Source organism: Myotis nattereri (genome assembly GCF_964212035.1).
Source record: "Myotis nattereri genome assembly, chromosome: 6".
NCBI classification, from domain to species: domain Eukaryota; kingdom Metazoa; phylum Chordata; class Mammalia; order Chiroptera; family Vespertilionidae; genus Myotis; species Myotis nattereri.
The window spans coordinates 15,227,242-15,363,005 of record NC_138081.1 but is presented as its reverse complement, the minus strand read 5'-3'; the positions used below and the strand labels follow the sequence as shown (position 1 = coordinate 15,363,005).

Here is a 135,764-nt window from a genome sequence, read left to right as displayed (position 1 = left end):
TAATGAGGTTCTAAGGCAGCAGCTTCCAGCAAAACCGTCTTGTTGCCTTAAATATCACTCACCCTTCACTACTTTTAATGAATGCAAATGATTCAGCAACAAAACACTTAGCCTGGAGTGAAATCCGTCTTTGTGCGGCTGGGTGTACAGCCCAACTCGGGCAGGGCCCTACTGGGCGGGTGGCCCAGCAGAGCCCGAGGTGCCCAGGCTCGCCCAGGCAGACCCCTGGGCAGCAGGAGCAGACTACAGGAAGCGCTGGCAGCAGAGAAGACCCCGGGCCCCCTCCCCACCCCCACTACCCCCGACTCCTGCCCCCAGATGCAGACCCTCACAACTCCACCTCTTTACAACTCTGGCTCCAGGGCAGAGGAAAGTGTGAGAGGGAAAACAAAAGGTATTTCTTTGATCTAATGGAAGAGGCTGGTCCCAGGCACCTCAAAGGCCTGTCCGGTCACCACACATCCTGCATTCAAGGGCACTTCACCCCAACATGCCCACCCCTCCTCCTCTTCTTCGCCTGATGCCAGGTACCGGAGCAACCAGAACCTGAAAAGCTCCCTTGGACCGGCGCCCTCCTACACCTACTTCATGGAAGCAACAACAACAGAGACAGCATAAATAACCCAATTTACACCCTGCGTTTAGAGTTCTCTTTGGCAGCAAAAACTGAAAGCAATTTGTCAGGAGTCTAAGAGCAACTTTTAACAAATTTACTTCCAACTTGGGGCTCAGGGGGGATTTGTTGCCCGTCAGCCTGATCAACACCTCTCCCGAGGGCTGAGGCCACAGCCCGCCCCGAACAGGCAGCTGTTAACTCAGCTGCCACCGTCCTCTCCCCAAGGCCTCTCCCCAAGGCCGGCAGCTAGCAGCAGGTCCTTGCAAGTCCTCTCTAGGCTTTTCTAGTCATGGATGCAAGCAAGGAATCGGGAGGCTGTGACTCAAACTGGGCAACTGGCTATCACGTGAGGACAACTGAGGGCCCATAGGTATCACTTGGGGTACCTGAGACATAAAAGGGGAGTTAAAGTATTTGTTGACTTGGTTTGGAAAGAACCCCACTGCCTCGTTGTTGTTTTTTAAATCCTCACCTGAGGATGTGTTTGTATTGACTTTCAGAGAGGAATGGAGAAAGAAACATTGATGTGTACGTGCCCAACTGGGGATGGAACCCGCAACCCAGGTATGTTCCCTGACCAGGAACTGAACCCACAGCCTTTATTGGCATATGAGAGGCCCAGTGCACAAAATTCATGCACGGGTAGGGTCCCTAGGGGCTGCTGGCGGAGGCCTCCCTTCCCCTGCCTGCCTGTCACCACCACCTGACCCCGCCAGCTGGGGGGAGGACCCACGGGTGGTTGGCCAGCTGACCCCACCCCCTGGTGAAACTCCTGGTCGAACTCCCAGTCCTAAATTTGCATGTTAGGCTTTCATTGTATAAAATGAGATGACGCTCGAACCAACAGGGCTAACCACTGCCTCCTTCAACCCTCACAAAGGTCGAGTGCCCCAGAAGAAAATTTCATATTGAGTTTCAGAAGGCCTCCAAAAATAAGTTCTATGTCATGAAAAATGCCCTTACCATTATAGCAAAGGCTTCCAGGGAGAGAGCACTGGAATTACCTTAGCTCCTCAATGGTGTTCTTCCTGACTGTTCACAGCCCACCATCTATCTACACCATGTTCTTCTTCAAAACACTGCCAAGGGAAGGTAAGAGAGGCACTCACTCCATAGAAGGGATGGGCCTCATAGACCTCGGACCTGAGTTCCTTCCTTCCTGGTGGATCCATTAATCAGCCCCTTTCCTAGCTGGGTACTGAGGGGTTAAAATTCTGGGTAAGAATACAGAAAGAATCCTGCATTCTGAAACCCCTATAAGGCAAAGAAGTGCCTAAGCCTATAAAAGTGAACATCTAGAAGGTTTGAAACAAATCTATTAAAAAAGAAAAAAGCCCTAGCCTGTGTGGCTCAGTGGTAGAGCCTCAGCCCTCCCACCAAAGGGTCTCAGGTTTAATTCCTGGTCCAAGGGCACATTTGGGAGGCAACCAGTTCATGTATCTCTCACACATCAATGTTTCTCTCTCTCCTCCTCCTCCCCTCCCTCCACTCTCTCTAAAAATCAATGGAAAAAATATCCTCGGGTGAGGATTAACAAAAAAATAATAATTTTTTTAAAGAAAAAAAAAAAGCTTTGCTCTTGACATTCACTAATACATACATCTGACACCTAAACCCCACAACCAATCCATTCTACCATCACATGAACCAGAACTCAACCAAATGCAGAACCCTCTGGCCTTTGGGCCTCCTGAGTCCAGGAGAGGAAAAGGTGTCATTCAGCAGCAAGTGCTCGGGCTGTACCAAGCAGAATGCACAGCACAAAGCAGAATGGACAACACCAGTTGTCTCCACAAAGCCTGAGTCAACCCCACACAACTGTGCCTCCTGGGAGTGGAGGAGAAGGCTAGCACCTCCTGTCTGCCTCCTGCCTGCCCCACTCAGGTCTCCATCCCCTGGCCTACATCCTCTGTGGTACTTCTCTGCGTCCTTAATTACTCTCTTCTGGTTCTGTCTTAATTTGCCTACCAGACAGTCCATTCTTGGAGCGTGTCTCCAGTGTCCCCGAGGAATCGCCCAGCCTTTTAAACAGAGACTCTACCATCAGAGAGGAATTTTCTTTCCATAATAGACTCTTGACCCTCTTAGGGACATCTACCTCCTTTCTCTTGTGGGTATCTCTTGCCTTCTAAGGAATTAAAAGTCCCCCTGCCATACCTCCCGCCCCGAAACACACACACACACCATGATGCCGCCTTAAGCATCATTAGTTATTTATGTGCCAGACTTAAAAAAAACAAAAACAGTTTCTATTCAAAGTTACTGGTGGATGAGAAACAAAAGCAAGCCTGTAAGTAAATCACCCTCATCGCACTGCAGCTATCTTTTATTGAGCGTTCACTCTATGACAGACTAAGTCCTTCATGTACACGGAACCGCAAAGGTGTCGCTTATTTTAAGTTGTGCCATTATTTGGGTTCCACGGAACGGCACCAATGAAACTAAAAACAATGCTACGTAACTGATGTCACAACCTGCTTTCAAAGATGTAAAACTGGAGGGGGGAAAAGAGCACCTTATCCTCGTAGAGCAGCAATTTTTAACCTTCTTCATCTCATGGCACACGTACACTAATTACTAAAATTCTGCAGCACACCAAAATATATATATATTTTTTGCAGATCTGACACACCAAAAGGTATAATTTTGATTCATTCCCACCAGACGGCTATTGTTGTGTTGGCTGTTGTTGTTATTATTATTATTTTGACAATCTAAGAGAAAACAGGTCAGTGCCCCCAGACTAGCCTGGTATTGCATGTTTTAAAAATTCTTGCAATGCGCCTGTCGAATATGTTACATTGTAAATGAAATATAGTACTCTCTCTCTTATTTCTCACACGATCTCTCGTGGGATTGGTATGATTACACCCATCTTACCAACGAGGACACTGAGGCTCAGAGAAGTGAGGTGAACTAAGGTATCTCAGGGAGCAAACTGCGAAGCAGGAGCTCGGTCCCGAAACCGATTTCTGAATTCGCCGGGGTGGCAGAGCGGGGTGGCCCGGCCTCAGACCGCCTGGGTTAGGCTGCCCCTTCAAAGGCAGACACTTGCTTGGCTGATCCCTAAAATCATGGCCTTTGTGCCACTGCAGCATCACAGCCCCTGCTCCCAGAAACAACAACAAAGGAAAACAGGTTTCCCTGGCTCCTTCCTCACAAACTGGCTGGAAGCGAGGAGGCACCTCTCAGCCAACTTGTTACATGTAAAGCACATTTAATGAGCCTTTCAAGCCCTGGGAGTGGGAGAAGGAAGGGTTCATTGGAAATCTGATACGTCGGCAGCCAAGCAGAGGGAGGACAGGGCCCTTTGCATCAGCCCTGGGGGATAAACAGCATCCAAACCCCTTTGTCTGACAGAAGGAGATACTTCCTGGCGGGGCAGGAGGCAGCTATATTTTTTTATGACAAAGCCCACCTAACAACCACCCTCCACCAGAGACCTGGCCGGGTCCTGTACAAGCCACCTCACCATAAACCGTGTGTCCGTCCCCGAGCCGGCTGGGGTCCTTCTTCCCACAAATACCTGTGACTGCCATAAATGCCCCTCAACAGCCCCGTTTACTGCCCAGCCTGCCTGCTGCTAAATGAGGGCATTTGTTTCAAATTTGCAAATACCGAGCGCAGTGGAAACCTAAGTCCACTCCTGAAATGAAATGTTCTGCATTCCTCCAGGCCTGAAGCCCGCGCTTCAAAAGCTGCAAGAGGCCTGGCTGTTTACTCACTGGTGGGGCTATTGGGAGAGGTATTTCCCTGTTCCCTGAGGAGGCTGCTTTGATCCCTGCCGGTGGGAAGGGGACAGAGGGGTGCCACCCAAGCCCAGGCCAGGCTGGCCCCGGGTCCTCTGTCCCCTTTCTGGGTCTTGGCAGCAGCTTCAGGGAGCCTGGGAAAGTGAGTCTCATGGGGAGACTCAAGTAGAGACTCGCCTAAAATTGCTGCCAGAGCCAGCAGGCCAGCTCGACAGGACCTCTCAGACCATCTTCTAAAAGCCTTTGAAGCAAAGGTAAAGAGACAGCATCCCAGCCTCTTACACAGAAATAAAGGACCATAAGCCCTGGTCGGGGCGCTCAGCTGGTTAGAGTCGTCCTGATACACCAAGGTCATGGGTTCGATCCCCACTCAGGGCACATACAAGGAACGGCCAATGAATGCATAAGTAAGTGGAACAACAAATTGATCTCTCTCTCCCCTCCCTCTTTCCGTCTCTAAAAATAAATAAATAACATTTAAAATAAATAAAGGGACAGACACACACACACACACACACACACTCTACACCAAGGAAATCGGGTTTCTTTATCAAGGCAGGGGGCATGTGTTTACTAAATAAAAGCTTTCTGTGTTAAGGAGTTTTCAGAAACTGGGGAAAAGGGAATAATAGACAGAGATCCTCCTGCAGGCCCCCCCAGGGCGGTTCCAGGACCCACCATTCCACTCCCCACCCCCACCCCGCCTTCTCTCAAAGCTCCTCTGGCCAGGATTCCTGGGTTGGAGGAGACCAGATCACAGGTGACAATATGGCTAGCAAGTTGGACATATTTTAAATCGGTCAGTTCAACAATTAGTTTAACCTGCTGAAGTAACCAACCAGATAGAATGACTTGCTCTTTGTAGCTGGAGCTCCAAGACCAAGAGCATTTCCTTGTATTTTCCCCCCTAAGGCTGCATGACAACGTTTTCTCTGTGACCTGTTTTGTTTTTCAGGAAATGAACGTGGGATCTGAAACGCCACCCTGGCACATCACCTTTCTAAGGACCTGCGGCATGACAGGGTCCTTCTCACTCGTCTCCCAGCCAGGAAACAGCTCAGCTCTGTGCTTTTCCTAGATGAGCTAAACAGAGTCAGAACACCGAAGTGTCACTTTGCACCCTTCCGTGAGAGAAGGTAAATTCCCACGTTGGAATCTGAGAACTTCAGGGGCAGAACAAACTCAGCAGGACAGCCAAGAGCAGTCACAGCTCGGCTAAAGGGAGACAGACCTGGCCCCAAAAAAGCCTCCATCTCCTGCAACGTCAGAGGTCATTGTCCCACCTCTCTGGAACCTCTTGAGAATTCAAAGACTTCGCCTCCAGCCCAGCTGGTGTGGCTCAGCGGTGACTGTCGACCTAGGAACCAGGAGATCACGGTTCGATTCCCAGTGAGGGCACAGGCCCGGGTTTCGGGCTCGATCCCCACTGTGGGGTGTGCAGGGGGCAGCCAATCAATGATTCTGTCATCACTGATGTTTCTCTCTCTCTCTCCCTCTCCCTTCCTCTCTGAAATCAATAAAAATAAATAAATAAAAAAGACTTCGCCTCCAAAGTCAGAAATGAAAGGGAAACCTACATCCATTGTATCCCTACCATGTGCCAGGGTCTTTACCACTAAACTCGGGCACATCTATCCATACAAAAGCAGTTAGAGACGGCAAACTAGTAATAACCACAGCAGGGATGACTCTTTACCACCTACGTGGTCTGCAGCAGGCATCACCCAGTGTGCAGCGCCCAGCAGGCACACTGGTCTGGAATGTGGCAGCTCACCTGCAAGCTGGGGCCTGTCACTGCCTGTGACCTTCTAGAAGCACCAGGCGAAGAGTCTAAGGACCCGTGGGTTCAAGAGAAAAGCTCAAATCTTGGGGATTTGGGCCCAGTATATCCTGGACTTCTAGGTTACATACAGTATGACTGTAACTCTAAAAAATGTAAAGATGTATACAAACTTCAGAATGGGCCACTGGAAACCTTAACTTGACCTGTAACAAAAACGGGAGAAAAATGGTCTGTGGCCCTAAAGATCTCTCCAAATATGTTATTGATACACTCCTTATGCAGAAAGAACGAAGGTTACTCCTCCCTCTGATTCTGGCTGGACGGCTCCTAAACCTACTCAGAGAGTGAGTTATCTCATCTGCAAAATCCACTCCCCAGAGACGACCTGGTTCCAAGGCATGTGCGTTCGACATTTCATAGCTTCTAGTGAGGACACATTACGAGGACATGTGAGCACAGGGAATCGGCTCTATTATCAGCTCCGCAGTCCTGAGCAGATCACACTCTGCCTTGGTTTCTGTGCCTGTCAAATGCCTCCCACACCCTCCCCCTCCAAAACAAAACAAAAAACCCTGCATCCTCATCCTGCCCTCTGAGCCGAGTTGATAGGATCAAATGTCAGTGTGAGTGAAAGCGGTTCCTAAACTGCAAAGCTGGGTACAGCCGCTGGTAATTACAGAGGAGCCCCTCCCAAAGCACACCCAGTCCCTGCTTCCCAACATTGAGCCTCCCTCCCTTCAGCGGCCTCCCGTCTGTGCAAAAGGCAGTAGCCCCTCAAATACCTGAGAGGACTAACCAGGTAAGTATTTCTGCCTTCTCTCTCTCCCCCCCATCCCCCACCCCCACCCCCAAATTTACTCAAGCCTTTCCATTCTCCTTTGCACCCAGGGAATTATACCCACAGCACCAGTTGATCAAGTCTAAACGCATCTGTGCCCACGCACTAGAGATTCCAGAATAAAATGCAGCCCTCCGATTAAAGTGCTCTCCCCAAACCAAAGGCCAGGAGGGAGCCTGTAAGTGTGGCAGAAACACGGCTGGAGGGTGTCCATGGCAATCCTGGGTCGGGTCAGTCTCGAAGGTCAGGGTCACAGTAAAGGGTCCTCCAAGGTCTTCTGCTCTCAAGTTGAGGCCCAGGCGGTGGGTGGGACTTGCCCAACGTCATTCGAACAGTCTGGGGCAAATGTGGGGGTAGGGTCCAGTCTCCCAACTCCCAGCCTGGTCAGTGTTCCTTCAGTGCCTCCCCAGGGTACACTGAACAGGAGCCCATCCGGACCGAGGCCCCTTCTCTGTGACTGACGTCATTTCCACTACAGGACTTCCTCTAAGTCAGAAATGCCCCAACGTGTTCTGTGGGGCCACGGGAGGCCCAGGGGTGCCCAGGCAGAGGGGCAAGCCTGAAGCTCCTCATTAACTGTGAAGGAAACGCTGAGCAGCCCTGCCCCTCTGACCCGAAGACTCAGCCTTCTCTATCAATGACCACAGAGGCTAAAAGCCTCCATCTGCAAGGCAGCAAAATCCTCTGGCGGGGAGAGGAGCCCAGACACAGGCTGAGACCTCAGCAGCCACAGGCACAGACTGCAGAGCGGGCGCAGCCAGGGCCCCACCCTCCCAGGCTTCTCCTACCACCACAGGAGGCAGGACAGCAGGGAAAAGCGTTCACCTGAAACATTCTTAGAAGTCACCGATCTCACCGTGGTCCATGGGACGCAAAGAGCCGCCGGTTGCAAAGCCCTCATTGCAACGGGACGGTCACGTCTGACTGTGCAGGATGTGCAGGCTCTAGGTGCCGGGCCGTCGTGGCACGGCCTGTGCTCCACGAGCCACAGCCCGTGTCCTGGTGCAGGGCTGCGTTCACTCGGGGGAACGGTGCCTCGTTCTCCTGTGCACAAAGGCACTGTGTGAGCTAGTGGCTGAGACACCTCGGCAGTCCCCAAAGCAGCCAAGCATCCTCCTCCCTGCCCACCACCCCAAGAAGCAGACAAAGGAGAGCCAGTGTATGCTAGTGCCCACTCTGACCACCTTCACCACCCCCAGGGAGACCACACAGCACCTCAGGAACCTCCCATGGCGCTGACAGAAGTTCCCACAAGTTACACAGAGTGACCGACCGGGGAAACCCCCACAGCCGCCCGGTGAGGACAGAAGCCCCTCCCCAGGCTGCGAGAAGCCGCGCACTGCCCGCTCCCTGGAAGAAGTCAGCATGCCGGGGAGATGGCGGCCCTGCGCCAGCGCTGACCACCCTGGGGAGGAGCGGCTGTTGGGACAGACGGAGGGAGAATTCCCACCAGGAAATGCACAGTGGCTGTGCCCACATTTTTGGGCTGCTGTTAGAATACTGAGACCCATTCAGAAAAATCTGTGCTTTCGAACGAGGAAACCATTTGTAGAGCTGCCTGTCAAGAGCGACTTTGTTGAGCCCCTGCAAACCATTCTAGAGACTGAGGACTGGGAAGAGAAGCTGACACCGTGCGTAAAGGGATGCAGAGGGTCAGGGCAGTCTCCGGGAAGGGACATCAGGGCTGGCCAGAGGGGCGGCTTCGCTGGGCGACCATCTCCACAGCCAGGAGCACCAGCCTGCAGGGCAGGGACCAGCCTCATTTGCATTTTGCGGAAGAGGAAACCAAGGCTGGGAAAGGTGAATGAAGCCGCTTAGGGTTGTGTGGGGAGGCAGCAACTGAGCCGGGACCAGACAGACAAAAGCAAGTGCCACAGGATCGTAGATGTCACCACTCTTCCTTTATCGTGCCTGGATGTTGACGAATTATAACAAGGGCCACCCAAGTTTTCAGGCGCCTGGTCCAATGCCCTCATGCAGCCTACAGCTACTAGCTAGCAACCCTCTCTCCTCTCTGAAGCCCTTCCCATTTGCACCTGCATCGTTGACTTACCATCGTACACATTCTGGAATGTTCTTCTATTCCATCTAGCACAATTCCAAATGGTGTCTTTCTTTATACTTCATCTGATTCACATCTCTCCATCTTGTCTCCTTCTTGCCTCCTTCCCCACCTGAGACAGCGTCACCCATAGAAGAGCCTCCAACACTTTTAACTGACTTGCTCCTGAGCCCCTTGACATTAACACCAACCTCTTTCTCATCACCACACCTCCTCCTTAGATGGACAAATTCTCCTCAGGGCCACCCAGAGGGTCTCAAACTTGAGTGAAGGTGAGAATCTCCTGGGAAGCTCCTGTAAAATGCAGTTTCCTTTTGAGATCTGAACTATGTAACTGGAGTAGCTATTCAAAAAATACAACATAATCTAAAGAAACTGAAACGCACCTTCTACTCCTGCCCCAAACAATTCTGATGGTAAGTCTGCAGGAAAGCCCCCCAAATGTTAATCAGTACCTATGGTTACCTGCCCTCCACCATATTCACAGATGGTCTCTGGACCACATTTTTGAGAGAAACTAGTCTACACTGTACTTCCTTACCTGTGGCTCATCATCCACACCCCAGGACTCAGGACCCAGTCACATATACACACCTAAACCGGCAGGTGCATATCCTACTCGTCATGATGGTCGAAGCGCCTGGCAGGGACTTGGGATCTGCAGGACCCCAGGGAGACTGCACTCCACTCAGCTGTGTATTCATTCCATGTTAATGCGCTCAGGGACACAAGAGCGTGGAGAACCCAAACCAAGCAAGAGGGGAAAGGCGCCTTGGTACGTCTACCCTTCCAACAAAGCTCCCTCCCTGCCCCACTGCTGCTGGCAGGAAAACGGCCCAAATCCAGAGAAGAAAAGAGGATGGAAAAAGTGACATACTACAGAGGGCTTCCTCAAACCGCTGATGAGCTGCAGCAGCTCCTGTGCCAGCTCCACCAAAGCGCCGGGGGCTCGGCAGGGCCAAGTGTGCACGAAGGAGTGAACTCAGAGAACCCCAAGACAGGACTCTAACCCAGCCACCACGGCAGAACTTCCACCCACAAAAAAGGACCAGGCAGTGGGGGGCCAGAGCAGGGAGTGAAGAAAGAGGCAGGCCGGCAGCTGGAAGGCAAGGCTAGAGCCCTCACCGGCAGCCACAGGCAGCCACAAACGGGGGAGCCTTAACCCCACCATGTGGCTCTGCGGGGGGGGGGGGGGGGGGGGAGCAGCAGAAAGGCATATTACTGAGGTTAGGGAGGCCATGGGAGGCCAAGGGAGGCCAGGGGACCCAGGGTCCTAATGACCCCTTCTTCCATTAGGAAAACACCAAAGACTTAATCCCTGGCCCCAAACTGCTGCTGGCTCACAAATTAAGTCTGAACCAGCCAATCTCCATCCCAGATGAATCTCACAGAAACTGCACTGGTTTAAACACAAACTCACACAAACCCCTTCATCACTCCAAAATGTGAAATGCTCCAACACGACTCTCAAGGCCCAGTGAAGACGTCACCTCCCTTTAGGAACCAACTGTATTCCTGAAAAGTCGTCCACTGACCAAATTACTGCCTAACAAATTCAATTTCTCCACTGGCTTTCATTATAAAATAGACACATGCCCCTCTGAGAAAAACTGAGACTCCAAGAGGAACAGAATATCACACTAATGTGAACCTTTTAGAGTCACCCATTTCTTTTAAAAAAATTTAAATCCTCACTGGGAATATGTTTTTTATTTTTAGAGAGAGAAAGGGAGAGAGAGAGAGAGAGAGAGAGAGAGAGAGAGAGAGAGAGAAAGATAGAGAATCACATCGATTTGAGAGGGAAACGTTGATGGGCCACCGCCCACACTCACACACCCTGACCAGGGATCAAACCCGAAACCCAGACGGTCGCTCAGTAGTTAGAGCACCGACCAAAGGGTTGCAGGTTCGATTCCCGGTCAAGGGCACATAGCTCAGTTGCAGGTTCCCCAGCAATCAATCAATGTGCCTCACATCGATGTCTCTCTCTCTCTCTCTCTCTCTCTCTCTCCCTCCCTCCCTCCCTCCCTCCCTCCCTTCCATCTCTTTCTCTCCCCTCCTCCCTCTCTTCCAATCTCTCTAGAAATCAATGGGAAAAATATCATCAGGTGAGGATTTAATAAAAAAATTAAAAAAAAAGCTGAAACCTAGGTATGTGCCCTGACCGGGAATAAAACCCACCTCCCTTTGGTGTAAGGGACAACGCTCCAACCAGCTGAGCCACCTGGCCAGGGCTGTCACATATTTAATGGACAAGTATCCTAAAAGAATTTGATTCAAATTCAATCCAGAGTGAGGTCATTTTTAAATACACACATCACACCAAAGAGTATGCACATGAACTGGCTCACTCTCCAAACACTGCAAGATCCAGGGCCCCTACTTTGTCCTGCTGCAACCAGAGTTTCTGTGTAAGGAGAGATGCCTAGAGCAGGACTTCTGGAACTCGGGGGAACAGTCAGCGGAGGAGACTGCTAAAACGTAGTTTGGGATTCTGATTCACGCTCCCAGGAAATGCTGATGCCACTTGTCCTTGGACCTTATTTTGAGTGGCAAAGTTGTGGATAATCAAGGCCCCTACCCAGTTCACGGTTTTTAAGCTGTGGCCTTCCCAGGCAGGTCGGCTTCATATGTAGAGGTGGCTGCCCGCGCCCAGGAACTCTTGGAGAAGGCCAGTAGCCACATCAAAACTCAGAAAGCACCACAAAGAACAGCCAGCCCAGAAACAGAGGAAGAGCTGGTCCCGTGACTGGGTCACAGCAGAGCAGACACAGGGAGGAACCACAGGCACCCAACCCAGAGAAGCTGAAAAGGGCACACGGACCCAATGCCTAGAGGCAAAGGGGCTGTTCACCTTTGCCCTTGGCTACTCTGCCATCTACCCAAAAGGTGCATCGACCTTTTTAATAAACCAAATACGGACCCATTATAAACCACTGTACTGAATTCTAAAGGGAGAGCCCTTCAGTAAATGAAAACCCGACGCCTAAATATATGGGACAAAAATATGGAAGGTGTCCTAGGAGTCCAGAAGTTCATCAGGCATCCACTTTCTGGCAGGAGAGAGAGGACAGTTTGGGGGATGAAATGGAGGTAGAGCTGGGCCAAGGAGAGATGGGGAGCCATAGCTGATTTGACTCAGGGGATAGAATGCCAGCCGGCGGACTGAAGGGTCCCGGGTTTGATTCCAGTCAGGGACACATGCCCTGTGTTGCGGGCTCAATCCCCAGTGGGTGGCATGCAGGAGGATCAATGATTCTTTCTCATCACTGATGTATCTCTCCTCTCTCTCTCTCTCTCTCTCTCTCTCTCTCTTTCTCCCTTCCTCTCTGAAATCAATAAAAACAATTTTTTTTTAAGAGAGAGAGAGAGGAGGGGAGGCAGTCCATGACTGGGGACTGGACAGAGGGAAATGAAAGGTCTGAGGAGCCATGTGTGTTTTAGGCGTCAGGAATGAGACTGGTTGGGTGGAATGGAGGGTTCCAGTTGGTGGACAATGTTTATTGTTGGGGAGACTGTAGAGCTGGAAAGGTATGTTGGAAGCACACCACAGGAGAGGAAGAACAAGAAAGGAGGCCTTTATATACTCATCACATTTAATCCTCAGCACAACCCCAGGAAGTAAGTACCTTTACAGAGGAGGCCAACTGTGAGGTCAAGAGATTTGCCCAGGGACACAGGGCCTGTCAGAGTTGGAGTTGCTGTTTTGCCAAACATTTCATCTCCACCACTCAACCCTGCTCTGAGCCCCAGGCGCTTGACTGGATCCTTTGGCAAGTGTGGTGCCGAGCCGGGATGTCCTTCTCAACATCTAAGAAAGCCCATCACTGATAACAAGCAACTCCTAAGCCTGAATTACAGGCTGCAGAGCCTCGAGGAGTCTGCAGAACAGCCGCTCTCAGAACGTCAGCCTCTCTCAGAACGTGACAATTTTACTTCCCCAAAGAAACAAGAGCCTGGAGGAAAGACGGGCGGGGGGTTGGGGGGGGGGTGCCGATGGGAACGGGGATGGGGAATGACCACAACTGACCGAGCAGTTGGGGCCCAGAATCCCAGGTTGCAAATGTTAAGCCCTCTCCTCCTCCTCCTCCACCACCACCATACTTATCACAACAGGGATCTCAAAGTCTGGAAAGTTACTCAGCCGTTTACAGCGTCATTACCCGAACTTCAGAATGGTCTAATCCACAAGCCCAGCCACCTAGTCCCAACCTAGTCCCTTACTCCAACCTTATTAACAGCGGGGTCTCCCTACAACTCCGGCTAATTACACAAACAAGGAGATGGGAAAATCTACTGTAATCTATTTAAAAATCACTGCCCCCTGGTCATGCCGGACAGGGGTGGGTTGGGTCCCCCAATTTCACTGGAAGACAGCAGGCGCCGAAGCCTTGGCTGAAATTGTTTACAGCACATGGACAGTCCCACACCAGGGCACATTTGGTGGAACTGATTTAAGGCTCTCATTAAAATGTTCCTTTGTTGAGCCCAAGACGTCCCCCCACCCCCAGAGGAGATTCCAGACCTCCAGCCCTCAGCCTGCCCTAACTTCCCCCACAAAAGCCCCCCCCCCCCCAAACACCAGTCACCGGATTAACATCCGTTACCATCAGAGTCCTCTTCTCACGGAAGGAATTGAACATTTGTTGCACAAGAGCCCCGTCTCCACCAGAATCTGCCCTAGACTCCAGAACTCGAAACATCCGCGGCGAAGGCAGCCATGTCAGGCGACCCGCAGGCCCAGACCCCAAACAGCTGGCTGACCTAGGAAGCCTGTGAGCTCCGGCTGCTCACCCATATGGCTGGGCCCCCCATCCTGGCTGCGCAAAAAAAAAAAAACACCAAAAAAAAAACTTCCATACTTCCTCTGGGAGCAGATGTGGGTTCTGCCAGGAGCCATAACCACCCCACATCACAAGGAACACAGGGCAGCTCCAGAAACACCTCCCACAAATCCCTGGAGCCTGTTCTTACCCCTGGGTCCTGGGCTACAATCATCTCTCCTTTTACAACCAGGGGTGGCCGAGATGTTGATTCCATGGGCACCAAAACCCCTCAGCAGCCAGGAAGATGTCAGAAAGGGCCATTCTCTACCCCCACCCTGCCTAAGGCCACTCTTCAAAGGAAGGCAGTGATGAGCTAGGACCAGGTCCCCGGAGCAGGGCTCCCCAGGGAGGGTGGCTGCCACAAGCATCCTCGAAGTTTGTGGTTTATTGAAGGGAGAAGGATGGGGGCCTACTGCCAGTCCAGGCTGTGCAGGGAGTTTGATGCTTTCCTGTAAAGCACTTCCATACCGCAGGGGTGACTCTCAGGTGTGACCCGGGCAGGGAATATAGGCAGGGAGGGGGTGAGGGGGTGAGGGGGGATGGGGGTGAAGGGGTGAGGGGGTGACGGGGTACAGGGGTGAAGGGGTAAGGGGGTGGGATCCGGTCCCGTCTGTCCCGGAGAGAGGGCCACGCCCTCGTGGAAATGCTGAGCGCTTGAAGAAAAGGCAGATGGAACTCTGCCTGCCTGGCCTGTAGAAAGCGGGGTTCGCTTCCTCGGGGAGGAGGCACAGGATGGGAATCCAGGAAGGAGCGGCGCAAGCCCCGTCCGCACCTTTGCAGGCCGGCCATGCCCGATCTTGGCAGCGGCCTTCACACATTAGTCACCGCGACAGCCTGGGACTCCGCTCCCCAGATTCCGCCCCGGCTGGGAGTGGGCTCGGGCCCAGGAGCTGGAGGAGATGGGGCGGCCCTGACTCCCCCTTCTCCCGCCCTCGCCACAGGGCCAGCAGGGCCGGCAGGGGTCCGGCTTGCCCCGGAGCGGGGCGGAGGGAAGCCGGGGGCGCCGGGCCGGCGGAGGTAACAAAGCTGCCGCGCGCCGCAGGTCGGTCCCGCAGCTGGTCCCGGGCCGGCCGCCCTCACCTGGGCTGAGCCCGCCAGGGGCACCCGTCTCCCCCGCCGCCAGCCACCTCGCTGCACCCCCCGAAGTGGGGGTAGTCGTTTTTCTCCCGAAAATAAACTCCCCCCCCGGGGCCCGGGCGCCGGCAACTCCCGGCAGCTCCGAGCACAACTCTCCGCGGAGGCCGGGAAACTCTGTGGGAGCCGGACCGCGACCTCGTGGACGTGGGTGGCAGAGGGTCCCCCGCCGACCGCGTCCGCTCAGGGCTGGGCCGCCTCCCAGCCGCCGGGACCCCGCGCCCCGGGCAGCCTCTCCAGGGTGTCTTCTCCGCTCCCGCCGCCCAAACCCGTGCCCCGGGCGCCCCCTGGTAGCAGCGGGGCTCCCGCGCGCCCGAGCCCGCTCCCCCAGCTCGCCGTACTCACCTCCCAGCAGCGGCAGCAGCAGGACGCTGAGCAGAGGCAGCCGGCGGGGGCAGCTCGGGGCGCCCCGCGTTCCCATCACGGGGGCTCGGGGAAGGCGGCGGGCGGGCGGACGCGCGGACTGCGCTCCGCGGCGGGCCCCGGAGGCCGAGCGCACCGAAGCGCGGGCGCCGAGGCAGCAGCCGGAGCCGGAGGCGTCCCTCACCGGAGCCGCGCGCGCCCGGTACCTCCGAGTCCTCGCGCGTCTCCGCCGCCGCCGCCAAGCCCCGCCCCACGACGCCCCCTCCCCGCCGCCGCCGCGCGGCGCCCCGCCCACTCAACGCCCCCTCCCCGTCGTGGCGGGGCGGAGCTCGCGGTTGGGGGAGGGGTCTGGAGCTGGATCCCGGGCGGAGGGCGGCCCCGGAGACGGCCCGGGACCAGAGCGCCGTGGGGTGAGAGGCTGTGCCTCCGCCTGATCTGCGAGGACGCGGGCAGCGTAGGGACTTTTGATTCCGTGGCCCCTGGGGAGGATGTCAGCTCGGGGCCTTCCAGGGGACTCTGACCAACAGCTCCCCCAAGCCCGCGGGTGGGAGGGAACTTTGCAGCCTGAATCCTTAGCCAGACCTAGAACAGACGGCTATCCTTGGTGTCCCCCACGCAGGGTAACCTGGAGGTACGGCGGAGCCCAGGAGAGATGAGGGACCGGTGCGTGGCTGGGCTCTGGTTTGGCTCTGGACCACCATGAGCCCAAAGGTAGAAACTGGCTGGACTCGGAGCACCAGGCTGACTGACGGCTGTTAAGCTGACAAATCCATCCCAAGTCCATCCCAGGCAGCCTGGGCTGTGTCAGGGCATGGCCAAGTCTCCAGCTGTGGGGAGGCCCAGCACAGCCCCGTTCCAGGCACCCCCACCCCAGCGCCGCCACCCCCACATTCTTTCTTTGTTGTGAAAGCAGCAAGGGGTGTAGGAGGCGGGTCAGGAGGAGTCAAGCTTTAGAAGATGGGCCCCAGCTGCTGCTCAGGCTCCAGGACATGCTGAGGGGATGGAGTGAGTGCCTCCTTCCCCTCTGGCTCCGGAGGCCCCCAGGCCTGCCTAGACCTCCCTTCCCCCCAGCAGCTGGAGGAGGAGGGGCAGCCACGGAGGGCCTCACCGCCGGGAGCAGTGGCGCCAGGACTCCAGGGTCCTGCCACATGGCCACCACATGTCCCTGACAACCCAGCCACAGCACCTTCTCCTTGGGGTGTGGGCCTCCTCCCCCACCCCCAGATGCCTTCCTGCAGGCCCTGCTGGAGAGGATACAAACAGGGAAGGAAGAGTGGAGAGATCCAAAAATCAACACTCCTGTTGCCCCATCCATCACTGCCCCTCACCCTTCCTTCCGGGAAGGGCTCCAACACAACCCTTGCTTCCTACCCTCTTCAATCAGGACTCAAGTGGCAGAATGGTTACCTGATTCTTTTATTTAAGAAAAGTGAAATACATGGACCTGAAGAGAGGCAGCGGAGGGAACAAGGGAGGCCAGGGCCGGGTATCTTGCTTGGCCAGCCCAAACCTCTGACAGATAAGCCAGCAGCAGGCTGCATCTCTGAGGTGCATACCTGCTCCTTCCCCACCCTGGGAGCCTCGGAGCTAGCTACTCGAGGACCACAGGGTGGGGAGAGGATGTCCTGAGGGTCCTTGAAAAGGATTCCTGAGGAGGGAGCTGAGACCCTAAGGGCAGCAGCAATCTTCTGGTTAACTGTTCCCCTTCACTGTCCCCCCAAGGGGCAGGAAGAGCCTGGAGCAAGAGGGAATGCTGTGAGGGCTGTGGGGGAACCCAGGAGACCTGGGGGGTGGGTTGAATGTCAGCTTCTTGAAGAGAGGTCCATAGTGCTGGCGCTGAGGCCTCGGGAGACCTGTAACAGACAACATAGGCCATCAGCCCAGGAACCTCACCCTCCTGAAGACTGTCCCCTGGACTCTGTCCATCTCGTGGCTGCAGTCTTATCTCTTGACCTACGATGGACCTGTAACCTCAACCCCAAGATCTGAGGCTTTGCTAGGATTTTCCAGAAGGCCACAGTCGGGTGGAGAAAAGACCTGGAAGAGCCACATGAATATTGGCATATACTTTGAATGTGTTGATGCAAGTGGTCGTTTCCGTTAGAATGTCATTACTGTCTTTTCAAAAGGAGATGATTGGATACTTTTTTCTTTTTCCCTTTTCTTGACTACTGAGTCCCCAAGGTAAGGTGTCTGGTGGCTACAGGAGGAAGAGCAATTAGAAACCCCAAATCTTTCTTGAATTATTACTAATTCTAAAGTACCAGTTTAGAGAACACTGATTCCTGTTCCCCCCCACCCCATGAATTTAATTGCTACTATCTCTGACCTGAAACTGTCCCTTCCTAGTCACCACCACCACCACCAAGCTGCCTGCCTGATTCGGGCTGCCAGGTCCAGTTCCCTAGCCAGAGTCTTCATCCCAGATGACTCTCCCCCTTCCCTAACTCCCCTGGGCTTGCTCTAAGGCTGTCCTTTCTTCCTCACCCACCGATAAGCTCACCAGCACTGCTCTCACCTGCAGGGGTGCTGCACTGGGATGGTTCAGATAGTTTAAGGAGGCTGCCCGCTTCATGTTGCTGCTACAATGGAAAAGAAAGAATTGAGGCCTCTTCCTTCCTTTTTTTTTTCTTTGTTAGTCCTCACCCAAGGATATTTTTTCCATTGATTTTTTTCTTTAGAGAGAGTAGAAGGGAGGGGAGGGGAGGGAGGGAGAAACATGGATGTGAGAGAGACACATCAATTTGTTTCCTCCTGCACATCCCTGACCTAACCTGAGGTCCAGAATGGAACCTGCAACCAGAGTATGTGCCCTTGACCAGGAATCCAGCCCTCAAGCCTTCAGTGCTCGGGCTGACACTCTAACCACTGCTCAGTGGCCAGGGCACTTCCTCTTGATGTTACTAAGGCTGTGGGCCTGCCACACAAAAGCAAGTCTCTGCCTCCTCCCCATCCCCCCCCCCCCCCGCCCCGCGCCCCAACACACATGCACTTTCTTATCTGCATCGGTAAAGAGCATCTCCTCAGGTGTCTTTTCCCCCTACTGGGGCACCATTTTCCCTGAACGCTCTCCATGGACATCCCATGGACCTGCTCTATGATTCTCTCCAAGACACTGCTCCAGAGGTGAGAGGCCCAGAGGCTTTGGCGGACAGGCCCGCCTGCCTGCGTTGCCATATCTGTCTCACTGTGTACCTGGAGGACCGAGGTTCAGTTCCCTGGAGCTTCCTCACCAGGAGCTCACTGCTTCTACGAAGCACATCCCGGATCCTGCCGAGAGAGCCGCTCCTCTGCAGGGTCCCACTGCCATCCTGGTGGAGAGGGATGGGGAACAGAAGCCAAGGGGACCCCATGCAGACTGGCTCCTGAGTCAAGTCCTGCCATTTATTCTGCACACACACCCCTCCCGCAAAGGCCCAGGGACTGAAAACCAGAGCCCAGCCACTAGCTGGCTGGTAGATTCCTCTGAGAGGGAGGGTCTTGACTGAACTGGAGCGGGAACATGTTCTCATATCCTTCATGGACAGGCTCAGAGCCTCTCACTGACACCAGCAGGCAGGGGCAGGAGAGACCCAAGGGCAATCGCCAGACTTACCCCTGACCACTCCACAGCCACAGAGGCATCTTCACCTCCCTCGTATCTCACGCTGCTCCCAGGACCCTCCTGGGAGGTCCTTCCACTGTCGCCCTCCCCAAGCAGCTCAGCCACCTTGGTCTGGCTGATAGGGTCAGTGCCCTGGAAGAGAAAGGAAGAAGCTGGGACTTCCCACTCCTTACTCCTCAGGATGGGTCTTTCAAACCTTTTTCACCATCAGCCACAGGAAGGAAGACACTTTTCCTAGTGATGTCCCAGTACACACACTGGAACGATACCCACCTTTTCTATGTGCGATGCATTCCTACGTATAGATGCACATATATGTTTAGCCATGGCACACACGGAATTGCTTTCTTGACCCACTAATGAGCTAACACCCACAATTTGAGAAGCTCTTGACATTGGGCTCCCCTCATCCACACCAGCGATGCATGCCTCTCTTTAACAGAGTCTTCAAATTGTGGAAGGGCAGGGCTTCCCTTTTAATAATCCCTTTCAGTGAAGTGAACCTTGAACTTGGATTTCTGACTGCAAAGGGCAGGTAGGGGTAAGAACACACCTAAAACCACCACAACCACAGGGGCTATCACCTTCCTCTCTCGGTCTCCCTCCTTGGTCCCTCCACGTGTTCTTCCGAGACTCAGAAGAAGCCTCAGTGGTCTTGTCCCGAGGGCACTACCTCGGGACACCCTTCCCCTCCCAGCCTCTGACCTGTTTCCGGGAACGCAGGGCACACTCCTCCAGGGTCTCGGCTGCCTCCAGCTTGCCCTGGCGCCTGTACAGAGCTCCCAGGTTTCGCAGAGTGGTGTTCACTGTGGGGCTGTGGGGGGTGAGACCAGGGAAGGGGGTGAGGATGGGCTCTAAAAAGAAACAGGAGCCCTAGGCGGTTTGGCTCAATGGATAGAACATTGGCCTAAAGACCGAAGGGTCACGGGTTCGAGGGAAGCCCTGCAATTCCGCAATCTGCAGGCTGCTTTGAGGCCCAGTCCCTGGTCAGGGCTCGTGCAGGAAGCAACCAATCAATGTATTTCTCTCATCAATATTTCTCTGTCTTTCCCTCTCTCTTCCACTCTCTCTATAAAATCAATTGAAAACTATCCTCGGGTGAGGATTAAAAAAGAAAAAAGAAACAGGAGAGGGAGAGAGCAGAGCTAAGGCCAAGGCAAGTCAAAGGGAGGAAAGGGAAAGGTCCAGGAGGCCAGGATCAGGGCTGAATGGAGGGCCTCAGAGGCCAAGCCACCTTCTCACTGCCGCTTACCTGCTCACTTTACAGGCCTTGTACCAGCCTCCGTACTCTGCGTAGGGTGTGCCACCTTCCCGGTGCCGGGTCTGCAGGAGGACAGAGGGGAGAGGAAGCCAGAGATGTGACTACAGAGATTTGGGGTGCAAGCTGGAGCTGGGCAGAGTGCAGGCTGGGTTGGGGAAGGCACCATGCATCTGGAGCTGGGGCTTGGTTGGGAAGTGAAGAACTGGGCTAGTGCCAGGAGTAAGACAGAGGCCCTGGGAGCCTCAGGCTCCCCAGGCTCCCCAGGCTGGCTCCCCACTCACTTTGCTCATTTCCTCCCGCTCCTCTGCATGCATCCAGATGGGCTTGTGGTTATCTGGGGGTGATACATGGGATGGCATGGCAAGGTTAGAAAACTGAGCTTTACAGTATGGGGGGAGCCAGGACCCAGAGGCCCACAGGGCTGGACTAAAGGGGTCTGGCTCCCCCTGGGAACCACTGTGGCCTAACCCCCAACCTTTGGTCTGCACTTCTTTCCCTCCCAGCAGCTCCCTCTCCAGGCCATCACCACTCACCGTCCACAGACCCAAACTCCTGCACATGGGCTCGGGTCAGGATCTCTTTGTAGAGCGTCTCCGCCTCAGCATATTTACCCTGTTTCAGGTAACAGGAAGCCTGGGGGCAGGAAGGCAAAAACACAGGAGCAAGAGATGGAGCAAGCTCTCAGCCAGGCTCAGGGACTTCCACTTCGTGTTCTCTTTATGACTTTCCCCAGAGATCCTCCTCACACCTCCTTTCCTAGCTATGGTCAAGAGTGTTCCCACTCCATCCTAAGAGGCTGTAGGACTTCTGCTTCCCACTGGAATGAAGCAGATCCCTCAGCCCCAAAGACAGCCCCAGAGATGGCACAAAGGTGATGGTGTTAATGTATCAGACTATGATGCTGTCCCCTCCCCTCCTTCCACCCACTATGCCCCCTTGTCCCTTACCAGGTTGTTCTTGGTCCGGGCTACATTAGGGTTGTCTGGTCCCAGTTGCCCTTCATAGATGGCCAGTGCCCGCCGGTAATAGCGTTCCACAGCCTCATACTTGCCCTGGTTTTGGCACAACAGGGCCAGGTTGTTCAGCTGCTTTGCCACATCTGGGTGGTCAGTGCCCAGGACCTGAAGGGAAGCAAAGGAGGGATAGGTGGCTGTAAGTATGTGTGTCCGTGTGTGCACACACATGCACATGCACCTACAGGGAACGGGGAAAGGGAATGACAGAAGAGAAGACAACCAAGGAACCAGAAACACCAATCAGAAAGGCTATATGCACCCCTATGTTCACAGCAGCACAATTCACCATAGCTAAGATTTGGAAGCAGCCCAAGTGCCCATCAGCAGATGAGTGGATTAGAAAACTGTGTTACATCTACACAATGGAATACTACGCCGCTATAAAAAAGAAGGAACTTTTACCATTTGCAACAGCATGAATGGAAGTGGAGAGCATTGTGCTAAGCAAAATAAGCCAGTCAGAGAAATATAAATATCACATGATTTCACTCATGTGGGATATAATGATCAACAAAAATTGATGAACAAAAATAGATCCAGAGACAAAAGGCAGGGGAAGGGGGGGGGGGTGGTTAGAGAACAACCAAAGGACTTGTATGCATGCATATTAGCATAACCAATGGACACAGACACTGGGGCGGTGGGGGCTTGCCCGGGGTGGGAATGGCTGCGGGGGGGGGGGGGGGTGAGGGGGACAGGGAGAAGATCAATGGGGAAAAAGGAGACGTATGTAAAACTTTAGACAATAAAAAAAATAATTAAAAAAAAGAAGAGAAGACAAGGCAGAGATAGGGAGGTAAGAAACAAAGTGAGGCAAGAGGGTAAACCAGAAGACAGATGCTGGAGAAGGGGTCACAGCAGCAGAGAAGAATGGGGAGAGGGTGTGGGCACCTTTTCTCGGATCTCCAGTGCCCGCTGGCACAGCGGCTCCGCCTCCTTGTATTTGCCCCTTTTACCATAGAGCACGGCCAGATTGTTGAGTGTGGCAGCCACCTAGGAAGACAGGCCTGTCCCCTCAGACACTGGTGCTTTCAAGGACGTTGAGAGTTAGAGGTCCTCCCCCACGCCGCACACCCCCAAGAGAAACGGACTCTGCCACCCTAGCCAGAGTCCGGGGAGGGGGAAATGCTGAACTGGATGGCTCTGGGGCTCTCTAGGGGGGGCATCGCCCCCTAGGGGCACTTTTTTATATTTCTGAAGGTGGGTTTTATTTGTGTGGTGTTTGTTTGTTTTTGGTTGCCATGAATATTGGGGGCCTTATTACCTTTGGGGAGGCAAGGAAGCTAGAGATGTTCTGCATGTGTGGAATTGCTCGGCCAAATGTTCAATGTCCTGCCTGACATTCTCTGACAAATGTAAGCTTTGACACTCGGTGGGACATCAAGACACAAGTGATGTTTTCTGAGATACAGCATCTCTGCCTATCACATGTCATAACATAGGGAATCATTTTCACACAGTGAGTTCACTTTCAGAAATATCTTATTTCTCATTTTCTCCATTTTGACAACCCATCGTTTACCTTAGCGTGCTACCCCTGCTTATTTCTCTCTGTTTTATGATATACAAATAAATCTGGTCTGCTGTTATTCTAACATTATATTTTAACCTCATATCCACCAATCCTTCTGCTGTCATTTTGAATACTTATTTTTTTAAATATGTTTTTATTAATTTCAGAGAGGAAAGGAGAGGGAGAGAGACGTAGAAGCATCAACAATGAGAGAGAATCGTGATTGGCTGCCTCCTGCATGCCCCCTAGCGGGGATCAAGCCCACAACCCAGGCATGTGCCCTGACCTGGAATCCATCTGTGATCTCCTGGTCCAGAGGTCAATGCTCAATCCCTGGGTCACACCTGCAGGGTTCATACTTATATAGAATGGTTTCCTGGTCTTACCCCTTCTAAATATAAAGTTATTCATTATATATCAGACTACTATATCATATCTTCTAGCATAGTTATATTCAGTACAACTGTTATATTGTGTTTTTATTTCATTTTAATGTATTGTATATATTATTTTATTATAAATTACTTTCCCTGTTTCACTTTCATATTAATAAGTTATTATTCAATGTTTTGGAAATTATATGTGTAGGTAGATTACATAATCTATGAATTAAGTTTCTGGAAAAAATTCATTATAAGGAGGAGTCATTTGGCCCTGGCTGATGTGGCACAGTTGGTTGAGCATCATCCCATGCACCAAAAGGTTACTGGTTTGATTCTCAGTCAGGGCACATGCCTAGGTTTTGGGCTTGATTCCCAGTAAGGGGCATGTAGAAGGCAGCTAATGGATATTTCTCTCTCTCTCTCTCTCTCTCTCTCTCTCTCTTTCCATCTCCCTTCCTCTTTCTCTCTAAAATCAATAAAAACTTTTTTTTAAGGAGTCATTTGGGTCTCAGAGTTGGGATCAGTGGACAGTGCCTGGAAGAAAGGAGTCCTCACATCTCCTTCTTGAGCATCCCCGGTGACTAAGCTGTGGGCAGAGGATGGACAGCTAGGAGAGACCAAAAGAGCACGGGGGAAGGAGGGCAAGGAATACTGACCGCAGGGTGGTCCCGGCCCAGGGTGCTCTCCCGGATGCTGAGGGCGTCATTCAGTAGGTGGGCAGCTTCCTTATACTTATTCTGGTCCCTGGAAGAGGACAAAAGTATCAAGAGGTTACCGTGAACTCTGCCCCCAAGCCCTCTCCTTTCCTCCTATCCTTTGGGATCTGAGATACATTTAGGGATTGGACCCACCATGAGGAGACACGAAGCCCCTTGTGAGCAGTGACAGGTTCACCAACTCACCCCTACTGTATGCAAAACTCACCATGTCAAGAGGAGCCATCGGTTATTGGACACAAGAAACAGAGAAAGAGACCCTCCCCAGGAGACAGACTGGGCAAGCAAAGAGCCTGAGAAAGGAGTATTCTCTAAGGTCAAGGGCTCAGGTATGGATAGAATGAGAGTTCTGGTACAGAAGAAAGCCTCCAAGTGGCATACACCTGGAAGGCCCAGCAGGGAGAAGAGATACCCAGTGGAGAGGAGGAGCGGGAGCCAAAGATGGATCAAGGTGGAACCTGGAAGCATATTTGTGGCCAGAGGGAGGGCAGTGCTCACCGATACACCAGAGCAAGGATGTTGAGCATGGTTGCAACATCTGGGTGGCCCCGGCCAGATGTGCGCTCCAGGTCCTCCAGTGCCTGCTTACAGAGCGGCACGGCCACCTCGTAGCGACCCTGAGCTGCATACTGGATCACCAAGTTGTGCAGAGTCCGTAATCTCGCTGGGATCTCATATCCGCTATGCTGGGCGCCCTGGCCACGTGACACTAAACCATCCCAGAAAACGAACAGGAGACTTCCTCAGGGACTCTTCCTCTCTCCTTTGCTGCCTGCCCTCCGCACCCTTACTCCCTGTCTTATTCCACGCCTGCACCTACCCGCCCACCCCCCCCACCCCCGCCCGGGTTCTCTCTCTGGAAATCTGCCTCAACTATTATTCTTTTGCCCACTCGCTTGAACCTGTCCCATTTGTTCACCCAGTAATTCATTCATTCAACAAACATTTCCTTCATAAGCATGAGCCAGGGGCTGTGCCCGAGATACAAAGATAAGAGAGACCTGGTTCTTTCCCTGGAGGAGCTCATGTTCCTCCACTCCCACTCAGCTGTGAACTCCTTCCTGCAAGCCCCGTCGTTCTCATCTCAGTATGCCTAGCACAGTACCTGGCAATGTTGATGAGTAAGAAATGATGGGGGTGCTGAGGAAATCAGAGTACCAGCCAAGTCTCTGCCCCATCTCCAGAGGAAGATGGAGAACTATTTCTGGATGGTGAGCATCCTTTGTACGGGGGCTGGGGGAGGGGGCACAGTTGGGCCAGGCTCCTGCTGCCTCTCTTCACCCTCCCACTCCAGAGACAGACTCACAGCCATTGCTTGGGTCTTCTTCTTCCTCATTGGGGAAAAGGTCATCCAGGGAATCCTTGGTGGCATCACCCTCCTTCTCCTCCTAGAAAGAAAGCAGCAGCAAAGATATCCCCCCAGTAACCTCTTCAGGACCCCTCTGAACCATGAAATCCCTGACAGGTGAGGTCCAGGAAACGAACCCTGTTCATGTCCCTGGCCCTGGGAAGGCCAGCATTCGTCTCACCAAGCTAAGGCCTCTCATTTGCAAATCTCGACTTTCCCTTTCTTCACATTCAGAAAGCTTCCTTCCTAAGTACCCTCATTCTCCCGCCTCCACCTCTCACCCCCTCAACTCCTGTAATTATAGTCCTGTGTGTTTACATTGATTATATGTCTGTCCTGTCTGTCCTGAGGGCAGGGAGTGTGTGATCTTACTGACACGTACCCATCACCTGCCACTGCTCATGCTGGACTTAGTGCCCAGCCCTCACTGTCTAACCTACTTTCACACGGGCAACTCTGCTGTGCCCACAAGGCATTGCCGCCTTGTACAAACACCTCCAACCCTGCTGCCCAGCTTCCCCATTGTGTCCCATGCAACCAGCACACTTTCCCTGGAATAGACCAGCTTCCCAGCCCTGGAGCCTTATCTGCGACACCCTCACCCCCTAGTTTAGAAAGCTCCTCCCTCTCCCTCATCATCCATCAAAATCTATCCAAACTCCTAACTATTTAAATGTAAAAAATCTAACCTACATCTCACCATCCCTGCACCCTGCCTCCTCTGTGACTCTTTCTCAGACCATTCCAGTCCTCAGAAACCTGTCTCCTTGCAACTCTCCCCACACTGACTGGATCCCTCACCCAGCACCGAGTACTTGCTGCTTTGTGTTGTCCCACATGAGTTCTCATACTTAAGTCTTGTTCCTACAGCTACATTATAAGGTCAAAAAAACCCATGAATTCTCTTTTCTAGTTCTTTACATGTCTCCTATATGCATCTTCTTGAACTGCTTAAGGCATAAAGGTATATAAATGCCTGTTGAGTGAGAGTTAAATTTCATACATCTTGAGAGCAAATTTTAGGAGGTTCTTGTTCAACTGGGCTATGCTTTCCCTAATTGCAGAGCTTGGGATTCTGGATGGGAACTGTCCAGGTGTTTACCTGTCTCCCCCGCACAAATCTGTAATTGAGAGAGCAGGAACTCTGCCTTGTCCACTGCTGCATCCCCAGCGGAGTGCACAGTGCCTGGCCTGTGTGATATCACTTAGTGAAATGTTGATTGAATGAGCGAATATTCTTTCCCCTTGCTGTCAGCTGGAGCTGGGGTCAGGACCTGAATTCTGCCGGGTGGAGCAGGCTGAGCAGCAGTGCTGCCCCCTGCAGATGATGGGGCCATTGCCCCATAACTGTGGTGACTCCCAGCTATCCGAACCCCCCATCCTGGCAGCCTCGCCCGTACACGCTTACCGTGGTGTGCCCATCGTCGTCGTACTGCCGTAGCTGCCCCAGGAACTCCAGGTGTTTCTTTTCCTCCTCCAGCTGAGCCACGGCCTGCTCGCTGCGCTGTAACCGCTGCTGGGTACCTGCCAGCTCGTCCCGGAGCCACTGGTTCTCCTGGCACAGCCGCCGCACCTGAGCCCGCAGCTTCTGTTTCTCCGACTCCACTGTGCTCAGGTGGCTGGCCAAAGCCAGCATCACCTAGGTGGGCACATCCTGTGAGCACCAGATGCTGGCTAGGAGTATTCAGAGATAGGCAGGAGTGGTGGCAGGACTAGCAGGAGCCAGGAAGTGGGGTTGAGGAGCAATGGCTCTACCTTCAAAATATACCCTGAATCCAATTTCTCACCAACTCCATAGTCACCATCCTAGGCCAAGCCACCGTCAATTCCTACCCAACAGCCAGATGGTCTTTTTAAAATGTTAACTCTCCTCTCCTCATCCTTATGTTGACTTACAAGTTCGACACAATCTTCCCCCTCTCCCCAACCCCATTACCTCTGGAACTTCATTTTCTATTTTGGTCCCCCTCATTCACTCTACTGTAGCCACACTGGCTCTCACTGAGCTCATTGAAAAGGCCCTGGCTCGCTCTGGCTGGTTTGGCTCAGTGGATAGAGTGTTGGCCTGTGGACTTAAGAGTCCTGGGTTCAATTCCGGTCAAGGGCACATGCCCAGGTTGAGAGCTCAATCCCCAGTAGGGGGCGTGCAGAAGGCAGCCAATCCATGATTCTCTCTCATCATTGATGTTTCTATCTCTCTCTCCCTCTCCCTTCCTCTCTGAAATCAATAATAAATTTTTTTTTTTTTAATAAAAAGGCGCTGGTTCAGGGCCTTTGCACTTGCTGTCCACGCTGCTTAGGGTGCCTTTCCCCCATTTATTGCATGACTCATTCCCTCATCCTCAAACCTTTGCTCTAATGTCACCATTTCAGTAAAGCCTTAAAAAAAAAAAAAGTTTTTATTAATTTTAGGGAGATGGGAAGGGAGAAGATAAAGAGATGGAAAAAATCAATGATGAGAGAGAATCATTGGTTGGCTGCCTCCTGCACACCCCCTTCTGGGGATCGAGCCCATAACCCAGGCATGTGCCCTGACAGGGAATCGAACTGGTGACCTCTTGGTTCATGGGTCTACACTCAACCACTGAGCCACCCTGGCCAGGCCAGTAAAGCCTTTTTTTTTTTTTAAATATATTTTATTGATTTTTTACAGAGAGGAAGGGAGAGAGACAGAGAGTTAGAAACATCGATGAGAGAGAATCATCGATCAGCTGCCTCCTGCACATCTCCCACTGGGGATATGCCTGCAACCCAGGTACATGCCCTTGACCGGAATCGAACCTGGGACCTCTCAGTCCGCAGGCCGACGCTCTATCCACTGAGCCAAACCGGTTTCGGCCTTTTTTTTTTTTTTTAAATATATTTTATTGATTTTTTTACAGAGAGGAAGGGAGAGAGATAGTTAGAAACATCAATCAGCTGCCTCCTGCACATCTCCCACTAGGGATATGCCCGCAACCCAGGTACATGCCCCTGACCGGAATCGAACCTGGGACCTTTCAGTCCGCAGGCTGACGCTCTATCTACTGAGCCAAACCGGTTTCGGCCAGTAAAGCCTTTTTTTGACCACTCTATCTAAACTCATATGCCCTCTCATATTATCCTTCCCTGCTTTAATTTTATTCTTTTATCCTTAGCAATTATCACTGTGGCATATTGAATCATTTACTAATTTATGTATGTATTGTCTGCCTCCCCCAGCTAGAAAGCAAGCTCTAAGATGGCAAGGATTTTTGAGTGTTGTGCTCATGATGTGTCTCTAGTGCACAGAAGAGTGGTGCCTGGCACACAGTAGGAGCTTAATACATATTTACTGAATGAATGAATGCAAGAATCTAGGACAAGGGGATCCAAGTGATCCCAAACCTCCAATCAGACAACTGCTCCTCCATGGGCCGCTTGGCACCATGTCTTCCCTCTCACCTGGGCCTCACTCAGCCCCAGCTCGATGTTCTCCATGGAACGGCGCAGCTGCCGGGCCTTCTCATGCATCACCAGGCCTTCTTCGTGGCCTCCCTGCTGCAGACACTCCATGGTGTGGGACAGGCTTTGCAGTACCGCCTGGTGTTCACTGTGTAAGGCCTCCAGCCCCTGGCTCACCAGCCGCGTGCTTCCCAGGATCTCCTCCTGGCTGAGCCGGTGCCCCGCAGGCTCATCGCGCTGCCCCAACACCAGGCCCGACATCCTGGCCTGGAGGACCCTGCCTGGGCTGGGAAAACAACAGAGCTCCAGTGAGGTGAAAATAAGAAAGGGAGGCTGAGCACCTTGGCCCGAGGGTGGTGAGGGTCCAGGTTAAGAGAGGAGAGCGGGTATGGGCGACCGTGTGTTTTAACTGGAGAGAGACTGTGACCAGTGGGGAGGGAACCTACGACACTAAAAACACAAAGCTTAAGGTTGTGGGAAAGAAAGAGGGAGAGGGAATGACTTAAACGAAGAGAAAGAGAAAGAGAGAGAGGAGAGAAAGAGAGAGAGAGAGAGAGAGAGAGGAGATTGCTTGGGTTAGGAAAAGGCAGGAGACGAAAGACAGCACTAAAAGAGCACAGGGCGTTTGGGGAGAGTTGCAAAGGGAACAGGGTTAAAGCAGACAGGAGACTTTGCAGGAAATAGTGCCGAGGTTTTGGGGAAAGGGAAGGGTACGTTTCAAAGTTAAATCAGGGAAAGGAAGAAAACAGAGCCTTCATCGCAGGACCCAGATGCGAGGGCCCCAGCATCTGCAACCTGGTCAGCCCTAACTCTTTCCCCCGAGTTTCCAACCCATATTCCCCGCCCTCCAGGCCTCAGGCTATCTTCTTCCGTCTTCAAAGGGGCCTGTTTCTCATCTTTGCAGTCCTCTTACCTGTTTCCCGAGCACAGCCCGTGGCTGGGGCGCTCAGGCCGGAGCCCGGAAGACACTCCGATCGGCAGCCAGGGACTCGGAAGGACCTGCCCTGCCCAAAGTCCAGGAGTCCAGCGTTTCACCCCTTCTCTCGCCACTTCACAGCCACCCGGAGGACCTGGCACGGAGCCCCACCCAGGACAAACACCCTCCCTCCTGCTGCAAGGCGACCGGTGTCCCTCCTCCCTCCCCACGCCCGGGAGCTGTCCTCCCCAAGGAGGGAGCGAGCCCTGACCGGGGACCTGGCCCGCGAGAAGAGGCGCGTCTGGTTAAGACAGTGGTTCTCAACCTTGGCTGCACGTTAGAATCACCTGGGAATCTCTTTAAAATCCTGATTTCTGGGCCTCGCCCTCCGGAAATTCTGTCTCTTTGTTATGGGGAGGGGCCACAAATTAGTAACAAAGAAACAGAATTTCCGGAGAATGAGGCCCAGAAATCAGGATTTTAAAAAGATTCCCAGGTGACTCTAACGTGCAGCCCAGGTTGAGAAGCACCGGGTTAAGAGGAAGGAGGAAGACGTGCTCAGTCCCGGCGCAGCCACTGCCATGGCTGTCTGTTCGGATCACCTGCTAACCGGCTCGGAGAGTCGCCTAAGGGGCCTCCCAGCGCCTGACGGTGCGGGGAACGGTGCCGGGGCTGCTGGGCGGCTGCAGGGCCACAGGGAACGTGGCGCTGGGAGGGGGACTCCCGGCGTTGGCAGGCGGTGGAGGGCCCCGGGCCGCCCACCTGCCCTGGGCCCAGGATGGGGAGAGTGAGATGGGCGGGGGTGGCGGGGGAGGTGCAGGTGGACGATGGAGGTCTGCGTCGCGGGAGAGGACTCCGCGGCCCAACAATCCCGAGGTCAATGAGTCAGTTGGTAGCGCAGGGGGCGGGGCAGGCCGACTGACTGCCTGTCTGTCTGTCTGTCTGGACACCGAGGGGCGGGAAGAAGCGCAGGGGGCGGAGTTTTTTAGTCTGTCTGTAGTTGAGTGAGGTCAGTCGGCGGGGTGTGTTATCTGTCCGAGAGTGCGGGAATAAGAGGTAGCGGGACCTCAACCCTCCGCCCCAGAGTTACTCTCAAAGACTCACCCGCGCGGTGTTGATCTGGCTGCCGCCCTGGCCGGTACTGCCCCTTTAAATCCATCATGGCTGCCGCTCGAGGCAATTGTTTTGACGGCTCAGAGGGGCGGAGCCTGCTTCCCAGTCACGCGGCCTAAGAGCCGCCCGAGGATTGGCTCTGACCACGCGCACGCAAGAACGGAGGTGTGTACACGGCGTGCTCTCCGGTTCTCCTTCCTCCCCTTTTACGTCATGAGGGAGCGACGGCCCAGGGGATCTTCAGCGTCATCTCGGAGCGCCAGCCGCCGGGCTAGAGGTAGTGGTGGCGTGCTGAGTCCGGCGGTGCCTGGCTACACTGATGGCTCTGCGGGTACTGACCCGTGCTCTGGGCTCTCTGAGTCTGGGGCCCCCGGCTGCCGCCGCCCCCGGCCCGAGTGTGCTCCCGACCGCCCAGGTAACGCAGCTTACCAGGGAATGAGGCTGTTTCCGCTCGGGCCGCCGGAAAGGGGACACCGGGGATGGGAGGCGGGGATGCGAGTCTGGTGGTTAGTCACGCCGGCCCGTGACCTTGGATAAAGTCACTCTTATCCTCATTTTTCTCCTCTGTAAGTGTTGCTGTCTCACAGGGCCGCTGGATTCCTCGGACGAGATATTGGAGGTGAAAGTGCTTTATGAATAACCGGTTGTACAAGTCTCAGTAGTAATTGACATTTATTGAGTGCCTAGCATAAGCCAGGCATAAGTAATAGAGGTTTTAAATAAGTGAACTCTTCCAAATCACTCTGTAAGGTAGCTATACCTTATGTTATCATGAGAGAAAACTGGTGAGTAGTTTAAGGTCATACACCAACGCTTTGAGCTAGTCCGACTGGCTTCAAAGCCTGAGATTATGCAATGGTTATGATATCATAACCATTATAAAAACCATTAAGGATGAGATTAGAGAATGCAGAGTGAGATACCAAGAACAGGAGCCTAAGGTTCCTAGTGGGCAATTGATGAGTCACAGAAAAGAAAAGTTGAAAGTCTTGCTCTGTCTGGACCTTGGGCTGATGGTAGAGTTCGGCAGATGCAGACCTTTTAAAAAAAGACATGTTTTTGTTGATTTTTAGATAGAGAGGAAGGGAGGAGAGAGAGAGAGAAACATCATTGAGAGACACATCGATCAGCTGCCTCCTGCACGCCCACTACTAGGGATGGAGCCCGCAACCCGGGCATGTGCCCCTGACCGGGAATTGAATCCGGGGCCTCTTGGTCTATGGAATGACGCAGTCCACTGAGCTATACGAGCTGGGCAGCAGATGCATACTTAAAATTCAAAACCTACTCTGTGAAATTCTGGGAATGCAAGAGGGAACAACACAGAAATGATCCCAACCTTCCATTTGTATCTGAAAAACTCCCAGAAACATAGTGCACATGGGCAAAAGGCATTGGTGCTGATGGTGGCACATGGGCGTGTGGAAGTTCCCAGCTCTGGAAAAGGGAGTTGTTTAGGGCAGGAAAAGTTTCCTGGAGAAGGAGAATTGAGCCAGAATTAGGAGCTGCACCAAGGGGAGAACATTTCATTTCACAAACACTTCAAAGGTACAAGGATCAAGTGAGGAGAGGTAATCCACGCACATACACCTGGATAAACATTCCACACTGTTACGTGTACAAGCTGTGAAGGGTAGAGTTTTTAGACAGCTGATCTGGGACACTTCCAGGAGGAGGTGGGCTACCAGCTAAACTTGATGGTCACTCTGCCCTCTCTCTCGGTTCTATGATGCCTCTCCTTCAGTTAGCTTTCCGGTGAAAGAGGTTTATGTTTATCTCCAGGCGACAAGCAATGCTCTCCAGCTGCCCTCTGCCTCGATGTTGCTCCCCTGCCGCCCGTTCCTTACCTCTGTGGCCCTGAGTGCCAAGTTCGTGTCCTGGAAAAGTCGTACCACGTATACCGTCGCACCACAGAAAATGAGGAAATCTGGAGGCCGAGACCACACAGGTGGGAGCAAGGGCAAGAGGATTTAAACAATAAAGGGAAAAAACATGGTAGGACTCTAGTTCTGTATGTTGGTACAGGCAGAGGGATATAATTAAAACACACTGGCTTTCTTCTACATGCAGGATGAGTAGAATACAAAGCAACAGGCAGGTGGTCTGTGCACCGAAAGACATCTAAATAATAGAAGAAAACTGGGCATTCGCAGCAAGTTTCATGACATTTTTCTCCACATCTTTCAAAAAATTGATAACAGTTGAAATTGATGTGGCCCTCAATAAACTTACTGAATTTAGTAATTTACAGAGAATTTATCCGGAAGTTTTATACAGTTTTAATAATCATATAATTATGTTTTTACCAAGGTCCATGTGTTTCCCCATCCCCGTTTATCCCACTGTGCTGTGAAATTTTTTATAATTTTCTGCTTGACTCATAATGTTTAGAAACACTGCTCTTTGCCCAGGACAGGCCTGTTATTCTGACATGGATTATGTCCCCTCACTGTCCTGACCATAGGCCGAATCCGAGTGCATGGTATCGGTGGGGGTCACAAGCAACGTTATCGCATGATTGACTTTCTTCGCTTCCGGCCGGAGCAGGACACCAAGCCGGGACCCTTTGAGGAGAAGGTCATCCTCGTCCGCTATGACCCCTGTAGGCAAGTTTGGGATGTGGGGTGATGATGGCATGACTGAATGACTACTCTGTGGCTTTTCAGAAATGTGGGGCTGCCTAGATGGTCTGCTCATCTGTCACTCACCCTGAACAGGTCAGCAGACATAGCTCTGGTTGCTGGGGGCAACCGTAAACGCTGGATCGTTGCCACGGAAAACATGCAGGCTGGAGATATAATCCTTAATTCTGACAAAATAGGCCGCATGGCAGGTGAGAGGAGGCCACCGGATGTGTGTGGGCTGGGAGGCTCCTTCTGTTGCTGATGAAATTCTGTCTTTTAGTTGCTCCTCGAGAAGGGGATGCACATCCTCTTGGGGCCTTGCCAGTGGGGACCCTCATCAACAGTGTGGAGAGCGAGCCAGGCCGGGGGGCCCAATATATCCGAGCCGCAGGTATGAAGAAAGAAGCTGCTGGGGAGTAGGGGGACGAGTCTTACAATTTGGAAGGCCAGGTGGTACCCAAGGTCACAATTCTCTGAACCAAAGACCCACATCTGGTACATTGGCAGAGGAAAAGAAGAAAAAAGGAAAACGAGGATGAAGAAGTGCTTATGTTTTCACCTAAAACATTGCATGCATCCTGCTCCAGTTTATATGCTCCTGAGGGGTGTGGCCCCTATAAGTCTGTCCCCTGCCTCCTCCTCTGTGGAGGGTGGCAAAGCTGCTTCTCCCTCCCCAGGGACGTGCGGTGTGCTGCTACGGAAGGTGAATGGCACAGCCATCATCCAGCTGCCTTCTAAGAGGCAGATGCAGGTGTGTGTGGGTACGGTGGGAGGGATCAGCAACGGAGGAATTTTTGGAATGTACCTTTCCCGGCCCACGTAGCTCCCAGGTGTTTTATGTCAGGAGCTGCCCTGAGCTGGGGCTGTCCTTTGGGCTGCAAGAGGGACTGTCCAGTCAGGCTGGCCCCACGATGGAACAGAGAACACTGTCTTTTGTTTTCAGCTCCTGTAGGACCTGCACTCAGGTTCAGTTATGCTGTGCTTCTCCCGGTCCTCTCCCTTCCCAAGAGTCCTGCCCTCAGCATGGTCAGACTCTCCCCCCACCGGACGGTCTCTCCCTCTGCTTTCTCTATCAGGTGCTGGAAACGTGCATCGCAACAGTAGGCCGAGTATCCAACGTTGATCATAACAAACGGGTCATTGGCAAGGCGGGGCGGAACCGCTGGCTGGGCAAGAGGCCCAACAGCGGGCGATGGCAACGAAAGGGGGGCTGGGCTGGCAGAAAGATTCGGCCGCTACCCCCAATGAAGAGTTACGTGAAGCTGCCCTCAGCGGCTGCCCAAAGCTGACACCTCTGGACTCTAATAAAATGACCCCCGTTTTTATCTGTTTTTGGTGTTTTGGGAGGGGAGGTGGTACATATTGGACGGGCAGAAAGACAGGAAACGTGTCCGGGGGAGAAAGGGAGAGACAATATAGGGCAAAGACTGGCTGCAACCTGCAACCTCCTCGCTTCCAGCCGTCCCCCTCCACTCGGTTCCTTCATAGGCCATGGAGGAGGGGGTAATAAATGACCCCCAAGGTCTTAGTTATGGCTTGGGGAAAGGGGGAAGGCACTTCCGGTGGCAGGAGGGAGGACGCAAGGAAGAGGAAAGGGCGGCACGTTGTTGAGGTGGCAACCCCGGCTCCGCCCCGCTGCTCCCAGGGCCCCTCGCTTTCCGCTGGGCGGGTGGCACCGCGGCTGGGCCCCGCCCCTGGGGCTGCAGACCTGCGCGCTGGCAGCGGTGACAGCGCAGCAGCGAGGTCCCCGCTCGCCACGCCCCCGGCCTGACGCTGTCCTGCGGGGCACGCCCCCTCCCGCCTCCCCATCTCGACCCCCTTTGGGGGCCAAATCTTTGCCCGCCAACGGCGCCGCCATCGCCATCGCCTGCGCGGCCCCAGCTCAGCGGAGAACAGGCCTCACCAGGATCTCCATCTGCTGCTGAGGTGGCCAGAGCCCCGCCGCGGCCCTCCCTGGGTTTGCCTCCGCCAGTAGCCCACCGAGCCCTGCTCTCCAAACCACCCCGGGTTCTGGTGTACGCTGCCCAGCCACCCACCCCACTGTCGCGCTCCCACCTCCCAGCTCTTCCCGCTGCTCAGGTCTGCCACCCCGGTCCTCCCAAGCCTCCCCCCCCCTCACGCACCGGCCTCCTCCCCACTTTGTCCTGGGCCTCGTGTTGCCCCCGCCAGCCTTGGTGCTCCTGTGCCTCCAGTGCCCGCAGTCATCCGTGCCTGCAGCCCACCAGTCCTCCCAGCCCTCCGCCTTGCCCCTACCCCACCACCAGTTCTCTTTCCTCTGCGACTCACACCTGGCTTCAAGCATCGGAGCCAGCGCTGCTTCTCATCACACTCCCCAACACAACCCTCTGGGCTGCATCTACCCCTTTCCCAGGGCTGCCTCCACCTGACCCAGGACCTCGGATTCCCTTGGGACTCTAAGGCTGCCCACCCCCCACTCCCCTTCCCAATGCGCTAAACCAACCCACTCCAGGCTGCAGGGCCTTAGGCCCCCTCCCTCTTAGCCCCCACATTTTGTGTTCTCTTGCAGCAAACACCCCAGTGTTCCTCTGCTCAAGCCTGGCCCCGCCGGCCTGCAGCAGGCAACCCCTGGGCCCCGCTTTACCCACCCGCCCAACAGCTGGTGCCGCATTTGCTTCCCTTCCCCTGGGTGTCCTTGACTTTCCAACCTCTCTTCTCAATCTCACTTGCCTGCTCTCTTTTCCTTGTTTGTCCCAGGTGCCAGGATGGTGGGGGAACTCCGCTACAGGGAATTCAGAGTGCCCCTGGGGCCCGGCTTGCATGCCTATCCCGATGAGCTGATCCGCCAGCGATTGGGCCACAATGGGCATCCAGAGTACCAGATCCGCTGGCTCGTCCTCAGGCGTGGGGAGGATGGGGAAGGGGGCTCTAGTCAAGTGGACTGCAAGGCTGAGCACATCCTGCTGTGGATGTCCAGTGACGAGATCTATGCCAACTGCCACAAGATGCTGGGCGAGGATGGCCAAGTTATCTGGCCTTCCCAGGAGACTGCAGGGGAGGCCGGGGCCCTGGACAAGTCTGTGCTGGAGGAGATGGAAACAGATGTGAAGTCCCTGATTGAGAGGGCCCTTCGGCAGCTGGAGGAGTGCGTGGGCACCATCCCTCCTGCTCCTCTGCTTCACACTGTCCATGTGCTCAGTGCCTATGCCAGCATCGAGCCGCTCGCTGGCATCTTCAAAGACCCAAGGGTGCTGGATTTGCTCATGCACATGTTGAGTAGCCCAGATTATCAGATTCGCTGGAGCGCCGGCCGGATGATACAAGCCCTGGCCTCCCATGATGCTGGTGAGGAGCAGTGTGGGGAGGAGGGGAGAGCAGGAGAGCGGCTGGGCGGGCTTAGGGCCTCACAGGAGCCTCTGACCTCATCAATACGTAAATGATCTGTTGCACTTCTCTCATAGTTGGAAGAAAAGGAGGTGGGGTGGTAGGTAGGGGCACCGCTACAGAAAGAGGAAAGACTGAGAACCTCATATTAGTTGGCTGTCTAGGCAAAGGAAGTGTAGACTTTTGCAAGATGTGTGTATATACATATATATGTGCATTCATATATATGTGCATTCATATATATGAAAAAGGAAGTTTTGGCTTTTGAAGCAAATCATGTCATTCCTAGTGTAGGTGGGAAAAGGATTGGAGGGTCTAGGGGGTCTAGGAGAGATGCCTGGGAAAGTTAAGGTTAGGGAGCAGTTACTGATTGGGGTGTGGGTTACAGGGACCCGGACCCAGATTCTTCTGTCACTGAGCCAACAAGAGGCCATTGAGAAACACCTGGATTTTGACAGCCGTTGTGCCTTGCTGGCTCTGTTTGCACAGGCCACACTCTCTGAACACCCCATGTCTTTCGAGGGCATTCAGCTGCCACAGGTATTGTCAGGGGCATTGGGGGTGGAGCTGTGAAGATCTAGCAACCAGGCCTTTATACCTTTCCATAGAGGATGGTGTGGAGAGAGGGGCTAAAGCTGGGACAAAGTGGACATGGGCCAAAGACTGTGTCCTACAGGTCCCAGGACGGCTGCTCTTCTCCCTGGTGAAGCGCTATTTGCATGTCACCTCCCTCCTGGATCAGCTGAATGACAGTGCTGCAGAACCAGGAGCCCAGAACAGCTCTGCTCCCGAGGAGTTGAGCAGGGAGAGGGGTCGGCTGGAGTTGGAATTCAGCATGGCCATGGGCACCCTGATCTCAGAGCTGGTGCAGGCCATGCGCTGGGACTGGGCCTCCAGCAGACAGGGGCCCTTGGCTCGGTCCTCCTGTTCCATCTTCCAGCCCCAGCTGGCAGATGCAGGCCCAGGACTGCCACCCACCCAGGCCCCGTCCTCCCTCAGGAGGTCGAGGCGGTTTCGCCCTCGCTCTGAGTTCGCAAGTGGCAATACCTATGCCTTGTATGTGCGGGATACACTGCAGCCGGGGATGCGCGTGCGGATGCTGGATAATCACGAGGAGATCAGTGCTGGGGACGAGGGCCAGTTCCAGCAGAGCAACAATGGCGTGCCCCCTGTGCAGGTGAGAGCGCATGGCGGTGGGACCCTGATGGGGCCTCCATGCAGGGGACTCTGGCAGGAGAAAACTCCCAAGGGAATTGAAATGGTCAAAGAGGGGTCTGTTGAGAAGGGGGCCATTCGGAAGGCTGGAAAAATCTGGGTTTAGAGGGCGCTGAGGTCAGGAAGACTCCCAGGAAGGTAACTGAGACAGGTAGGCTTTCCCAAAGGGCCAGGGCGTCAGGGTAGTGGAGGACAGGAGGAAGTGTAGGTGAGAGGAGAGGCAGGGCCAGTGCTCGTAGGGGAAGGCTGTGTCCATGCTCTCCAGTGTTTTGGCCAGGGGTCATCTGAGGGCTGTGTGTCCTCATCACGTGGCCACAGCCAGTCATTAAGTGAGCTTTCTGTTCCCCTTTCCTCTTTCCCCATGTTCTTCCAGGTGCTGTGGGAATCTACTGGCCGCACCTACTGGGTACACTGGCACATGCTGGAGATTCTGGGTTTTGAGGAAGACATTGAGGACATGGTGGAGGCTGATGAGTACCGGGGGGCAGTGGGCAGTGGAGCCCAGGGTGTAGGTGAGCCCAGAGGGTGAGCTGGAGTAAGCTTTGAGCACGGGAGCGGTGGTCTGGCTGGCTGGGCAGTGATCCTTGTGCCCAATGCCCCATTTCCACAGCCCTGCCCTCCTGGCGATGGAAGCCCATGGCAGAGCTCTATGCCGTGCCCTACGTGCTGCCTGAGGATGAGGACACGGAGGAGAGCGAACACCTGACCCAGGCCGAGTGGTGGGAGCTCCTCTTCTTCATCAAGAAGCTGGATGGGCCTGACCACCAGGAGGTTCTGCAGATCCTCCAGGAGAACCTGGATGGAGAGGTAGACCCCAAAGCTGGGGGGCTCCACTGCACGGGCTGCACTGAACTAGAGCATTTGGAGGGCTCCGGTGGGACATGGAGGCTGATAGTGGAAGGGGCTGCAGGGGAGGGGTCTAAGTTCGGAGGAGTTGGCAAGTCGTCTGGGAGGAGCCAGCTGCCAGCCATGACAGGTTCAGGATGGAGAAGGCATATGCAGAGACCCCCACCCCTACCCCGTCCCTTGAGCCTCTGTGCTCAGAGGGCTGCCCGCAGTGAGAGCTTCTCCCGATGGCAGGTTCTGGATGACGAGATCCTGGCTGAGCTGGCCGTGCCCGTGGAGTTGGCCCAGGACCTGCTGCTGGCTCTGCCAGAGCGCCTCGATGACAGCGCTCTCAGGGACCTGCTCAGCTGCCGCGTCTACAGGAAATATGTGCCCGAGGCCCTGGCAGGGCAGCCGGCTTACCCATCCCTGCTGGAAGCCCAGGCCCAGCCCCAGGAATCAGCGGGTGCAGCCGGAGTGGAAGGTGGGGCACCAGACAGACAGCGGCCTCTCGGAGCGCCTGAGCCCCCCGAGCTGTCTGTGCTGAGTTCTGTGCGATCCTGTCCAGAAGAGATGGCACCCGAGGGAGAAGCTGAAACCTAAGAGATGAGCAACAAATCAGAGAAGCAGACACTGCTCCCTCCATAGAATGAAGGAGGATGTAAAGTTAGAAAACTGAGAGTTTAAAGCCTGAGAAAGCCCAGCCTCCACATTTTTCCTAGTGTCGAGAAAAATTAAGTGTTAATGCTTTTAGATACAGGGAAATGCTCTGCTCTGTGGACGGGAAGCGCCTTTGCAATTGCAAGGATAGAAAATATAAAATTTGTCATGAAGCTGTCATAAGTACATTATGCGGTGTTATGAGACCCTAAAACAGTGGTTCTCAACCTTCTGGCCCTTAAATACAGTTCCTCATGTTGTGACCCAACCATAAAATTATTTTCGTTGCTACTTCATAACTGTAATCTGCTACTGTTATGAATCGTCATGTAAATAGCTGATACGCAGGGTGGTCTTAGGCGACCCCTGTGAAAGGGTCATTCGACCGCCAAAGGGGTCACAACGCACAGGTTGAGAACCGCTGCCCTAAAACAAAGGGGACAAAGCAAATCAAAAACATTTTTAAAGAAGTTAGGAAACAAGATTGAGAGTTAGGAATTTGTCCTTTTTTGATCCTTCCCATCACTAACCGTGGCCAACCCTTGTGACTTCCCTCGTCCTGTAGCAGAAGAACCCCGGACGCAGTGCCCCCGCAGCCCCCTGCGGCATCTGGTGGAGGGCTATGGGCCAGCTGGGAAAATTGTCCTGGATCTGGAGCAAGCCCTCAGCTCAGAGGGGACCCAGGAGAGCGAGGTCAAGTCGCTGCTGCTGCTGCTGCGGCAGCAGCCCCAGCCCTTCCTGGTGCTGATGCAGAGCCTGGACACTCCAGCAGCCAACAGAGCCCTGCACCTGGCCGTTCTGAGGTGATGCGGTGGTGACAGGTCAGGGGGTGGAGGGAGAGGGGTCTCTGAGACTCGCTGCATATCTCTCCTTCCACCCCTGCTCCCCAGAATCCTGATGCGGCTGGTGGACTTCCCTGAGGCGCTGCTGCTCCCCTGGCATGAGGCCATGGACGCCTGCATGGCCTGCCTGCGGTCCCCAGACGCTGACCGAGAGGTACCCCTGCCCTGCTGGGGGGGGATGCTGAAGGCAGGGGACGCAAGGCAGCCTCTGATGAGGCAGACCTCCTGGGTGGGGCTCTGAAGGGCACAGCGGAGCATTGTGCCCTTGGTTTGGGTTTGATTTTAAAATTGACTTTTATTTCTTTAAGTATGTAATACAGTCACACAATTCACAAATCAAAACGATATAATAAGCTATATACTGAATTCTCACTCCCACCTGAATCCCTGTTTTCCGTGGGCCCCTTATATATCCTCCCCGTGTTTCCTTATGCAAATATAAACCAACCCCAATGTGCGATCTTATTTGCCAGCTCCTTTTCTACACAAAAGGGTATGTCCACATGACATCAAGAGCCTCAGTGGGTGCAGGAGACGGAGGAGACCATCACATCCCAGAGTCCCCTGCCACAAAGACATCCCGGGCACAGAGGCTGGGGCGGGTCAGAGAACTGGGGTCCTGGTGGCAGTGGGTGTCTGCAGCATACACCTTGGCGGGGTAGCCTCGCTGTGCGCGCACACACTGGTCCCTCTCGGCCCCTCCCCGCCCACAGGTGCCTGCTTAGGGCCTGAGGATCGCAAAGTGCAGCCCCACAGCTGGTTCTTGGGGCAGTTGGGCCGGAAGAGAAACACGCTGTGGTGCTGTGTGCACCTCCTGCAAACATAATCAGGAGTGGAGAACGCCGGGGGGCAGAGCACCTCCTGGCTTTTCCATTTCAGTTTGTCTTTGGCTCTCTCACTCCGCCCCATCCCTGTCGTTTTACTTCCTCACTCCGTCTTGTTCACGGCAGTAGCCCCAGCACCCAGCACCCAGTGGGTGTGTGGTAACCACTACTGCAGGTGCCCCTGTGGCCGGTGCCATGTCCCCTTTATTCACTCCCCCGCCCACACCCCAGGTGCTCCAGGAACTGATCTTCTTCCTGCACCGCCTGGCCTCCGCGAGCAGGGACTATGCCGTGGTGCTGAATCAGCTGGGAGCCCGCGATGCCGTCTCCAAGGCCCTGGAGAAGCACCTGGGGAAGCTGGACCTGGCCCAGGAGCTGCGGGACATGGTGTTCAAGTGTGAGAAGCATGCCCACCTCTACAGGAAGCTCACCACCAACATCCTGGGAGGCTGTATCCAGGTCAGGGGGAAGGATGGAAGCTGTGGGTTCACACATGGTAAGAATATGAAGCCGAGCAGTGGAGGGGCGGGCGTGTTTCTGAAGTTGGGAGAGGCAGGTGAGTCTAGTAACCCTGGGGCTTTGTTCTCCACGCCTCTGCCCATGTGGACCTGCTCTGCCTGTGGCGCGGAGGAAGTTCCATTGCTGCTGGGTCTTTCTCCATACGTGTTCCTGTTTCTCCGTGTTCCTCCCTCTCCTTGTGCCCCTTCTCTCCGATGTTCCGGCTGCAGATGGTGCTGGGTCAGATCGAAGACCACCGACGAACCCACCGACCCATCAACATCCCCTTCTTTGACGTGTTCCTCAGATATCTGTGCCAGGGTCCGTGCCTGTCCCCACGTCACTCGTGCCCCCATACCTGCGTCTGTTTTCCCTCCACATCTACCGGGCTGTAACCGCCACCCCCTCCCCCTGCCCCCAGGCTCCAGTGTGGAGGTGAGGGAGGACAAGTGCTGGGAGAAGGTGGAGGTGTCCTCCAACCCGCATCGGGCCAGCAAGCTGACCGACCGCAACCCCAAGACCTACTGGGAGTCCAACGGCAGCACCGGCTCCCACTCCATCTCCGTGCACATGCGCCAGGGCGTCCTCATCAGGTAACAGGCTCCATGCATGTGCTTGGCCACCCCACACTTGCTCACGATTTCCGTGTTTGTCTTGGGCGAAGCACCACCCCCGTGAACATGACCAAAGGGTCCCCTTGGCTCCATCTGCAAGGATATGACTGGTTCCAGTTCCAACTGGTTCCTCTCCCTGCTCCCAGGCAGCTGACTCTGCTGGTGGCCGGCGAAGACTCGAGCTACATGCCGGCCAGGGTGGTGGTGCTCGGGGGCGACAGCGCCAGCTCTCTTAACACAGAACTCAACTCGGTAGGGACCCCTGTGCCGTGAGACCAGCCCTCACAGGATCACCCCTCCTGCCCAGACTCCTACATTCCTCTCTGCCTTGGGCCCCATAGCAAGCAGAGGCCTTTATCCCTGTGCCTACGTGATGGCATCAGGCCCTGAACGGTGAGGGTGGCATCAGCACCCTTGCCTCAGGGCCTCCTACGTGCTAGGCTGGGAAGGGAGGGACACCGCAAGGGACAGGAACAGACTGTGCTCTCAGCACTCCCATCCACACACGGAGGTGACAGCCTCCCCCGCCCCCCACAGGTCAACGTGATGCCCTCCGCCCGCCGGGTGGTCCTCCTGGAGAACCTGAACCGCTTCTGGCCCGTCATCCAGATCCGCATAAAGCGCTGCCAGCAGGTAGGGCAGGCGTGAGGTGTGGCTCCCAGGCACCGGGCTCTTGCCCTGCAGCTGTTGCAGATCTTGGGCCAGAGCGCCAGCTGGGTGGTGGGCAGCTCCAGGAGTGAGGCCTGAGGGTGTGGCTGACGGCAGCCCCTCCTGAGGAGACTGTGCACCAGGTGAAGCAGGCCCGTGCGCCTTGCAGGGCGGCATCGACACACGCATCCGGGGGTTGGAGGTCCTGGGCCCCAAGCCCACGTTCTGGCCAGTGTTCCGGGAGCAGCTCTGTCGTCACACACGCCTCTTCTACATGGTTCGGGCGCAGGCCTGGAGTCAGGACATAGCGGAGGACCGCAAGCGCCTCCTGCACCTGAGTTCTAGGTGTGTGCGAGCATGTGTGTGCCTGTGTGTGCGAAAGGTGAGAGGTCACAGGTGGCGGCTGGGCGGGCTCCGTGGCGGGTGGGAGAGAGAGTTAACGTGCCTGGGGAGGGGCTGGAGTGTTCTGTAGTCTGAGGAGGGAAGGAAAGAGTAAAAGCGAGATTGCTTTGGTGCCCTGGGAATGGAATGTGCCAGTTAACTTGGGGGGGCGGGGGTTGCCAGGTACCCAGTGGGGATTTGGTCTGGGTGGACACTGGGGCCACTTATGACACCTTCCTCCTTCCTCCTCATCCCCAGACTCAACGGGGCTCTGCGCCAGGAGCAGAATTTTGCTGATCGCTTCCTCCCTGACGACGAGGCCGCCCAAGCGCTGGGCAAGACCTGCTGGGAGGCCCTGGTCAGCCCCCTGGTGCAGAACATCACCTGCCCCGGTAACCATCCGACCCCTGACCCCTTTGCCATCCAGTTGTCGGCCCCACTATCCAGCCTCTTCATGCTCTACCCTAGAGCCACCGGTTTTTGCTCTTGTCCCTTTTGTGACCTGCGCTTGTATTTGGAAACCCAGCGCCCCTCTTCTCACAGCCCAGGGCCACCTCCTTTCCCATGTCCCTCAGGTGCCAGCCGACCCCATAAGATCAGAAGGGGCCTTGCTACCTCCCTCCCCCAGATCATTCTGTCCACTGCTCTTTCTCCACCCGCCAGTCCTGCCAGCCTCCCCCATGGCCCTGCAGACATGCCCGGCCGTGGCTTCTTTTCTCTGCCTCCAGATGAGGACGGCGTCAGCCCCCTGGGCTGGCTGCTGGACCAGTACCTGCAGTCTCGGGAGGCGGCCCGCAACCCTCAGAGCCGCGCGGCAGCTTTCTCCTCGCGGGTGCGCCGCCTCACCCACCTGCTGGTGCACGTGGAACCCTGTGAGGTGCCCGCTGTGGCAGGGGCCGCCCCTCGGCCCAGTGAGTACCAGAGGACTCGGGCGGGAGCTCGGTGGGGGCATTGCCCTGTGTGCCCCCACTCATTCTACGGCTTTTGTCCCTCCTCACCCTACCCCTCCCTGTGTGCTCAGCCTATTCCTCTTCCAAGTGTGTGTCCCCCACCAGGAGCATCATTTGGGGTGGCAGCATGTCAGGAAAGGCCCCCGGGCTCAACCTTGAATGGGGACCCAGGAGCTGAAGGGCTGCCCCCACCTTCCTCCGCCCTCCTTGTCTCCACAGACGGCAGAAACAGAAGCCACGACTGGGGCTCCCTGGCTACCCCGGGGCTTCCCAGCAGCATCGTGAAAAACCTGACCCGCTGCTGGCAGGCAGCGGTGGAGGAGCAGGTGGGCGGGGCGGGGCGGGGCAAGGAGGGAGGGAGGGAGGAACTGCCATGGTGTGGGGTGGCCTCCTCACGCTGCTGCCCCTTCCCCCCAGGTGAACAGTTTTCTGACCTCACGCTGGCGGGATGATGACTTTGTGCCACGCTACTGTGAGCAGTTTAATAATCTGCAGAAGTCCAGCTCCGAGCTGTTTGGGCCACGGGCAGCCTTCTTGCTGGCGCTGCAGAACGGCTGTGCTGGGGCCTTGCTGAAGCTCCCTTTTCTCAAAGCTGCCCACGTAAGCCTCCCACCTCGCCTCTCCCTTCCCCACCTCAGAAGGGCCCACCTTCCGTTCCCATTCAGTAAGCAGCATGCACTGGGACATAACCATGTTGTTGTTGTTTGGGCTTTTATGTATCTATCCATGCTATCAAAAATTCAAAGAAAAGCCCTGGCCAGTTTGTTGGGGTGTCGTCCCATAGACTAAAAGGTTGAGGGTTCGATTCCCTGTCAGGGCACATACTTATGTTTCCAGTTTGATCCCTGTTCGAGGACCACAGGGGAGGCAACTGATTGATGTTTCTCTCTCACATTGATGTCTCTCTCTTCCTCCCTTTCTCTCTAAAATCAATAAACATATATTTTTTAATTCAAAGAAAAAAGCATAGTGACCCGCAGCATGCCATCCTAATATATGTTGATAAACTTTCTCCTATTTGAATGCAGGACTTAACAGTTCACTCATGAGTACCTAAAATGCCGTATCCTGTTTCCCTTGATCGTTACGTTAAAAGCCTTTGCCAGTGTTGCTCTTTGCACTCATTTTTTCTTTGTGCCTAAATTCCATCTAATGGGTGTACTATAATTTACTCCCTCATTCGCATCATCCCATAAATATTTAACAAGCGCTTAAAATGTGCTAAGAGTTGAAGATAGACGAAGTCTGTCCCCTCAAAAATTTCGTCTTCTAGGAAAGACATGGAATTAAGCAGATGATAAACTAAAATGTTACAGGCTCTCTGGTAAGCAAGGAAGGACGCAGTGGGAGCGTGAGGCAGCGGCTGCCCGAGCTGCTTTTGGTCGTTTTGTTTCATTAGTGAGGCTGCAGCGTGACCGTTTTTGTACATATAACGTATTTCCTCATATTAAATTAGGGTTGCTAGCCCTGGCCAGTGTGGCTTGGTTGGGCATATTCCCGTTCAGGGCACATGCCTGGGTTTCGGACTCATTACCCAGTAGGGGGCATGTAGGAGGCAGCCCATTGATATTTCGCTCTCACATCAATGTTTCTCTCTCTCCCTCTCCCTCTCATTAATACAAGTGTTAATGACTTTATAAAACAGTTTTATGGCCCAGCCAGCTCAGTGTTGAACATCAAGCTGTGAACCAGGAGGTCACACCTTGATTCTCTATCAGGGCACATGCCTGGGTTGCCGGCTCAATCCCCAGTAGGGGGCGTGCAGGAGGCAATTGATCAATGATTCTCTCTCATCATTGATGTTTCTGTCTCTCTCTCCCTCTCCCTCTCTGAAATCAATAAAAACATGTTTTGAAAAAGTTTTATGAAAGTGTTGACCAATTTATGAAGCTTTGAGCCATTCGTATCTACTGCATCAGACCCCCTCACTGCTCCCACCCACTAACCCACTCATTGTTTTCCCACTGCCCAGGTGAGTGAGCAGTTTGCCCGGCACATTGACCAGCGGATCCAGGGCAGCCGGATTGGTGGGGCCCGGGGGATGGAGATGCTGGCACACTTGCAGCGATGCCTGGAAACCGTCCTGATTTTCTCTGGCCTGGAAATAGCCACCACCTTTGAGCATTACTACCAGTGAGTGTGGGCCTCGGGAGTGGGAGGTGGGGGGAGGCAGGCCGACAGAGGGGTCTGGGAGCTTGGAGGCCTGGAGCAGGAGGCTGGGCCGTGCCGAGTGCCCACGCTGAGGCCGGGCCTGGGCTGTGTGTGCTGCAGGCACTACATGGCGGACCGTCTCCTGAGCCTGGGCTGCAGCTGGCTGGAGGGGGCCGTGCTGGAGCAGATCGGTTCCTGCTTCCCCCACCGCCTCCCCCAGCAGATGCTGCGGACCCTGAGCACCTCTGAGGAGCTGCAGCGCCATTTCCACGTCTACCAGCTCCAGCGGCTGGATCAGGAACTCCTGAAGCTGGAGGACACGGAGAAGAAAATACAGGTGGGTGCCAGGGGAGGGAGGAGCAGATGGGAGGCTCGGAAAGCAGAGAGGCATGGAGCAGACCGGGGAGGCCCCCGGCTTTTGGGAACCTGTGTTCCTTCTTCTGGTGGCCAGGAGGCCAGTGGCAAGGAGCACGCGGGAGCGCACGAAAAGGAAGCTGAGGAGGCCGGGGCCGCAGCAGCCGCAGAGGTGCCGGAAGAGGAGGAGGAGGAGAACGAAGACCTCTACTATGAAGGGGCAATGCCGGAAGTGTCTGTGCTGGTCTTGTCACCACGCTGCTGGCCCACTGCCTCCGTCTGCCACACGCTGAACCCCAGAACCTGCCTGCCCTCCTACCTGAGGGGCACTTTGAACCGATACTCCAACTTCTACAACAAGAGTGAGGAGCGGAGCGAAGGAAAGGGGGGGGCGGGGGGGGAGCAGGGGGGAGGCTGCGATGCTGGGGAAGAATTGGGGGCTGGGGCGGGCCCTGGGGTTGGGAGGCTCGATGGGGTAGACTTGAGAAGAAAGGGCAGGAGCTTGGGTTTGGGGCAGGGGGTGGGGCTATTAGGCACTAGGTCGCTGAACTGTTGCCTTCTGAACCTAAGACCCCAGACTCTCTTTGTGGGTGGTGAGGAGGATGGAGGCAGGAGGCACTGAGGCCCCCAGAAAGGGCTCTCTTTCTCTCCCTCTGTGGTAGGTCAGTCACTGTACCCCAGCTCCCCCTGGGCTGGGCAGTGACACCGGAGGGGGATGAGAATCAGACCTACCTTCAGGGGGTCCCAGACTAACCAGGGAGACATGCCTTCTCTCTCAGGGGGATCCCAGGCAATGGGAGCCCCTGCGCTTCCTCACTTTGTGGTTTTGTCTCCCTAAACTATGGGGAACTCCTCGAAGGCGCTGACCAGAGCCTGCCTGGGACAGGACTAGGCACGCGGTGGGCTCCCCGGTGCCTGAGGCTCCCCTGGCGGGAGCAGAGAAGGCTGAGCTCCAGAGAGCTCAGGCCAGGAACCTTGTCCACACATGCTGGGCCACACGCTCTGCAATTAGCGGGGCCAAAGCTTAACCAATGGTGTGCCCTCACCAGGCCAGAGCTACCCTGTCCTGGAGCAGGGCCCGCAGAGGCGGCTGCAGTGGACGTGGCTGGGCCGGGCCGAGGTGCTGTTTGGGGACCAGACGCTGCATGTGTCCACCGTGCAGATGTGGCTGCTGCTCTATCTCAACGACCTGAAGGTGGTCCAGCTGTCTGCTCCTCCCTGCTCTCTCCCACCTCCTCTCCCATCTTTTTCCCTAAACATTGACTCCTGCCCTCCTTCCCTCCACCCTCTCCGCTCCACCCCGTGAGGAAGTCCTGAACGACCCCCCCTTCCCTAGGCGGTCTCCGTGGAGAACCTGCGGGCCCTCTCGGGGCTCCCTGCAGACACCCTGAATCAGGCCGTTGGGCTTCTCACTTCCTCACGAGGCCCCCTGGACCTTCACGAGCAAAAGGAAGTCCCAGGAGGTGTGTGCTGAGGGCGGAGGGCCTGAGCCGGGAGGCGTGTGCTGAGGGCGGAGGGCCTGAGCAGGTCGGCCTGGTCGGGGGCCGCCTCCCGAGTGCCTAGTGCTCGTTTCAGGTGTGCTCAAGATTCGAGATGACAGCGAGGAGCCCAGGCCAAGGAGGGGCAGCGTGTGGCTCATCCCCCCTCAGACGTACCTGAAAGCTGAGGATGAAGAGGGCCGGAACCTGGAGAAGAGACGGAACCTTCTGAACTGCCTCATCGTCCGAATCCTCAAGGCCCACGGGGACGAGGGGCTGCACATTGGCCAGCTTGTCTGTCTGGTAGGCGGGTGGGGGTGGGCAGGGGTGATGGAGCTTTGGGGTGGGGGGTGCCGTCCACAGAGGGAGGTGGGCCCACATTTGAAGCCTCTGGTTTCCTGTGGTCCTGGGAGGGTTGAGGTTGGGGTGCACCTGGTGCCCTTGGAGCTCGTTGCCCTGGCAGCTTGTGCTTGGAGTGGAAGCTAGACATGGGATGTGGGGAGCCGATATAGGGTTAAGCCTCGGACTGACCTGTGGGCAAAGTCACAAACAATTCCCAGCTTAGAGGGCACAGTCCTCTTAGCATAATTAGGCTTGACCTTATGAAGCTCCCTAGATCTTATCTGGGAAGCTAATGGGCTGAGGAAGTGCCGGAAGTATAACCATGGTGTAAACAAGTGAAACTCACAAGAACAAAAACAAGTGAAACTCACAAACAAGTGAAACTCACAAGAACAGTGTAACTTTGGAAACCACTACCTTGTTTACCTCTCACTATAAAATAAAGGCTCAGCTTGCCTTGGGATCTCTCTCTGTGGCCTCAGCCAGGCACAGGGAAGATCCACGGAGACTAAGGAAAGCTAGAGAGTTTTGAACGCTGTCTCCGTGTAAAACATTATTCGCCGACTCCGTCCACACCTTTGGGAACCCCTGGGCCCGCTGGGGCTGGACCCCAGCAATGGGAGAGCTGGGTGTCTGACCTGTTGTCCCCCTCCCTTCTCCATACCAGGTGCTGGAAGCGTGGCAGAGGGGCCCCTGTCCTCCCAGGGCTTTGGTCAGCGGCCTGGGTAGGGGGTCTGCCTGCAGCAGCACTGATGTCCTCTCCTGCATCCTGCACCTCCTGGGCAAGGGCACGGTGAGACGCCGCGATGACCGGCCCCAGGTGCTGTCCTACGCAGTCCCCGTGACGCTGATGGAGCCTCACACCGAGTCTCTGAACCCGGGCTCCTCAGGCCCCAACCCACCCCTCACCTTCCACACCCTGCAGATTCGATCTCGAGGTGTGCCCTATGCCTCCTGCACCGTCACCCAGAGCTTCTCCACCTTCCGGTAGCCCTGCAGATGGGACCAGGGCTAGGCAGGGCCCGGCTTCCTACACAAATAAAAAGCAGGAGTTGGAGTACGCGGCCTGTGTGGTGACTGCTGGGGATCTGGCGGGCTTCGCTGGCTAAAAGGGAAGGAGAGTCCTCTGGTTCCGAGGCCGTCTCGTGCCGTCCAGGAGTCACTAGGGTGAGGTGACAGCGTGGGGAGAATCGTGCAGGGAGGGAGTCAGGTGTGACTTAGCATCGGCCCCTCAGCAGGGGATTAAGTGGACAGGGATGGATCGCCACCCCTTCTCAGAGGGTGTGTGGTCAGAAGTGCTTTCACCTGGTGGGCTGCAGACTCAAGCCTATTTTTTTAAAAAAAATGTATTTTATTGATTTTTCACAGAGGAAGGGAGAGGGATAGAGAGTTAGAAACATCGATCAGCTGCCTCCCCGCACACCCGCTACTGAGGATGTGCCTGCAACCAAGGTACATGCCCTTGACCGGAATCGAACCTGGGACCCTTCAGTCCACAGGCTGACGCTCTATCCACTGAGCCAAACCGGTTCTGGTGGCTCAAGCCCATTTTGCCACACGCTGGACGGCATGTAACGGGCAGATTATCAGACAGGGCTCCACTTTCCTTGTGGAGTTGGCTCAGTCACTGTGGCATTCTCACAAGCACTGGATGTGGGAGCATTTGACACAGTGAAGATTTTGCCACCACACCCAGCAGTGAGTGCACCTGGCCTAGGTAAGGCCGACAGAATGAAGGTGAGGTGAAAGACCCTGGCAGGCACCCAGGGGCCTGCATGCGGGCCTGTCCAGATGCCTTAGGATCTGGGTTGGAAGCAGATGGAACTGCAGCCCCTGTGAATTCCTCGTCGCCACACAGAGCTGCCCACTGTCCCCAAAGCTCGACCCCTGCCCTGTAGGCAGGCCTGTGCTGCTATGATTGCTGCCCTGGCACCACTCACACTGAGGGAGGGCAGGTGAGGCTACGGGACCTAGTGCCAGCGCTGGAGCTCTGCCTCTTGGCAGGGGCAGTAGGAGAGGAGGGAAGGAGTATCCCAGGCATCCAGAGTTCATGGTTCTTGCAGCCAAGAAGTGACTAGGAGAAAGCTTCAGAAGGAAGGAGGTGGTGAAGGGGTGAGTCAGGTGGTGAGAGAGGGCACAGAGGCCAGACAGAGAACTGGGTGCCACCCAGGACTGAGATTTGGAATAGAATCTGCAAGAGAAAAAGAGGTCAGGGTTTGAGAGTCGGGGTGCCCAGGACGAGGCAACAAACCAGAGGGCCAATAGGGTGGATAGGCGGGCCTGGCCTTGCTCTGCAGTAGGGTGGCCCAAGGCACTGTCGGTGGCCTGTTGGTCTGCCTATTCATAAGGCAGAGGACAGGCAGGCAGCAGCAGGCTGGGGCTGCTGGGCTCCAGGGCACACTAGGGCTGCTGCAGCTTCTCACTGGGGAACCTCCCCCCTCTGAGCCAGAGATCATGGCCTACTCTCTTATTTGTCCAGGCCATGCCTGTGTGTGTGTGTATTTAATCCTCATCAGAGGATATTTTCTTCAGTGATTTTTTAAAAAATATATTTTATTGATTTTTTACAGAGAGGAAGGGAGAGGGAGAGAGAGTTAGAAACATCGATGAGAGAGAAACATCGATCAGCTGCCTCCTGCACATCTCCTACTGGGGATGTGCCCGCAACCGAGGTACATGCCCGTGACCGGAATCGAACCTGGGACCTTTCAGTCCGCAGGCCGACGCTCTATCCACTGAGGCAAACCGGTTTCGGCTGATTTTTTTTTTTTTTTAAGAGAGAGCAGAAGGGAGCAAGGGGGAGAGAGAAATAGTGATTGGTTGCCTTTGACATGCACCCCAAATGTGGGACTAGGGATTGAACCTGCAACCCAAGTACGTACACTTGACCGGGAATGGAAGGGGAGACCCTTAGGTGTGCAGGCCGACGCTGTAACCACGGAGAACGATGGCCAGGGCAGGCCGTGCCTGTTCTTGAGGTAGCCTTTATGCCCACAGCTTTTCGCTCTTCTGCTCTCTATGCGCCTATTTTTCCCCACCAGAGACCCAGAGCCCCAGAGCCCCTGGGCTGGAGTAGCCAGGCCAGCATGCACTGCGTGTAGGGGACAAGGTGAGTCTTTCTCCCCTTCCACCCATGTTGCTGCTGCCTCCTTGGCTCCTGCGTGGGCTGAGCTCCACACCACACCACCAGCCTTCCTCACTGTCTCCTTCAACCCCTTATTCATCCTCAGTCACCTACCTGCCCCTCAGCCTCCCACAGGGGACCTACCTGCTCATCTGCAATGGACGAGTCTCCAGCAATTCTTAAGGGAAGGACACACCAGCTGTGGCCCCGAAACTGCATGTTCCTGTCTGCAGTCCAGCTCCTGTTTTGCCCACTGTCCTTAGCACACAATCTGACCCACCCCCAGACTTTGCCCACATTCAGCCATCCAGTGAGCAGTCCTGACGCTGCCCTTCTCGCCAGCACCACCAAAGATCTGAGCCTCTTCGTCTGCCCTCAGGACTTTCCATCCCTAAAGGGCAAACCTTGGATGAAGTTTGCTACCCTGACCCCCTGTGAGACCATCCCCACAGCCTCAGTTCCTTGTATCCCTACCGCTGGTTTGCACATGAAGGACCACATATTGATTCCATTTATATGAAATGTCCCAAAATAGAGACAAAGTGGTTTAGTGGTTTCCTAGACCTGGGGGGACTGGGAAGACATGGGAAGTGACTACTAGAGTGTATGGGGTTTTGGGGGGATTGTCGAAAATGCTACAAAATTATGGTGATGGCTGCATGATTCTGTGACTATACTAAAACCATTGTATTGTACATTTTATTCATTTATTTATTTAAATATATTTTATTGATTTTTTTACAGAGAGGAAGGGAGAGAGATAGAGAGTTAGAAACATCGATGAGAGAGAAACATCGATCAGACGCCTCCTGCACACCCCCCACTGGGGATGTGCCCGCAACCCAGGTACATGCCCTTGACCGGAATCGAACCCGGGACCCTTCAGTCCGCAGGCCGATGCTCTATCCACTGAGCCAAACCGGTTTTGGCTACATTTTATTTTTTTAATATATTTTTTATTGATTTCAGAGAGGAAGGGAAAGAGAGAGAGATATAGAGATTAGATAGATAGATAGATAGATATCAATGATGAGAATCATTGATTGGCTGCCTCCTGCATGTCCTACACGGATTGGAGCCCACAACCCGGGCATGTACCCTGACCAGGATTCAAACCGTGATCTCCTGGTTCACAGTTGATGCTCAACTACTGAGCCATACTGGCCAGGCAAATTGTACATTTTAAATAGGTAAAGTGGCCGAAACCGGTTTGGCTCAGTGGATAGAGCGTCGGCCTGCGGACTGAAAGGTCCCAGGTTCGATTCCGGTCAAGGGCATGTACCTGGGTTGCGGGCATATCCCCAGCGGGAGGTGTGCAGGAGGCAGCTGATCGATGTTTCTCTCTCATCGATGTTTCTAACTCTCTATCTCTCTCCCTTCCTCTCTGTAAAAAAATCAATAAAATGTATTTTAAAAAAAATAGGTAAAGTGTACGGAATATATGAATTCTATCTCAATAAATCTGTTACCAATGGAGAAGAAAAACACAGAACAAAAGAAAACCCCACCTAAACAAATCCACAGCTGAAGTTCAGAGCTGTCCATTGTCTCCTCTGCACCCTTGAAGGGAAAAGTCGCAGTTTGAAGGCTTAGGGCCAGTCCAGCCTGAAGTGGACATACGTTTTCTTGATCACCCTTCATCTGAACCCCCTTCTCATGCTTGGAAACTCCCCACCATAAATCTAGATAGAAGATAGCGTCCACCTCCCACCATATAAAAGACCAGATACTTGCTTTCCCAGCATCCCCGTGCAGCCATGTGACCGAGGCTTGGCTAATCCGATGCCTCTGCTGGGAATTGCTCAATCAAGAGCAAAGCAGGAGGGAAAGTGGGGAGTACCCTAGGTGGCAGCAATGACATCTTCACATCAGCACTTTGGTCCCAAGGTAGAACTTGGAGTGCTTTTAGCTGCTCAGACCCCCCTCTGCACCCCACACACACTTTTTTGAGCTCTTCTCCAATCTTCTCAGTGTTTCTATGAGCCTAATAGTTAAATGGCCTTTTTCTGCTTTTATCAGCAAGAAGCTGTTCTGTGGCTTTAAAGTAGTATTGATACGTGTCATCCGGACTGCAGCACTAGATCCCTCACTCCCTCAGGGCAAGGCAAGCTATCCTGACAGCTACAGCCCTCCGCTTCCACCCAGTGGGAGTGGAGCATCATAAGCTTCATCTTATATTTCTGTCATCAGAACAGCTTTCATCCCATCCCAGAAGCATCCCGCAATAGACGTCCTAGTTTCTAATTCTGTCTCTCTCCCTTTTCTTTATAGCGGTTTTTTTGTTAGTCTTTCTAATGTCTTACTAATTTCTTAAGATTTAATATTTTTTTCAATCCTGCTTGGAATTTCCTGATTGTTAGTGTTTATAAACTTCAATTCTAGAAAATTCTCAGACTCTTTATTCACTCCTGGAACTCTGGTTATGTCATACCTTCTCACTCCATCTCCAGTGGTTTTCCAACCTCTTTGCAGTAGTTTCCATTTCTTTGTATCCCTGGGCTCCAACTGTGTAACTTTCTCAGATCTACTTCAGGTTCATTCTCCTTTTAGGTGTCTAACTTGCTGCTTAACCATTAAGTTTCTCAATTCATATAGTGTATTTTTCTGTAGGGAGTGGCTATAGGTGTTGGATTGACCTGTGGCAGGGCCACACACAAGTTTCAGCTTGGAGGGCAGAGCTCTCCTAACATAATTAAGCTTGACCTTATAGTCCTCCCTAGTTCCTTCCTAGGTAGCTAACGGGCTGTGGGAGGTGCAGCAAGTGCTACCAAAACAAGGTGAAACTCACAAGAACATTGTAAACATGTTGACCACTTCCCTTGTTTTGCTTTGTGGACTGACTATAAAATAAAGCTTTGGCTTGCAGGCCGTGGAGCTGTCTCTCCATCAGAGAAGCAGCATCCCATGCCCCAGCTGTATTCTTTTTTTTTTTTTTTTAATATATTTTGATTTTTTGCAGAGAGGAAGGGAGAGGGATAGAGTTAGAAATATCAATCAGCTGCCTCCTGCACACCTCCTACTGGGGATGTGCCTGCAACCAAGGTACATGCCCTTGATCGGAATCGAACCTGGGACCCTTCAGTCTGCAGGCTGACACTCTATCCACTGAGCCAAACCGGTTAGGGCCCAGCTGTATTCTCGTCTGTCTTCAATCCTTCACCGCCCCTCCTCAGGCTCACTGAACCTGCCTGTGCTGAATGCGGCACATTTTTCATTTTGAAGTTTTACTTTAATCAAACCAATTTGGTCCTTTCTTATAGTCTTTTCATTAGTCATACTTTTTCTTTAAACATTTAAAGACATTTTATATTTTGTACTTTCAACTTCTGTCTTTGCTGTTCAGATTCTGTTACCTGTTGTTCCTAATGTTCCCTCTTGCTGGTGGTGGTTTCTTTCCTTGTGTGCTGGTGTTTCACTGTGAACACACAGTCCTTGAGATTTTATGTGAAGGAATTCCTGCAGGCCTGGGTTTCCAGTACAGTCCTAAGAGAGAACTGCATTTGCTCCTGCTGGGTGCCTGGAGGCACTACCAACCCCAGACCACTCTGAATGACCAGGTTGAAGATTTTCCCAGCCCAAATGTGTAGTATGAATTCTAGACCCAAACAGTATTGGGAGCCAGCTGTGCTGACATTACTGGGAATGCAATTTTTGTCCCCATCTCCTACCTCCCCTTGCATCCAAAACAAAAGCAAAGTAGGTGAGTTGTGGGATTGGTTCACTCTTGGATCTGCTTTTGGGGCTTGATCTGACTTCTCACTCTGTAGGAGCCTTAGATTTTGGCCCCTAAGACAGTAATTCCTAAAACAGTAATTTAACCCCCCCCCCCCCCCCCACACACACACACAAAGCAGATGAGCGACAAGAATGTTTATTAACTGGCTCCTACATAAAGTCCCAGTCCTGGAAGCTGTCCACAGACTCCATGGCCTTCACTAACCTAAGGTCACTGACCCTTTTTTTCCTGTCAGAATTACTGATTTCACAGGGGCTGGGAATGTTCAGCCTGCGGGCCACAGAAGGCCCATGGCATCACTTGGTCGGGCCCTGCCACGGCATCAGGGGTGAGTTAATTAAATGTTTGATCAAATATGGCCGCTAATTTTTAAACTGATGATATTGTATGGCCCATGAATGATGTTATAAATATACAAATGGCCCTTGGCAGAAAAAAGGTTCCTATCCCTGGTTTAAGGCAAGGATGGGAGGACACGAGTACATGACGAACCAGATTCAAGCAGAGGAGTGTGTCATGGCGAAGGCTGAGCTGTTCCTGTCCATCCCTGGGGCAGCCCAAGAACCCTTTAGTCATTGCTGAGCCAATCTAGTTCAAGGGCAGCTGTGATCCTTGCCCTTGAAGGGGAAAGACCCAGAATAGGCCAAGCCCCAGTCTGTCCCCACAGACCCAGTTCTCACTGGGGCAGTGGCAGAGCTGAGCTCAGTTCCTATTAGTCCTTATTCAAAGGGAGATGTCGCCTGTCTTTGCCTGCGTTTCGGCGCCTTTTTCGACTCAAGAAGCTATCCAGCTTCTTACTGCGTTTCAGCTCCTTGAACTTCTCAGCTAGGACCAGCTGGCGCTGTTCAGCTAGAGGATCGGGAGGAAGCAAGCTGGTAAGCAAAAGCAGAGCACCACCCTTTCCCTGTCCCCCAGTCAGTAATTCTCAACCACTCAGCTGGGAAACATGATTTAAGAGTTCATGGTGTGTGCAAGCAAGCTGTCTTTTTCTATGATTCCTTCTTTCACAACTCAACTACTGTGAGCTTCTATGTGCCCAGTCCAGCATATCTGGGGAGTACAACAGAGATAAAAGTGACACCCTGCCCTGGCCACGTAGCTCAGTTGATTACATGGTCATTCAGATATGCCAAGGTTGTGGGTTTGATCCCTGGTAAGGGCACATACAAGAAACAAGCAATGAATGCATAAATAAATGGAACAACAAATTGATGTTTCTTTCTCCTCCCACTCCTCTTTCTCTGAAAAATCAAAAAACAAACAAAAAACCGTATGGTGTCATATCATTAAAAATAAAATAAATAAAAGCAACACCCCCTGTCGATAATCTGATTAGGGAAATAAGAATGGGCACCTCCTCCCCACAGTATTTCTACTCTCCTCCTAATTTACCATGGGATCCAGCACTCATGCCTCCTTTAGGGCCTGCGACCCCCCAGCCCTGTACCCAGCCTGTAACAGCTGTGCCCACTCACATTTCTTCAGGAAGTATGGACGATGGCCCTGCTGGGCCTGCGCCCGCCGCTCCTGCTTCAGAGCCAGGCGCAGCTCCTGCTGCCGCTTCCGCTCCTGCTGGGCCATTTCCTGCTGCTCCTGAGGAGCAAAGACGAGATGGGCGTGAGGGACTGTGATCTACCCGCTGCCCTGAACTACTTTCCCCCCCACCCACGATCTGACTCACCATTCGCTGAAGCAGCTGCTGCAGCTTCTCGTGCTTCTCCCCTGAACGGTGCTTCTTCAGCTGCCTTTTCACAAGCTCCACAGCGGGAAATGATGTGATGGTTAGCATGCTGAAAATGTGAGCTGCACTTCTGTGCCAGGCATTACTCTAAAACAGTGGTTCTCAACCTTCTGGCCCTTAAATACAGTTCCTCATGTTGTGACCCAACCATAAAATTATTTTCGTTGCTACTTCATAACTGTAATGTTGCTACTGTTATGAATTGTAATGTAAATTACAATTTACATTACAATTACATTACATTACATTAAAACTTACATCCTGATATGCAGGATGGTCTTGGGCGACCCCTGTGAAAGGGTCGTTCGACCGTCAAAGGGGTCGCGACCCACAGGTTGAGAACCATTGCTCTAAGAGGTTCGCATGTTAACTCAGTAACACTATGAGATAGGAGTTATTAGTGATAGGAGTTATTAGTTCTCTTTATGATTAGAAAACTGAAGCAAAGCCAAGGTGAGTAACTTGCCAATGGTAAGCTAGTAAACTGATGAGCCAGGATTTGAATATAAGCACCTACTTAGGGAGAATGAAGTCTGCCCATCACTACGCTCCCAGTTCCTTCTGCCTGACTCTAACCCAGCCGTGGGCAAACTACGGCCCGCGGGCCAAATCCGGCCCGTTTGAAATGAATAAAACTAAAAAAACAAAAGACCGTACCCTTTTATGTAATGATGTTTACTTTGAATTTATATTAGTTCACACAAACACTCCATCCATGCTTTTGTTCCGGCCCTCCGGTCCAGTTTAAGAACCCATTGTGGCCCTGGAGTCAAAAAGTTTGCCCACCCCTGCTCTAACCTGTGCCCGTTTCCCAACCCCGGACACCAGTGACCCAGCCACCAGCCGCATGCGGCACACCTCTTTCTCTTTGGCTCGGATGTCGTTCAGGAATTGATACGTTTTGTCAAACACTTCAGGATTATATTCCCCTGACAAATCGTCAAAACGGGGGTCCCGGGCTACCTTTGGAGAGAACGGAGAGAATATGAAAATACAGCTCAGTCTCCTTTCACAAGAAAGCACTTCCTGCCTCTTTCTCACCTTCTTACTGATGGGGACAACTTGACGCAAAAATGGCACCCGGACCTTGGCTGACGTTTCCAGAGGCCTATGGAGAAATTACAGGACAGGTCCAGGGGACTCCAGTCTTGGCCAAAGGCCTCCCCGCTGCCACCTAAGACAGCAGACACCGACTCAAGGTCCCAGACATCCTCCAACTCCTGGGGCAGGCCTTGCTCCTCACCTGTGCTTATCTGCAACACAGGCATTCTGGACAGGGGGTCTAGAGCCTTGCCTCTTAGTGCTGCTTCCAGCTACCAATTGTTTGTATGCCTTAGTCCCCGCTTGGCTCTGCAATTCCAACAGCTCCTCAAAGGACATGTTAGATGTGTCTGCAGAAGGAGGGGAAGATAGGGGACACACACAATTGAGCTCAGCATTTCCCGCTGCTGGAAAGACATCATTCCATTCTCATTCTTAAGGTAACCGATCCTTTCCAATACCCCATGCAACCAATCCCTACCGGTCCTGGGCAGCACAGGCCGTCATGGTGCTTCAGCTAAGTTCCCAACGGTTCCAGCTGCCCTGGGGCCTCACCTTGCTAAGGAAGGTGTATATGTAAGGCCAGTGGTGGGCCAAGTCACACTCCCTTTCCTTTAAATTCTTCCTTCACAGGTTTCCCCAGAAGGGCCTGTCTCCCTTGCCGTTACTGTGGCCAATGTTCCGGTTCACCCTGCCAGCACCTCACCTGAATCAGTGCTCTAGTCTCCTAACTGGTCTCCCAGCCTCCAGTCTTACTCCTCTCAGAGTTATGCTCCCCACTTCAGTTTGAGAGAGACATCTGAAATGTAACTCTGGCCCTGGCCGGTTTGGCTCACTGGATGGAGCGTTGGCCTTCGGACTGAAGGGTCCCGGGTTCGGTTCCGGCCAAGGGCACGTGCCAGGGTTGCGGACTCGATCCCCAGTGGGGGGCATGCTGGAAGCAGCTGATCCATGATTCTCTCTCATCATTGACGTTTCTATCTCTCTCCCTTTCCCTTCCTCTCTGAAATCAATAAAGAAATGTATTTTAAAAAAATAAAAAATAAATAAAATGTAACTGCTCTTATCACTCCAACCTCATTACCTACTCCCGGATAGACAGACTTCAGATCATGTCACTCCAGAACTCAAAACTCCCCAATGCCTTCCATCTTTGCTCAGCGTCAAGGTGGCTGGAAGCCCCAGGAGACCTAGCCCCCAGGTTGCATCTAATCCAGCCGTGGGCCGCGCCCATACCCTTTTATGGAATGATGGTTACTTTGAATTTATATTAGTTCACACAAACACTCCATCCATGCTTTTGTTCCGGCCCTCAGTCCAGTTTAAGAACCCATTGTGGCCCTCCAGTCAAAAAGTTTGCCCTCCCCTGATCTAATCTCATTTCCTACCAATCTCTTCCTTCCACTCCTCTCGTCAAATGGCCTCCAGACAGTCCCTGAGCAAGAAGGTGCTCTTTGCACTTGATGCTGCCTCTGCTTGGACCACTTTCTTCAGATACATTTATTACTTCTCCGGCACCTCCTTCAACCACAGCTCAAATGTCACCTACTCAGTGAGGCCTCCTCTGGTTACTTATAATTGCAACCCCTCCCCTGCTTTCTCTCCATACCCTTGTCACCTTCTTGGGAAACTGAGATATAATTCATATGCCATAAAATTCACCCTTTTACAATATACAATTCTGCTTTGCTGCCTTTTAATAAATTCACATGTCCTTTTTTTTTAACAGCCCTTTCTAAATGGTAAGTTCCACGAGAACAGTTTTGGGCTGCTTTATTCACTATTGCATCTCCAGCATCTAGAACTGTGCGTGCATACAGATACTCAATAAATGCGCATATATATATATATATATATATTGATTTCAGAGAGGAAGGGAGAGGGAGCGATAGAAACAAATGAGAATCATTGATCGGCGGCCTCCTGCACGCCCCCTACTAGGAGTGGAGCCAGCAACCAGGCACCTGCCCTTGACTGGAATCGAACCGGGAGCCTTCAGTCCGCAGGCCGACGCTGTCCCCTGAACCAAACCGGCCGGGGCTGCCCAATCTCCTTCATCCTGACCTGCTGAGTCCTTCCCCAGCGCCCCAAGCCCTGGCCTCGGCGCGCTCCCACAGGTGTCTTCGCCCCGGGGAAATCTCCATCCTCCCTTTAAGAAACCGCTCGGATGTCCCAGCCCAGGAAGCACCCCCTCCCCACTTCCCACGGCGCTGCGGGCGCTCCGCGCGGGCCTTTGGAGAACTTCGCAGGCTCTCGGGACCTGGCTGCGGCTCGGACACCGCACCCGGCGGGGAGCCCGGACCTGCGCTCCTCCCGCCCCGGGGCCTCCCCCTCCCGCAGGCCCCCGGCCCCCGCCGTCCTCCCGCCCCGCGGCCTCCCCTTTCCGCGGGTCCCCGCCGTCCTCCCGCCCCGCGGCCTCCCCTTTCCGCGGGTCCCCGCCGTCCTCCCGCCCCGCGGCCTCACCCTTCCGCAGGCCCCCGCCGTCATCTCCGCTACCCCCAGCCCCGAGGGGAGAGGCGGCGGCGGGCCCGGCGCGGGACCTCGCTCTCGGCATCAGCTCGCACGGCGCGGACCAACGGCGTGGCTTCCGCCCCGGCGGGTCTGCCCCGCCTCTTCCGGCAGCTCAGGAGGCGGGTCCGCATCGGCGGAGGCGCCACCCCCACACGCCCAGTGCCCGCTGCCGGCCGGGCAGGGGCGCCCACTCGACAACGCGGCCACTTGTCACCTGGACTCCGCGCCGACGAGAAGGTGGGCCAGGACACGTGGCACTTGACCTGCGAGCGCCCCCTGCCCCGGGCAAGCGCCTGCACCCCATTCATCCACACACACAGATGATTCGTTTAGAGGTCTTTAATCCATTTTTATAAAATCTGAGCTGGCTGTGAGCAACAGGGTGACAGCAACAGCTCAAGGAAGGGATAGGATTATCTGCTGGTCCTCGCCTTCCCCGGGTCAGGGCGAAGGAGGTTTCATGGCAACAGCTGCAACTTCTCTCGGCTCCCAATCAATGCTCATGGCTCAAGCGGGGGCGGGGGTGAAAATAGAGCAGGAGGGGAGCTTCTGAGGACCAGACACTGCTTGCTTCTCCCTCTCCATTCTCCCCATTCCCTTCACTTCTCAGAGCCCCGCTGGCCTGGGACAGAGCAGAGTCCAGGAGCAGTTGGAAGAAGGTGGATGGGACAGAGCACCAAGGGAAGGGGCCCTCGGCCCAAGGAGGGGGGGAACCTAGCCCTCCCCCCCCAGCTCCCCACTGAGTTCACAGCACAAAAAACACCTCTAGTCCAACAACTCCATGTGGAGGTATACCAGGGTCCAAAGGGGCAGGCGGGTGAGAGACAGGCAGGGGCAGTGAAGACAACAGCAGGCTCAGGAGGGATGGCGGCAAAAACTTCCTTCTACCCATGGGAGGAGACGATGGGGCGACTGATATTGCTGTTGGTGGTCATGGCATTCAGCTCCCACCTGGAAGGCCAACAGTGACAGGTATAAAGGACAGGAGGAACCTCCACCCCAAGCCCAGAATTGCTAACAAAACTATGAACACACCAGTGCCTTCAACTTCCTGAAACCTTAACTACCCACAGCCACCTCTTCCTTACAGCCCTCCTAGATTAACAATCAGGCCCCGCCCACCACCAAATCCAATACCACCCACAGCTCCACCTGCAAGCTCAGGTGGACTTCCTGTTTATGTTTATATATTCTTTTGTCCAACACCTGGAGAAAAGCATGGGTGTATACATCGCAGTAAATTTCCCAACCTCTTTCCTCTGCTCAGATCCAACCAGGCAGCTCCTCCTACCCCACATCAGGAATGCCCATTTTTGCTCTCTACTATCCCTTTCAGAAAGAAGCCTGATTCGTCTCTCCTACCCTCCCACCCCAGGACTTCCCCACTCATCCCATCATATTAACATTAAATCCCTCTTTTTGACCATTCTGTCTTTCTACAAAGATTTACCAATAACCTCCTTAATTCCCCAATTCACTATCGTCTACTTGACTTAGGTATGAAAAGGAAAATGGCGGGGCTTGCCACCTAGTTCAGTATCTGGTTAAAACTGTAGCCTTACTTTCCCACTCTCACTGACTTGGGCAGAGCCGCAGGGACCCTCAGGGGCCACCACAGAGGAGATATGTCAGTCAGAGCCTCTCCCCATGAATTCAACTCAGGATCTGAATCCAGAATTCCCCTGGACTAGCCAATCTGCGAAATAAAGGTTGAACTTTCCTCCCTCAGAGTGCTGGCTGATTGTTCTCCCGTGCATTCTGCCACAACAGGTACCTGCATATATGTCACTCCTAGGCCAACCTATGACCCACCAGGTCAGCCTTGCACACACCATGTCACTGAATACTGATCACACAGACCCTCAGCAAGTAAGAGTTAAACTGAACTGATACAAGGAAAAGTACGTGCCGAAGAATGACCCAAAAGGGCATAATTATACACGAAGTACTTTTGGTACTTGACTTAGACCTAAGAGTGAAACTAAAAGGGAGGGGGCTAGGAAGAACCTCCCTTAATTCCAGAACTAAGGTGATTCAGAGGCTCCTAAACTTGTCTTTACTTTGCAGCTAGATTCTAAGATTTCATCAAACTTTTTCAGCATGTTAACAAAACAACCGTATAGGCTCACATCTCAGGAAGTGATGCTCCTGAGCTTTGTTTGAAAAACAATTGTTTTTTTCATGTAATTTACCCAGTGGACAGTCTGTATCTCCTTCCATCTCATTCTCCACAAGAATTCTACCTCCTCCATATGAGGTCATGCTTGTGCTGCCACTTACCCTCCACCAATCCCTCCTTCCCAACCACTCACTGCACCTGATGTCATGGGGCAAACAGGACTGGTCCAGGTTATACTGAATGACAGCCAGTTTGCACAGGGTCTTCAGACTGGGGCCTTCAGAGGAAGAATGGGAGACAGGGAGACAGTCACAGTCAAGGAAAGATTCCGTCCTGGATGTCACCACCCAGAGACAGGGACCCCGATGGCAGGAGCACTTTGGGAACAAGTGTACTTACTAAAGTCCAAAATGTGTAAGTCAGAATGATCTATGAGGTCGAACTCATCTCCCAGGCCTTCCTCAGGAGATGGACTGTAGAGATCGAGAGAGAGAGAAAGGAAGGAGGAAAGAATGCTCACGAGACCCTTCTTGCTCAAATGCCTCCCAGTTTAGTCACAGACTTAGGCCTTCCCCAGCCCTCCGCTCTCCTACTAACCTGGTACCCCCAAAGAGGACAATTTTGTCACCAACAATACAGCAGCACTGGCGCCGGCGTGGACATGGCCCCTTTCCCTTTGGTTCAATCTTTTTCCAGGTAAAGGACACTAAAGAGAAGTTTACATGGAGATTCAATGCCTGCCCTGGCCAGATAGCCTCTCCAACCTCACCCTCTCGCCTACTCAGGATTGATTCTTTCTTTCTTTCTTTCCCCCCTCAAGTGCTCCTTGTTTCTCCCTTAGAGGCAGTGTTCTTTACCAGGGTTAAATTTCCACAGGTCATGGAAGTGCCGGTTCAGCCTTGCATTATAGCCACCAAAAATGTACAGTTCCCCATTGTAGCCAACTGGAAGGAGAGAGGAATATCGAGAGAGTGAAGACAATGGGTGGGAAGGGGGACTCTGCAGGGGCGTCACAGACACTCACAGGCCGAGTGGCTCCGGCGCCCCTCGGGCAGCACCGGAGTGGTCGGACAGTCCACCCAGGTCTCGGTCCTGGTGTCAAAGACTCGGATGCGGTTGCAGTAAATCTCATTGTTGGAATGGAACGGCCCAAATCGGTCAGCGCGACCCCCAAAGACATACATGCGACTGCCCAGCATTGTGGCTGAGTGGAAGTCCCTCCAGCGCGCAGGATTGCCCTGGGCAGGAGCAGAGAGAGGAGTGAGCAAGAAGGCTGGGAAAGGATCTGCTCTCACTATTGAACTTCCTATGGTTTCTTCAATTGAGGGTGGGGGTCTGGGAGAAAGAAGAAAGGGCAGACCTTTGTACAGATAAGGGTCCATGTCATGGTGCTGGTATCCAGCTTGTGAATGTCATTGGAAAAGCAGTCCGCCTGAATGGGAAGAGAAAGGAAGTGAAGGAAGGAATATAAGACTGGGTCAGTAGTCTCTGACCTCCATCCCTCCCCTCAAAAACCTGCAAAACAGCCCCAGCTGATTTGGCTCAGTGGATAGAGCTCCGGGCTTTGGACTAAAGGGTTCCAGGTTCAATTCTGGTCAAGGGCACATACCTCAGTTGCAGGCTTGACCCCCAGCCCTGGTTGGGGCACATGCTGGAGGCAACCAATCGATGTGTCTCTCACATCAATGTTTCTCTTGGTCTCTCCCCCTCCCTTCTACTCTCTCTAAAAATCAATGGAAAAATATCCTCAGGTGAGGATTAACAACAACAAAAAGCCCTGCAAAACAAGCCAAAGCCTCCCATTCCAGCATTCCCACCCTAAACCTCTACTTGCTTTCCAGACCTACCAGTTGCTCGTAGCCCCCGAAAATGTACATGGTCTTGCCCAAGACACAAGCCGAATGTCCGTCCCGAGCCCCAGGAACTGTTCCTAACACTCGGGGTGTGGACCACTTGTGAGTACCTGAAGGAGATGAGAGGATGGGCCAGTTAAGCAACTCTGACCCTCCTGAGTTGCCCTATTCCCAGCCCAGCCGACATCTCCCCAGCCCGTGAGGTACCATTTGGAAGAACAGAGCCCCATACTCACTGACGTCAAAGGCGTAGAGCACATTGCAGGCCCCTTCCGTGTCATTCCGCCCGCCCCAAAGGAAGACCGTGTCATCGATGAGGACGGTTGAGTGTCCATACCGCATGTACGGTACCACAGGAGGCTGCCCTCGGATGGTGGGTCTCACCGGGGGCAGCTTTGTCCAGCGCAAGGACACTGTGGGCATAGCTCAGCTCAGCCCTGGAACCCTCCTTCCAGGCTGTCCACCTTTTCCCAAACCAGATCTTCATTCCTTCACCCCCTTGGGCCACAGCAGCCACCACCAAAACTCATTCAACCACCTGTTTCCCTCCCTAATGTGGGCACCCAGGGATGTCCCCAGGATTAGCTTACCTGCATTGAAAATGTGCACATCAATCTGACGCAGTGTCTCGTAGTCTTCACCAGAGCAGTAACCCCCGAAGGAGAATACCCGGTGCCCAACAGCCACTGCAGCATGGTTCACCCTGCGGGGCCCGCCCTCCAGGTGCACTGTCCACCGTAACATCCCCTGGGCGACTGGTTACAGCAACATGCCCCCCCGGCACGGCCTGCTGCCTCTGCTACCTGCACACAAATGAGGGCCACAAAGGCCTTTGCCTGGCTCACCAGGACTCTGCCCAGGACCAGCCCTGGCCTCCAAGTGTCACCCAGGTGTCCGACCCACACCACCCCTCCACAGCTCAGGTGGCTGGCCCTGCCCCAGAGGAGCTGCTGAGGTCAAGGAGCTAGCCCTGGCCCTGTGTTCTCCACAAGCAAAGGGTGGGGCCACTCCAACCTGACCGCCAGCTCAGAACCTGCTGATCCAGGGCTCAGCATGATCACCCCCTACTCACGGAGGCTCCACCCGCTCCGTGGCCTGGCACAGGCTCCAAGCCCCCTTCCCAGGCTGATGGGTTCTCTGGTACCTCCGGCTCTGCTCTGCTTACTGCCGCCTCTCTAAGAATCTCTGTGCTCTTTAAGATGGGGAGAGGCATCTCAAAATACTCAGAGCTATTAATAGCCCAGCCAGCCCCAGACAGTGCATTGAAAGCTGGCATGGGTGCTTCCAAGCAGAAAGGCTTTTAGGCTTTTCCAGTGGATGAGCTCCCCTATCCAAGATGGGGCGGGGTCCAGGACGGGGACCTCCATAGTACCATGGATGGTTCGCCCCTCGTCGGAAGCTCTGGTCAAACTGAGCTGTTGTCAATGGGGTCACCCAGGGCCCCTCACAGGCCTGAGGCGTTCCTTTAACAGCTGGGCCTGGTCTGCTGCCAAAGCTAGGAACTTAATCAGAAAGGTATGTGTCCGCTGTAGATTGAGGGAGTGGGGGCGGGGAGGAAGGGGTTCCTCCTCCTGCCACCTCCCCAGCCCTGCTACCCGGGCAGAGACAAGCTGTTCCCAGCAGCTGTCCTCCCCGGAGGGTCCCGGGAAGGGGGGCGACGGTAGGCGTGTGCACGGGAAAGGAGAAGGGAAGCCAAATGCCCTTGGGCAGCACATGAAGAAGACCCAGGGAGAGGGCTGATCTCTAAGACAACCTGACAAGCTAGCAATAATGCGTGCATCTGCAGCCCGCGTCGGGCACCTCCTGCGGCCGGCACTGCCTTTGCGGGCAGGCACCTGCTGGGTCTGGGCGGATGGATCATCCTCTCCCTGTTCAAGGCTGAGCTTCGGGCACAGAGAGGGCTCAAGGGAGGCCCCTCGAGAAGAAACAGGCATGGCTTCCAGCGGGCTGGCTGGTCCCCTACCGCCCCGCCTCGGCCCCCGCCCCGGCTTTAAGCAGCCACCAGGCCCACCCTGACGGAGTCCCAGCAGGAACTGGCTCACTCCATGGCTCCCGTCCTCAGTCCCAAACACCTGGGACCGGGGCTCGTGGGGCCAGACGGGGGGGCTGAAGGGCTGAAGAAGGGGAGCCCACCGTCTTCGCTCTGAGCTCCTGCGCCCTTCAAGTCCATCAAGGCGCGGGGCTCACAGGAGCAGAGCGGAGCAATGCCACCCCAAGGCGGAGAGAGAATCCTAGCTTCTCTCCCGAAAGGACAGCTCGAGCTCATGGAAAACGGGCCCCCGAGGGCTGCGTCCTCCCGGAGTTTCCCCCACACTCCGTCCTGGCCGCGTTCTCGACGCCTTCCATTCCCTTCACGTGCCTGCCCCCCTCTCTGCTCTCTTGCAATTATCACCCCCCTTTTTTTTTTTATCTGAGAGCTTTGCAGTTTTCTCCTTTTTCCTTTTCCCACCACTCCAAGCGCCACCCAAAAGTTCTCCATTTTCCCTCTTCCACTGATGGAAAAACGCTAGGAATCGTTGTCCCCTTTCAGCCAGAGGTCTCCCTCCCTGCATATGGTGGCGCTCTCTCTGGATCCTTCCAGTCATCCCCGCCTCCCCTCCCCCACAGCGCCGGACCCCCGCCCTCCATTATCCTCAGCTCCCCCGTTCTCTTCACAACCCGTCCTCCCTCCCAGTCCCTCAGTGCCTCCTCCAGCCACCAAGTCTCCCACCTGTTCCACCCCATTCTCCCGCGACCCTTCCCCATGAACACGCTCCTTTCCCATCATCCCCTTAGTTCCCTCCCCACCCCCACCCCGCCCCCACATCAGCCCCCTCGGGCCTCCCCATCACGGCTCCGGCTCCAGACAAGGACGCCCCCAGCACCTCCACCTTCCTTGTAACATCAACCCATCCCGGGCTACCTTGTCAGGCCGGGCCGGGGCGGGGCCGCGGGCAGCCTGGAACCCGTTGAGCGCCAACCGACGACTGGGTCCCCAACGAGATAAACACAGCCAGGCTCGCTTCTTCCGGCGGGCAGCTGTGTGCGCACGTGCAGTCGGGGCCGAGTTCCGGAAGCCTACCGGGACTTGTAGTCCGTCGGTTTCCGCAGGGACGCGAGGTGCGGAGCCGCGCACAGGCGCTCGAGGAGCTTGTACGCATGTGCGTCTGCGTCAGAAAACCGTGGGGGTCTCAGGGTAATGTAGTTCTTTGTTTGGGCCCGGATGATGGAGGCGGGGCAAGGGGCGGAGTCGTTGTCCCCTTTCGCGTCCATCATGAGCCCTGGGCGGGGCTGGAGGACTAGGCGCCCAGCACGTCCTGCCCCGGCGGAAGTGGAGGTGCGGGTTCGGCCGCGGGCTCTGAGCGGGTGAGGCGCGCGGAGACGCCGGCGCCGACCATCGGTGGGGTGGGGGCGGGGAGGGGGTGGGAACGCCGCAGCTGGGACCATTTGAGGGGAGCCCCTGGGGCCTGAAGGGCGTTTGTCAGGTGGTACACAGGGGAACCCCGTTGAGAGGGGAGAAGGGAACGGGTCCGCTTGGTCTTTGGGAGCTTGTTTGCCCAGCCGAAGTTCCCAAGTCAGGAGGGGGCGGGAAGGCGGGCTTCTGGAAGGGGTGTGTTTTGAGAGATGGCAGCCTTAGCCTCTGGTTCTGCTGTTAAATATTTAAGAAATGGCCGAGCAAGGCGGGTGGGCCTCGGCTCGAGATAAGAGCCCGACTTAAAAGGCGAAGGGCCCAGGAGATGCCAAGGTGGGTTGGGGCGCAGAAGGTTGGGCGTTGAGATGTTTTGTGGACACAGAAGGAGACCACCAGGAGCTGGATGGGAGGCGGATGCACAGCTCATTTAATCAGGCCCCTCTCGTGCCCCCCTGTTCTTGCAGCCCGTGCCCGGATGGCAGCAGTAGTTCTAGGGGCAGACAACATGGGCCCGGAGCGCATCTTCCCCAGTCAGACTGAGGAACCAGGGCCGCACCAGGGCCCCGCGGAAGGCACTGGGGATTGGAGCGGTGAGGAGCCCGAGGAAGAGCAGGAGGGACCCGGCGCAGGCCCGGCCGGCTACTCCTACCAGCCCCTGAACCAAGACCCCGAGCCCGAGGAGGTGGAGCTGGCGCCCGTGGGGGACGGGGGGGACGTCGTGGCGGACATCCAGGATCGGATCCAGGTATGCTGGAGGAGGCCCTGTTCCCGAGGAGGTGACGGTGGGATCCCTGAGGGCTGGCCCTGAACTGTCTTCTCTGGCTGTTCAGGCCCTGGGGCTTCATTTGCCAGACCCACCATTAGAGAGCGAGGATGAAGAGGAGGAGGGAGCTACAGCCTTGAGCAGCCACAGCTCTATTCCCATGGACCCAGGTAAAAGAGATTATTCTTTTCATTATGGGGGAAAGGAACTGGCCAGAGCCAATAGAGAGGTCGCAGAGCAATACCCTGTTCCTAAAATCACAGTTTGTAATCTAATATTTTGCAGATGTCAGAATCCAGGTGAGCCCTAGCTGGTTTGGCTCAGTGGATAGAGAGAGCATCAGCCTGCGGACTGAAGGGTCCCGGGTTCAATTCTGGTCAAGGGCATATGCTTGGGTTGTGGGCTCGATCCCCAGTAGGGGGCATGCAGGAGGCAGCCGGTCAATGATTCTCTCATCATTGATGTTTCTATCTCTCCCTTCCTCTCTGAAATCAATAACTTTTTTTTTTTTTTTTAAAGAATCCAGGTGAAATGCTATTCTGCTAGACTTGGGGAATGGGCAGGCTTGCCTAGAAATAACAGACAGATTTGGTGACTTTACTAACCCAATGGTTCTGGGTTAACTCAAGGAATGGGCAGGGAAGCAGCTCCCATCTTTCCTATCCTCTAATTAGTCTCTGCCTGTGATTTCAGAACATGTAGAGCTGGTGAAGAGGACAATGGCTGGAGTAAGCTTGCCTGCACCAGGGGTTCCTGCCTGGGCTCGGGAGATATCGGATGCCCAGTGGGATGACGTGGTACAGAAGGCTCTCCAAGCCCGGCAGGCATCCCCTGCCTGGAAGTGACCACCTGGAGAGCTGCCTTAGCTCCCTGCATTCCACTGGAACCAGGACAGGACTGAACACATCCCTGGTTGTAACGCCCATCTCCCTTCCACATCAAGGCAAATCAAACTTCTCAGAGACCCACTTTATTCAGTCTGTACATATGGGGACATCGGCCCAAGCCCAACCCACCATAGCATGTATCACTCTGGAGAATAAAGCACCCTATGTACACAGCCCAAAGCTGCATGCCTGTGCCCCTGGGACCCGGGCCTGGCTCTCCTAAGCCTCTTGCCTCTCCATGGTGCCTGAAAGGGACAAGCAAGGGCCTGCCCAGCATTAGCACAAACAAGGAAAATAAATAGATGTTGGAGGGAGCCATGCTTAGACACTGCTCCCGGTCTCCTTCCTCTTGGCTTTGGGAACCAACAGCACAGGAAAGCAGTCAGCCCCAGGTGGTCCCTTCCATGTTTGTGATCCCAGGGCTGCTGCTCACCAAGGAGGGGGCACAGGTAGGGTGTTTGTTCATCCCTTTCTCTTGATCCATCGGGGCCCTTTATTCATTACCTGATGTCCATAGCTTATGTGGTTCTCTTTTTGACCTCCCACATGGTCTTGGTCGGGCAAGGGGTAGGAGGAAATAATACGGCCCCCTCAGCCTGCACGCTGCTGGGGCTGGGGGCCTCTTTGTGCTGCTGGGGGTTGGCGCCCCTCCAGCTATTGACTTCAGGGGCCAGTGGGGCTTGGCATAACTTTGGTGAGAATAATCTGCTGCTGCTCCCGGTGTGCCTCTGCCGGGGAGGGAGAGGAGACCCCTGGCGTTCAAATGAAGATGAAGGGAAGAGGAGAGGAGCCTATGTGCTCCTTTGTGTATTTCTCAGAGCAGCCGCAGGGAGCTGTGGGGTTAGGAGCAGGGGGGTACAGGTGTCCCCAGCTGTCTGAGCACTAAGCATCTTAGTGCTCCGCCTGTCTGTACTGGCCACCAGGAGGCACCAACACATTTTGGGGAGAAGAGGGACCACTCTGTGGGCATCCCTGCTTCAAGTGCTGCATCACCCTCCTAGAATCGCTAAAGAGGCACTGCCTTGCCCCATATCAGCCAGTGGGGAGCAAAGGGTGGAGGGCTAGGGCAGCGTCCCAGGGCTGAGTGGGCTGTGGCTCCGTGGAGGAAACTCGGGGCGTCAGAGAGCCTCCTGGCTGGCAGTTAAGAACTCTTCCGCCCGCTTGTGAGCCTCTAGCGCCTTCATGGTGTACACGTCCTGGGGCAGCTCTGACTTCCTCCGAAGCAGCACTTTTTCTTTCTTGATATCCTTTAGCATCTGTGAGTGGACAGGGAGAAGGAGAGGAATGGTGACCAATTCCCAGTGTATTCTGTGGCTTCCCCTCATTGCTGGGCTCTGCTGCTCCTGTCTCCTCCCCCTGCAGAGCTGTCTATTGCTGCTCCACCTCCCCCTGTGCCCTGCCACCTGCACGGCCTCCGTCTCCACAGTCCTCTTCAGAAGCTGGATGTCCTCTGCCGTGGGGGTCTCCGTCTCCATCGAGTACACAGGGGGCAGCGGTGGCGGAGCTCGGAACATGGGATACTGAGAGGAACGGAGGCACGGACAAGTGGGGGAGCCCCTTCAGACTCTGTGAACCTGTTTGCCACTATTCCTCCTCAAACAGACCCTCCCCCAGCCTAACAGGGGCCCCTCAGTTCAAGACAGTGGCAGGAAAACCTCACCTGGGGGTTAAGTCGGGCCAGCTCCTCGATCTTTTGCCACATCTCTTCTCTTTCCTTCATTCGGAACCGGCCCCTGAGGGAGCAGACAGGATGGGGGTTGAGTTTGAGAGAGAAGCAAAGGGGGCTGGCGGTGGACAAGGTGGACAGTCAGAGGCTCTGAGAGGAGACACTCACTTCTGCTTCTCCGCCTTGTATTGTTGTGTGCAGTCATCAAACAGCTTCTGATTCATCTCCATAAACAGCTTCAGGGCATTGTAGATCAGTCCATGGATTGTCCTGCCACCGCAAGAAAGACGAGGTGTAAGAGGCGACAGCCTGCCCTAGTGCCAGGCCCTCCCTGCTCTCTCCTAGGTGTCTGCTAAGAGCAGGGGTCCTCCAACTACGGCCTGCGGGCCACGTGCAAATACAAATATTGTATTTGTTCCCGTTTTGTTTTTTTACTTCAAAATAAGATATGTGCACTGTGCATAGGAATTTGTTCATAGTTTTTTTTTAAACTATAGTCGGGCCCTCCAACGGTCTGAGGGACAGTGAACTGGCCCCCTGTTTAAAAAGTTTGAAGACCCCTGGCTAAGAGCTTTCTCATTTACTACTCCCATTTCACAAACCGCTACAGTGTAAGCTCATCTCTCCGGTCAAATCATGTGACCTGAGATCGGGATTGCAGGGTTTTCACAAATACCGGTCTGCCTGTCCATCCTTCCTGCCCCCCATGCTCCCAGACCCTCCTCCTCCCCACTTGCCTGGCCCACACGGATGGCCTCCCAGCAGCATGATGTGCACCTGCCCCACAGCATGCTTGCTCTTAGCGGGAAAGCCCTTACAGCACTGGGATTCAACACATCCTAAGGCCACATCAGCTTCTCACAGCGTGGAATTAAGTGACCAAAGCGGCAAATGTCTGACTGCAAGAAGAGGTGTACTACAGGCCACTGCTCTGCTGCTTGGTCTCAGATCTCTCACGTGGGTATCTTTTCTCCCCGTTCCTCAAGGTCCTCTCAACCTACAGTGGGCACCACCCCTACGTGCAGTGACCAGATGAGACTGTAGGTCTTCCACACCCTCACAGGCTCCAAAACCACAGCCCCACCGCAGCGCCTACTTGTTCCAGTGGCTCTTGGAGTTCCGGTAGAGCGCAGGGAACATGATGGGGAGGACCCGGGCAGCATTGTCACTGATCAGGCTCATGATGTACTCGTTGTTCCAGTAATAGAGAGCTCGCTCTGCCACCTGGTGGGGACAGGCGGGACTCCGTGAGGACACGGCTTGCTTTGCTCAAGACCCCCTCAGTTCCTGGGAGGTGGGCTGGATCTCACCTGGAAATGGGGGCTGGAGACACACTTGGCAAGCTGGCGGAAGAGCGGGTCCATGACTTTGCTGAACTCTGAAGGTTCAATGACATCCAGGATCTCCTCCAGCTCGTTCAGGAACATCACCTCCTTGGGGCTGTGGGTCTTCGGCCAGAACTTGAGAAGCCCCACAATCACCTGTGAGACCAGGAGGATAAAATTCTCACTCAACACCTGCCTGGTTCTCCAGGAAGTCTTCCTGCCCCCCCCTCCTCCCCCGCAGTGGGCGTAGCTTGGGTGGCCTCAGCTAACGGCTCAGGTTTCTCCGACTTGGATCTGCTTCCTCGGTGTACATGGGTTTTCTCCTTCAGAGAGGAAGCCATGTCACCTGTTGGGCTCCATCCCTCCAGAGCACCTGCTACGGCACTGCCCCACAGAGACAGACAGACGTGCTGCTGACAGACAGGCGGGCGCTGGGGCTTAGGGAATTACCGGCTCAGTGAGGCTGCTCTCCTTCTCCAGGAACTGCACCACACAGTATGCCAGCTGCAAAGGTTGAGGCCGAAAGGAGGTGAGGCGCAGGGCCCAGGCCTCACGGAGATCAGAGACAGGAGCAAGACCCCAATGGAAGAGGCGGCGTAGACGGGAATCGTCCCACCCACTCCCTCTGCCTCCCCACCCGGCCGGAGCATCTCCCCTCCCTGTCTTCTCTGCTGCCAGGCCCAAGCAGGGGTCACCAAGAGGAAGGCGGCTTACCTGAGGGTGGTAGACACTCAGGGACTTGACCTTGTGAAGGGGAAGCAGGACACGGATAAGGAACATCTTGTGCTCTTCCTTAAGGGGCAAGGCAAAGCCGTTGATGATGCTAGGAGTTAAGGGAGGTTTGTTAGGGCCAAAGGGCCTGGTCCAAGCTCAGTGAACCAACGCTCCCAACTTCTTTCAGGCATGTGTGACCCCACCCCACCTCTCACCTGCCCAGGATCTCCAGGAGCTCGGCAATCCCGTTGTGATGCTCCGTCTCATAGATAAACCTGAGGGAAGGAAAAGGGTCTCCTGACAACCTGAGGCCCCTCTACAGTCCCCCCTACCTCCCTTCTCCCCCCACCTTAGCGGTGCTTGCTTTGCTGCTGAGCCTGGCTCCTGGCCTCACCTGTAGAAGATGTGGTTGATCTGCCTACGGATATAAGCCCGGAGCCCCAAAAACTTGCCATAGATTCGATGCAAGATGGTCTTGAGGAAGTCCCGCTCTCGAGGATCCTCACTGTCAAACAGGTCGAGGAGCTGGGAGCGGGCAGGGAGAAAGGTGGCAAGTGAGGCAGGAGCTGAGGGAGGCAGGGCTGGGTGACATAGGGTCCTGGCTGGGAGAAGCTCAGAGGTTCTCTGGAGAGGGCCCTGGGACAAGGCCCTGGAAAGAGTAACTGGATTTCTCTGCTCTCCCCAAGGGGACAGCTGAGTATGCATGTGGCATATTGAACGTGGTGGGTAACTTTGTTGCTGCTTCTGTTTCTTTCCATTGTGCTGGAAGCTTCTTGCAGGCAGAGTAGGTCTGTTTAACCCGCTTAGTGTCCTGCATAGACACAGCTGAAACCCAAGATATTCTTGGAGAAAGAACGGGGACCGGAGTAAGGGATGTGGGGCCAGAGTCCATGCACTGGAAGGAGGGGAAGGACAGGAACTCAGGGACTCACAGCAAGGACAAACTTCTGGTCAATGTACTTCTTGGCTATGTTTGGCTGGAAATCAGGAGACTCAAGGAAACGTAAGAAAAACTCGTACACCAGCTGTGGAGGGAAAGGAGCATCCCTTCAGGGGGTATTCCCCAAGGACCGGGAGAACCCTGACGACAGGTCTGAGTGCCCCTGGCCCCGGTACCTGGAGATGTGGCCAGGCGGCTTCCAGGGTGGGCTCGTCTTCCTCTGGGTCAAACTCGGCCCCGGTGGGATTGGATGAGGGTGGCAGTGTCCGGAAGAGGTTCACTGAGAACTGAGGGGTGGGCCCCGGTGAGAGCTCTGTGGGGCTTCTCCAGGGCGCCCACCCTGCCCACGTTCCCGCTCCCGCTCCCGCGCCCACCATGGTGACAGCCTCTGGGTAAATGGCCTCGGTGACGACGTCGCGGCTATGGGTGATGTACTCCACCATTTCGTTGAGTCCTGCCCGCTTCACCTCCTTGAACTTGAGGTCGCTGAGTGGGTCTGACACAAAGTCGAAGAGGACGCAGCACTGGCGTAGCTTCTGGATAAACAGCTCCTCCCGCTCCTGGGTTGGCGAATCTAGAGGGACCGCAGTCAGGTTCCCTCCCCGCCCTTCACTGCTGTGCCCTACTGGCCTCACAGGGCTTTCCCTGACCCTGTCCCGCCCCCCTGGCACCCTCTCCCCAATGGAGCTCCCCTCACATTTGCTAGAACTCCCATCCCCCAGATAACCAAAACCACCCAGTGCCCCCAAGCCTGGTGCACCAGCCCCCGGTGACCTTCTCCAAGTACCTTTCAGGGCAGGAAGCTTCTGCAGCTCCCGGTTCTTGCTGAGATTGAAGCGGGAGGAGCTTTGCCGTCGCTCCTTCTTGACAATCTGGGGGCCCCCTGAGTACTTGATTTTGCTGAGCTGCGTGGGGGGTGGCGTGCTGTTGCTGGGACGCTTGTTGGATGCCGGTGGCTGAGACTGGGGCTGCGGCTGGGGCTGGGGTGGCGGCTGTGGCTGGGCCTGGTCACACAAGTGAATTGTTGAAGTCCCTTCCCCAAGCTCCCCAGACGTCTTCCCAAGGTGGATCTGAGTGCGCATGTCTGCGTACTAATGTGGCCGGTAACTCCGCCCCCAGGCCCGGGCCACCCTCCATCCCAGCCCGTGTATGTGCCCTGCCCTGAAGGAGCTAAGGCCAGGGTCAGCGACGCCTACGGTTATCCCTGGGCGTGATCGCAAAGGGAAGCCTCCCAAAGGGATGCACAGAGCCTTCAACATGTTCACTCCAGTTCACGGGTGGGGTGAGGGTGAACAGGCTAAGCCAAGTCATGGATTGACGGCAACAGAGTCAGAAAAGAAGCTATCCTTCCAGGGCCTCGCTGGAGGTGGTGAGGGGTGGTGTGTGAGTGCTGACTGAGAGAGGGCAGGAGGAACCTTCTGAGTAATGGAAACATTTTTTATCTTCAAAAAAAATACACACACACACACACACACACACACACACACGCTAGAGACCCAGTGCACGAAATTCGTGCAAGGGGCTCAGCCCTCGCAGCCCTGGCTTTGTCAGGAAGGTCGTCCAGCTATCTGGCCTAATTAGCATATTATGCTTTTATTATTATAGATATGTGTGTGTGAGAGAGGGGGGGGGGATAAAAGCATCAATGATTGGCTGCCACCTGCATGCCCCCCACTGGGGACTGAGCCCACAACCCAGGCATGCACTCCTCACTGGAATCGAACTTGGGACCTTTTAGTGCACAGGTCGATGCTCTATCCACTGAGCCAAACTGGCTAGGGTGAAACATTTATATCTTGACTGTGTCTGGGAGATAGTTCATAGCATATATACCTGTAAAAATTAAATGAGCAGACACCTAAGATTACTGTACTGTATGACTTTACTGAATGTGTTACATTCTTCCATTAAAAGTTAAAAGAAATTCATTCCCATGTCTCAGTTTAAGTACTAGAAATATAGCTTAAGAAAAATCCTAACTATAAAAAAAGGCTTTGGTCCTGGCGGGTGCAGCTCAGTTGGTTGGGCACATCCCATGTACCAAAAGATTGCCATTCGATTCCCAGTCAGGACATATGCCCAGGTTGTGAGCTTGATCCCCGGTGGAAGGTGTGCAGAAGGCAGCCAATTGATGTTTATCTCTCTCACACTGATGCTTCTCTCTCTCTCCTTCGCCCTTCCTTCTCTCTCTAAAAACACACAAAAAATTCAACTTAAAAAAGGGGCTTTGGCCTTTTTATACTTTTTATAGCCTTATTTATAATAGCAAATAAATAAATAAGTGGGATGTCATGGAGTTAAAATCATGTTTACAAAACTATGTACTAAATGTAATCCTACATGGTTCAGCTGTAAAAAATATTTACTCAGTCACAGTTATTTACCCAAAATTGGTGATGAGTAGTTTGAGAAGAGGGGAGATGTCTGTGCAGAGGTATAAGACACTGAGGTTTAATTTTCCACAGTACAGTCAATAGATAATATCAAAATCTCAAAAATTTAAAAAAAGGCAGTAACAGAATCTTATTTGGAAATACAGAAGTCACCCTCCACGGAAAGTTAGGAGTTGAAGGAGAGGAGGAGCCTGGGAGAGCTGCCCTGACATTGCAGCCCAAGTACTATCTGATTTTCTGAACAACGTACATGTTCGTGTGATCACGGCGATAAAAACTTAAGATAAAACAAAAAACCTAAAACTATGTGATTACAGAAAACTGCTTGCTATGCTAAGCAAAATAAGGGTTTTACAAAACTGTACATACATGAGCTCCCCCACAATGCCACACAAGGCACTAAGCCCAGGTAAGGCGGAAAGGACAGGAATAAGCCCACCACTGTGGCCATGCCCATCTCCTGTGGGAGCAGAGTGATAGGCGACTTTTTTCTGTATTCTGTAAAGACAGCTACTTTTAAAAACCATCTCCTTACCTCCTCCCAGACAAGGGTGTCAGAGCCTCACAAAGCCCATTTTCTTTTTCAAATATATTTTTATTGATTTCAGGGAGAAAGGGAGAGGGAGGGAGAGACAGAAACATCCATGATCAGAGAGAATCACTGATAGGCTGCCTCCTGCACGCCCCATACTGGGGATCCAGCCTGTAACCTGGGCATGTGCCCTGACGGGGAATCGAACTGTGACCTCCTGGTTTATAAGTTCACGCTCAACCACTGAGCCACAGCAGCCAGGAAGCCCATTTTCTTTTTTTAAAACAAACATGTTTTTATTGATTTCAGAGAGGGAGAAAGAGGGAGAGAGAGATAGAAACATCAATGATAAGAGAGAATCATTGATTGGCTGCCTCCTGCATGCTCCCTAATGGGGATCGAGCCCACAACCTGGGCATGTGCCCTGACTGGGAATTGAACCATGGCCTCCTGGTTCATGGGTTGATGCTTAAACACTGAGCCAGGCATTTTTTTTTTTTTTTTTTTTAATATGGAACGCTTCACGAATTTAGGTGTCATCCTCGTGCAGGGGTCAGGCTAATCTTCTCTGTATCATTCCAATTTTAGTATATGTGCTGCCCAAGTGAACACGAAGCCCATTTTCAGCCTACACAGACATTTGCAGGGCTGTCCACCCACAGGTACTGTCCAGGCCCCCCCTGTTGGGAGAGGAGAGAGGCCGACCAACCAGAAATTACAGTAGCACCAGAGGGGGAGGCCATGTCTAGCTGGGTACCCCAACCACAGGGAAGTTGTCCTCTTGTCCTCATACCTGCCATCCCCACCTCCTCTCCAGCCTCCTCCACAAACTCTTCCTTCATACAATAAAAATGGGAAAATCTGAAAGCATCTGGGGTACGGGGAAGGGAGGAAGACAGAAATGTTATGCTTTGTAAGCTCTGAATTTGAAAAAAAAATTATTTACTGATTTTGAGAGAAAGAAACCGATTTGTCGTTCCACTTATTTATGCATCATCCAATGACTGATTCTTGTATGCACCCTGATCAGGGAATCAAACCCACAACCTTGGCATGTTGGGACAACGCTCTAACCCACTGAGCTACCTGGCCAGGGCGTAGGCTCTGAATTTTTTATGGAAACAATTACGTTGAGCTTGTGACCTCTGTGGGGATCAGAAAACAAAGGGGACAGGGTCCAGCCCAGGGTAGCCCTTGGGTCCAGTGTAGCTTTGCCCTTATGGCCCTCTCCTGTGCCTGAAATGACAGCCCCAGACACCAATTGGATGAGGGGAAGGTAAGGAGGTGGGGCAAAAGCAGCCATCACACACCTCTCCTGCCATGACCAACAGACTTAGGTCTGCCTGCCTGGGTTTGACTCCTGACTCTGCCATTAATTAGCTGAAAGTCATACAGTCTCTTGGTGCCTCAGTTTCCTCATCTGTAAAATGGGGATGATAATAGTACCTATTTTTTAAAATCTTATTTCTTGATTTTAGAGAGAGAGGGAGGGAAGAAGGGAAAGAGGGAGAGGGAGAAAAAAAGATACAGGGAAGAAGAGAAACGTCAATTGTGGAGATCGAACCAGCAACCTTGGGGACAACGCTCTAACCAATTGAGCTACTAGGCCAGGGCAATAGAAATTATTATTTCCCACCCTGTGGATTTTAGGAATGCAGCCTGGAAATTCCTGGAATTAGCACACTTCAAATGTTCCTCAGAGTCTACTATCCTCCTTGTTTTAAAATGGGGCATTGCATCTTTCAAGACCCAGCCTTTTTCCAAAAAGGCTTCTCACATTCTAGGCCTTGGGTGTCCATGCCCTTTCCCCAACTGGACCTGTGACCACCCCTAGTGACACCTCTTACTTTGTCTGTTCAAGTGTCATTCCCCGACTGGACAGCAAGTCCCTCGAAAGCCTGGACCCCACTTGGCACCGCTCTGGGTCCCCTCAGCACTGGCAACTAACACGCAGTTAGCAAATGTTTGGTTGGCTGATTGACTGGGGGCCAAACCCAGGCCCCTCCCCACAGGGTTTTCCTGTCCCGACTGGAGACCCTCAGAACAGAGCCCCGGATGGGGCAGAAGCAGAGCGGGAGGGAGAAACATTGGTGACACTAGGGTGAGGGCCTTTGTGGCAGCTAGGAACCCAAACTCAGGAAAAACAGGTCTCTCTCCATCCTCCGAGATGAGATGCAGTCACCTGCCCCTCCACGAACCCCCTACCAAGGGGACATCCAGAGAAAGGAGGCATTCCCCCCAGAAAGGGAAAGGCAAGGCCTCAATTTTCTCTGCTAGTGAGGAGGAGGGTGGGACTAGATCAGTGTTTCCCAACTCTACTCCATGTAGGTGTCAAGGGAAGAGAAGGCTGCATGGCGAAAAACCAAAGTTTAAAAACAATCCCGGTTTTATAAGGCCACCGGCTCCCAGGCCTCAGACATAGCAGCATCTGAGAGACAGCTGGCCCAGCCGGCAGAGCCCTGGCTGCCAAGCCTGGATGAGGCGTCTCCTGGTCTGTGCGCCCTTCGCGAGGAAACGTGCTTGCCAGAGGGAGGTATGGGGATACGCCAGCGACGCACTTCACGTTCAACACTCTCTCCTAAAAGCTCCAGCTTCTGACTTCTCCACCGACCTGGGCTGGAAGCGGGAGGCAGGTGAGCCCCTGGAGAGCCTTCTGCAGCTATCAGAGCATCCCTGGGCGCCGACCACAGGCCACGTGGCCAACCTGCTCTCCACCCCTCCTACGTCCTGCCTGTCCCACAGCCGAGACTCTGTAGTGGCCATCTCCTCTGCCCGAAACACCAGAGTCCCTAGTGCAGGGGTCCTCAAAGTTTTTAAACAGGGGGCCAGTTCACTGTCCCTCAGACCGTTGGAGGGCTGGACTATAGTTTAAAAAAAAACTATGAACAAATTCCTAGGCACACAGCGGCAAAAACACCTGGCGGGCCGGATAAATGTTTTTGGCGGGCCGGATAAATGTTTTTGGCGGGCCGGATAAATGTTTTCGGCGGGCCGCATGTGGCCCGCGGGCCGTGTTTGAGGACCCAACTCTCAATAGGATCCAAGCTCCAGGAAGCTTCCCGAGGCTCAGGCCTCCGGCCATCGAGCGGCGCTTTGATTTACACACCCCTCTCGCACACGCGGTATATACTGCAACTGTACTTGCTCGTTCTGAACCAATGCAGGTCCAACCGGATCCTAACACAGCCACCATTAACAATTCAACCCACATACTCACACATAAATAAAGTAGGAGATAGAAATATTTAACATTATAGAAACTATTGTTAACAGAACGATGAAACATCAACAGTGAAAAATGCAAAGACTAATGTTATAGCTTTTATATAATGAATTACTAGCCAACTGAAGATCCTTTTCGTTTAAAACCCTGAAAATCACAGAAGCTTTCTCTTCTATCCTGACATCTAGAGCTCTGGTTAGCTGTGCTTAATTCTTTCCTTCCTTCATTTATTCAATCAACATCATTAGAGATTAAAAGGTGAGTAAGACATGGCCCTTGCCCTCAAAGAGCTCACAGTCTAGTGGGTGAGACGGACAGAGAGCAGCTATTGGTACAAGGGAAATGCCAAAGCAGAGAAAGCAACAAAGGATGTGGGAACCCAGAAGGCTGAGCTACAACTCTGCCTGAAGGATTAGGGAAAACGGCCCTGAAGAGGTGACTTTTAATTTGTCTCTAAAAGGATAAACATGAGTTTAAGCAAAGGAAGAAAGGAGGGAGATAAAGCAGTCCAGGCCTACGGAATCACATCAATCAGGGCTCTGAGTCATAAGGGCTCATCGTGACAAGAAACCAGGATGGGAGCTAAAAGAATGGGGTGCAGCCAGCTCAGCAGGCTGACAGTGTCAATTTGAATTTGTGAACAAGGAGGTGCAGACAGAGGGTTTTTTTATCCTCGCCCAAGGATATGTTTATTGATTTGTAGGGAGATGAAGGGAAACATCAATGTGAGAGAGAAACATCGATCAAACCGGAAACCTAACTGGGAACCGAACCCTCACCTTTTTGGTGTACAGAACGATGCTCCAACCAACTGAGCCACCCGGCCAGGGCTCCAACAGAGGCTTTTAAGTAGAGGACTGATAAGACCAAAATATTTTTAGGGTAACAACTCTGGATTCAGGGAGGTCAGGCTGAAGTGGGGAAGAACAGGATAATTTTTTCCTCCCCCTGTCCTCACTCCCAGAACTAAGGACATAGCAAAGTCCACAGCACTGAACTGCCTTCTCCAGAGACAGACCAGGAAAGAGCCCCGCCCTGCCTGCAGCCGCAGGTCAGAGTCAGTCTGACCTAACCTTTTAGGGCCCCTTTCCCTTCCAATACTGTCTTCTAGAATCTGAGAGCCAGTGCATCATGCCATCAAGAACACAGGGGAGCTGGCCCTGGCTGGTTGCTCAATGGTTAGAGCATCCGCCTGCACACCAAAGGGTCTTGGACTCAATTCCTGGTCAAGGGCGCATACTTGGCCCTGGTCGGGGTGCATGTGGGAAGCAACCAATCCAAGTGTCTCTCTCGAATCGATGTTTCTCTCCCTCCCTTCCACGCACTCTAAAAATAAAAATAAAAAAACGGGAACTGGCTCCCAAGCCACACAGACCTAGGCTGAATTCGCTGTTTTACTGCCAAGTAAAAGCTAGTTAACGCTGTTAAGCCTCAGTTTCATCTGTAAAATGGGGACAACGATAACGGAATGACCTACGGGAGTGTCGTGAAGATTGAATGAGAAGGTTATAAAATTAAATGCATGCACAGTACTCAGGTACTCAGCAGTGTTTGGTTCACAGTGTAGTGAGTAGAATGGTGTCCCCCAGATCCACATCAACCCAACATCCGTGAATGTGACCTTATTTGGAAATAGGCTTTTGCAGATGTAATCAAGTAAAAATGAGGTCATATCGGATTAGGACGGGTGCTAAATCCAACAGGACTGGTGTCCTTATTATAAGAAGAGGGAAATCTGGACACAGAAACACAGTTACACACACACAGGGGAGAAGGCCATGGGGAGCGGGGGGCAGAGATTGGAGTGATGCATACGCCAGCCAAGGAGCACCAAGGCGTGTTGGAAGCACCGAGAAACTAGTAAAGAGGCACAGCACAGACTCTTCCCCAGAACCTCAGGGGAGACTGGCCTGCTGACACCTCGATTTCAGACTTCTGACCTCCAGAACTGTGCAAAGATAAACCCGTTATTATAATCCACCCAGTTGTGGTAATTTGTGATGGCTGTCCCAGGACACTAATATACAAGTTACTGTTCAATAAAATCAATGTTGGCTGCTATAATTATTAGGGTCAATTGGAAAGACTGGCAAATGCTTAGCACGGGGTAAATTTGGCAGTAAGAGCCCCAAATTCTGGACTACACGAAGGGCAAGGGAAAGACTGCCAAACAGCTTTTGATGACCTGGGCCTCACAGCCTGGCCACCAACCTTCCCACTGTCCCTCTGCGTGGGGCCACCTGGGCACATTTCTAGGAAAGCAGGTGGCAGAATTCCTGTAGCTGCTGCAGGTAAGCCCTGAGCAGCGTTTCACAAAGCAGCGCAAAAGGTGAACTGAACACTCCTGCCCCAGAGGGCCTGATACTGACCTACTGCTGCCTTTATCAGATTTGTCCAGAAAGGCAGTGCAGAAATCCTAGCAACTGGTCTTGGCATATTTCTTAATCTGCTGGAGCCTTCGTTTTCCCACCTATGAAAGGAGAGCGTTAGATTCCAAGGTTCCTTCCAGCTCTAATTTGAATTTGGTTTGTTTGCTCCTTCAGTTTTCACTCACTAACGCATTCAGATGCTGGCGCCTCCCGTGTGCCAGGCCCCTCGACACTGAAGAGGCCTCACTGAGCTCACACACCAACAGAGGAGCCAGCTCCTGAACAATGGATTCCCGTGGAGTTTTCATTGCGTGTTGCCGTGGGTGGCACTGGGTGCCAGAGGAGCGAGGAGCAGGAGCCCTGACGGTGTCCTGGGCAGGTGGGGATGGGGGGGAGGCGGTGGTCAAGAAAGGCTGCTTTCAGGAAATGACATCAATCTTTTTCTTTTTTTTCATTTTAGTCAGTTTGATTTTTAAAAAAAACATATTTTTATTGATTTTAGGGAGGAAGGGAGAGGGAGAGAGAGAGAGTAACATCAATGATGAGAGAGAATCATTGATCTGCTCTCCCCACTGGGGACTGGGCCCGCAACCCAGGCATGTGTCCTGACTGGGAATCAAATTGTGACCTTCTGGTTCATGGGTCGATGCTCAACCACTGAGCCACACCAGTCAGGCTTAATCAGTTTGATTTTATTTAGAATAAATGAAATACTAGAAATGTTTTGGGCATTTATATTCTTACATAGTAAATCTTTTATAATCAACATCATAGACTCAGTTAATAAGATGCTTATTTCTTTGTTCCAATAAAGAAAAAAATAGCCCGGTTGGAATATATATCTTGTTTTCTTATCCATTCAGCTACTCTTTGTCTTTTGGAGAAATTAGTCCATTTATATTTAAAGTGATTATTGATAGGTATGTAGTTATTGCCATTTTATTATTTATATTTATGTTACTCCCCACCCCCTTTGTTCTTCTTTTTTTTTTTTCAAATATAGTTTATTGATTTTTTACAGAGAGGAAGGGAGAGGGATAGAGAGTTAGAAACATCAATGAGAGAGAAACATCGATCAGCTGCCTTCTGCACATCTCCTACTGGGGATGTGCCCGCAACCCAGGTACATGCCCTTGACCGGAATTGAACCTAGGACCTTTCAGTCCGCAGGCCAACGCTCTATCCACTGAGCCAAACCGGTTTTGGCCCTTTGTTCTTCTTAAAAAGTCCTTTTATTTCCTATAATCCTGGTTTGATGATGATAAATGACATCAATCTAATAACTGAACAAGTAGGTAATAGGCAAAAGCTGGGAGCAGCCCCCCAACCATTCTTTTCCATCCTACTTCTAAGTCTCTTGCTGCTTTGCCTATCAGTTGCCAGTTCCCAACAACCTTCCCTGTGGGTTCCACAGGTGTCATCATTCCTGCAGGGGAGGCTGAGCCCAGAGGGAGTGCTCCGAGGAAGTCTTTACGGATCTGCTGCGAACGTCAGGAGCGCACGGGTACGGGAAGAAGCCAGCTCCTTCCCTCAGAGCCCGCAGTTGGTGGGGAAAACACATGTGAGAAGTTACAACACCCAGTGATAAGGACTATTCTGGAGACCTGATCAGACTACTGTGTCAGTGCAGAGAAGGAGGAATTTATCTGCGGTCCTCAACTTCCGTGTCTGCAAAGTGGGGGACACCCCCCCCTGCTTCTTCCAATTACTCGTGAGGCCTAAAACAATGGTCATAGGCGTGAAAAGTGTGTAGATCTCTTTAAAGGTGACAGGGACCAAAAATACCCAGAAAAATCTAAGTCCAGAGTTAACCCCAAACACTTGTTAATCAATTTCTTCTCCCAAAAACACACAAGACCTGCCCCTGTTTTCTGTTCTCCTCCATCCCTCTGAACAGTTTAGAACAGGAAGCAGAAAGCAGAGAAATCAAGGATTACCAGCTCCCGGGAAATAAGAGCATTTGCTCAATGACGTCAGGACCATCCACCCCCCTGAGCATCCCCTGCACACTCGGAAACCTTCATGGACACACTCTGGACTTCCTTAAGGCCCTCCACCCTCCAGGGCTCTCTCCACTTGCCATTTATTGCTTTACAACCCTAGATTGCTGGGCTGCGCAGACCTCTGCTCATAACTGTCCTTCAGTAGCTCCCATCTGATCAGGACCAAGGGCAATGGGCCCAGCCCGCCCGACTCAGGAACTCCAGCCACTCCCCAACCCCACCCCCACCCCCACCCAGAGCCATGCTGAAGCCACTCACCACTGAGCACCATATACTTCTCCCCATCTCCCCAGGACCTGGTACCCCTAGCTTTTTGCCCCAAGGAAAAAGGAACTCAATACTCAAAGTTCAGACAACTTTCACAGGAAGGGCTAAAGAACAGGAGAACTTACTTGGTCTGCACCAGCCGAAGCAAAACCTGCCTGAGGTCCCTCCCAGGCTGTGGAGCCTCCTCCCCTTCTGCCTGGGTAACTTCTGGCCCCCTGGGATCCCTCACCCCACCAGCCAGCCAGCCAGCAGTGGGAGCTGGTGTGTACAGCATAACTAGGGCTGCGCCCACGTTCATTACCTCCTCAGCACTCTCGCCTCCGCCATCCTTGCCTGAGCTGCTGGACTTGGCTGTGCCTTTGGCAACCTTGGGGGGCTCCTGAAGGAAGAAGATGGAGGTCGAGTTAGTATTTGCCAGGGGAAGGGAGAGGCCTTGTCTGGACCCCTTAGGTCAGGGGTCCTCAAACTACGGCTCTCGGGCCACATGCAAATACAAATATTGTATTTGTTCCCGTTTTTTTTTTTTTTACTTCAAAATAAGATATGTGCAGTGTGCATAGGAATTTGTTCATAGTTTTTTTTAAAACTATAGTCCGGCCCTCCAACGGTCTGAGGGACAGTGAACTGGCCTCCTGTTTAAAAAGTTTGAGGACCCCTGCCTTAGGTCTTTGCTGTAATTATCCTCTGTCCAGTTGAGTCAATCAATCAACCAGAACTACTGAGCACCTGCCTTGCATCTAGCCCAGGGGAGGAGGGTTTGGGGTACAAAAAGGGAAATTCAGTCCCTCTAAGGAGTTTAGAATGTGGTTGGGAAGACCTCTCCAACACACAGTAATGAAGCATGATAATGCTCTTTCCCCTCCCAAGGCTGGGACATGAGCTAGGGCCTGGGAGTGCCTCTGTCAACAACCAGGGGAAAAGTCTTAAGGGGAAAGCATGATGGAACAAGCTGCTCACACTCGCTGGGGCTAAAGTGGGCAGAGGGTGCCTGAGGCTCTCCTGCTGGAGGGAAGGATCACCACTCTCCCCCCAGAGCCATCTGGAAAGAGCGAGAGGCATTTTCTTAAATGTCACAAATAGCACCCAGATGACAGGGTGACACCGGCACCATCAGTGGGGCCCAGGAATGCTAACATGTATCGGAATTGTCCCAGGAACGCCTCAGTGGACAGGACAGAGACAGGGGTGGGAGTGAGGCCCCGAACTGCTACAAAGAGTGAGCACTAGACCCAAGTCTCCCTCGGGAACCTGGCCGCTGGATCCGAGCCCTGGCCTGCCCAGCATCTCTTCCTATGCTTTGGGCCAAAATAAGCAACTGCACAGGGACAAGATGGGGAAAAAGTGAAAAAGATGGGGATTTAGGTCTGGCTGCAAGCTCACAACAATTCCTCTGTGTGCCACGGATGCCCCGCAGCTCACTTACAGGAACCTTCCATCAGCTAACAGGCCTGTGTGGAGTGCTTGGCACTGGGGACCCGGCCATTGTGGAGGGTCTGGTTCAGCTGTGCGCAGCAGACTTCGGGAGGGACAAAGACAAATTCTAGGTTTTCTTTGGGGTGGCGGGGTGGGGGAGGGGGGAATACAACCCATACTGGAGTGGATTCAAAAGCATGTCCCGAGAGCAACAGCTGCAGGAACTGGGAGAGGTGACAATGGAAGGGAGGAGTCATGGCAAGAGGGATCTTTACAAATCACTAAAGGGCTGTCCTGTGGACGAGAGATGCAACTTGTTCTATGTGGACCCAGAGGCTCAAGAGCCCTGGCTGAAGTGACAGGAAGACAAGAGGAGGCTCCAAACAAGGAAGAATTTTCTCCAGAGCAGCTGCACAGAAACCGGCTGCCTCGCGAGGCTGCAAGTCCCCGACCCCAAGAGCATTCAAGCAGGGGAGCAGTCACGCCTGCTCCGAGGCTTGTTGCAGAAGGGGTTTCGAGCCTTAATGAAGACTGGACTGGAGGACCTTGGAAATCACTTCCAGCTCTGAGATTCCGCAACTCAATGGCATCCAAGCCCCTTCAGTGAGAAGTGTTAAATCAAGTGGTTGTGACTATGGGGGCAGAAGGATTTCAGAGAGAAGAAAGCTCTGTGTGGGTGGAGTTGGGGGAAGGCTTTGTGGGGGCGGGGAGAAGGAAGCCATTCCCAGGTGTGGAGCAGCTCCGAGTGAGCAGCGAGCAGTCACGTGAGCGAGCAGGAGCAGGCAGGCGCGCCTTCTTTGTGTTGAATACTCTTCCACTGCCTACTGACCACGCTGGGCACACTGACCCCTCATCAAGGGGCCAGGGAGTGGCTCAGATCATGGGGTGGAGAGGAAAAGGATGAAGGGGTGCAGGCAGAACACAACACTGAGGTGACTGTACAGACCCCCGATGTGGGCCCCTTGGACACAGGTGACCCCTCTTCGTACGTGTCTCATCTTTTGACTTGATCATGAGCTACTGGGTCTTTTTTGTGCCCCTCCACCTACCCTAGAAGCACTCAGTCGTATCTCTCAGGGAATGTGCCTAAGAGAGATCCCCGCTGCGGGGCCCACCACTCTCGCTCCCTGGCTCCCGCAGAACAGGTGAAGGGCACACACGCCAGCCCAGCCCAGCCCAGCGGTCCAGAGCTGCAAGGCACCATGGAGCCAGCCCTATGTTCCGGGCCTAACCCTTACCAGTTACATGATCATACACAAGTTAACTAGCCTCTCTGAGCCCCAGTTTCCTCATCTACTAAGTGACGAGGATCGTGGTTCCTGATTCCCTTAGCACAGTGTCCATGAAAAGCTTAACGTTAGTCAATGTTATTACTATCATTCTGAACAAGAAGAAAGTGGGAGGGAGCAGGGGCACCTGACTCAGAACCTAAAAGATGTTAAGTCTCAGATCAGAACATGAGGGAAGAAGAGGGATGCAACCCCCCCCCCCCAAGAGATTGACTCAGCACCCATCCATTGAGGGCCTACTGTGTGCAAGGGAGATGCCAAACCAAAATGGAACTCAGTTATTATTGCAAAGGGAAGAAAAGACTGGTCCATAATTAATTCCAGTCCCAAAGAGCACAAAAGGGGCATCCGGGACCTACCAAGTGTTCTGTAAACCCGGGGCACGAGGGAGAGCTCCCTCCCACCGGAAGGTTCAGGAGCGGTTTCGGGGGAGAGGCTGTGAAGGATGGACAGGACTGGGGCCAACTCGGATGGAGGAGAAAGGAGAGAAGTGATGGCTGAGCATCACTTCTACCCACCCCTTCTTTCTGTCCCTACCCCATCCAGGCAAACCTGTCACATGTCACCTCCTTCCTCCTCAGGACTTGCCAATCATTGACTGAAGAAGGCCAAAGGCAATTGGAAATCAAAAGCAGAATGTTAAACCTCGAAGGGGATCAGAGATGCCTGGCCTCATGTACTCCAATCCTTCCAACACTCTTTTCCAACCAAGTACTTATCCCTGTGGTCCTAGCAAGTCAAATGCAAATTTCTTCTTCTCAATCATCTCGTAGAGAAAGGCTTTCTGTGGATGGGATAGTATCTGTTCCATCAGACCAAAACCTACAGATAGGCAGAGGCCTCACCAGCTTCCCCTGAATTCCATGCCCCTCCGCATTCTTTTTTAAAAAATATATTTTTACTGATTTATTTTTATTTTTATTTTTTAGAGAGAGGAAAGAAGAGGGGAGTGAAACATCAATGTGAGAAACATAGATCGGCTGCCTCCTGCACACCCCCTACCAGGGATGGAGCCTGCAACCCGGCATGTGCCCTGACCGGGAATCGAACCGTGACCTCCTTATTCACAGGCCTACGCTCAACCACTGAGCCATGCCGCTCAACCGCTGAGCAATGCCGGCCGGGCAGGGCTTTTTTTTTTTTTTTTTTTAATCCTCACCAGAGGATTTGTTTTCCCTGTTGATTTTTAGGGAGAGTGGAACGGAGGGAGGGAGGATGGGAGGGGAGAGGGGGGAGAGAGAGGGAGAGAGGGAAAGAGGGGAAGAGAGAAAGAGAGAGAGACATCAATGTGAGAGAGACACATCTATTGGTTGCCTCCTGCATGCAACCCAGGTACCTGCCCTGGACTGGGAATCAAACCTGTGACCCTTTAGCCCCTTGTGTGGCTGTGTGTGTATCATCTAAAGCTAAGCTGCCCAAACCACTGTAGCATGCTCACTTGCCAAGGACAGGGCCCTGGGTGGGGCACACAACCCTGGCCAATTCAGTGCCCCACGAAGTTCAGTGCCTAGTGCACCATCACAACCCTACACTCAAAACATCAGGACCTGAGAGGTTATGGGGACAACCCTGGCAGATCTCCAACAGCCCCTGGATAAAGAGTTTAACTGATAAGGTCAGAGATGGGAGCCCAGCAACCCAGCCCATCAGAGGACAAATGAAAGCATGACACCTCTGGGGTCGTAGAGTAGGTTGCTTTATGTTGGTGCAGAACACCAGGCCAGAGCTGTCCCCTCACCATGAAGAACCAGCCCAGGAAAGGAGAAGCTGGGGGAGGCTGGAGCTGGCATTCTAGCATCCTCTATGTGCATCTGTACCTCAGAGGAGCCACACCTCTGAGTCAGATCTCAGCAACAGCAGGAAATAGAGGGCAGAGAAAGGCAGGGGTGAAGAACAGGGGAAGGTGGTACGGAGGTAGACGAGGAAGGTAGCTCAGTTGGTTAGAGTGTCGTCCGGATACGCCGAGGTTGTGGGTTTGATCCCCAGTCAGGGCACATCCAAGAATCAACCAGGGAATGCATAAATAAGTGGAACAGCAAATCGAATTTTCTCTCTCCCTCCCTCGCTTCCTCTCTCTCTAAAAGTAACCAATCAATAAAGCATTTAAAAAAAAAAAAAAGAAAGAAAGAAACAGCCTGTGTCAGGACACCGTGACAAAGGCAAGGGTGTTCAGGGGTGGCTAGTCCATGGGTAAGAAGGAAAACTAATCTGATAGTGAGGGCAGATTCCAGATTTACAGACAGTATGGCCCAGGAAAGACAGAAGTCCAATACTGTGCAAAGAATAAAAAATGCAAAGGTTACCCCAGGATTAGGGGATGGCGCCTGCTCAGCCTGGGAATGGTGACGGACTGGTTTGAACCTGGGAGACGGCTGTGCCTGTGAGAGGGGACTCTGGTAGGAAGGGGCCTTTAAGCCGGGAGCCCCGATGGTGCAGCTGGGCCTCCAGCAGGTTGTGTGACCTTGGCCTCAGTCTCCCCATCTGTACCACTCCGGATGGCGCTGAATGCACTCGGCGGTCCCCTCCAGCACTGACATTCTGAGGTTCCACGGACCGAAGGGAAGGCTCAGTCCTGGCTCACAAGTTTGTGCGAGAAGGAAGAACTAGAGGGAGGGGCCTAGGCCAGATTCGGTGGAGGAGAGAGAAGGCAGAGCTGTTCTAGGTCAGGGAGCTGGCAGGGCGGGAGAAGGGGCTGCAGGGAGCGGCGGGGAAGGCCAGCGCAGGCCCGGGCGGGTCGGAAGAGGAGGGAAGGGGCTGGGAGGGTGGGTAGTCCCGGAGGGACTCCCTGGGATGAGGGCTGTCCCGAACCAGCAAACGGGTGGGGGTGGGGGAGTGAGTGGCGCGGGGAGAGAAAGCCGGGGAGTGACCGGGGAGGGGAGTGGGGCAGATCTGGAGGGAGGGGGCTACCCTGGGCCGGGGCAGGTCGGGAGGTGTAAGTGGGGGGGACTCTATGTCGCGCAAGATGAGGGTGCTTTCCCAGTTGCAGCACAGGCGGGGGTGCGCCCGGCAGCGGGGACGGCGGGCTGGCCCAGGGAGTCCTGCGGGGGCCGGACGGGAGGGTCAGCCCGGGGCTGTCCCGGGCCTGGCTCGAGCCCCTCCCAGAGCTCCGCGCAGGCCCCAAGGCGGAGGCGGAAGGAAAAGGGCCAAGCTCACCTTCTCCTTCTTCAGTTTATAGGGCATCTCGGCCCGTCCGGACCCGGCCTGGCTCCTGCGGCCCCGCTCCTGCGGCCCCGCTCCGGCTCCGGCTCCGGCTCCGGCTCCGGCTTTGCTCGGCCGCACTCGGCCCGCTCGGCGTCTCCTCGCCACCGCCTGCGCGCTGCGCCCGGGTTGATCGGTGTCTGCGCCTCCAATTGGCCCGAACTCTCCCAAACCTGCCTGACAACCAGACGCCGCCTCTTCGGATTGGCCATTGGCGCCAAGCTGCTTCCTTTTTTTCTCATTGGAAAAGAAGAGTACAAACCGCCAGGGTTCGGCTCCAGGAATTGGCTCGAGTGGGAGGTCCCGCCCTAGAGTGGGTCGAGCTTAGCGAAGGAGGCGGGGGTCAGGGGAAGCCCAGGCTGAGGACCGAGTGCCGCACTCCGGCGGCGTCGGGGCACGTCGGCCTCGGCCTTTCTTCGCGGCCCGTTCCTTTCTAAGGGGGCTCGCCCTCTGTCTCCACTCGGCTGCTCTGCCCAGTCCGAATGGAAGGAAAGAAGCCCTAAAATGAAGGGGTGCCTTTCTTCTTCAGGGTAACGTAGCACTAATTGGTGGAGAGGACTCGATGGCATCCTTTCCCCAGACAGGGCTTGCAGAGAATCCAAGGGGAAGCCTCGCAGACGGGGGCCTGGGTGAAATGAGACCAGAATCCCGGGTTTGTTGCTTCTTTGGGAAGAGGGTCCCTGTTCCTACTGCAGATCTCCTGGGATTGGGGAACCAGCTAGATCTGCGCACTTGGAAACTCAGGGTTTAGTGTCTCGGGGAAATACATCCCTTACTCCCCACCCTGCACAAGGTAATGTCCTAATGGATAAGATCAGTTCCTGCCCTCAGGGAGTTCCAGTCAGGTGAAGTTCACAGACAGGTATAAACAGATGGTTAAGATACAGTGTAATAAATTGCACAAACCTAGATTGGGCTGGAGGAATATGTTTCAGAAAGTTGACTCCAGTAACAGATTGACTACATGAAGAAACTGGAGAAGGTTTAAGAATAAGCCTGTGCTCCTTGCCCAGGAGAGCAATGTTATAACACAACTAGAGGCCCAGTGCACAAAATTCGTGCATGGGTAGGGTCCCTAAGCAGCTGCCAGCTGGGGCCTTCCTTCATTCCGAGACGCCCCCTAGTGGTCAGTGCACATCATAGCGAGCGGTCAAACTCCCGGTGGGTCCAACTCCGGAGGGGGCTCTTTGCCTATTAGGCTTTTGTATATATAGATGGCCATGGGCATGGAGAAGAAGGATGGGATTGGGAAATGTGTAGAATCAACAGGATTTGGTGATTCACTGGATTGTGGGGAGGATGTGTAAGGGAAAGGGAGGAGTTGAGGATGACTTCAGGAAGCTATTAGGGATGTAGGAGGAAAACTGGTGTCATAATGGCAAAGGGATTAAAAGAATTGGTCAGTAGTGTCAGATTCCGGAGGAAGGCTGAGTAAGATCAGGATCAGACAGCATCACCTTGATTCTGCAGTTGAGAGGTTATGGGTGATCTTTTTTTTTTTTTTTTTTTAATATATTTTATTGATTTTTTACAGAGAGGAAAGGAGAGAGATAGAGAGTCAGAAACATCGATGAGAGAGAAACATCGATCAGCTGCCTCCCGCACATCTCCCACTGGGGATGTGCCCGCAACCCAGGTACATGCCCTTGACCGGAATCGAACCTGGGACCTTTCAGTCCGCAGGCTGACGCTCTATCCACTGAGCCAAACCGGCTTCGGCAATGGGTGATCTTTACAGGGAAGTTTCAGAGGAGTAAAAGGAAGCTTATAGTGGGTTGAAGATCCCTAAGAGGTGTGAAAGCCTTATAGAACTAGTGTTTGGCTCCCAGTGACTAATACAATTTTAAGGTAATGCAGATTGGACTGTATGCCAGCCATTATTTGCTGGGGGGAAAGCCTGGGAGGAAAGGACATTTATTTATGGATGGATATTTGTGTCCATGTGGGTGCCAACTGAGACAGGATACCAGATGTATTTACCCATTCCAGAGGCCTTAAGAAGTACCATTGCCCTAAGGCCTAGAGCAGTGATGGCAAACCTATGACACGCGAACTCATTTTTTTGGTTGATTTCTCTTTGTTAAATGGCATTTAAATATATAAAATAAATATCAAAAATATAAGCCTTTGTTTTACTATGGTTGCAAATATCAAAAAATTTCTATATGTGACACGGCACCAGAGTTAAGTTAGGGTTTTTCAAAATGCTGACACGCCGAGCTCAAAAGGTTCGCCATCACTGGCCTAGAGCTTGCCTGGTACTGTGTAAAGCAAGCATATCCTCTTTGGAGCCACTCCACTATCCTTTCAGTCCTTGGACCTCTGGGAGGCAGGGGACGGAGGCACATAATAGTTTAGAATTACCAAATAGGAATTTTCATCCATGCAAATTCAGCTACCTCGTACGTTCTTGCCCACTGTTGTAAAGATGTGGGACTGTGCAATTTCGGGTTTAGGACGAGAGGTACCTCCAGGAACTATAATCAGACATTTTTCAAAATCTTATCACTTTAGGGATGGAAATGCCTTATAACATGTAAATGTAATATTCAACTAGCATTTTTAGGACCGCATAATGTACAGAGTAGAAGACTGCCTCAAGATGCTCGCTGCAAAGGAAAGGAGAAAGTTGGGCAGTAGCTGGAAGAGCATGCAAGGTCCAGAACGAGTAGGTTACCACCAACGAATCCATTGATTCTAAGTACATATACAGTACAGGGTGTCCCCCCAAAATGTATATACACTTTAACAGCTGATAGCTCAATTTTGAAAATGAAATGTATTTTAATAAACACTGCCTTTATAATTATTCAAAGCGTATGTATACATTTTTGGGGACACGCTATATTTTGTTAATAACTGGAAGCGTGGCCTACCAGTGTCTAGTGTCGTGTACAGAGCAGGGAGATGGAGACAAGTATGAAATCGAAGTAACAGTACAGGTGGGACAAGAGCTGTTGGTTTGGTGCTCATGACTGAAGCCTTGAACCACTCTCTTCTGCCTGCTCTGCTATCCCCCCCCCCCCCCCCCCCGAAACAGAAAATGGATCTCCAGTTTGCAAGGATTGACTGGGAGAGAGCAGCTGGTTTTGGAGGGGTGAAAAAGCGAAGCTGCTTTGTCTTTGCTTCAAGTTTGGTGGGAGTAGAAGAAACAGGACAAGAAACACTGGAACGTGGGTTTTGTGTAGGATGCGTTGGAACAGGTGTGGCAGCACTCAGCACTTCAGGGCTCCATGAATCACATGCAGCAACTCAGCCAGCAAGCACTACATACCCATAAGCACGCCTGAGACCGTTTTATAATCCTACCACTCCCTCCTTCAACCTGCCCCCCCCCCCCCAAACCTCAGTGCCTACACTTGCACAGTGGGAACTGTAGGATTTCCACCGAGAAATGGGCTCCTTCCTGAACACTCCACCCCCAGCCCCCAGCCGCGGGCCGAGTTGGCCCGCTGCACGCTGACCGAACATTGATGATTCAAGAAATGAAGCGCATGCTATGGGGCAAGGTGGTTGAGAGGACGTGCCTCCCTTAGCAGGCGCGCAAGGCAAATCCCTGGAAACGGTTTCCAAGGACGCGTGCGCAAAGACTATGCCACCGCAGCGCACTGTGTTACTGCCATCGAGGTACCAACCAGATCGAGCCAGGGCGCCGCTCACCCTCCGAGCAAGCGCGCTGCACCCACGCCCCACCCACCCGCCCCGCACCGCCCCCGACGGAAGCGGAAACGGCGCTCGCCGCGGAGCCGCGGGGCTCTCTGGCTCCGGGAGGCGCGCTGCTTCTCCGGCCCCCGGCGTCCCTGTCGCCATGGCGCTGGCCGTCTTGCGGGTCCTGGAGCCCTTCCCCAACGAGACACCCCCGTTGGCCGTGTTGCTGCCGCCCGGGGGCCCGTGGCCTGCGGCGGGGCACGGCCTGGTGCTGGCCCTGCGGCCCGCAGGCGAGAGCCCGGTGGGACCGGCGCTGCTGGTGGCGGCCCTGGAGGGAGCGGGCGCGGGGGTCGAGGAGCAGGGTCCCGGGCCCCCGCAGCTGCTGGTGAGCCGCGCGCTGCTGCGGCTCCTGGCCCTGGGCTCCGGGGCGCGGGTGCGGGCGCGGCCGGTGCGGCGGCCGCCGGCGCTGGGCTGGGCGTTGCTTGGCACTTGGCCGGGGCCCGGGCTCGGACCGCGGATCGGGCCGCTGCTGGTGAGGCGCGGGGAGGCCCTGCCCGTGCCCGGGCCGCGGGTGCTGGAGACGCGGCCGGCGCTGCAAGGGCTGCTGGGCCCGGGGACGCGCCTGGCGGTGACTGAGCTCCGAGGGCGGTCCAGACCGGGCCCCGAGACGGGGGACGGCAGCCGGCCCCCGCCCCCGCCCTTGGTGTCCTCCTTCGCGGTTTCCGGCGCAGTCCGGCGACTCCGGGGCGTTCTAGGGGGGACTGGAGAGTCCCTGGGGGTGAGCCGGAGTTGTCTCCGGAGCCTCGGCCTCTTCCAGGGCGAGTGGGTGTGGGTGACCCCGGCCGGAGCGTCCTCGAAGGCTTCCCAGCCCCGCTTGGCCAGGGTGCAGGTCCTGGAGCCTCGCTGGGACCTTTCTGAGCGGCTGGGACCCGGCTCTGGGCCCGTGGGAGAGCCCCTCGCCGATGGACTGGCCCTCGTGCCTGCCACTCTGGCTTTTAACCTCGGCTGTGACCTCCTAGAAGTGGGAGAGCTCAGAATCCAGGTAGGACATAGGACGGAGGCCAGGAATGCTTATGCGCCTTCTCCCCTCTTCGTTTTAATCAGAAAGAAGTAAAGGTCCTTTGCTACTTAGATCTTAGACTTTTCGCTTAATGTCTCAGCCTGATTGATCCCTTCTCTACAAAGTATCGTTCTCCATAGTGCGCTGGTGCATGGGAAGGGCTTTCTCCTATTGGGTGAAGTGTGAGGTGCACCAAGCACCAGGGGTACACGTTAATCAGCTCAGCCTAACAAGTGTTCGTGGAAATGCCAGTGTACCCCGTATTGCGCTGGGTAGTATGGAGGATGGTACTTAAGTGCTTTTGCTCATGCTTATCCTTGGCTTCAAATTCTTTTCCTGTTCTTCTCCCCTTTATCTGTTAAAAATCCTACCATCCTTTCCTTCAAGGCCCATATAAAGATGCCGCCGTCCTCACAAAGCCTTTCATAATTTCACCATCAAAAATTTAACATGACATCCTCTTATATATAGCATTGTGCCTCTTTTTTTGCAGCATTTATTTTATTCTGCCTTTTTAATGTCCATGTCCTCTGTCGAATCCCCAATTATATATTGTAAATTTCTTAAAGGGAGGGCCCTTTATTATCTTTGGTGCCTGGTGTTTAATTGTAATATTTTATTAAATATATCCAAGTAAAGTTTTTTTTAAAAAATATATTTTATTAATTTTTTACAGAGAGGAAGGGAGAGGGAGAGGGATAGCGAGTTAGAAACATCGATGAGAGAGAAACATCGATTCAGCTGCCTCTTGCACGCCCCCTACTGGGGATGTGCCCGCAACCCAGGTACATGCCCTTGACTGGAATCGAACCTAGGACTCTTGAGTCCGCAGGGCGACGCTCTATCCACTGAGCCAAACCAGCTAGGGCCCAAGTAAAGTTTTTGGTTTCTGCCTTTAAGGAACTTACTTCAAGAAGATAACTGTTTTTTTGTTTGTTTGTTTGTTTTTTGGGGGGAGACAAATACAGTCTAATGTTTAATTAAGCACTGTCCAATATGGAAGCCACTAGCCACTTTGTGACTCTTGAATTAAAACTAAATAAAGTTAAAATTCAGGTCTTCGGTTGTTTTAGTCCAGCCGTGGGCAAACTACGGCCCGCGGGCCGGATCCGGCCCATTTGAAATGAATAAAACTAAAAAAAAAAAAAGACCATACCCTTTTATGTAATGATGTTTACTTTGAATTTATATTAGTTCACACAAACACTCCATCCATGCTTTTGTTCCGGCCCTCCCGTCCAGTTTAAGAACCCATTGTGGCCCTCGAGTCAAAAAGTTTGCCCACCCCTGTTTTAGTCACATAGCAGGTACTCAGCGGGCACATGTAAATATAGAACATTTCTGTCACTGTGGGTAGCTCTGTTAGATGATGCCGGACTAGCCACCTAGGGCCATGGGATGTGGAGGAGATGTACGCATGAATGGGAGCCAGGACTGGGTTTCCTTCTGAATGGAGGAAAAGCTACTAGCGGACTCAGACTGGAGCTCATTCAGCTGAACCAACCCGTTAAGCTTCGGTGAGAGCATATCCTCTTCCCACCGCCTGAATTCAGAGTATCCGCCCTAATGTCCACTTAACGTCAAGCCCAGTGGCTGCCTGGTGCCATTCAAAGGACTGTGGGAATTCAATGGCTACCATTTTAGTGGCTCTGGCCCAACTTGAAGGTATCACAGAAGAGTTCTCTTTACTGGGGAACTTTTGGAGTTAACGTCAGAAAAGTCAGAGCCAGAAACCCTTTCCTCATGCTCATCTGGAGAGGTTTCTGTTTTCTAGGGAAGATGCAGGTGTTCAGCTCTGCTCCCCTAGACCTCCCCTCCCACCAGCCTTGGGGTTATGGGAATGAAAGAGGGTGAAAGTAGAATATTGGTCGCTAAGAGAGAGGACAGAGCCTGGCTCTGGGAGAAGGTCATAAGGTGATGGTTATTTCTCTCACAGAGATACTCGGAAGGCTCCAGCGCCCCTGAAGACAAAGGAAGCTGCTCGATGCTGCCTGGGCCTCCGTATGCCAAAGAGTTACACATCGAAATTGTGTCCTCTCCCCACTACAGCACGAGTGGGAATTATGACCACGTTCTGTATCGGCACTTTCAGACACCCAGGTTAGCTGGCTACCCCCTTTAGGAGGATAGCATCTCGCCTCCATTGCTCTCCTGTCCCATCACACCGAGATCCAGGTTCCATGGAGCCTCTGGTTTTAAAGAGCCACATTTTCAGCAATATTGTGGCTGGAAGGCTCCTGGTGTGTCAGGCAGACAGGAGAAGAGAAATCTGGACCTTGAGGTGAATCTGGACATTCTAAACGGAGAAACCGCTTTGATTTGAGAGGACTCTCAAGAGAGCCGGATCCTGCTTCACCCCTCCCCGGTTCCTGGTCCCTTTCCACCTCCCCGCCATTTCCTCAGCCCATTCTAGGACAGACTTGCTCTCTGGACAACTGCTTGGGGTCTGTGGGTGGGCAGTAGGCCCCCAGGAAGCAGTCTTCATGTTGATGGTGGGGATGGGGGTTGGGGGGGAAATATGTCAGGCACATGCTCTTGACGCCCACTGTGAGCTGACCAGGGCCACTGCTGTGTTACAGGGCAGTCCAGGAAGGGGATGTTCTGTGTGTGCCAACAGTTGGGCAAGTAGAGACCCTGGAAGGAAGCCCAGAGAAACTGCCCAGGTATGCAGCTGCCTCCTCTCTCACAGCTGGGGTTCATAATCTGGGTGCTGGATGTGAGGGCGATCTGGCTGCGACATCTGTCACCTCATTGATCACCAGGGTTGATTCGGCTGATCTGGCTGGCTAGGCGGGTGTCCCCCTCCTCCCTCACCGATCCGTGTGCGTCCCTCCCGAAGCTGCACGCTCTGTCAAAGAGGATGACCTTCTCCCCAGAGGAGGGTCTTCGGTCAAGGGTATACGAGTAGCTTTGCTCCCCTGCTAGAACCTCCAAACAAGCTCTCACGGTCCATAATCTGGGTGCAGGAGTTTTACAGTCCTCTATTCCCAAGTGATATGGAATAATTTTGTGCATAAGAACATTTTGTTGTTGTACATTTTCCAATCTTCAGGTTCTCAATAGGCACATAATGGAAAAAAAGATTAAGAATCACTGCCTGCTAGCTTTGGGAGGGGTTTATCCTCCAACGGAATGGTGGTCCTAGGTAAGGTAAAGCATGAGAAATAAATGAATGGCCTAGACCCAGGTGGAATTCCTTGTTTTCCAATCTCAACCACAGCGTTGTCTGGGCCATAACCCTCCCTCCCCCCATACTCAGCATGAGGAGACCCAGGCTCTGATTTCTACCCTAATTGATGGAGTGTGCACATGCTGCTGTTTAGTTTTATGTCCCAAAATGGGGAGCGAGAGATTGCTGCTAGCCTAGAGAGGCCTTCCCTCTTTCCTTATCCTCAGTAGAGAATGAGAAATAAGTATAAATGAGCCAAGAACCTTGAAACAGGAAGAGTCCAACCTTTCTCCTCCTGTTGACTCTTGACCACAGAGGCTCCTTGTAAAATGGTGAGGAAAGGGATTCAGAGACTGCTGTGGCCTTATATGAAGCGGGAAGAATGTGTAGTGCCTGTACCCCAGTCAGTCCCTCTATTCAGGACTAATTTCCAGTGGCGATTTTCTAGGAGAACAACTGACAGATGCACAAACCCAACTCTCGGGCAAAGCTCATTGAGGTGGTGGGACCAGCTTGCGGGATCTTGGGCTTAAGCATCATCAGGACCAAGGTCTCAGGCCCAGCCAGCCTGGGTCCTCTGCCCAGAGAGAGATGCTTTGCCTGGAGTGCTTGATTTGTTCTTGACCAACATCGAGGGCTGCGGTAGTGCCCTGTGTAGCACATGGCGCCTCTTCGAGCTTTCCCAAATCAAATCTACACCTGGGACTGGGGGGGGAAGTGCCAGGCTGGCAGGTACCAGTCACGTCCCACTTCTGTCTTCCATCCTCAAATGCCTATGAGCCAGCGTTCTGTAGGAGAACTATAGAATGTCTACCCTTTGCATTATCAAAGGGAAACAGGCACTAGGCCCTCCTGAGACAGACCAGCAAGCCAATCCTATTCCTGGATGTCTGCCATTCTAACCCTCTAGAGGTCTGTCTCCCTCCTCGGGGTGCTGAGCACATACTCCTTCCCCCTGAGCAGGTCCTGGAAAGCGGGGTTGGAAGGACAGTTGGGTCCAAGGACAGGTGAGGATGAGTGCTTTAGCCCTGTCCCCTGAGCTCGGTAAGGGAAGCCCTGCAGGGAGTCTCCTGTGATAGTGTAACCTCTACAGATTCTACCCTGTGTTCCACTTCCCTAACCAGGCTGACGGGAGCCAGGCTCCACTGTCTCCCATCCGGCTCCTGGGAACACAGCCCAGTGTTCCCCAGCAGAGTCCAGTTATGTCCCAAAGTTCCGACCCTTGTACTCGGTGAAGTGGTCCAGCCGCCCTCCACCCCTGCGCTGAGCTGTTCCTCCTTGGGCCCCAGTGCTGGCCATATATACCCTGACTCACGATGCTGGGCTTGATTGAGAGTCTAGGTTGTAGACCCATTCATTGTTTGTTTATAATGAATGATTAACAGGAAGATAGTTTTCCTTATGTCCTAGTTTTTAGCAGGATCACTGCCTACCGTAATAGCTACAAGAATTTCATAATACTAGCGTGATGTGCTTCCCCTTGCCACCTGGAGGCATTCCCACCACTCCCCTTTTGCTCACAGAGGGGGCAGCTTTGTGACTGTGGGTCACTGTGAGCAAAGGAATTTGCAGGTTGATTGGACCTCAGCGAGGCCAAGGTTATGGACTAGCTCTGCCATTGCCTTGCTGCCTGAGGACTCCAGAGAGGAAAAGGTCATGATTTCTTCATCTGAGAAACTGGGCTGGTAACCGCTCCCTGCAGCAGCAGTCGCAGCAGGTTGGGTAACCCTAATTCTCTATGACACCGGCCAGTGCCTGCTTGGCCCTGTTTATGACTGAGGAGCTTTTGAAAAACACAGATGCCAGAGCCCCACCGCAGACCTATTGGAACAGAATCAAATGAAGCTGGGGCGTGTGCAGTCTTTTCAAATTTTTTCCAAAGGAAAGGAAAATGTTAACTTTTAAATTGAGATATAATTCATATACCATAAAATGCATGCTTTTAGAATGTACATCTCAGTGGTTTTTGGTATATTCGCAAGGTTGTGGAACCTAATTCCAGACCCATGAGCAGTCACTCCCTATTCCCTCCTTTTTTCAGCCCCTGGCAAACACTAATCTGCTGAATGGATTCATACATCTTAGAAATATTGATTTTTATGCTGTGGCTGGTAAGCTCAGTGGTTAGAGCATCAGCCCACACACCAACCGGTCTTGGGTTCAATTCCCAGTCAAGGGCATGTACCTCAGTCAGGACATGTGCTGGAGGCAACCAGTCCATGCATCTCGCTCACATCTGTCTCTGTTTCTTTATCCCTCCCTCCCTTCCACTCTCTCTAAAAATCAATGGAAAAAGATCATCCTTGTGTGACGATTACAAGAAGAAGAAGAAGAAAGACCCTCTACTTTCCCTACCCCCGATTCCCCCCACCCCGATCCCCGCCACGCCTGGGACATTTATTTGTGCTGCTCTTGAGTTTGTCCCTGCAGTGGACCCCTGTGATTGACAGCCACCTTGTCCTTGGGGAGGGGCTTTGTGGGTCTGGGTCTGGGACTCACGGGGCCTCTTTCCTGCAGGTGGCAGGAGATGTTGTTTAAAGTGAAGAAAACAGTTGGGGAAGCTCCAGATGGGCCAACTAGCGCCTACTTGGCCGACACCACCCATACCTCCTTGTACTTGGTGAGGCCCAGCGGGGGGAGTAGGCTGAGGAAAGGAGCAGAAACAACTTCTCAAAACTAAAGGTTCCTCCCACCTTCACAGGTGGGTTCTACCCTGAGCCCTGTTCCACCGGTCCCGTCGGGGGAATCCAGTCTCTGGGGCAGCTTATCTCCTCCGGGCCTGGAGGCCTTGGTGACCGAGCTGTGTGCTGCCCTGAAACCTCGCCTCCAGCCAGGGTGAGTGAGGCTGCAGCCGCCTCGGGGGTCGCAACACCCCCGGAGGCGGGCAGGCCAGACTAGCAGTGCCCCATGCCCTGGTGGATGTGCTATCGGCCGGACCTCCCTCACACCAGCATGCCAGCCTCCCTCACACCAGCATGCCAGCCTCCCTCACACCAGGAGGCCAGCCTCCCTCACACCAGCATGCCAGCCTCCCTCACACCAGCATGCCAGCCTCCCTCACACCAGCATGCCAGCCTCCCTCACACCCGGAGGCCAGCCCCCCTCACACCAGCATGCCAGCCCCCCTCACACCAGCATGCCAACCTCCCTCACACCAGCATGCCAACCTCCCTCACACCAGCATGCCAGCCCCCCTCACACCAGCATGCCAACCTCCCTCACACCAGCATGCCAGCCTCCCTCACACCAGCATGCCAGCCCCCCTCACACCAGCATGCCAACCTCCCTCACACCAGCATGCCAACCTCCCTCACACCAGCATGCCAACCTCCCTCACACCAGCATGCCAACCTCCCTCACACCAGCATGCCAGCCTCCCTCACACCAGGAGGCCAGCCTCCCTCACACCAGCATGCCAGCCTCCCTCACACCAGCATGCCAGCCTCCCTCACACCAGGAGGCCAGCCTCCCTCACACCAGGAGGCCAGCCTCTCTCACACCAGCATGCCAGCCCCCCTCACACCAGCATGCCAACCTCCCTCACACCAGGAGGCCAGCCTCCCTCACACCAGCATGCCAACCTCCCTCACACCAGCATGCCAACCTCCCTCACACCAGCATGCCAACCTCCCTCACACCAGCATGCCAACCTCCCTCACACCAGCATGCCAGCCCCCCTCACACCAGCATGCCAGCCTCCCTCACACCAGCATGCCAGCCTCCCTCACACCAGCATGCCAGGCCCCCTCACACCAGCATGCCAGCCCCCCTCACACCAGCATGCCAGCCTCCCTCACACCAGCATGCCAGCCCCCCTCACACCAGCATGCCAGCCTCCCTCACACCAGGAGGCCAACGCCACTAGCCCCTGTGCTTTCCGTAGGCAGATTCCCAGACTCCTTTCCCGGGATAACATCCGTCCTCCAAGGTTGGCAGTGGAGGAAGAACCGCCACCAGGGGCAGCTGTCTCTGTGACGACCCTTCCCCTCGGGGGGCCCACTAGCCATGCCGGTCCTCACCAACCTCCCTGACCTGGAGGGACACAGCTCTCCAGGCCACAGACCCAAGTGCAGACAGACCCTTCCCTGATACCAGCCCAGTCCAGACCAGACACACAGGGCTTTCTGGAAGAAGCAGGGTGACAACGGGAATCAGTGCTGGCTGCTGGGTACCCCCCACGCCCCGGCCAGAGCACCATAGGTTGGCGTGGGAAACAGTGTGGAGACAGCCCAGGGGTGGGCGGGGGAGCTTCAGGGAGAGAGAAACAGGGTGCCGTTTGGGCAGAGTGGAAGAAACATGTCTGTCCTCTGGTTGCAGGGGTGCCCTGCTGACGGGAACTGGCAGCGTCCTTCTACGGGGCCCCCCGGGCAGTGGGAAGACCACAGCAGTGGCTGCTGCCTGCAGCCGCCTCGGGCTCCACTTGCTGAAGGTGAGGGTACCTGGAGAGTAGAACCCAACTGCTTCCCCTCCCCAGCCCAGCTTCTCCCTTCTCCCTTCTCCCTCTCCCCTCTTCCTTCTGGCTACTAGCCTGGCTCTAACTCCTCAGCCCAGTGGGTCGCCATTTCCCTTGATGCTCAGCTCCTGAGAGATGCTTTCAAGGAGGGGGTTTCAAGACTTTGATGGACAGTCCCAGGAATGAGGTTGGGGTGAAGAAGAGGTGGGACTGGGCCCTTTTTCCCCATCCCTGCCCTTAAAGAGAGGTGGCCTGCACCTCCTGACTCCTCCTCCCAGCCCACCTGGCCCTTGCTCACAGGCCCATCCGGACGCCTCCCCAGGTGCCCTGCTCCAGCCTCTGTGCAGACAGCAGCGGGGCTGTGGAGACAAAGCTGCAGGCCACCTTCTCCCGGGCCCGGCGCTGCCGGCCTGTGGTTCTGTTGCTGACAGCCTTGGACCTTCTGGGCCGGGATCGCGACGGGCTGGGTGAGGACGCCCGTGTGGTGGCCACGCTGCGTCGCCTCCTCCTCGATGAGGACCCCCTCGCCAGGTATCCGGAGCCGGGCCCAGCCCTCGTCCCTCTCTGCAGCCTTTCGTCCTCTAGCCTTCACCCGTCCCATGGCTTCTCCAGCGTCTACTGCCAATGCGGCTGCCCTCCTGACAGCCCCGAGGAGCTTAGGGGTACCCAGGGGGAGGAGGATGTGGTCCCTAGTTTTTCTTGGGGAGCACTAGGTTGAAGGAAAAGCACAGCCTCTGCCCTCAGTGAGCTCCCTGTGTGAGGGGGACACAGGTATTCCTCGAGGTATTCCCATGGAGCCCATCCAGGCAGCCTGAGGTGCTCATCTCCTTATCCCATCTTAGCACCCACCAACCTCTCCTCCCTCCTGCCCCTGCATCAGGACAAGGCAGTGCTCAGCTGCCAGCAGAGTTCTCCCCCAGTCCACACTCCCAGTTCCCACTCCCTATCCCCACTGCCAGTCCCCACTCCCTGTCCCCACTCCCTGTCCCCACTCCCAGTCCCCACTCCCAGTCCCCACTCCCAGTCCCCACTCCCTGTCCCCACTCCCAGTCCCCACTCCCTGTCCCCACTCCCTGTCCCCACTCCCTGTCCCCCACTCCCTGTCCCCACTCCCTGTCCCCACTCCCTGTTCCCCACTCCCTGTCCCCACTCCCTGTCCCCACTCCCAGTCCCCACTCCCTGTCCCCACTCCCAGTCCCCACTCCCAGTCCCCACTCCCAGTCCCCACTCCCTGTCCCCACTCCCTGTCCCCACTCCCAGTCCCCACTCCCTGTCCCCACTCCCTGTTCCCCACTCCCTGTCCCCACTCCCTGTTCCCCACTCCCAGTCCCCACTCCCTGTCCCCACTCCCTTGTCCCCACTCCCAGTCCCCACTCCCAGTCCCCACTCCCTGTCCCCACTCCCAGTCCCCACTCCCTGTCCCCACTCCCTGTTCCCCACTCCCTGTCCCCACTCCCTGTCCCCACTCCCAGTCCCCACTCCCTGTCCCCACTCCCAGTCCCCACTCCCTGTCCCCACTCCCAGTCCCCACTCCCTGTCCCCACTCCCAGTCCCCACTCCCAGTTCCCACTCCCTGTCCCCACTCCCTGTCCCCACTCCCTGTTCCCCACTCCCAGTCCCCACTCCCTGTCCCCACTCCCAGTCCCCACTCCCTGTCCCCACTCCCTGTCCCCACTCCCAGTCCCCACTCCCTGTCCCCACTCCCAGTCCCCACTCCCAGTTCCCATTCCCTGTCCCCACTCCCTGTCCCCACTCCCAGTCCCCACTCCCTGTCCCCACTCCCTGTCCCCACTCCCAGTCCCCACTCCCAGTCCCCACTCCCAGTCCCCACTCCCTGTCTGCAGCTGCCCTCCACTGATGGTTGTAGCCACCACAAGCCGGGCCCGGGACCTGCCTGCTGACGTGCAGACAGCATTTCCGCATGAGCTGGAGGTGCCTGTGCTGTCAGAGGGGCAACGGCTGAGCATCCTGCAGGCCCTCACTGCCCGCCTGCCCCTGGGCCAAGAGGTGGACCTAGCACAGCTGGCTCGGCGGTGTGCAGTGAGTACCAAGGCAGGGTCTGGTCCTCCCTCATTCTCTGTCATAGGAACTCAGACCTGCTGCCCTGCAAGTGAGGGTAGAAAACCCCGAGGCACCAACATTGGGCCTCAGCTCCGGCTGGAGGGCCTGCCACCCAAGGGTTCCTGCCTGCTGTGCCCTGCTCATGCGTCCTTTCCTGTGGTTCCCAGGGCTTTGTGGTAGGAGATCTCTGTGCCCTTTTGACTCACAGCAGCCGGGCAGCTTGCACCAGGATCAGGAACTCTGGGTAAGAAAACTGGGTATAAAAGGGCAAAGGTGACAAGAGGAAATATGGGTGGGTGGGAGCTGGTAAGGAAGGGAGGAGGGAACAGGACCCCGATGCGGGGAGGCCTCAGGCTAGGTCCTTCAGACACCTCCCTGGGTTTCTCTTTGCAGTTTGGCCGGCGGCCTGAGTGAGGAGGATGAGCGGGAGCTGTGTGCTGCTGGCTTTCCGCTCCTGGCGGAGGACTTCGGGCAGGCCCTGGAGCAGCTGCAGTCAGCTCACTCCCAGGCCATCGGAGCCCCTAAGGTAGAGACTCTAGGCCCTTGGAGGTGGGACCTGAGCTCCGTCCTCCGGCATATCCCCAACCAGGCTCTTCCATCGCCTAGATCCCCTCGGTGTCCTGGCACGATGTGGGCGGGCTGCAGGAGGTGAAGAAGGAGATCCTGGAGACCATCCAGCTCCCTCTAGAGCACCCTGAGCTGCTGAGCCTAGGCCTGAGGCGCTCAGGCCTCCTGCTCCACGGGCCTCCTGGCACCGGCAAGACCCTCCTGGCCAAGGCAGTGGCCACTGAGTGCAGCCTTACCTTCCTCAGGTGACCAGGGGGCCTGGAGAGATGCTGGGTGGATTGAGCCGATCGCCTTGGGGTGTCTAACGAGTGTTGCCTCCCACATCCTCTCCCTCAGCGTGAAGGGGCCAGAGCTCATCAACATGTACGTGGGCCAGAGTGAGGAGAACGTCCGGGAAGGTGCGTGAGTGGGCAGGGCTTCCAGTCCTGAAACGGTGGCCCCTGCGCCCCACCCCGACCCCCGGCCCTCAGGCTGCTCATGGGCATTCCTTGTCTTCCTTTCCACAAGTCTACTTCCTGGAGCGCTAGTAATGAATTGTCAAGCCTGGGTTTTCTTCCTTCATATCTTGACTTTAAAGCCCCGCTGAGCTTCCCCTCCTGTGGGTCCCTCTCTTCTCAGTGTTTGCCAGGGCCAGGGCCGCGGCTCCCTGCATTATCTTCTTTGACGAACTGGACTCCTTGGCCCCAAGCCGGGGGCGAAGCGGAGACTCTGGAGGTGTGATGGACAGGTGGGGGTCTGAGCCAGAATGGAGCCTGGGTCCAGGACAGAGGGATGCGAGATGGGTTGCAGCAGTCTCCAGAGCCCGGAGTGCCTGTCCTTCCGGTTCTGAGACGGTATAATGGAAGCTAAACGGGGCTGTGGCTTTGGGTGTGGGGCATTGAGGAGAATGGGCGCCTGCATGGAGGGGCACAGGGCACAGAGAGGCCCCACAGGCAGGCAGGGCAGAGCTGGGGGGCCCAGGACTCCCCTTCGCTCCTCCTTTGCAGGGTGGTGTCCCAGCTCCTGGCTGAGCTGGACGGGCTTCACAGCACTCAGGACGTGTTTGTGATCGGAGCCACCAACAGACCAGACCTCCTGGACCCTGCCCTCCTGCGGCCTGGCAGGTGCCCATCCTGTACCTCTCCTCCACCAGACCCAGTCGGGCTCGTCCCTCGGCCCCGTCCTGTGCCTTCTTCCTTCACCCTTATGCCGGGCTCCCTGACCCGTGTGCCCACCTCTCTCCCTAAAGATTTGACAAGCTGGTGTTTATGGGGGTGAGCGAGGACCGTGCCTCCCAGCTCCGTGTTCTGAGCGCCATCACACGCAAGTATGCCCTGATGGAGACTCCCAGAGGGCTTGGGCCTTGGTCTGGTTAGGGGTTAAGTGCAATGTGCAGAATACACTGGTCAGGGAGTGTATCCTTTTGAGGGAGTAGGGCATGCCGGGTAAAACTTTCTATCCTGTGTCCCTACAACAGATTCAAGTTGGAGCCCTGCGTGAGCTTGGTGACCGTGCTGGACCACTGCCCTCCCCAGCTGACCGGTGCGGACCTCTACTCCCTCTGTTCTGATGCCATGACAGCTGCCCTCAAACGCAGGGTTCGGGACCTGGAGGAAGGTGAGCCACCCGCCTGCCCCAGAGGTCAGCCGAAAAGCTACAGGGAAAACAGGCCCGGTTCTGAATTTCAGAGGAGGGACTCTTGGCGTTTCGGGGACTCTGGGCAAGAAGGCGCTCCTCCTGGGCTTTCCTTGCTTGGACAGAGCCTGAGTTCCCCAGACAGGCTGAGAACCCTGGCATCCCTTCCCCTGTCGCCCCCCTAGGGCTGGAGCCCAGGAGCTCAGCACTGCTGCTCACCATGGAGGACCTGCTGCAGGCCGCCGCCCGCCTGGAGCCCTCCGTCAGTGAGCAGGAACTGCTCCGCTACAAGCGCATCCAGCGCAAGTTTGCCGCCTGCTAGGGCCTCCTGCCGCCTGGGACCTCTCCCCACCCACAGGGCTAAAGCTCCCGGGGAGCCCCGCAGACCGAGAGAGCAGAGGGCTCTGGCTCAGGCTGCCATTACCCACCGAGGCTGCCTACCTCCAGGAGACCCCCTGGGTGCCAAGGGGAGAGGCCTGAGAGAATTCAAGAGGCATCCTCTGTCCATTTTTCCAGGCCAGCCCCAGCACTAAGGCCCATCGGCCCAGAAAGTGGGGTAGGGACCTGGAGTTCTGGGAATTGGGCCCTGAGGGGGCCAGGTGGATAGCTAGAAATAAAGTGTATGCTGCCCTCTGCTGGTGGTGTGGTGGCGTGGTGGTTGGCATGGTGGTTGGCGTGGTGGCGTGGTGGCTGGTGTGGTTGGCGTGGTTGGTGTAGTGGCGTGGTGGTTGGTGTGGTGGTTGGCGTGGTTGGCGTGGTGGCGTGGTGGTTGGCGTAGTGGTTGGTGTGGTGGTTGGCGTGGTGGCGTGGTGGTTGGCGTGGTGGCGTGGTGGTTGGCGTGGTTGGTGTAGTGGCGTGGTGGTTGGCGTGGTGGCGTGGTGGTTGGCGTGGTGGTGTGGTGGTGTGGTGGTTGGTGTGGTAGTTGGTGTGGTGGTTGGCGTGGTGGCGTGGTGTGGTTGGTGTGGAGGCGTGGTGGTTGGTGTGGTGGCGTGGTGGTTGGCATGGTGGTGTGGTGGTGTGGTGGTTGGTGTGGTGGTTGGCGTGGTGGCGTGGTGTGGTTGGTGTGGAGGCGTGGTGGTTGGTGTGGTGGCGTGGTGTGGTTGGTGTGGAGGCGTGGTGGTTGGTGTGGTGGCGTGGTTGGCGTGGTGGCGTGGTGGTTGGCGTGGTGGCGTGGTGTGGTTGGCGTGGTGGCGTGGTGTGGTTGGTGTGGTGGCGTGGTGGTTGGTGTGGAGGCGTGGTGGTTGGCGTGGTGGCGTGGTGGTTGGCGTGGTGGCGTGGTGTGGTTGGCGTGGTGGCGTGGTGTGGTTGGTGTGGAGGCGTGGTGGTTGGTGTGGTGGCGTGGTGGTTGGCGTGGTGGTTGGTGTGGCGTGGTGGTTGGCGTGGTGGCGTGGTGTGGTTGGTGTGGAGGCGTGGTGGTTGGTGTGGTGGCGTGGTGGTTGGCGTGGTGGTTGGCGTGGTGGCGTGGTGTGGTTGGTGTGGAGGCGTGGTGGTTGGTGTGGTGGCGTGGTGGTTGGCGTGGTGGCGTGGTGGTTGGCGTGGTGGCGTGGTGTGGTTGGCGTGGTGGCGTGGTGTGGTTGGTGTGGTGGCGTGGTGGTTGGCGTGGAGGCGTGGTGGTTGGCGTGGTGGCGTGGTGGTTGGCGTGGTGGCGTGGTGGTTGGCGTGGTGGCGTGGTGTGGTTGGTGTGGAGGCGTGGTGGTTGGTGTGGAGGCGTGGTGGTTGGCGTGGTGGCGTGGTGGTTGGCGTGGTGGCGTGGTGGTTGGCGTGGTGGCGTGGTGTGGTTGGTGTGGAGGCGTGGTGGTTGGCGTGGTGGCGTGGTGGTTGGCATGGTGGCGTGGTGTGGTTGGCATGGTGGCGTGGTGTGGTTGGTGTGGTGGCGTGGTGGTTGGCGTGGTGGCGTGGTGGTTGGCGTGGTGGCGTGGTGGTTGGCGTGGTGGCGTGGTGTGGTTGGTGTGGAGGCGTGGTGGTTGGTGTGGTGGCGTGGTGGTGTGGGGAAGAGCGAGACAGAGTAAGCCCAGGGGAGGGCAGGGTGGGCTCCACAGGAGCCTGATCCTTCCGACATAAACACAAGTCATGCTGGAACTGAAAAAGGCACAGACTGTATTGTTCACCTTCACATTGGGCTGAACCCAGATCCCTGCACCCCAGCTGCAATCGGCCCCTCCCCACACCGCCAGGATCTTCATGTGGAGCTGCTGGCATGGGGCTCCCCAGACCCAGCCTGGCAACGCCCGGGCAGAGGGTTGTGGGAGCTGAGGCCACGCTCAGCCCGTCCTCTTGAGCACATGGATGAAATAGCAGGGAATGTAGGCCTGGCCTGGCTTGTAAGGCTTGAAGTCACCCAGGATGCTGTGCTGGCACTTGCCCCCAAAGGCTGCTCGGAGCAACTCGGTGAAGGACGTTAGACAGTGAGGGTAGTAGGAGAGCCGAAACTTACTGCAACAGAGACCCCACCAACCGTGAGGCCTGGTGGCCTCAGCACCGCCCCCACACTCATCCCCCACCTAGCTAAGGGGATACCTCAGGCCAAGGGAGCCGTCCTGGCCGGCCCCCGGCACCTGCACCGTGTAGTCCAGGGTCACCATGTGGGCCTTGTTGTTCACTGTCAGCACTGAGGTCGTGATGTCCTTGGTCAAGTCGCTCTGTAAGCGGTGGCGCAGGCCGCATTACCTCTGCAGCCGCTGTGGGGCCTGGACCCCAGGACCCCGCCTCCCGCTCTGGGCCCTCCCGCGGGGGCCCACCTTATAGTAGATGTTCTTTCCTGGGGGTGCGCAGCCTGTGCTGAGGATGTGGTCGTAGTTACGATGATCGATGACCAGCAAGCCCCCTGGCCGCACCATGTTCGCAATGTTCTTCAGCGCCAGACGGTGCTCACTCTGGTCCCCTGAGCTCCCGGCAGGGGCGAGAGGCTGTGTCTACTCAGGGCCCCCAGCACCAGTCTCCCCTCCATCTTTCTACTACCCAAGGATGCCAGTGCCAAGGCAGAGAGGGGCGGAAAGCATAGCTGCTCTGGCAGGAGAGCAGGTGCCCAGGGCTGTGGAAAGGGGGTAGAGCTCAAAGCAAGGGCCATGCCAAGGCCACACCCTCTCTCACCTTTGCAGTCGGGCAAGTGAGCAAAACTGTTTCCAAGGCAGATGACAGCATCGAAGCCGCCCTCTGGTGGCTGGGGCACATCTTTGTCCAGAGTCATCCAGTTGGCTTCCTCAATGACTGGGGGCCAGGAAGGGGAGATCAGGTGGGCACCCTGGTACCACCAGTACCCATCTCCACCAAGTGCAGCTCTGCCTCGGTTTCCCCTCAAGAGACACACAGGGACTCCGCAGGGAGGGGATCATTATGGACATGGAGGGTGAAAGGGAGGAGGGGTCAAGAGAGGAGGAAGCCATGGTTCAAAAGGAGGACTGTGCTTATGGGCTTTTATTGGGGGGGAGGGAAAGACATTAAAAATATAACTAAGCCCGGCTGGTGTGGCTCAGTGATTTGAGCATGGAGCTGTGAACCAGGATGTCGCCGTTCGATTCCCTGTCAGGACACATGCTGGGGTTGTGGGCTCGATCCCCAGTAGGGGGCGTGCAGGAGGTAGCCAATCCATGATTCTATCTCATCATTGATGTTTCAATCTCTCCCTCTCCCTCTCTGAAATCAATTATATATAAAATAAATAAATATAATTAAAAACTAGCTCCTCATTCCTGATATCTCATTCTGGCACCTAAGCCTCCCTTTTAAGGGAAATGACAGTGATTTTGCTGGGTCCCTGCCCAGGAGCCCAGGGCAGAGAGAGCAGCGTCCTTGGTGGTTGGGCTGGGAGGGCCTGCCTGGCTGGACCGCATACCCCACTTGTCGAAGGCGGGCTCATGCCGCCGGTTCCAGCGCTCCTTAAGCGCATACTTCAGCATCTTGTCACTGGCGTCCACACTGGTCACGCTGAAGCCCTCTTCCACCAGCATGATGGAGTCCACCCTGGGAAGGACGGGGGTGAGAGGCAGAGAGGGGCAATCAGGGGGCCTGGGAAGGCGAGGAGGCCCCTCGCACTCCATTCCTCCACTTCCTCTCCCTAGGCCCACTCCGCTGACATCAAATGACCTGGTAAATGTATTTCTTATCGCCAGGCAGCAACACTGCGTTTGGTTTTTAGCATCTATTCAGAGCCAGATATTCTATAAATGTGCATTAAAACTCATAGCAATCCACCTGAGCTGGGTTTGCCCAGTGGGTAGAGCCTTGGCCTTCGATTCCGGTCAAGGGCACATACCTGGATTGCAGGCTCCTGCCCAGCCCAGCCCCGGCTGTGCAGGAGGCAACCAATCGATGTGTTTCTCTCACATCGATATTTCTCTCTCTTTCCCTCTCTCTTCCTCTCTCTAAAAATCAATGTACCCTCGAGGGGGAGGATTGAAAAAACAAAAGAGGAGGTGCCCCATCTGAGAGCCGGGCAAACGGAGGCTCCTGGAAGCTAAGAAGCGTGTGCCCAGAAGAGCACAGGCCAGACACTAGCCGCCCTGGTCTGTTCTCCTCTCCGCCAGCTGGGGGACCTTGCCCTCGCCGAGGCCGAATTCCCGGAGCTGCAAATGGGATACCACCGCGCACTCACCTCCTCGGGTTTTGTGAGGATTTTCAAAACATGTTTCAAAAGCTCCTGGCACAGGTCTTGGCACGGACGCATGCTGAGCAAACGTTCATTGTCAACAATTGCCATCACCCGAGGAATTACGCGGGAGCAGGATCCGATCGCCCTGGCCCAAAGCCCAGCCCTGGCGCAGCGGGGCGCGCAGCCTTCCCCGCCCGCTGTGCCCACCCTCCCTCTCCGCCGCTCTCGGCGCCCTCACCCCGCCGGCCTCGCCCGCGCGCTGGGCCTGCCTGTTGGCCGGCGGGACGGACGCGGTTCCCGGCCCCGGCGGCGGCAGCTGCGCCGAGCTGCCAGGCCAGGTCCGGCCGTGCGGCGCCCCGCTCCCCCGGACCCCGTGCCCGCCAGGCTCACCCGGTGCCGCAGGCCACGTCGAGCACCCGCTGGCAGCCGTGCTGGCGCAGCAGCCCGAGCAGCCAGGCCTTGTACTCGGCCGTGCGGCTGCGGGTGTCGCCGATGTAGAGCTGCCACACGCGCGCCGCCTCTCCATCTGCGTACTGGTCCGGGAGCCCCTCCGCCGCCACCCCCAGCGAGCGGGTCCGGTACACGCTGTCCACCATCCTGCCACGCACCTGGCTCTGCGGCAAGCGGCCCCGCATTTATAGTCCGGCCCGTGCGGGAGGCCCGGCGGTCCCACCTGCCCAATGGCAGGTGAGCGTGGGGACACGCCCCTGCTGGGTCGCGGCCCAGCACCCGCGGGGAGGGCCCCGCCTCAAAATCCTGGGCGCACCCTTCTCGCCCGCCTGGGCATCCAGGCCTCTGGGCAACCCCTCTGGGCGGGAAAGGACTCCGCTAGCCCCGTGCCCAGCCGGCAGGAGGACCGGGAGGGGCCAGGAGAGGGGGGAGCAGTGAGAGTGCCCACTTCACCCCCACCCCAAACCGGAAAGATAGGAATGACTTTTCTTCAGCGCCAGCCGGTGCCCACGCTGGTCCTGGGAGCTTCAGGCGGGTCCACGCAGAGCTCAGCGCCCAGGGCTGGGCCATCCTTGGTGAATGAAGGCATTAGCACATCTAAAGGAGTGGCCCGCTGACTGACGGAGGGCCTGGTCAGCCGGGGAAGGGAGGAATGGGAGTCTCTGGGGAGAGTGCTGGTCTGGCCCCCCAAGTCCAGGTGCAGTTCTGAACCAGGGATCAGCCCCCCCACCTGGAGGCAGGTGCTCCTCGGTCCTGTAGGTGATGCAGCAAGCTTTTCCCTGAGCCGCTTGGGGAGTGTGGTCCTTAGAAGTCCTCGACAAACACGCCAGCTTCTAAAAACCACCTGCCTTCCATGGCGATGCCCACAGGGTGGGAAGCCCAGGGTCAGGGTGAGAGTGCTTGTACTCTTGCTAGATCTTGCTCACTGTCACTCATAGGTGGGTCTCGGTTTGGTTAGTGTATACACCCATCCTTCCTCCCAAAGCAGGTCTTAACCCAGGACGAGACTCTGGACTGGGAGGGATTCAGGAAGATGATTCCACCCAGCAAAGCCCAGCGCAGCAAGAACAGCCCCCCTCCCCCCCCCACCTGTCTGCTCTCCTGGCTGCAGGAGGGTGAGGTACAGACATACAGACTTTAGAACCAAGGAGCCTCTTCCCCCCTCATCCTTGTTGTTGTTGTTAGAATCCTCACCCACGGATATTTTCCCATTGATTTTTAGAGGAGTGGGAGGGAGGGGAGAGACACAGAAAGAGAAACATCCATGTGAGAGAGACACATCAATTGGTTGCCTCCCACACATACCCCAACCAGGGACGGGGTTCAAGCCTACAACCAAGGTATGTGCCCTTGGCTGGAATCGAACCTGGGACCCTTCAGTCCGCAGGCCGACGCTCTATCCACTGAGCCAAACCGGTTTCGGCGACCCTCATCCTTTATTGTCTATAGAATCTGGGAGCTGGAGGAACCCCAAAGATCATGTTATCATTTTTTAAAAATTGATTTGAGAGAGAGAGGTAAACATCGATGTGTTGTTCCACTTATTTGTACATTCATTGGTTGGTTCTTGTATACGCTCTGACCTAGGACAATGCTCTAACCAACTGAGCTACCAGCCAGGACCCATGTAATCCTTCTTCACTTTAGTACACAGGTTGCCTCGAATGGGCCTGTCTGTGCCCAAGTAATGGAGCCTTGTGCTTATGCTGACCCTACAGGCAGGTCTTCGGCAACAGCTTGCACAGGCGCTGTCCTGGGGAGCTGCAAGAAAACTCGCTTTTCTTTTGTCAGAATATTCCAGGGGAAATCTACTCCATCTCCCCCAGACTTTGAGAAAAACTCAGGTGAAAGGAATTGTCCTCTCAGTTGTGGGCAGCGATCTGTGTATATAACCACCTGTCTAGGGGGTGGCTTTTTATATTCATTTATTTAGATTATTTATTTATCTCCTTATCTCCTTGTATATTTATCTCTTTATTTATTAATTTCTAAGTATGAGGCCATTCCAAGGAAATTAGTTCCTTCCTCGGGTAGGAAAATGCATTCTGGGTTTTTTGTTTGTTTGTTTGTTTGTTTTTAACCGTTCTTTTTTTAAAAAAGAAAGATGCATTCGTTACTTAAAATAAACTTGATACTATTTTACCCCAAACCAGGAGGAAAGGAATACATTGTTTGGCTATAAATTGATGAGTTGGGAGTGATATCTGTTAACTTAATTTGGCCATAAGAAATACAATTTTAGGGAAAAATAGACTTAATAAATTACTTACTTTTGCACATTGGAGTGCTAAAATGCACTTAAGAAATTTGGGGGAAAAATGAAGAATGATGTTCAATTAGAATAACAACCAAAATGGTAGGAAAATAATATTTTTGTCATTATTTATAAATGGATTGACTGGATATAACATATTTGAAAAGTTATGTGGCCTAGGACAGTTTATCTTCCCCCCCTTACTATTGCTTTCTTTTCCATTTACTTTGGCCTTTGACCCATCTCTGAATGGATCTGATGTAAGCCTGGGCTTCCCTCAGGGCTCCAAATGCTGTTGGGGAATGCCAGCTTTGAAAGACCAGGATAATCATGTCCATAGGTTTACCAGACTCTTGTTTCGACACACTTAAGGACAAATACTACTGTGATGTTGAATATGTTCTTTTCCTAATATTTTTATATATAATAGTGAAGACTTGGGGAAGAGCATTGACTTGTAAATTTAGACATCTTTGCCCACCCTTTCATTTAGAAATTGCCATACAGAGATTAGACTCTGAAGCTCTTTGATAAAATTACCTTGAAACAAAAAGGAAAAAAATTACGTAGAACAACTATTTAAGTGTCTTGTTTTTGATTTGGTGTAACATGATTACCCATACTGTACCCACAAAAATTTTTTTCTTGTCCAGAAACTATTTTTTCCATTTCCTGTTTTAAAATAAAGTTATTTGGCCCAGCCAGCATAGCTCAGTGGTTGAGCGTTGACCTGTGAACCAAGAGGTCATGGTTTGATTCCTGGTCAGGGCATATGCCCGGATTGTGGGCTTAATCCCCAGTGTGGAAGCAGCTGATCAATGGTTCTCTCTCATCATTGATGTTTCTATCTCTCTCTCCCTCTCTCTTTCTCTCTAAAATTAAATATATATATACTAGAGGCCCGGTGCATGAAATTCATGTACCAGGGGAGAGGGGTGGGGAGGGGGGCAGAGGGGGAGGCCCTCAACCTGGTCTGCACCCTCTCAAAATCCAGGACCCTTCAGGGGATGTCCAACTGCCAGACATCACTCTTGCAATCCGGGACACTGGCCCCTAACTGCTCACTTGCCTGCCTGATCACCCCTAACCACCCCTGCCTGCCTGATCACCCCTAACCACTCGCTTGCCTGCCCGATTGTCCCTAACCACCTCTGCCTGCTTGCCTAATTGACCCTAACCACTTGCCTGCCTGCCTGACTGCCCCTAAGCACTCTGCCTGCCTGATTGCCCCTAACTACTCTGCCTGCCTCCCTGATCACCCCTAACTGCTCGCCTGCCTGCCTGATCGTCCCTATCCGCTCACTGGGGGGCTGCCCGCTGGGGTGAAGGGCCGTGTCGTTCTGGTCTCTGGTCCTTTTGGCCACTTGGCTTTTATTATATAGGATATATATATATATATATATATATATATATATATATATATATATATAAAGTCGTTTGAATTTTAGGTGTAATGCACACCTCTGAATGGATAGCATTTCTGTCATTGGTTGCAACCTTTAGGCTAAAGGCCATACTCTCCATACTGATAAGGAATTTTATTTAAGTATTTGGTTTTTATTCAAATAAAAATGTATATTTCTCAAAAATCTTAAACATCAATATTTTAACAAATATAAATAAAATGCTCCCACAGTTTTTCAAGAGATGAACATGTGAATGAGTATAATCAAACTAGAGGCGCGGTGCATGAATTTATGCACGGGTAGGTGTTGGGGTCCAGCCCCAGCAGGTCCAGGGGTTCCCAAAGGTGTGGACGGAGTCGGTGAAAAAGGAATGATACGGAGGCAGCGTTCAGTTGATCATCATAGCCAGGTTCTCTCTTTATTGTCCTGTTACATCTATATTTATACCATTTGATCCTATAAGCATGCCTCTATAATCACATCATGGTATGTTTTGGGTAACGTTTTTCAGTTCCTTGTTTCTTATCTGACCTTTGCCAAAAATCCTGTCTCTATCTAGTTCCGTTGATTTTAATCTTGTCTAGGTTAATCTCTGTGTTCCATTACCAGGGCTATTCCGAGGTCACTGCTCTACTGATAGGCTACAAGGAAGTGACTGAAGGAGATTATCCTACCCAGTAAAGGTTATGTCCTCCCAGACTCGCTGCTTGCCTTCCCTGGGACTGCCCTGTGTGATCATGTGATACTTGTCTTTCTCTGACTGATTTATTTCACTTAGCATGATACTCTCTAGGTCCCTCCATGCTGTCTCAAAGGGTTAGAGATTCTTTTTTTTTTTTTTACTGCTGCATAGTATTCCATGGTATAAGTGTACCACAGCTTTTTTATCTACTCATCTACTGATGGGCACTTGGGCTGTTTCCAGATCTTAGCTATTGTATTATAAACATAGGGGTGTATACCTTCTTTCTGATTGGTGTTTCCGATTTCTCAGGCTATATTCCTAGAAGTGGGATCACTGGGTCAAATGGCAGTTCCATATTTAGTTTTTTGAGGAAACTCCATACTGTTCTTAATAATGGCTGCACCAGTCTGCATTCCCATCAGCAGTGTACTAGGGTTCCCTTTTCTCCACATTCTCACCAGCATTTGTCCTTTGATGATTTGTTGATGGAAGCCATTCTGACAGGCGTGAGATGGTACCTCATTGTCATTTTGATTTGCATCTCTTGGATGATTAGTGACTTTGAACATTTTTTCATATGTCTCTTGGCCTTCTGTATGTCCTCTTTGGAGGTATCTAGGTCCTTTGTCCATTTTTTAATTGCATTGTTTGTCTTCCCTTTTGTTAAGTTGTCTGAGTTCCTTATGTATATTGGATATTAACCCTTTATCAGATGTATCATTGCCCAATATGTTCTCCCATGCAGTGGGCGATCTTTTTGTTTTGTTGATGGTTCCTTTGCTGTGCGCAGAAGCTTTTTATTTTGATGTAGTCCCATGTGTTTATATTCTCCGTAGTTTTCTTTGCCCTAGCAGATGTACCCATAAACATATTGCTATGAGGGATGTCTGAGATTTTGGTGGCTATGGTTCTTCTAGAATTTTTACATTTTCATGACTTACATTTAAATCTTTTATTCATTTTGAGTTTATTCTTGTGTATGGTGTAAGTTGGTGGTCTAGTTTCATTTTTTTTGCATGTATCTGTCCAATTTTACCAACACCATTTATTTTTTTTCAACTTTTATTGAATGAGGACTTTTTTTTTTAACATTACAAAGTCTCCTTTTCTGGTAAGGTAGATCTTACACTCAAAGACAACCTTCAACAATTAAAAAAAAATTAGAGGACAAATCCATTGTTCATGAACAAGAAGATTTTACAGTAATGATGGCAGGAAACGAATACATTTCACAACCTAGGGGTTCAAACTAAGTATCTAGAGCGGATTGTAAGTCTGGAAGATGGCAGGAACTGGACAATGCGGAAACTGCTCATAGTGCAGACCCGGGCTCTGACGTGCAGAACACATGCTTGCTTGCACTGTGCCTCGGAACCGTTGCGTTTGCATAGGCTCACCGGGACCTGGCCGCTTCCCCTCCGCCCAGTCTTTCCTGCAGATCATAAGGCGAGCCCACAAAGGGCCTGTAAGGCACAGGGGTACAGCAGCTGACCGGAGGAACTCTGCAAACTTCCCGGAGTTCAATACCCAGTGGCCTATAATGCACACACTGGTGTGGCAAACTCTGTGTTTTGTTTTATTTTGTGGTTTTTTTTCACCATCAACGTGCACCCAAAGCACAGGAGGTCATTTCAAGTCACTTCAGTGGAATAAACAATACTTCATTGCATTTCTAGTAAAATAAACAATTCAAAGCACTACAAAGAATTAGAAGCGAATATGAAGGAAAAGCCCTCTAGTTTAGACTTACAAGCAGAATATCTTTGACTCTCCAAGGAGTACCATTTTGGCTTGTGAAATTATACCAATTGATTAGGACTCTTCTACATTTCCATTAGGCAACACCACTTATTGAAGAGGCTCTCTTGACTCCATTGTATGCTCTTGTCTCCTTTGTCAAATATTAATTGAGCAGAATGGCTTGGGTCAATTTCTGGGTTCTCTTTCTGTTCTATTGATCTATATGCCTGTTCTTGTGCCAATACCAGGCTGTTTTGATTATGGTGGCTTTGTAGTGTAACTTGAAATCTGGTATTATGATTCCTCCAATTTTGTTTTTCTCAAAATTGCTGCACCTATTCAAGGTCTTTTTTTAAAAATTTTATTTTATATTTTTTTAAATCCTCACCTACAAGATTTTTCCATTGATTTTTAGAGAGAGTGGAAGAGAGAGGGAAAGACAGAGAGAAACATCAACGTGAGAAACACATCAATTGGTTGCCTCCTGCACGTGCCCTGACCAGGGCCCGGGGCGAGGAGGAGCCTGCAACCGAGGTACGTGCCCTTGACAGGAATCAAACCTGGGACCCTTCAGTCTGCAGGCTGATGCTCTATCCACTAAGTCAAACCAGCTTGAGCTCAGGTCTTTTTTTATTTCATATAAATTTTTGGAGTATTTATTCTAGCTCTGTGAAATATGCTGTTTGTATTTTTCAAAAGTATATTTTATTGATTTTTTACAGAGAGGAAGGGAGAGGGACAGAGAGTTAGAAACATCGATGAGAGAGAAACATCGATCAGCTGCCTTCTGCACACCTCCTACTAGGGATGTGCCCACAACCAAGGTACATGTCCTTGACCGGAATCGAACCTGGGATCCTTCAGTCCACAGGCCGACGCTCTATCCACTGATCCAAACTGGTTAGGGCAGAATTTTTCTATTAATTGATACTGTGCCCAAAACAAATATTTGTTTCAGCTCTTTACATGAAGATGTTATTCTTTAATATTCCGTTAGGTAGAAAAAAAATAAAAATATTCCATTAGGTAGAAAATCATATCTGATTGTTTTTAATCTTCTTTAATTACTACAAAATGTACCAAATAATTGCAGTCCTTTATCTTTAAATTGTCCATGTCCTCTGACCATGGGTTAGGGTTAGGGTTAGGGTTAGGGTTAGGGTTAAGGTTAGGGCCCCCCCCCCCCCCTTGGTTAGTCTTTGTGAATTTTAGGTAACCCAAATCTGAGGTCCTGCAGCATGGAACAAAATGTCACAGAATATAAATTTATTTTGACTTAACAAAAATTATTTTAAGCTCTGACTGGGTAATTCAGTTGACTAGAGCATCGGCCCAATAAGTCAAGGTTGCAGGTTTGATCCCTGGTCAGGGTACATACAAGATTCAACCAATGAATGCATAAGTAAGTGGAGCAACAAATCGATGTTTCTCTCCTTCTCTCGCCCTTCCTCTCTCTTTCTCTCTCTCAAACAAATTTTTAAAAACAGGTAATATTTTACATATGCAATGTTTATTATTTGGAATTGGCTGAAAAGACTAAAATTATTTTTTAAAAATATATATTTATTGATTTCAGAGAGGAAGGGAGAGAGCTAGAGAGATAGAAACATCAATGATGAGAATCATTGATCGGCTGCCTCCTGCACATCCCCCACTGCGAGGGGTGGGGAGGGCGGGCGGGATCAAGCCCACAACCTGGGCATGTGCCCTTGGCTGGAATCAAACCTGGGACCCTTTAGTCCACAGGTCGACGCTCTATCCACTGAGCAAAACCGGCTAGGATCTAAAATTCTTCATGTTTAAAAAACACCTCCACCACAACTCTGTACTCTATGATGCAGCTATTCCACTTCTGGGTATTTATTCAAAGAAAACAAAAACATGTATTAAAAAGATATATGGTCCCTCTGTAAATAGGGACCACTGCAGCCCTATTTACAATATCCAAGGTATGGAAACAACCTAAGTGTCTATTGTCAGATGAATGGATAAAGAAGATGTGACATATGTACACAGTGGAATACTCGTCAGCCACAAAAAACTTAAAAGAGTTGAATCTTGCCATTTGGGACTACATGGATGGGCCTTGAGGATATTATGTTAAGTGAAATAAGTCAGACAAAGAAAAATAACACGATTTCACTCATATGTGAAATATATTTTTTAAAAAAGGACAAACAAAACCAACTCATAGATATGGAAAACAGATTGGTGGTTACCAGAGGAAAATGGGGTTGGTGAGGGCTGGCTGAAATGGGTGGTGGTGGGGGGGGGGGGGTGTGTGTGTCAATTTTGTGGTGATGGATGGAAACTAAACTTTTGGTGGTGATCAAGTTGTAGTACATACCCATGTTGAACTATAAAGTTACACATGTGAAACTTACACAATGTTAAAAACCAATTTACCACAATTTGGGGGGGGGGGGGGGATGGGAAGGGAGGCGGCCGGGGGAAGAATGGGGTGAGACGTTCTCTTAGAAGGGAAAACGCAGGAGGGCAGTGGGGGACATTCGGCAGCCAGTGTGAGTGTCGGGGGAGGTAGGTTTGGAAGCCTGTCTTCGCGTCGGCCTGGGACTCAAGCTAAACTTGGGGCGGGGTGTCCTGGGTGCTCCTTTGTGGCCACCTGTGTAGCCCGTGGGAACTGCCCCCAGTGCCCACGTGGGCGCTGGGACATGGAACGTGTGGGCTGCCAGAGGCCAGCACACGGGGTAAGCACTCAACACCGAGCGCTGTGTTTGGTGAATAAAAGAATGAAGCACAGGGAGAGCCGCAACCAGCTACTTCCCATCGCGCCAACATTTTAACTAGCGCAGTGCCTCCTCGTAACTTCCCTGAGTCCAGACCACCGCCGGAACCTTTGTTGCGCGCTACGGAGGTTGCAACTCGGGAAAATAGACAGAAGGATTCGGATCCTGACAGACGGGGGTTGGAGCCAATGAAAAAGGCAAGATGCGAATGCTGCAGCCAATCATAGAGGCAGAAAGAGTGACGTCGACGGAAGTGTAGCGGAAGTTCGGTAAACACCGATCCTAAACAGTTCTCCCGTGCTAGTGAGAAGAATAAGAGGCGAAAATGTCGGAGCGAAAAGTTTTAAACAAGTATTATCCCCCCGACTTTGACCCGTCAAAGATCCCGAAGCTCAAGCTCCCCAAAGATCGGCAGTACGTGGTGCGGTTGATGGCCCCCTTCAATATGAGGTGTAAGACGTGCGGAGAATACATCTACAAGGGTAAGAAGTTCAACGCGCGCAAGGAGACGGTGCAGAACGAGGTCTACCTGGGTCTGCCCATCTTCCGTTTCTACATCAAGTGCACGCGCTGCCTGGCAGAGATCACCTTCAAGACAGACCCCGAAAACACCGACTACACGATGGAGCACGGAGCCACGCGCAACTTCCAGGCCGAGAAGCTCCTGGAGGAGGAGGAGAAGCGAGTGCAGAAGGAGCGGGAGGACGAGGAGCTGAACAATCCCATGAAGGTGCTGGAGAACCGAACCAAGGACTCCAAGCTGGAGATGGAGGTGCTGGAGAATCTGCAGGAGCTCAAGGACCTGAACCAGCGGCAGGCCCACGTGGACTTCGAGGCCATGCTGCGGCAGCACCGCCTGTCCGAGGAGGAGCGACTGAAGCAGGAGCAGGAGGAGGATGAGAGGGAGACGGCAGCCTTGGTGGAAGAAGCCAGGAAACGAAGACTGCTGGAGGACTCCGATTCGGAAGAGGATGCTGCTCCTGCCCCGCCCCAGCCGGCCGCCCTGCCCAACCCCAGCCCCAACCCCACAGCCATCCTGGACGAAGGCCCGAAGGCGAAGAAGAAGATGGAGAGCTGGGAGCGGAGTGTGGGCACCCTTGGCAGCAAGCCCCAGCTCTCAGGCCTCGTGGTGGTGAAGAAAACAGCCCTGGATCGCAGCACCCCACAGGGCCAGCCGGCACCCACACTGGGCGCTGTGAAGAACGGGAAAGCCGCAGACCCTGCACCCAGGACGCCCGGCAGCTCCTCTCTGAGCCAGCTGGGTGCGTATTCGGATAGTGAGGACAGCAGCAGCAGCAGCAACTGAGGCCCTTTTCCAGGACAAGGGTCATATGTCCAGCTCCAGCCCGTGTTTGGGGCAGGAGGCCTTGTCATCAACCAGAGCACAACCGGACAAAAATTAATGTCTTGGAGGCCGGTGGGACCAGCCAGGGTTTCAGCTGAGGGACTCAGTTTCTCTCCTGTCCCCAACCACTAGCCCTTCCGGTCGGACCTCTAGGTCCAAAGCTCATGCTATTTCCCACCTGGTACCAAGTTTAAGACTGTGACATCTCTGGAGGAATGCATGGTCTCTTGGACAGACCTTGAGATGTTAGCCATGTTTTGGGCATGTGAGGGAACCCACCCACCCCTGTTGGCTCCATCCCTTCCCACTACAGAATTGTCTGGAACCAATAAAAGGAACACACACAGAAAGACTTTATTTTGGGACTGTTGCTGCCATTGGACATAATTCAAGTCAATTCCTAGTTGAGGACACATTAAAATCCTAGAATAGTGAATTATAACTACAAGTGGAAGACATCTGGCTGTTTTTAATTCACAACTGGTAGAAATTCATTTTTCAGAGGATGGACTCGGAACTCCAGACCAAGCTGCTGAAAAGAACTTTTCTGCTGACTGCCTGCCCAGCTTGAACACTGGGATCCTGTGGGAGGGGCAGGAAGCCACTCACCCCCATGGACTCTGCTAGCAGATTCATTGCAGGATCCTTTTTTGGACTTTTCAATATACCAAATAAGACTCTGCTTTAATAAAGTTTTGTTAAGTGAGTGTAAAGTTGGTCCCTGTATCATTGGATTGTACACTGATTAGTGGTGTCTACATTCTATAAAGCTTTGTGCATCTGAGAATTCCATTAATGTATATGACGAGAGGTTCTCTTTGACCATTTCACGCTTTGTTAAAAGCAGTTTTAAGGTGTGCTAATCTCAGTAATATCTCATAGGTATATGCCCATCTGCTCTCTCTCAGCTGTTTTTCCACATGAAAATGACCCACTATTTGAACTTTGGTCACAGGCTAAGCATCACTCATGAAACAGGTGACAGCACCTGCCATCACATCTCGATGAATTGGACAGTAAAATGCCAAGACCACTTTGGTAAGTAATTCCTAACAAAATAACATCTGTTTTGTTACTTGTTTTTAATTTATTTTTAGAGAGAGAGGAAAAAAAACACCCATCTATTTGTTCCACTTGTTTATGCATTCATTGGTTGGTCTTGTATGTGCCCTGACCAGGGATTGAATCTGCAACCTTGGCGTATCAGGATGTACTAAACCTTATATTTGCGCACGGAGGGTAGTGACAGATGTCCTCTTCCGAAACTGGTGGTGGAGTCAGCCTGCTTCTACTCTGCAGCAACACCTCCCTATCTACAATCACAATCATTTATGGAATTTTAAGTTCTGTTGGCCTGTACAGCCTTAAAGACGGAGGGTGCAATTTTAGAGAAAGAATGAATAAAACTGGATTCCTCTCAAATTGTAAAGAGGAAAGCCAGCCCTGGGGGGCAGCTTAAGGATCAAACTGGCTTTAAGCTACACACAAATATAAACTTCGATGAGAGAAAGGCTTGCAGGTTAACCTGGCCTTGCATTCCCAACATTAAAATCTGAAGACACAAACAGCCTAGCCGAGAGCAGCGGGTCTGCCTTTTAGAAGAAATCTATGTAAGGGGAGGATGCTGTGCCAACAAGCTTTAGCTGCAGGGGCTATGGTGCAATGGCTGTGCCCAGGACACTGACGCCATCCCGCCTCGGCTCACCCTGGTTGGGCCACTTACTAAATGTGTGACGTGGGCAAATTACGTCACCTTTCTACACTTCATTTAACAGATATTTATTAAGCATCTACTCTGTGCCAGGCACTGTACTAAGTATTGGGATACAACAGGGAACAAAATAGACAAAAATCCTTGTTCTTTTTGTGGTGTGTGTGTGTGTGTGTGTGTGGGGGGGGGAATGATGTTTCTGGGGTTATGGTAATAATGGCGACTTGGGTGGTGTTTTTAAAAATTCACTGAGGTGTATACACTTATGTGCACTTTTCTGTATGTATAATTTACTTCAATGGTTTAAAAAATGTGTGGCCTTGTGACCACAGCTTTATTAAATGAGTTAAGTGAAGCATGCAGAGCTGTGTGCTTGCCACAAGCACGCACAGAAAGTGGCTACTTTTATTAATACAGTGAAACTCCTTACTACAGCAAACCAGGCCATCGGGGGACGTTCAGGAGCGATTCAGCTGGCTCTGCCCGGGATTAACTCACAGAGCTCTGCCGTAAACCGATTACACATGGCTCATGCCTCTGTCGTGAAAAATGTGCTTTCTTTTTCTAACATAAAAAAGTAAGAGGCATTCTGTTAGCATTTGCAAACTAAGTGATGTAGAGCTGCTGTGAACACCTGGGTGGATTGTGCACTGCACAAGGGCTCCATAAGGGGCTGCCATGCATGGGTTTGTATATTTACTATCATTTTCTGGGGCCCAACCCCTGAGACTGGACTGTCTGGGCCTATGGTTCTTTAATCATTGAGTTGGAACAAACCGGCCTCACGCTTTGTCCATCAGCGTTTGTGATTCTGGATGATGGAAGTCTCCTGGTGAAGTGGGTTCTAGCTGGCCTCGGCCCACAGGCTCCTAGGTCTTCAACCCAGCAAATCGGAAGTGGGCCCAGACATCTGTACGTTTAACAAGCATTTCAGGTGACTTTCCCGTCCAGGTGAGTGTAGGAAACCCTATTCTAACAAGGGGCTGAAATCAGGCTAACTTGAACTCAGTCCCTTCACTAATGGAGGGAAAGGGTGTGAGAACATGGGAGGCAACATTTAAGGTCAAAAAGGCTTGTATGTGGTGGGGAGAGGAGAAACAACCTGGGAAGCTGGAGCTTACTTTCTGACGCCCCCATTTTAAAATAGATTTTAGAGTCAGAGGAAAACACCAATTTGTTGTTCCACTTATTTATGCATTCATTGGTTGTTTCTGGCATGTGCCCTGACTGGGTATTGAACCCTCAACCTTGGTGTATCTGAGCTACCCGGCCAGGGCAGCCTTCTGCCTTTTCCAGGCTGGGCCTGGGGAGAAGCTGTCTGCTGGAGTGCTGGTGAGTGTGCAGCATGCCTGCCCTGTGGGGGCAGGGGGAGGAGAGGGCTCTCATGGGACAGCCACAGGTCAAAGAGCAAAGTAGTCAGCTGTCTGCCCTCTGGTCCGGGCCTGGCCTGGGATTGGGCCACTGGGCCACCACCCTGATAAGAGGATACATCTTTGCCTCATCCTACCCTAAGGATCAATAAAGCTTTGGGGACAGACGTAAGCCAGGCACTGAAGGTTGTGGGTTTGGATTAGTGACAGCCCAGGGGTTTGCAAATGGTTTTCCAGCCCTGCGTTCCAGTCCCCAACCCCAACCCCAACCCGTCATTTCCTGTGCGCAGAACGAAGTTGAGGCTAGAACTTGAGTCTATGCCGGAATCCCACAGCCCTTTTAACAGGAGCAGTGATCAGCCCTGGAGGTGGGGCAGTGGGGGACAGACCCAAAAATACCATCTTTCAGGGCCTCACTGACCAGAGGGAATGAAATCCCAGTTTGTTCCCCTCTCCATGGCCTTGGCTGCCCCAACTTGGGGGAGAGGCTGAGCGCAGGCTGAGGGCACCCTCACCCCAGAGCTCTTCACCAGAAGATGAAGAGTCTGGGGCACCTCAGCAGCGCATCCCCTCCTGCCCACTGGGCCCAGCCAGGGGAGTGAGGGTCTCCGTGTGGGTGCTCACAGGGGACGTGGTGGGGGCCCAGTGCTGGTGGGACCTCCCACCATTCTCTCCTAAGAAACAACAGCTGCTTCCTATTTTCCTTTTAAAAGAGGCTTGTTGGTGGAGGTAGGTTACGGCCAAGAAACCCAACCAAACCAGTTCAATGTGAATCACACTGCCAGTGCCAGGCACTGGGGGTGGCGCCCTGGCGGCTGTGGGGTAGTGGAGACAATGCTGGGCTTGCAGTCTGGAAACCAGGGTCTGCGTGCCAGCTGTACACCAAACAGTAGGACTTGGGGCATGTCCCCTGACCTGAGCCTGTTTCCTTGGCTACAAAATGGGGTAACAGCACCCAGTCCACAGGTGGGAAAGCGAAGCACTCTGCAGTGCCGGTGTCATCACTACTGCCACCTCCCGATCCCTGCCCTCAGGGCAGGCTGGGCAATGCCTCCACCCCATCCCCCCAGAGGCCAGCCTCAGGACAGGCTGGGCAATGCCTCCACCACCCCCCCCCCACCCCCAGGCCAGCCTTCCCTGTTCCCAGAGGACATGGTGTAACCAGCTGTCCTCGGGGGACTGGGGTGTCCTCCCCCTTAGGCTCCAGGGACAACAGCTAGAGCAAGAGTGATCAATCAGGGAACAAGGTTCAAGACCAGCAGGCAGGGCCACAGGGAGGTGGGAATGAGGGCAGCCAGGTGCTCAGGGCAGAAATGAGGCCCCTCCTGGCCTGAGGGAGGGGCGAGGCACTGTGCTGGGCCTCACCCCACGCCTGCCCTTTACCCCAAAACAGCCCAGGCCCTCCCCATCCTCAGCCCCCAGGGCAGGGAAGAGCAGCAAGGGGCTCGAGGCCCCTCTGAGGGGCTGAAGGTGACTCAGCAATCAGAAAAAAGGCCAAAAGGTTTTTACTCTGTGAACCCTGGGGAGGGCCAGGCAGAGCACAAGGTGTCCACAGGAGGATGAGAGAAAGGAGGGGTGGGGCCTGCAGTCTTGCTTTCCGGTGGGGGCAGGCGTGCCCGCCCCACAGGGGCCAGAGGGCTCCAGTCCTGGGGCCCAGCGACACCTGCCGCCCTGAGTTCTCGGCAGTGCCGACCCCGCACGGCCTGCCTGAAGCCTTGCCAGGAGAGAATGCTTGGCAGCGGGAAAAGGCCAGCGTGGGCTGACGTGGGCTGACGAAGCCATCTGAGTTCTTCCCAGAGCTGTGCCTCTCCCCCACAGGAAGAGGACCCAGCGAGGCCGGGAGGACCCGGGGCCGGGAGAGCTGCATCTGCCTGCCAGAGCCGGGCCCCAGATTCTTCCACCTCCACGTCAGGAGTCTGGGTCCAGGGGCTGCCAGGTTAGGCTCAAAGCTCATCAGGGGGGCTGTGTGTGAGGGGAGATGCCTGCTGGATGCCCTCGTCCTCCTCGGGGCCGGGGTCTCCCAGCTCCTTCCTCTGTTTGCTGCCGCTGCCACCGGATGCCTTGGCCCGGCTGCTCTTCTTCTTGGACTTCTTCCCTCCCAGCGCGGCCGTGTCCCCCTTCTTGCCAGACCACTGCTCTGCTAGGCAACCTGCGGTGAGGAGGAGAGACTGGTTTGCTGGGCGAGGAGCCCTGCTTGGGGAGCCGCCGGGAATGGCTGCCTGACACCCAGGTCCCTATCCCACCTCACTGTGGCCCAGGCCCCGCCGGGGCACCCGAGTTCTCTGCGTGTTGTTCTGCACCTGGCTTGGTGCCTCTCACCCACCCTGTCACGTCAAGCTCCCAGGGGACAGTGATTTGTTTTAATTTTTAAAACTGATTTCAGGGGGGGGGGGCGCGGGAGGAAGGGGAGAGAGACATCGATTGGCTGCCTCCTATACTCACTCCGGGGATTGAACCTGCAACCTGGGTATGTGCCCTGATGGGGAATTGAACCCACCATTTCGGTGTACGGGACAACGCCCAGCCAACCGAGCCACCCAGGCAGGACAACACCCTCCCTTTCTTATTTCTTTTCCGCCCCCTGCCTACCTCCCGAGGGGGAGCAAACAATGAAATCGAGGGCCAACCGCCCTGCCTCCGCCCTCCCTCAGACTCACTGGTGTCCTTGCCCTTCAGCACGTGGTTGGCGCAGAGGAACTGCGTCAGGTCCTGCTCCTGGTGGTTCCGGTACCAGTCCTCGATCACCTCCTCAAACTCCTCCACCAGCACGTCGCACTGTTAATCACAACCTTGCGTTGGCAAGGCCCCAGCGCTGGCTCCCTTCAGAGGAGCCCAGCGGAGCCTCAGCCCACACAAGACAGGCGGCGGCCGGGTTCTCCTGCGCAAACCGCAGCCAGAGGTGAGAGGACCCACGTCCCTCGGCTCTTGGCGGCCTTCCTCAGCAGCAGAGCCGCCCCGCCCCCGGGGGCGCAGCAGCCGCCGCGGGCCGAAGGGCCTACCTGCTTCTTGAGGTCCGCCACCTCTGCAGAGGTCTCGTTCCACAGCTCGTAGGGGATGTCCATCACCACCTTGACCCCTTTGTGTACCAGGTTGTGTAGCGTCTCAAAAGTCTCTGACATGCCCTGGAAGAGGCGACCGGACATGAGAGGGGGTCCCTTCCCTGCCTCCTGCCCTCCTCAGCAGGGCTGCTGCAGGCCCAAGGACCAGCTCTGAGGAGCCAAGACCTCTAAGGTTCCTCACACTTGACCGCACCCTCCTCTCCCCTACACATGCACGCGCCCACACACGCCCTGTCCTGCCTCCCCACGCCTTATCCTTTCCAACAGGTCTGCTGTTGCCCTCAGGCCCTCTGAATGGACACTCCTTTTCCAGGATCCGTTTGCCTTGGCTCCCCCTGCACTCTGGCTGGGCTCACGCACTCCCCACCCCCAGGCCCGCTCCCTGCGGGGGTTCCTCCTAGGGCTTGTGTCTTTCCTCGCTGGGGAGAGGGCAGGGGCAAGGCAGGAAAGACTCTGTTCCAATTCTGCCAGCTACCTAGGTTTCTCCCCGGAGACCGCAAACTACCTTCCCAGAGATAATGCACACAAACACATGCAAACAGACAAATACATCCTCCTCGCCCACCCACACTTCTTACAGAGCAGAAATGTATATCTCGCACACTATTCTGACTTTTATTTAGTGACACACGCTGGAGGAGGTTTTAGCTCAGTCCTTGCAGAGCCACCTCATTCTTTGTTTTCAGGTGTATGACAGGCCGCTGAATCAATCTATTTAGCCACGCCCTGTCTAATGGATGGTTGTTTCTAATATTCTTGTTATGAAAAATAACTTTTAACATTCTTAAAGCAAACATGAATGTATTCTCAACTAGGGTACAAAATTCATACAAATTTCATTTTATTGTTAAATAGTTTATTGATTTTGAGAGAGGAAGGGAGAGAAACATCGAAGTGAGAGCACAACATCGATAGGCTGCCTCCTGCATACCCTCCACGGGGGAGGGAGCCTGCAACCTGGGCATGTGCCCTGAGTGGGAATCAACCCGAGACCCTTTGGTGGACGGGACGACGCCCCACCAACTGTGCCACACCAGCCAGGGCCAAATTCACACTGATCTCCTTTGCTAGGAGGGGACTTTGGTGAAGCAATGTGCCAGGCGCTGAAGATGTAGACAAAGAAATGTGGGCCTTGTTGTGAAAACCTCCTTACAACAAGGAGAAGCATTGGTGATGTAGTAAGTGCCTTAGATGTCACAGAGGCACCTGACGGAGGCTGAGGTATGTGCCCTGTGGTCCCAGAGGAGGACCAGGGTAATCAAGAGTCTCTGGGCTCTTCTCTGAACCCTGATTTCCCGACTTCCCCCTGCACTAGGGCTTTAGGCCCCCGGGGGCTGCATTCTGGAGCATTTCCGCCAGTCTGGACTGAGGCCGGATCCTGACGGGCAGGCCCGCCATCATGAACGTGCCTATTGCCCAGGAAAAGTCAGGCCACCCAGGACAGGAGGAGAGCAAACAGCAGTCCACAGAATGGGAAGAGGCCACAGGGGGAAGCTCCAGGGCAGGGTCATCAAATCACACCCACCCCAGCAGACACTCAGCCACATGCAGGCCCCACCCCAGCAGGGAACAAGCAAGCACAGTCCCACCTTGGCAAACCGGTTGCTGCCGGTCCGCTCCTTGTGCAGGCTGTAGTCCAGGAGCCTCTTGCAAATGGTCTCGGTGACTTCGATTAACCGTAAGTCCCTGTGGAGACAGCAGCACGAGGGGGGCTGAGCCCCCCTCCCAGCCCCGGTGGGTCAGTGGTCCGTCCCGCAGCCCTGCTACCCCAACGCCTGCGCATCTCACCAACGGGAAGTCAGAGCTGGAAGGGAGATAGGTCATCTGGTCTGGGTGCTCTGAAATGCTGGAACACAGACCAGAGAGACAAAACTTTAACAGCTCTACGGGAAGGAATTTTTTTTTTTTTATAAAGCTCGATGCTGTAGGTTTTTTTAAATAAAGCAAAATGCATAACATTTTGATGTTAAAATATTTAAATTTGAAAGGAGGCCCTAACCGGTTTGGCTCAGTGGAGAGAGCATCGGCCTGCAGACTGAAGGGTCCCAGGTTCGATTCCGGTCAAGGGCATGTAACTTGGTTGCAGGCACATCCCCAGTAGGGGGTGTGCAGGAGGCAGCTGATCGGTGTTTCTCTCATCAATGTTTCTAACTCTCTATCCCTCTCCCTTCCTCTCTGTAAAAAATCAATAAAAATATATATTTAATTTTGAAAAGAAGATCATAGCTGATGGAAGTTTTATGCCTTTTTTTTTTTGGTTTGTTTTTGATATTTATACCTGGCAAAATTAAACGTTGGTAATCTTGTGTTACCAATATTTTTTAAATTGCATTGGTCCATGAAATCCAAGAGTCTGGGAATGACAGTCTAGCTTTTACAGATGAGGAATGTGAAGCCAGAGCAGTTAAGGGATTTAGGAAAGCCACCCAATTAGTTGGGGCGTAGGACCAGTGGGCGAATTTAGGTCTCAGGTAGAGCTGCCTCCCGCTGGTGGGTCTGCCCGGCTGGAAGGGGGAAGGGAACTCCAGGCTGCTGAAGCCTGGGAGCAAAGCCGGCCGGCCCAGGGGTCCCGTTCACTTACGACTTGGTGTACTTGACTCCGGAGGCCTTCCGGTCCAGGATGCCGTAGCCTGTGTCAAGGACCTCCTTGGTCCTGCCAGTTTCCTCAAAGGCTGACTTCAGCTCCACGGCCACGTATTTGCACACTGGGAGCGGGAGGCACAGCACAGCCGACTGAGTACGCGTGTCCTTTGGGAGCCCGCTCCCAGCAAGAAAGACTCAAGTCGATGCCTCTCCCAGCCTGGGTGAGTCCGGCTGGGGCAGAGAAGGCGTTGGCACTGCCCCGTGTCCACTCTTGGCCCTTATCCCACTGACTTCATTCCTCCCAGCTCCTCTGCCCCCCACAATCATTTTAGTTTCAAAATTTCCAAACATATAGAAAAGCCGAAAGAGTACCATGAACATATAGCCTTCCGTTCATATTCAACAGTGGCTCATGATTTACCAACGGCTCTCTCCAACACATAACATGAAACAATGTGATAATGTATCGCCACAATGTACGGAGTGAGCAGAAGTAGGTTTACAGTTGTGTCACAGCAATAATACAATAATGAATAATACAAGAATCAACTGTTTTTGCATGCTCACAACTGTGAACCTCCTTGTGCCCACACCTGTATACATTGTGTTTTTGTTGCATACATTGTTTTTGCTAAGCCATTTTGAAAGTAAGTTGCAGACATCACCATCTCTCACCCCTAAATATGTTATCAGGCATCTCCTGAGAGAGAGGACCTGCTCCTACCTAACCACAGAACAATTCTGATTACTTGGAAAATTGACAGTAATTCCAAGGTCATCTAATGCATTGTCCATATTCAAATTTCCCCAATTGTCCCCTACATGTCTCCTGTGGCTGTTTTACCGCTGGATTCCATATGTTGTGCGACACCAGCTCTCTATTCCCGCAAAGTTAACTTTGCTCGGCCTCTCCAGAGGCCTTGTTTCTATTGCTTCTTCTCCCTTCCAGGGACTCAGGCTAATGGAGCAGGAAGAAGTATAAACAAATAATTCTCACTGACACGGAAGGACACCACCGAGGCGTGAAGCGCCTTAAGCCTTAGGAAGTGCTTATTGCCCTCCAGCGGCCTTGGGGATTTTCTACCCATTCTTCCAACTTCACCATAAGTCTCCTCCCCCAGGAATCCTTTTCTGTAGGATTCCCACCTGCTCTTTCTTTCTTTTTTTTTAGTTCACACCCAGACAGGAAGGGGAGAGAGAGAGAGAGAGAGAGAGAGAGAGAGAGAGAGAGAGAGAGAGAGAGAAACATGGATGTGGGAGAGAACCATCCATTGGTTGTCTCCCATACTGACCCTGACCGGGAATCGAACCCACAAACCTAGGGATGTGCCCTGACTAGGAATCGAACCCGCCACCTTTCAGTGTACGGACGACACTCCAACCAACTTAGCCATCCTCCCCGCCCCCCCCTCCACACACACACACACACACACACACACACACACACACACACCAGAGCCAGGGCTAACCCCCACCTGCTCTTGGTTTCAGCCCAGGACTGTGCAGGATCCATGCTCTCACTGAGGGCCTTTGGTCATTTCACGTGTCTCTCTAATCAGACCACAGGAGTACCCAGAGTGAGTGTGTCCTGGATGTGTTCTGTGTTCTTCTAGTCTGGGACTCTGTATGTGTCGGATGCATGATAGGTGTTGCTGAGGGAGACTGTTTGTGGTTGAGCAGCTTCTGATGCCTCTGAATAGAACAGGGTCTGAAGGCTACAAGCAAGCCATCAGCGTTGTTATAACACTGAGGTAGAGTTGGGTAGAGAACCAATTACCATCACAACAGATGCGTCCCCTGGAGGCTTGCTTGGTGGAACTGTAACATGTACATTACTAGATGGCTTGGAGAACTGGGACACACGAAAATTCCAACATAGAAGCTGGTGATCTCAGAGTCCGCAATGAATTGAGGGCGACTCACTTCCCTGGCTCTCCATCCAGGACCATCTGGGCTCCCTTCCCCCTGCTGCCCTGTACTTTGTGCAAGATCATCATTTTTCTGGCTCCTCTGCCCCCTTCTCCCACGCCCTCAGCACGTAGTATTCCAGGCCCAGAAGAATGGAACCCATCAACCTACCTCTCTTGTATGCATCGGCCAAAACCTTGCTTCTCAACTCTTCCAAACTTTACCTCTTCAAGACCCCCTCTGGGGATCCAGACTTGCGGGAAGACTCACGGCACCCACCCCAGACACTCGTGAGCATGCACGTACTCTTTTTCTGGGCAAGTTCTCCTTTCTCTGTGCCAAGGCCTGTTCCACTCAGGCTACTGAGCCAGGAGGCAGGCTTTGTGGGCCAGACACGGTCAGCATTTAATAACAAAAATGATAAATAAAAGTAAATGCACTATTAAGAGCCTAAGGGTTGGAGTTTGCCAAGCCTTCCTGTGACTAAAAATCTTTTCAAGGAATCTTTATCGGTTACCTACAAAATAAGGTTGCACTAGAATGATCTCAAAGATCCTTGCCAGCCCTACGCTTCTCTGAGTCTGTGAATGCCTCTAAGGAAAAGAAATGTGAGCTTCTGAGAATAATATGAGAGACAGTCGGGCCTCTTTGGTATCAGAATAAAATAGCGAACAGAGAAGAGGAAGCGAAACCCCCAAAGGGTCCCGGTCAGCTCTGGAGGAAGAGGGAATGGAAAGCATGCAGCCCTCTGTCTGTTCAAGGGAGAGAGGGAGAAGGCACAGGCTGGACTGCATCCCGGGCGACGGCCCGTGACCTCGGCCCAGCTCGGAAGCATCTCACCTTTCATCCCTCAAAGGGAAGGATTATGTGCTCTAAACCCTTCCGGCCCCCCACCTCCCAGTGCTTAGGGGACATCTGGCCTGCAGTAGGCTGTGAATTGGGACGAAACAGATTCATAGCCAACTTCCTGGGTGGCCTGGGGTTAGGGAGGTGGGAAGGAGAATGGAGGGGAGGAAGAAAAGGTGGGCCCTTCACAGTGCCGGATCTCTGCTTCATGTGCTAGCACCCTTCTCTTCCTTCTCTTCCTTCCCTCTCTCTCTCTCTCTCTCTCTCTCTCTCTGGGTCCACACCTGCACCCCCAGGTCTTTGGGATGCTCTCTTTTTCCATATTCCTAAAACCTTCCTCCCTCACAAAGTCCCCCCAGGTTCTACTCTCTCAAAGTGAACCCTTAAGCCTCAGCCCCTCCTCCTTCCTCCACACCCCCCCCCCCACAGCCCCGTTTATTTATATTTATTCCAAAAATATCTGAGACAAGGTCTCTGTCCCCAGGGAGCTCACAGCTGGCGAGGAGGCAGCCAGGCACAGAGATGGGGTTGTGGTGAGGGTACAAGGAGGGTCGGGTTCTTCTTCCCCAGGACCAGCCATCGCATCCTTTCAGTTCCTCAAACCCGGCCCTGCGCTGCGGTTTCCTGCGTGGGCCTCTCCTTACCGCTCTTCCCCGGCCACTCCTACCTTCTCTTCGCTTCCTATGCGGGGCCTCTCCCGACTCCCCTCCGCACCCAGCCTCCCCCCACCCCTGGGAGACGAGCTGGGGCTCTCCCGGCCCCCAAACCCTGGCTTTCATCCATCAAGGCATCTACTGCCCTGACGGCAATGGTTGGTCTTTACGGGTCTGTGCGCTCCCGGTGCACCGAGACGCGCTCTCTCGCCCGCCCTGTGTCCCGGGGTCCCGCTCAGGAGCCAAGACCTTCCGCCCCCGAGTTCCCGCAAGCCGGGCCCCGCCCTCGGGGCGCCCCGCGGGCCCCGCCCCTCACCCTCGCATTTGCTGGGCAGGCGAACCCAGTCGGTCTCCTCGGCGCGGGCCTGGCGCGGGCCCAGCCCCGGGGCCGGCGGCAGCAGCAGCAGCGGCAGCAGCAGCAGCCAGCGGGTCCCGGGCCGGGGCGCGGGCTCGGGCAGTGGCTCCATGGCCCCGCCGGACCGACCCGGAGGGCTGCGCTCCCCGCGGTGCGCGCTGGGCAGCTCCCCGCAGATGCTTCCTGGACGCACACGTGCCTCGCACCCGGGCACCGCCGAGCCCCCACGCCAACCCTCCCCTGGCCCCCGGGCCCGCCCCGGAGCCGACGAGGCCCGCGGACCGCGCAGCCAATGGGCTTTTCGGGGTTCGCCCTCTAGCAAATGGAAGGATGAGCTCTTTTCTGTCTGGGCCAATGAGAGAGAGGATGGTGTCCTCAGCGACCAATGGCAACATCTCTTCCCACCCCCTAACGGAGGCTCTGGGCGGGGCTGGAGGACTAGGTTGTGTGTGTGTGTGTGTGTGTGTGTGTGTGTGTGTGTGTGTGTGTGTGTGTGTAGTGGGGGAGAAGGGGGGGCAGCCGCTGGGCCAAGTCTGGGGTGCGGCCTCCTGGTCCTAGGAGAGGTGGGAAAGGCCGGTGCGC

The 135,764-nt window shown here is 53.8% G+C and overlaps 11 protein-coding genes across 23 annotated transcripts; 5 read left to right on the top strand and 6 right to left on the bottom strand.

Moving 5' to 3' along the window:
* Positions 1-16,764: 16,764 nt before the first annotated feature.
* Positions 16,765-30,963, bottom strand: KLC4 (kinesin light chain 4). Of its 3 annotated transcripts, none has more exons than XM_081093632.1 (16): positions 30,656-30,963; positions 28,636-28,916; positions 26,621-26,851; positions 25,171-25,252; positions 24,363-24,573; positions 23,805-23,892; positions 22,144-22,245; positions 21,184-21,357; positions 20,770-20,869; positions 20,518-20,570; positions 20,228-20,298; positions 19,681-19,789; positions 18,967-19,107; positions 18,567-18,682; positions 17,890-17,953; positions 16,765-17,224 (listed from the first exon to the last, which is right to left on the bottom strand). In XM_081093632.1, the coding sequence occupies exons 1-16, from the start codon at positions 30,711-30,713 to the stop codon at positions 17,174-17,176; spliced, it is 1,932 nt and encodes a 643-aa protein (XP_080949758.1). In that variant the 5' UTR covers positions 30,714-30,963; the 3' UTR covers positions 16,765-17,173. The 3 variants fall into 3 exon arrangements, with proteins under 3 accessions (XP_080949758.1, XP_080949759.1, XP_080949760.1); XM_081093633.1 differs by having other exon boundaries at positions 28,636-28,921; positions 30,656-30,702; XM_081093634.1 differs by lacking the exon at positions 30,656-30,963 and adding an exon at positions 29,549-29,902 and having other exon boundaries at positions 28,636-28,921.
* Positions 30,890-34,613, top strand: MRPL2 (mitochondrial ribosomal protein L2). Of its 2 annotated transcripts, XM_081093635.1 has the most exons (7): positions 30,890-31,079; positions 32,447-32,612; positions 33,129-33,270; positions 33,382-33,497; positions 33,569-33,679; positions 33,966-34,039; positions 34,365-34,613. In XM_081093635.1, exons 1-7 carry the CDS (start codon positions 30,984-30,986, stop codon positions 34,575-34,577), a joined length of 918 nt encoding a protein of 305 aa, XP_080949761.1. In that variant the 5' UTR covers positions 30,890-30,983; the 3' UTR covers positions 34,578-34,613. The 2 variants fall into 2 exon arrangements, with proteins under 2 accessions (XP_080949761.1, XP_080949762.1); XM_081093636.1 differs by lacking the exon at positions 33,966-34,039.
* A 1,398-nt stretch (positions 34,614-36,011) lies between these two features.
* CUL7 (cullin 7) lies at positions 36,012-49,469 on the top strand (the record flags this gene model as incomplete). Of its 2 annotated transcripts, XM_081094440.1 has the most annotated exons (25): positions 36,012-36,591; positions 37,019-37,170; positions 37,307-37,807; positions 38,219-38,357; positions 38,456-38,652; positions 38,926-39,154; positions 39,896-40,133; positions 40,221-40,326; positions 41,228-41,455; positions 41,725-41,815; positions 41,916-42,087; positions 42,255-42,360; positions 42,646-42,741; positions 42,926-43,101; positions 43,396-43,529; positions 43,866-44,048; positions 44,307-44,413; positions 44,505-44,687; positions 46,060-46,220; positions 46,359-46,575; positions 46,690-46,954; positions 47,642-47,787; positions 47,929-48,055; positions 48,168-48,373; positions 49,080-49,469. In XM_081094440.1, the coding sequence occupies 25 exons, from the start codon at positions 36,012-36,014 to the stop codon at positions 49,401-49,403; spliced, it is 5,064 nt and encodes a 1,687-aa protein (XP_080950566.1). In that variant the 3' UTR covers positions 49,404-49,469. The 2 variants fall into 2 exon arrangements, with proteins under 2 accessions (XP_080950566.1, XP_080950565.1); XM_081094439.1 differs by having other exon boundaries at positions 46,359-46,954.
* Positions 49,470-55,391: 5,922 nt separating this feature from the next.
* Positions 55,392-60,659, bottom strand: RRP36 (ribosomal RNA processing 36). Of its 2 annotated transcripts, none has more exons than XM_081094121.1 (7): positions 60,518-60,659; positions 58,257-58,404; positions 58,055-58,121; positions 57,872-57,976; positions 56,954-57,028; positions 56,748-56,865; positions 55,392-56,121 (listed from the first exon to the last, which is right to left on the bottom strand). In XM_081094121.1, exons 1-7 carry the CDS (start codon positions 60,606-60,608, stop codon positions 55,985-55,987), a joined length of 741 nt encoding a protein of 246 aa, XP_080950247.1. In that variant the 5' UTR covers positions 60,609-60,659; the 3' UTR covers positions 55,392-55,984. The 2 variants fall into 2 exon arrangements, with proteins under 2 accessions (XP_080950247.1, XP_080950248.1); XM_081094122.1 differs by having other exon boundaries at positions 56,954-57,083; positions 60,518-60,622.
* A 230-nt stretch (positions 60,660-60,889) lies between these two features.
* Positions 60,890-67,575, bottom strand: KLHDC3 (kelch domain containing 3). Of its 2 annotated transcripts, none has more exons than XM_081094120.1 (11): positions 67,440-67,575; positions 65,128-65,340; positions 64,774-64,950; positions 64,532-64,647; positions 64,045-64,116; positions 63,709-63,922; positions 63,542-63,628; positions 63,282-63,390; positions 63,084-63,157; positions 62,878-62,961; positions 60,890-61,516 (listed from the first exon to the last, which is right to left on the bottom strand). In XM_081094120.1, the coding sequence occupies exons 2-11, from the start codon at positions 65,279-65,281 to the stop codon at positions 61,506-61,508; spliced, it is 1,098 nt and encodes a 365-aa protein (XP_080950246.1). In that variant the 5' UTR covers positions 65,282-65,340; positions 67,440-67,575; the 3' UTR covers positions 60,890-61,505. The 2 variants fall into 2 exon arrangements, with proteins under 2 accessions (XP_080950246.1, XP_080950245.1); XM_081094119.1 differs by having other exon boundaries at positions 62,883-62,961.
* A 164-nt stretch (positions 67,576-67,739) lies between these two features.
* MEA1 (male-enhanced antigen 1) lies at positions 67,740-69,902 on the top strand (the record flags this gene model as incomplete). The annotated part of the gene is given in 5 exon segments (XM_081094118.1): positions 67,740-67,818; positions 67,821-67,853; positions 68,393-68,673; positions 68,759-68,861; positions 69,385-69,902. Coding segments are annotated over 5 exon segments (648 nt in total). The 3' UTR covers positions 69,537-69,902.
* PPP2R5D (protein phosphatase 2 regulatory subunit B'delta) lies at positions 69,646-91,048 on the bottom strand. 2 transcript variants are annotated; one of them, XM_081094117.1, is made up of 16 exons: positions 90,866-91,048; positions 85,312-85,389; positions 75,011-75,227; positions 74,598-74,797; positions 74,400-74,510; positions 74,216-74,308; positions 73,678-73,808; positions 73,499-73,558; positions 73,284-73,392; positions 73,020-73,073; positions 72,555-72,725; positions 72,341-72,468; positions 71,413-71,514; positions 71,239-71,311; positions 70,982-71,098; positions 69,646-70,834 (listed from the first exon to the last, which is right to left on the bottom strand). In XM_081094117.1, the coding sequence occupies exons 1-16, from the start codon at positions 90,890-90,892 to the stop codon at positions 70,697-70,699; spliced, it is 1,809 nt and encodes a 602-aa protein (XP_080950243.1). In that variant the 5' UTR covers positions 90,893-91,048; the 3' UTR covers positions 69,646-70,696. The 2 variants fall into 2 exon arrangements, with proteins under 2 accessions (XP_080950243.1, XP_080950242.1); XM_081094116.1 differs by having other exon boundaries at positions 69,646-71,098; positions 90,866-91,007.
* Positions 91,049-94,718: 3,670 nt separating this feature from the next.
* PEX6 (peroxisomal biogenesis factor 6) lies at positions 94,719-108,117 on the top strand (the record flags this gene model as incomplete). Of its 2 annotated transcripts, XM_081093528.1 has the most annotated exons (17): positions 94,719-95,600; positions 97,555-97,718; positions 98,198-98,281; positions 101,305-101,407; positions 101,489-101,622; positions 103,105-103,216; positions 103,563-103,771; positions 105,085-105,280; positions 105,469-105,545; positions 105,695-105,827; positions 105,908-106,113; positions 106,205-106,266; positions 106,487-106,595; positions 106,855-106,971; positions 107,097-107,174; positions 107,325-107,464; positions 107,668-108,117. In XM_081093528.1, 17 exons carry the CDS (start codon positions 94,719-94,721, stop codon positions 107,802-107,804), a joined length of 2,943 nt encoding a protein of 980 aa, XP_080949654.1. In that variant the 3' UTR covers positions 107,805-108,117. The 2 variants fall into 2 exon arrangements, with proteins under 2 accessions (XP_080949654.1, XP_080949655.1); XM_081093529.1 differs by lacking the exon at positions 98,198-98,281.
* Positions 108,118-109,556: 1,439 nt separating this feature from the next.
* On the bottom strand, positions 109,557-112,723 carry GNMT (glycine N-methyltransferase). The gene is made up of 6 exons (XM_081094182.1): positions 112,461-112,723; positions 111,315-111,442; positions 110,573-110,689; positions 110,221-110,363; positions 110,000-110,121; positions 109,557-109,915 (listed from the first exon to the last, which is right to left on the bottom strand). Exons 1-6 carry the CDS (start codon positions 112,703-112,705, stop codon positions 109,744-109,746), a joined length of 927 nt encoding a protein of 308 aa, XP_080950308.1. The 5' UTR covers positions 112,706-112,723; the 3' UTR covers positions 109,557-109,743.
* An 8,881-nt stretch (positions 112,724-121,604) lies between these two features.
* YJU2 (YJU2 splicing factor homolog) lies at positions 121,605-123,490 on the top strand. The gene has a single exon (XM_081094181.1). The coding sequence runs from the start codon at positions 121,678-121,680 to the stop codon at positions 122,656-122,658; it is 981 nt and encodes a 326-aa protein (XP_080950307.1). The 5' UTR covers positions 121,605-121,677; the 3' UTR covers positions 122,659-123,490.
* A 3,775-nt stretch (positions 123,491-127,265) lies between these two features.
* CNPY3 (canopy FGF signaling regulator 3) lies at positions 127,266-135,423 on the bottom strand. 5 transcript variants are annotated; one of them, XM_081094187.1, is made up of 7 exons: positions 135,144-135,423; positions 131,419-131,542; positions 130,626-130,683; positions 130,427-130,549; positions 128,778-128,900; positions 128,436-128,553; positions 127,266-127,927 (listed from the first exon to the last, which is right to left on the bottom strand). In XM_081094187.1, exons 1-7 carry the CDS (start codon positions 135,292-135,294, stop codon positions 127,722-127,724), a joined length of 903 nt encoding a protein of 300 aa, XP_080950313.1. In that variant the 5' UTR covers positions 135,295-135,423; the 3' UTR covers positions 127,266-127,721. The 5 variants fall into 5 exon arrangements, with proteins under 5 accessions (XP_080950313.1, XP_080950312.1, XP_080950309.1 ...); XM_081094186.1 differs by lacking the exon at positions 135,144-135,423 and adding an exon at positions 133,500-133,680 and having other exon boundaries at positions 130,427-130,523; positions 131,419-131,651; XM_081094183.1 differs by lacking the exon at positions 130,626-130,683 and having other exon boundaries at positions 130,427-130,523.
* Positions 135,424-135,764: the final 341 nt, after the last annotated feature.

Bases quoted from the DNA above. Each gene is read 5' to 3' on its own strand.
- KLC4 (XM_081093632.1), bottom strand. From the start codon at position 30,713: ATGATGGATTTAAAGGGGCAGTACCGGCCAGGGCGGCAGCCAGATCAA. The intron at 28,917-30,655 runs GTGAGTCTTTGA...TTCCCAGCCCAG, and splicing joins GCCAGATCAACACCGCGCGG to GCAGGGTCCTCCAGGCCAGG. The intron at 20,299-20,517 runs GTGAGTGGGGAG...GTCCTCCTGCAG, and splicing joins AGCGGGAGGAAATGAGCAAA to ACCCGGCACCGGGAAGGTGG.
- MRPL2 (XM_081093635.1), top strand. From the start codon at position 30,984: ATGGCTCTGCGGGTACTGACCCGTGCTCTGGGCTCTCTGAGTCTGGGG. The intron at 32,613-33,128 runs GTGGGAGCAAGG...TCCTGACCATAG, and splicing joins TGGAGGCCGAGACCACACAG to GCCGAATCCGAGTGCATGGT. The intron at 34,040-34,364 runs GTGTGTGTGGGT...TTTCTCTATCAG, and splicing joins CTTCTAAGAGGCAGATGCAG to GTGCTGGAAACGTGCATCGC.
- RRP36 (XM_081094121.1), bottom strand. From the start codon at position 60,608: ATGCCGAGAGCGAGGTCCCGCGCCGGGCCCGCCGCCGCCTCTCCCCTC. The intron at 58,405-60,517 runs GTGAGGCCGCGG...CTCCTTCTGCAG, and splicing joins CGGCGGGGGCCTGCGGAAGG to ACACATCTAACATGTCCTTT. The intron at 56,122-56,747 runs GTGAGTGGGCAC...CCGATCCTCTAG, and splicing joins TCCATACTTCCTGAAGAAAT to CTGAACAGCGCCAGCTGGTC.
- KLHDC3 (XM_081094119.1), bottom strand. From the start codon at position 65,281: ATGTTACGGTGGACAGTGCACCTGGAGGGCGGGCCCCGCAGGGTGAAC. The intron at 63,391-63,541 runs GTAAAGAACACT...ACTTCTCTTTAG, and splicing joins CCTGTGGAAATTTAACCCTG to TGTCCTTTACCTGGAAAAAG. The intron at 63,158-63,281 runs GTTAGTAGGAGA...CGATCTCTACAG, and splicing joins GTCCTCTTTGGGGGTACCAG to TCCATCTCCTGAGGAAGGCC.
- PPP2R5D (XM_081094116.1), bottom strand. From the start codon at position 90,892: ATGCCCTATAAACTGAAGAAGGAGAAG. The intron at 73,393-73,498 runs GTGAGAGGTGGG...CTTAACTCCTAG, and splicing joins CTCCTGGAGATCCTGGGCAG to CATCATCAACGGCTTTGCCT. The intron at 71,515-72,340 runs GTAGGCGCTGCG...TTGCGGTGGCAG, and splicing joins TCCAAGAGCCACTGGAACAA to GACAATCCATGGACTGATCT.
- GNMT (XM_081094182.1), bottom strand. From the start codon at position 112,705: ATGCGGGGCCGCTTGCCGCAGAGCCAGGTGCGTGGCAGGATGGTGGAC. The intron at 110,690-111,314 runs GTATGCGGTCCA...CCTGGCCCCCAG, and splicing joins GCCCGCCTTCGACAAGTGGG to TCATTGAGGAAGCCAACTGG. The intron at 110,364-110,572 runs GTGAGAGAGGGT...CCGGGAGCTCAG, and splicing joins TCACTTGCCCGACTGCAAAG to GGGACCAGAGTGAGCACCGT.
- YJU2 (XM_081094181.1), top strand. From the start codon at position 121,678: ATGTCGGAGCGAAAAGTTTTAAACAAGTATTATCCCCCCGACTTTGAC.
- CNPY3 (XM_081094187.1), bottom strand. From the start codon at position 135,294: ATGGAGCCACTGCCCGAGCCCGCGCCCCGGCCCGGGACCCGCTGGCTG. The intron at 130,550-130,625 runs GTGAGATGCGCA...AGGGGGGCTCAG, and splicing joins CCAGCTCTGACTTCCCGTTG to CCCCCCTCGTGCTGCTGTCT. The intron at 127,928-128,435 runs GTGAGTCTGAGG...TCCTCACCGCAG, and splicing joins GCTGAAGGGCAAGGACACCA to GTTGCCTAGCAGAGCAGTGG.